General features: G+C 37.7%; 2 protein-coding genes across 3 annotated transcripts; both read left to right on the forward strand.

The window, feature by feature from the left end:
- The first annotated feature begins 329 nt into the window (after positions 1–329).
- LOC129237184 (uncharacterized) lies at positions 330–81,168 on the forward strand. The gene is made up of 5 exons (XM_054871698.1): positions 330–360; positions 1,404–1,618; positions 21,610–21,745; positions 80,556–80,689; positions 81,112–81,168. Exons 1-5 carry the CDS (start codon positions 330–332, stop codon positions 81,166–81,168), a joined length of 573 nt encoding a protein of 190 aa, XP_054727673.1.
- A 42,089-nt stretch (positions 81,169–123,257) lies between these two features.
- Positions 123,258–126,125, forward strand: LOC129236043 (uncharacterized). 2 transcript variants are annotated; one of them, XM_054870230.1, is made up of 4 exons: positions 123,258–123,336; positions 123,399–123,488; positions 123,695–123,784; positions 123,848–126,125. In XM_054870230.1, exons 1-4 carry the CDS (start codon positions 123,329–123,331, stop codon positions 125,778–125,780), a joined length of 2,121 nt encoding a protein of 706 aa, XP_054726205.1. In that variant the 5' UTR covers positions 123,258–123,328; the 3' UTR covers positions 125,781–126,125. The 2 variants fall into 2 exon arrangements, with proteins under 2 accessions (XP_054726205.1, XP_054726204.1); XM_054870229.1 differs by having other exon boundaries at positions 123,695–126,125.
- Positions 126,126–130,602: the final 4,477 nt, after the last annotated feature.

A 130,602-nucleotide genomic window follows, 5' to 3' on the forward strand; every position in this document is an offset into this window, starting at 1 on the left:
TTAGAATCTATCTGGAAACACTGAAACGAGAAATTCTACCAGCAGTTCCATTCATATGAAGACATCACAAAATGGCTTGGTCCGTGGATAGCCTCAAAAGATTAACTGTTTCCCCGCGACGGTATACGAGATCTACCAGAAAGATGGGAAAAGTAGTAGCCGGCGATGGGCAATACTTTCAATGATTCACTTATAACCATTTTTTCAGAATAAAGTTGTATTTTGCTCAAAAAAAAAAAAAAAAAAAAAACAGCGAGACCTTGGTTGCGCACCTTGTACTTAAAAAAATGCATATTAAAAAGAAAAAAAAATTGTCAATATTGGTCAAAATGTACTACATCATCCATAAATATCAAGCGCGTGAGTTTAAAAGAAATATATAAAATCCATGAAAAAGAATTTCGATAAAAACCAACTGACCATCTGAGTTGTTATATCTCTCTCCTTTTGTGGGATAACATAAAAACGAACACTCAAACCCACAGCCAATTTCCTTTGTCTTCAAGCGGAGTGTGTAAAAATTTAACATGTTCTGGTTATTTGCAATTGTTAACATATTTTTATTATAAATATTTATGCACTTTACGTATCAGCAAAAGAGAAACAAAAAAGTTCAAACAGAACATCGGTTTCCATGTTCAAAATATTGTAATCGCTTCAAAAGGATTAGGCCTGTCAATGCGGCTTTAGTAGTGAGACAGCAATTTCAATGATTTTTTAACTGTATTAAAAATTAAAATGCAAAATACATTTATTTCAAATGTAAATCATTTAAGCTACGAGGTAAACAAATCAATTTGATTATTAATCGCCCATAAATCACCCACAAGCATACAAAATAAATATGAGCTGACATGAATTTCAGCACAGCGGCGTTTGAAGCTTTTTGCGATATTTAAAAAGTGTCAAAATTTTGGATTGCAAGTGTAAGAAGAAAAACGAAATATTTAAATAAAAATAAAAATAGCAGTAAAAAGTAACAACAATAACTGCTGTACGGCAAAGAGCTGGTGCAATATTTTATATGAAATTTCATAATATGGTTTGCACGGCCACGGGCTTTATGTTCAAATTTTGTCGCTTAAAGTAAAGCGCTAAAAACAAGTTTTTTATACACTTGCGCGCACAGGTGTACACATATGTACACACATGTATATTTTTATATGAACCCATAAATATTTAGTGAAAAAAAGAAGAAAATCGTAGGAAAAAACTGTTACTGCATGCGAATTTTTTATGACACAAATTTTTCAACTTTTTGCTTCTATTAATCTTCATTTTCCGTTTTTGTTTGTCTCTTTCTCGGTATTATCTACTATGGAAAAACGAAAACGAAAAAACGCGCAAACAAATAAAAATTACAAAAACTTGCACAATGTAAACAACAACAACAATAACAACAGCTATCGTTGAAGGCGCACTGCGAAATGTCAATTTAATCATCGAACCACCGGCGGTCAGACGCGGCCAACATGCCATCGTACGCTGTCTCTATGATTTGGAAGGGACGCCACTCTACTCAGCCAAATTTTATCGCGGTCAATTGGAGTTCTATCGCTATACACCTGGTGAATTTCCGAATACGAAAGTTTTCCCATTTCCCGGCATACATGTCGATGTGAGTATACAATTAAATATCCATACATACATACATATATGCATACATACATACATGCAAACTTACGTGTATTCATAGTCGGTGATATTGTTAGTGTGCATGTGTGGGTGTACGTACAAGTGTGAGCTCTGCCAACATATCAATGAATTTATCTGCTTTTGATTCCCGCACGTATTGTGCACACACACACACGCACATATGGATGTACGCATGTGTGTGTGTAATTGGTATGTGGCATGTATGGAGATTTTGTGCCTTTGTTTCCAGTTCACTTGTATGTGTTTGTATTTGAGTTTTTTTACGTATGCATGTCCAGGACAATTTTTTTCAAGCTGCAGTTTGTATCATTTCAGTTCGGTATTTTTGTGGTATTTTTATGTGGCATCGGAATGGAATTAAAAATGGAACTGTAAAAGGCAAAAAAAAGACAGAGAAGATGCAGAAACGAATAGCTTGAATTTTTTTTTAAATAAACTTACTCCATATAGTGCGGGTGCACACTAATGCCAACACTTTTGAAAGCAACCTGTCCATGCAAACATATGGAGAATTTTTAATTTATTCAAAATTAAAGAAATTATAAATAAAAGCTATTGAAATTGAAATGAAATTTGAAAAGGTCAAGCCAAGGAGCACCAGGAGATTTGCGGGCTCCTAAAAAAGTCAGGCTAAAAAGCCCATTGCATTTAAAGCTCTGGAAAGGGGGTAGATAGTCAAGGAGGGAAGGAGAAAAGTATCAGAGAAAGAGATAGGAAAGAATAGAGACAGAGATAGAGATAGTTAGTCCTGTGAGAATTTTCCAGATTCTTTGGCAAATCTGTAAATATCCTCCAGTTTTAGAGAACGAATATTACTCATTCTCATGTCATCGGAACCCAAAATTCATAGCCTTCCTCTAGCAAAGGCAGGACACTCACAGAGAAAGTGCTCAGTGCTATCCGCCTCCTCCAAGCATGACAGGCATACCGGGTCCTCAATGATTCCCATGGTGGTCATATGCTGGCCCCATGCGTTGTGTCCTGTAATGATGCCGACCATCAACCGAATGTCTTTCCTTCTAAGTTTTTGTAGAAAGTTTGATAGTTGTCTGTTCGGACTTGTCACAAAACACTTTGCAGTTCTGCAGCGTTCTCGACCGGACCATCGCGCATTATGTAAATTGCCTACATAATCGCTGTTCCAATTCATGATTCCTGCGGAACTGATTCCGATTATTGGCTCTGGCCCCTGTGGAGGCACCGCTGATCCACGGTTGGCCAATTCGTCGGCGATTTCGTTTCCTTGAACACCGGAGTGACCCGGAACCCATATAAGTACAAACTTATTTTGTGTTGCGACAGAATTGAGCTTCTTCTTACATTCTTGAACAACCTTTGAGGTTTACTTTGCGTTCTCCAGGGCCTTCAGTGCAGCCTGACTGTCATTGAAAACTCCAATCTGTTTCCCGCTCCATCTCCTCTCGATTATCCATTCGGCTACTTTCAGGAAGGCAAAAACTTCTAAAAGCTATTAATAACCCGCCCACCAGTTAGATATCAAATGTTTCATTAAAAACATGCGATATTTTTAGAAATAAGTGCTTGCAAAGGATCTGAATTTTTTGTTGTTGTTTTTTTTTTTGAAGGAGGTAAATCAAAATATCAGAAACATTTCAAAGTTGCCGTCCCACCAATGACCTGCGGGGCACGCTCCCACTAATACCATAATAATCCCACACTGGGTTAATTCTACCCTGGAACCTGGAAAAAAATAAAACAAAAAATCTAAGAATCCAACATGGATTGCGGTGCGGCGCGGTACATTCGAAATACTACAAAACTTTTGAGCCCTTTGGCCTGGAGAATCGGCGAAGCCTTTTTCAAGCAGCGGTTGACGGGATAAGGAAGCTTGCGAAATAATCAGAAATCATCCAAAGAAACTGTCAGAAGCACGTACTTTTTCAAACAGTCAAGCAGACATCTTAGCTATAAAGTCACCAACAGACAATTCAAAAATCGTCAGACAATGTGAAGCAGAATTAAATGCCTTAGCACGCACGACATACTATATGTACATCACTCTCATCTGGGTCCCTGGGCATAGGAGCATAGAAGGAAATGAAAAAGTTGATGAACTGGCAAGACAGGGAGCTTCCTCTAGAGCATCCGAAGTTATAGCAGTGAGCTGCCTCCAAACTGTATACCAAAGGTCTTGCAATTCCCCGAAGTGTCTTACAACTCCAGAAGCTGGCTTTTGACAGATGGACCATAACCGATACCTGCCAAATAGCGCAGGAAACGTGGCCAGCTTACAACAAGTCCAGAGTTGATGAGCCAAGAACAGACATCTTCAGAATTACATCAATAATAGATGGCCACCCACCTATCGGATACCGTCCTAGGAAGATGGGGTAGCCGTATAGCCAAAGATCTAGAAACAGAAACAGCGAGACAGAAGATTCTAGATTGTTCCACTATCTGTGTGAGTGCCCAAGTCTGCGTGCTCAACGCCATTGAATGGTGGGGGAATTCTCAATGAACAACTTGGTGGAAATGGCAGGAAAGAAAATAGATGGCATAGGCAGATTTATAGTCAAATTAAAACTGTTTGACTAAATAACGGCAGTGGCTCTAGGATGAGTGTGGAAGTCACTTAAACAGCACCTCTTACAACCAACCAATCAACCAAATTTTTGAAATGTATTTATTATCCTATCAATGCCTTTTAAATTCAATCTTTTTTCGGTTGGGAAACCTACTTTAAAAGCGAGAGAATTAAACATTTTTTAAGATTTATTTTTAAGGGATGAAAAAATTTGTCAGTTTCGGAAATTTTACAACATTTTGTACAGCGTCCGGTATGCTTTTCGTGGGTATTTAACGACTTCGGTTTTACCCCACGGCGCTACATAACGCAAAAAGCATTTACGGTATTAATTGATAGTCTAATTGATTACACTAGCCTTCTTGCGACCTTGATGGATTTTGAGATCTATCGTAATTTGAGTCCGGAATCCGGTTACAATGCAACTCTACGTCGGGCTAAAAAGGTCTACCCGCGGTTGGATGTTAAATCTCAACTTCTGTTACCAACAGCCCATGCAGGTCCGTCCTCACGAACATGTTGAGGCGTTCGGAGTTCGCCTCCGGCTTCTCCAGATTTAAATTTGCAGTTAGAGTTCATAGCCGAAAGCACTACCATATAGTTCATCTGGTGAGCTGGGAAAAAATACCCCATACCATACAAAAAGCACGCAAACCTAACTAAGCCCAACTCTTAATTAGTCAACTCAATGCCCAAAAGTATTCGCCGTCCGAACGACACACGCGCATACTGACCAAATAATTCAGCATTCTGACTCGTGAGGACTCTATCAATCACATCATACCGTCGTTCGGTCTATCTTATTCCCACATCTTTAAGATTTCTCAAGTCTGAGTACATAGGATATTTGCAGAGGACATGCAACTAGTCCTCCGGCATTAAGAGGCATATGTCGTGTAAGGAGGAGTCCCGGCTAAGGAGAAATCTAAATTTTGGACAAATGAAACGTCTCGAACGTACTTATATGACCCAACCGTTGAGTCTGTTGTCACAACGTTCTTGTCACCTACTTGCCACCTACTCATTACACACATACCAAGGAACCATTTACACTCCAAATACCCCCTTTCCACATTATTGTCGGACGTCCATACGTCCCGCAATCTCATTAAAATGAGCGTACGATAGTGACAAATTAGGTATGTTGATATTTTTTTGCAAAAATTTTGATCTAAAATAAATTGTCTGTATTTGAAGACACCAGTAAAAAAACTGACTAATTTTTTTCCGTTGAAAATCCTTCGCACCATTTAGAACATGAACTATTTCAGTAACACACTCAGAAAGTCCAAGAAAATGTTGGATTGCTTCCTTCTAATTTAAGTTACATAAAGAGCAGGCCATTAAGCGTAATGCAATTACTTCTGGCTTTAAAAATCCGTGAAACTTAAAATTTTTGTATATCATCTTTAACATAACTTTGAATTTTGATGGTCCAGTTCTTCTTACAAATTGGATGTCAGCGCTTTTGGCGAATCTAAGTAGGGCTGGGAGCTCCGCTTTTGAGACGTCTTCCAAACCCTCAAACAGTGGGGCTCCCAGGCATCTTAGTCGCGTTTTTTGTAATGCCGGACACGCGCACAGAATGTGTTCTAAAGTTTCCTTAACCTCTTCGCTGCACTTCCTGCATTTGTCGTTGCTAGCAATCCCTATCTTGAACGCAAGTTCAGCCAATAGATTATGACCTGTCAGCATACTTATGATAGCTCTGCAGCCCTTTCGCGAAAGTGTAAGTACGAATTTAGTCAGTTTTTTGTCGTTAGTTCTGCACATGACTTTTGCTGTTTTGCATGTCGTCAGATTAGTCCACCTAGCTTCCACTCGCCTTTTCATGTAGTTGTCCATTTCATTGTATATTGTATTTAGTGGCTTTGGTATGTCGCCCTCTTGTTCAGATGGTAGTCTAACAGCATTAGCACTAACTTTTTGCTATCTCATCTACTATTTCGTGCCCTATAATGTGACCAGGTACCCAGTAGATATGCAGCCTACTGTTTGCGGCTAGCCTTTCTATGGCCTCCCTGCTCCGTCGAACATTTTTGGACTTAATACAATGTGAGCTAATTGCTTTTATTGCTGCTTGACTGTCCACGTTAATAGTGTTAATATAATTCAGAAATATTTCGCTGTTTTCTGCCCGCTTGCTCTTTTCGCCATCTTGTTTCGCCCCATTTCAAATTGTAAGCCAATTCTATTTGATTTAAAATCTTAGCCCAGCAAACACGTTTTTTAAACTATTTTTGCTAAGAGTCGTGGGAGCCTCATGGCTTCATTTGCAAAGATGGCAAGAATGAATTATATTGAATAAAAAATTTTAATTATGAAGTTTTATGTTTTAGTTATGTATTTTTACAATATTTTCCTTCTTGAGAAATTTCAAATAGGAAGTCACTCAAAATTTTCCTTGATTTTTGAAATTTTTTGCACTGAAGGTGTTGCGTTTTTTGCCCATACAACGAATGAATTTTTTTCAATATATCGATAAAATGTGCAACATCGGGAGGGAGAAAAATTATCAAAATTCAACCAGAACTTTTAGAGACTTCAAACTTGCACTTTGCTGGATAAAAATTGAATTGATTATTAAACTGCGTACCCAAGGTTTTTTTTTAAGTTCTGTTTCTCTGGCCAGTCGTTTAAACAGGGGTAAGGTAAAGGTGATAGCATATGCGGATGACTTGGTCCTAATGGTCTCAGGTCCCTTTCAATCAGTAATGGCAGAAATTTTGTAAGGTCCTACACTCAGTAGATGGGCTGCCAGTGGCGGCCTCAGAGTCAACTCTGACAAAACGGAGTTGATGCTATTCACCAGAAAATACAAGCGACCTTCACCTTCCTTCCAAGACTTAACAAACAGTGTCTTAGTCTCTCATCGGAAGTCAAGTATCTTGGTGTAATACTTGACCCCAAGCTCCATTGGAAGCTACACATGGAAAATCGGGTAAAGAAGGCTAGTATAGCCTTTTACTCCTGCCAATCTATGTCCAGTAAAAAATAGGGTCCCAAGCCACGTGTCGTACTTTGGACGTACAACTTAGTGGTTTTGCCAATTTTGACAGTTTGGTAGGGAGTTCTTCAGAAGGGCTACAACACCACTAAACTAGAGAGAGTGCAGAGAACTGCATGTGTGGACATCACTGGTGCTTGTAGAACATGTCCCACTGCTGCGCTCAACGTTATTCTGCACTTACTTCCCGTGGATCTGCAGGTTAAATCCATTGCTGCTCAGAGCGCTATTAGGTTGAAGGAGATTGACCTTTGGAGACAACTTCCTGTAGGATATAGTGGCATCTTGAAGCAGATCTCCTCTTCCTTCTCTGGTACTCGCACTGCCCTCTCCATCCGCAAACTGTGCTTTGAGGGTTGTGCTTGGGCTATCTTTCCGAGCAGGCAAGATTGGAAAGAGGGGAGAGTCGGTACGGATATAGATGCCTCTGTTTTCACTGACGGATCCAAAATAGAGTCTGGAGTGGGAGCGGGGGTTAACTCTAAATCAGCCAGCATTTCGGTCTCCTTGAAACTGCCGGAAACAAGCAGCGTATTTCAGGCAGAGGTCTTCGCGATCCTGCAAGCATGCAGAGTGCTTCGGGATCGCTGTTGGGAGGGAGACATTAATATTTTTTCCGATATTCAAGCTGCGATCAAGGCCCTGTCGTCGCCGTACTGCAGCTCTCTTCTGGTGAACTCCTGTAAGGAGGAACTCAAACGTCTCGAACGTGCAGGAAACATTTCCCTTATCTGGGTTCCTGGGTACAGGAATATAGAGGGAAATGAGATTGCCGATGAGCTTGCCAGGAAGGTGTCGACGGAACCGGTTCCAGTTGTCCCCTTCTCAGACATCGGTGTCCCCTTGACTGTTTTTAAAGGGAACTACACATTGTCTTTCTAAAAAAAGCGCAAGACGGATGGAAGTCTGTCTCATCGTGTGCTATTTCGAAAACACTATGTCCTCAATACGATAGAAATAGTACGCTGAAGGTGATGGAAATCCCCCGCCATTAAATTTTCAAACTCATTGCGGTGTTCACTGGTCATTGGGTAATCGGTACTCATGCGTAGAAGCTTGGAATTCCGTACAACCCCTATTGCAGAAGCTGTGGCGATCCTGCAAAGAAAGAGACTGTGGAACAATTTCTCTGCAAATGCGCTTGAGATTCCTTAGCGTGCCTTTTGGGGATGACTTGAAGAAATTCTCTAGCCTGGATCCCTTTTCTCTCTTCCACTACATCAACAGCACTGGATGGCTGTAGATAGTTGTTTCTCTTAATCTTTTCACAGGTGGTGGTCCACATTATGGTATCAAAACGCCACGTAAGTGCTACTTGAAGTGTACCTGGGGTACTCTTGCCATCTTACCTACCTACCTACCTGTTTAAACATTTTTAAATTTTGATGAAAATTTTTCGAATGTTTTATAAAACTTTGTAGAGAGTTTGAAGTTTATAATAATATGCTCCTTCTTATGGAATGGACTTTATTTTTCTAAAAAACTTTTTTATTAAAAAAAAAGGAAAGAAATATTCATAATTTGCGGTGCTTTTATCATAAATTTGGAGCGTGTCATGTGAAATTGCAAAATACATCAATACTCTTCGATAGCGTGGCATATTTTTTTAACTTTAATTACTTAATAATTTGTTTTTTTGCTTTTTCAATTATATCCAATATATTGGAATTTCTGCAGTTACTAATAACAAAAAGTCAAGTTGAAATCCAATATTAAAATTCTAAAATAACATTCGCTTCAAACGCTTGAAGTTGATCAAAGAAGAGATAAAATTCTGTTTATTTTAAAATAAATTTTTAATCGTTGCAATTTTCTTTTAAAATCTTCACAGCTGCTAGCGAATAAATTTATTTGCTTATTTTTTATTTTTTTATGGACTTCAACTAATAATACAAAATATTATTTTACAAAAGTATTATTTTTATGAAATAAAAAACCCTTTTCGAGCTGCAAAGAGCCAATATTTATTTGCCGTAGATACTCTTTTATATTTTGATATATACATACATACATACATACATGCGCAAATAGGATGCAGTTATTTGGCAAACAGTGGAAAGCTTTCGAATGCGCGCTTTATTGAGTCAGTAGAATGGCCCACGGGTGGGAGCATAGGCGACCGGCGATCAGTTATGCAAAAAGCGAACTAGCAGGAGAATACAAAGGCAAGGTTTCACGATAGTTGCTTTATGACATTTGCGAATTTGCCAGTTACGCTGCATGTATCGTTCCTTTTGCGCGCTCTCCCTCTTTCTCTCTCTCTCTCGCTCGCTTTGCCACTTACACCTGTAGTCAGCAGCGCGCTATCAACACAACCCAGCAGATACATAGGTATATGCAAATAGGCACTGCATCCATCTACTCTGCAGTGAAACATCAAACTAGGCAGAAAATTACTAGTTTACCACTAGAACGTCTTGAATGAAAAGGGCAAAAATAAACAAATACAAATATAAAAATGCTTGCCAATAGAATTGGGCAAAGTGAAATATCAGAACAACAACAGAGTTTTAGGAAATATGGGTCAACGATTGATGCCATATTTATACTTCGGCAAATAATCGAGAAATCGATAGAATATGACAAGTCTGCTTATCTCTGTTTGACACTTTAAACAATTCTGGAAATACGTGATTGGAATCCTTTAAAAAAACTGAGAATAGACAACTGAATCATATCACCTATAAATAATAAAAATCTTAACACCGATAACACAACAAGCATAAGAGGCGGTAATGAAGTATCAAAGAGTCGATCAGCAACCTCTGGGATAAGGCAAGGTGCCAGCTTAAGCGCTATACTGTTTAACTTAATATAGTTATGGATGAGATAATAGCAAAGGTCAAAAATGCTGCTAGGGGATACAAATTGAAAACGGAAATAAAAATAATTTGCTATGCGGTTGACGCAGTACTAATATCCGACAATGAAGGCGATTTACAACGTCTCCTCTACGGTTACGAAAAAAGTTGCAGAAACATTCAATTTGAAAATATTCGCACCAAAAACAAAATCGTTTACAATCTCACGACATCCACTAAGATGCAAGCTTGCGGTGTATGGCGCACCAATTGAGCAGGCTATGGAGTTCAACTACCTCGGCGCCAATTCTAAAGTCATCGCGTAAACAAACAAAGCAGCGCTCGTAGCAGGATGTCTTAGGGGCACCAAAAGGCGCAATAAGCACCTCTTAGTGCTGAGGCGAAGTCAGAATATACAAAACATGCGTGAGTTCTATACTGTATTGAGACGAGAGTGGATATGAAAACAACCGATTAGGTATGCATGTAAAAATTTTGACTCTTTCAGGTTTTACCATACGGCTCTTTATTCAAAATACGGCTCTTAGCAATTATATGTGAATAGAATGAAGGGTCTGGGAATTACTCAGTACTGACAGTTCTTTGTAGTAGACAGCTTGTAATACGTCTGCGTCTTTTACGAATCTAAGTAAACTTTGGAGCTCTATCCCCGAGAGGTTTTCTAACTTCTCATGTTGTAAAGCTCCTAAGCATTTTAATCTGGTTCTGCCTAATGCAGGACAGGAACATAGAAGGTGTTCTAGCGCTTCCCTATCTTCTAGTTCATTGCAAAATCTGCAGCTATCGTTGTTTGTGATTTCTATCTTGTTTGCGTGCGCCGCTAACAAATTGTGGCCTGTCAGCATACCTACGATAGTTCCGCTTTCTTTTCTAGACAGAGCTAGTACGAATCGGACATATTTATCTGCACTCTGTGTGCACATGATTTTCGCGGTTCTGCAAGTGGCTAGATTATTCCACCTCCTGTCTATCCGTATTTTCATGTCCGCACCGATGGCTTTGTATACCGTATTTAAAGGTTTCAGTATGTCGTTTTCTTGTTCGAATTTCCTGTAAACAGCGCTTTTGGCAATCTCATCTACAATTTTGTGTCCTGCAATGCCCTTATGTTCGGGTACACAACAGATATGCAACCAACTGGCTGCAGCTAATCTCTCTATGGTTTCCCTGCTTTTTAGAACGTTTTTAGACGAAATTTTATATCGCAGCCTTTATCGCAGTTTGCCTGTCAACATATATATTTATTTTGGAGTTGCTTGATGTCTTTGCGATTGCTATTTCTGCAGCCTTTCATACCGCAAAGCCTTCTGCTTAGAAGATACTACAGTGGTCAGGAAGCTTAAATGGCCGCCTGATGTCTAGCTCTGCGTAATAGATCCCTGCCCTACTCCGTTTACGATTTTCGAGCCATCGGTAAATATATTAAGAGTATTTGGGTTAGGTTTCATTCCTTTTTTCTACCCCTCTTCTTCTACTGTTGTTCGGAATTTATTCACCCAATTGCAATTCGGAATCATATAGTCCGTTTGGACTCTGCAACTAATAATGCCTATTGAGCTATGTCCGAATGTTTTACAGGTAAATTCGCCTGTCGCGCTGAGTATTACGGCTGATTTAGCTGCTAGGCTTTCCGCCGCAATATCAATCGGTGACAAGTTGAGTATTCTTTCAAGCGCTTCCGTTGCAGAAGTTCTCAATGCACCTGTTGTGCAGAGTGCACCAAGACGTTGTATACTTTCCATAGGTTTTTTATATGTCGGCCTTCTTAAGCGCAGTCCACTACACCAGAGCGCCGTATAGTAATATTGGCTTTACTATAGCTGAGTATCACCAGTACATTATAGCAGGACATAAACATGCTGTGTATATCGCTTTTGGCCATGTTACTAAAAGATCGCTCATCTTTCGGAGCATGGCTGGAAAAATTCCGTCTATGCCTGGCGTTAATGCCCATTCTATTTTATGGATTGTAATAAACTCTTCCGTGACGTTTGCTACGTTATCTCTCAAGGGATCGTGATCTGAGTAGTCTATGCATCCTGGAAAATGCGTAGTGACTAGATCTTGAAGTGATTCTTCACAACTATCAGTCCAGTCTCCGTTAGTTTTGCGAATTAAATTGGCCGTGGTGGAATGTTTCGATAACAGTTTCTTGAGCCTAGCCGCTTTGTACTTTCTATACTGCCACAGAAGTCTTTCCATGATTCTCTTTTGGCTCTACGTATCTCTTTCTTATATGTACGTCGTAGATCGTTATGTTCCTCCCAGCAGGATTCATTGTCTAATACGCTTCGCCTTTTTGATCCCAGTTCCTTGTTCCACCAAAGGTGGCATTGCTCTGCGTTTTAAGCGTAGGGGAGTGCATGCTGCGTGATATGCTTTATTAAGTGCCCTTGTCACCGTTCTAACACTCTCTTTCAGTTCAGCACAAGAGCTGAACCTGCGAGGTCTCCATGATTTTTGCATTAGCAATTTTCTGAACAGATCCCAGTTTGTATTTCTAGGATTTCTGAAGGTATTGCTCTTTAGCTTGGGCGTGAATGTTATTCTGAAATGTATGTATCTGTGGTCGGAGAAAAAATGCGTTAATAACACTCTCCAATCTTCCACCATCGTAAGGTTATTCGTGAAGGTTTCGAGGTGCGCCCAATATATGTTGGTTCTTAGCCACGGTTTGCTACTTCTAGGCTACTTTGTAAAATAAAAATGAATAGGGACTCCCCTCTACCCTTTATGTCAGAGCTTCCTCAGATGGTATGATGTGAGTTTCCATCGGACCCTACGACAAGCGCTAGCGTCCTTCGTTCGGCTTCCTTGACCAAATTGTGAAGCTCGTCCGGCGGTGCCTCCTTTTCGTGTGACATGTAGCAGGACCAAAGAAGTAAAGCTTTATTCTTGCAAGCTTGGATTGTCACCACTGTCAGGTCATCTGTGGAGGGATTAGTATTAAAGGGGGGACATACACTTTTCTTAACGAGTATCACTGCTCTTACCCTGTTTGTAGCGATCGGGAAGTAAGTATTGTAGTTTGGTGAGTCTAGTCCAGCCACCAGGTTCCCCGAACCAATCCATGGTTTCTGGACCAGAGCTACATCGTAGTTGACCCCTTCTAGATTCTGAAGCAGCTCAACTGAGGCTTCTTTACATTTGTGAAAATTTATTTGAAGGACCTTCAGCATCAGGCTTCGGTTCCTTCACGGGGTTGGATACCTGCTCCAGCTCACCTTCCTCCACTTCTTGTAGATTTAGGGCGGTTTCGAGGATGTCTTCTATGCCGAGATCCTGAGTTTGTATAGAACTAGTATATTTCCCATGGAAATCAGGCAATTGACATCTTGCAGAGCATCGGCATGTAAAAAATAGCAGTTGCTTATATGGAAAAAAGCAGTTACCTGACTAGTTGGCTTGAAACTCATAATAGTTGTGAGGTAGTTTACGTTCTAGTAAAGAGCCTTTCAAAAGTGACGCTTAGATGTCATTGGTGAATAATTCATAGACGGCAATTATTTTTATCATGTGATCTTTGGCACAATGGAACAACGCGTTACAATTATGGAAAGTTATTATGAAAATGGTCGATATTTAAGAAGAAGAATATCGCAAAATTCGTGATTTGATGATGAAATAATCAGCCAAGTGACTGCGTAACTTAAAGGTTGATGAAAAAATTTCAAAAAACTGTTTTTGTCGAGGATAGAAGACGGACTGGCAGACTAAAAACTGGAAGTTCTGCTGAGAATCGATATCTCGACGGTCTCAACAAATAGGCATTCGACTGAGAGTCGACTGATTGGTGGATTTTACCGGTAGTCGTGCTCATTGTGGACATTTAGGTGATTTAGTTTTTCAAGTGGAATTGTTAAAAGTCGTATTTTGATCACAAATTGGGAAACCTGAAAGAATCTAAGTTTTTAAATGTTTAACTTAAAAACAAAAAAGATCCAGGTGTGTCTTTTTAAGTACCCCTTATATTTTACTACTGGGTACGTATGCTACATAAATGAAAAAGTGACCCCACATTTTTACTTGACTTTATTGCCAGGTGTTGAATTCGCCATGGCACCCCTCACCTGTACCACCCGTCTCACCCATTTCACCCGTTGCACCCGTTCGTGGTTGCCACGCCACAATTGCACGACAGAGTCGATGATATTACTGCCTTGTACGCCAGTCAAGGATTTTTGTCGTGTGCAAAAGTCGAAGCTGCTACACACACACACGCACCAAAAAATTGATATCAGGCGTTGCAAACAGCTTTTTGCAATGCAAACTTTTCATTTAAATTTAACGGCATGCAGCGTTGCCTTAAGGCAGCGTTATTTATATGTATTTGTGCGTTGGTATGTATACAGTTATATAGCGGTATATTTACACCCCGCACTGTGCGGCAGTTAGTATTACGTACCTGTGTAAAATATTTTCGGTTCATCGTTCACGCCGCAGCAAAGAGGCAGCAAAAACCAATTGCGTCCAAGAGCGAAGTGGGAGGGGCGCTAGTGAACCGCTGCTTTTGAGTAACTTTACGCAGCTAGATTATTGAAAAAGTTTGCACATTTCGCTTCCTAGTGCCAGTTAAACCTTTCGCATGACTCGTCCTGTGTGTGCTTCATAAGCCTTCCTGTTATTGCTATGCCGCCTGCGAAATGCAAAATGCAAAACGCGTCCATCGAAAAATGTGGCATCGTCACCGCAACGCCCAGGTGTGGCGGCAGCAGTTGACACTGCCAACTGCATTTGCATTTATCTAAAATTTTGCCGATGTTCGTAGCTTTGCCGCCCACTTTTTACCACATTTAAGTTATGCGGTCAGGTTTTACGCTTCTCTCTTCACTTCTTTTTGCTCCGCTCAGCAAACAAACGCTACTTTCCCGGCTTTGCGAACAAGTTAGTCGGCTGAGTTTTTGTAATTAGGTATGCTGTTGGTGATGAACAGCTTGGCACTAGTATTTTTTTACACACTGTTCTACGTACACACACACACACATATATATATGTATCTATAAGTCGATAAAATATGGCTTCCAGATGGCGCATTTTATAACTAAATAAAGTGTGCGCAAACTAGTGAGACTCAGCAACATGGCACATTTGCTGGAGAACGTCCAATTCCAAAAAAATATTTATAAAACTGACACTAAATTTTCAATTCATAATTGCTCTGCCACTAAAAATTAAAACAAAATTTCTTCTAATCAGTTATTCTTAAGAGGCCTGTACAAATTAAGAATAAAAAACGTTTTTTTTTATTCGGTTTAAAATACCGTAATACCTTCAAAATTACATTTTAATTAAGGGGAACAAATTATTTTAAGTACTCATTCCTATAATGAATTTTCAATGGATGCTGACTTGATTGACTGACACATTTAACTTCTCGAATCTTTCGCTGTTATACACTTTGTCTTTAAAAGGTATGTTTTCAGTGATTATAAAGGATGATCAATTTAGAGGGATCAGATTGTAAATTCAAATAAAACAACGAAAACTCAAATCGATTGGGTAATTTTTATTATTTTTGTGACATTTATTTTGTGAGTACAATCCCTTTGAAATGTTGGCCGCAACTGCGCCGTAATTCGGTTATACGTAATCGCTAATTTTAAATGACTCGCTGAAGGACTTCGGTCACTATCTCATGAATAATTTTAGTAAAGTGACCTTCCAATACCTCAATCGAAGCTGGTTTATCCAGTGAGTAGTTAGAAATGGAACGAAAAGACTGTACTAACAAAATTCTCCTTTGGGATTCAATTATAAGAAAAACCGAAATCATGTTGGCGATTTTTAAAGAGATAAAAAATTTTTTTGTTTTAGAGTGACGAAAGCCTCTCAACATTAGCCATAAATACTCCACCCCTGTATTCAGGCTAGGGTAGGAAGGTAGGTTTGGCAGCCAAACTTAGATTCTCTCAGGTTGACATCATTTAAATGTCCAACATGACCACGTCTACAGCACGCCAAAGAGTCAATTCGTGAATGCCTAATTGTTGAAATCGTCGAGATATTGGTTATTGATGTTGAAGGTTGTACAGAGACACTTTGGACTACAGCTTTTGCTACTTTGAGTCGATTTTATCCTAAAAAATACAAAAATACATTTACAAAAACAATTAAAATTTTTATAAATTTTTTTGAGTAGAGTTTTTAAAAATAATGGTCGGAATTAAAGAATTTACCTTATAGAAAACAATAATAATATAAAACAAAAACATCTAATTAATTTTTTCCAACATTTTTTTATTTAAGTATAAATACTTTATTTTAGAAATTACAAAAATAATAAATTAATAAAAAAATCATTCCCCAAAACTTTGAACAAACGAAAATAAAGTTTTCCCAAAAATATTTGTTAAAAAGAATATTTTATACTAAAAAATATAAAAATTATAAAAACAATAAAATGAACCGAAAACATTTGACTTTAAAAACTTGATTCCCGAAAATTTTGTATAAAAAAATTAAAAATAAATAAAAAAATTAAAAACTAAAAATTTAAAATTTATGAAAATTGCATTATTTTAACAACCCATATCAATTTTTTTAGGAAAAATTTAGATTTTTTTGAAAGTACTTTTTTGTTTAAGTATATTTTATCCTAAAAATAAAAATTTGAAAATAATTATAAGATCTCTAAAAAATTCCATACACAAATTTTCAACAAAGAATAAATCTCAAATTAGTGCATTTCCCCTTTTTCTACCCACGACCGAACCAGTTTCTCGAAATTTTTTCACCGAACTTTGAATTGTGGACTCATTCGGATGAGTATTTCCACAAAAAAATAAACAAATTTTGCGATATGCTTTTTTCTTTAAGGTCGACCATTGTCTTAATAGTGTCACACGATAATTAAATAACCACGACAGTTGCATCACCTCGTTGCTTAGTTTGCTGCCTTGCTAGCGATGCACACGCCGCCAAGTAGGTGCATAAACATCTGGCAGCACTCTACAGATTGAAAGAAACAAAAAACGAAAAAAATCAACACAGCAAGTCGCAAAGTCAGTCGTGACTCTCTCCCTCTTCAATCAACAATAGAAAGGAGACTATTTTCTCACGTCGCAAGTACAGCCGCTATTTCAAAGAAATGTATTGTCTAAAATATTAAATTTGTAAAATTTGTATTATCGTAATTTTTGTTAATTTATTCAAACTAAAAGTAAAAATAAAAGTGAATTACAGAAATAACTTTGTATAACCTGACAATAGTTAGGTTACATTAGGTTTGGCAGCCGCATCGCACATAGAGACAGCGCAGACACTTAGACCACGAAATGGGTCCATTGTGAGCCGAAGGGGCAGGGCTACATTTTCCTTTCCATATTGAGCCATCCTGAGCTTTTGACAAATCTTAAAAGGTTATTAATACCTAAAGTGTATAGATTATCTATATTCGTTAAGAAGTAGGATTTAAAAATCGGTTCCTACTTCTGGCTAGAGCTGGGCATGTGCAAAAAAGGTGTTGAATTGTTTCCAACTCCTTCTCATTCCTGCAGCTACGACAGAAATCATGCGTATAAACGCATAATTTGCTTGCATGACTTCCTATGAGACAATGTCCTGTGAGGGCCCCTACCAAGGTCCTAATTTGAAGTCTACTCAATTTTATTAGACTTAACCTTGGTCATGTTTGCCTAGCAGTTTCATAGGTATTGACGCTAATCCAGAACTGATGAGTGCGTCCATAACAAGAAGCTTACAAGTTGCGAGAAGTACCCCCATAAAATTACTTATGCTTGGCATGCCGGTACCTTCTCTTGCAAGTTGGTCAGCCCTACAGTTCTCTGGTATATCTCTGTGGTCTGGAACACAGCATAAGTTGATACGATAATGTTTGGCCATCTCATTAAGAGATCGGCGACAATGTAAGACACTTCTTGATGTTATTTGGAATACATCCAGTGCCCGTAGGGCAGCTTAGCTGTCTGATAGAATGCAGATATCTGTTGATGATATTCTGTGTAACTCTAAACATTTTTTGAAAAAAGCTGCAGTGATCCGGTAGTTTAAAGGATTCACTGATAAAAATTTCTGCGCAATATAACCCTGATCCTGCACCGGTGTCCATTTTCGATCCGTCCGTGTAGATTTTAACGGGGGTGTTGAGTGATGGATCTTGTTCAAGCTATTCCAAACTAGAAGGGATTTTAATTAAGAAATTCCTTTCAAAGCAGAGGATGGGAGAGTGATAATCACAATCACTGGGGATATCCGTATAGGAGTCTAGGATGGGTGAATGTCCATGGGAGACAGTCTTCCATTGTGAGTTCGCTCTGAGCCTTAAGCGGTACAGGCCGCTGAGTATTTGCAGTATTGGGTTGGCAGAAATAATATGATATGCAAAGCCATGGATGGGGTGGTTTTCATGACGCCACAGACTGCTAATTCCGCTGATCTCTGCACTTTATTCAATAAAATAGAATCGGCTTTTTTCTGCATAGCACACTACTAGTCAACATTTCCATATAGGAGAATGGGTCCGGCAACAGCAGTATAAAACCAATGAACAAGCTTAGGTTTAAATCCCCAGGTCTTACCTAAAGCTCTCTTACAGGCATAAAAAGCTAGGATTGCTTTCCTAACTCTTTCTAAGATGTTTAACTTCCAAGTCAATTTCCTATATATGTTTAGTCCCAAGTACTTGGTTTATTCCGAAATCACGAGACATGACATAACAAGACATGATACTTTTTACTAGAAAACATAAGGTCCCGGCTTAAAATCTTCTAAAGCTATGCAACAACGAACTACATCTCAAAGATCATGCGAAGTACCTCGTAGTAATGCTGAGCAGTAAATTACTGTGGAAGCACAACGAGCACAAGAATACTTAGTACATCACCTATTGACCTTATGGCAGAAAATCTTGCAGAAAAATTCGCGGGAAGGTTAATGACTGCTGGAGTATTTACTTACAGAACCTTCGGGCATAGCTCAAGAGAAAAGATGTGTACAGGTTCCCCAGACTACGTGACTCCGCGCTTTAATTGGGAGAGAAGGTTTCACACAACAATTGTAGTCGTAGGATGGCACAAAGGCATGGAGCCTAGCCGTAGAACTTTTCACATTTACACAGACGGCTCTAAGGCTTTACACGGAGTGAGCGCGTGTATCTACTGTTCAAAACTAGGGACTAGGCAGCCAATCAAGCTGCCAGACCAGGCCGAAGTTTTTGCTGTTGGGAAAACCGCGGAGTTAGACTACACAAAAACTAAAAATAACGCAATAATTAATAACTACGTGGACAGTCAATCAGCAATAAAAGCAATAATCTCATTTTGTATTAAGTCCGAAAATGTCCAAAGGACCAGGGAAGCCATAGAAAGACTAGCTGCAAACAGAAGGCTGCACATTTATTGGGTACCGAATCACAAAAGCATTATGGGGGACGAAATAGTAGATGAGAAAGCTTAAAGTCTGTTAGCCTACTTTTTGAACAAGAGAACAACATACAAAAACCGCTAAATATAACTTACAATGAAATGGACGAATGCATGGGAAAGCTAGCAGACGCTAGGTGAACTAATCTGACCACATGCAAAACAGCAAAAGTTACAAGCAGAACTAACGACAAAAAACAGACTCAATTCGTACTAACGCTCTCACGAAAAGACTGCAGGACTATCATAGGTATGCCGACAGGCCAAAATCTATTGGCTGCGCATGGGTACGAGATCGAGATTGCTAGCAACGACAAATGCAGGAAGTGCAGTGGGGATACAGAGGAAACTTTGGAGTATCTTCTGTGTTTTTTCCGGTATTATCAAAAATGTGTTCGAAATGTCTGGGAGACCCACAGTTTGAGCATCCTCCTGCGCTTCATAGGTTTGCTAAAAGCGACTACGTACTAAAGAGGTTTTCAATAAGAGGTGGCACATAGCGCCGTCTTGTTGAAAATAAACGTTGTCCAGATCAATACCATCCAACTTCGGCCATAAAAAATTGTTAATCATCTCTCGATAGCGCAATCCATTCACTGTAACTGTTGCTCCAGCTTCATTTTCGAAAAAGTAAGGTCCATTGACTCCGCCGGACCATAAACCGCGCTAAACAGTCAGAGGTGGCAATGGGTGTCATCACTCAAGGTGTCAACACGCAAAGACACGACGTTGTTGATGATCGGCCAGCTTGAGTTCTGTTGTTAACTGGACTTAAAAGCCTGAATACCCGAATCTTTATGTAAAATACGGTGTAATGACGTGTGTAGAATGCCTAATTCCAAATAACGACAAGGAATGGACAAACATGGGTTTTCTTCAACACTTTCGGCTACAACAGCAATATTTTCGGCTGTTCTTGAGCGACGAGCACGGGTTTTATTCTTTTTATCACTAACTTGCCTCAACAGCTCAAATTTCTGTATTGCGGTCCGACAAGGTTCTTCACGATGACCCAAAAATGTTCGAGTTTTACGAACCGTCTCTGCCAGCTGAGTGAACCTAACCTATCTTGAAAGCTGCAGTATACAAACAGATAAGGAATGGAGCACGTGAAGGTCAAAATAAAGAATGCCATTATTAAGAATATATTTTTGGTTTCCATTTAGTAAAGAGTAATTCAACACAAAATTAGATGATTATTATGACATGGTCTACTTTTGACTGACATCGTGGATTTAATTAGCGCCGATACGTTCATTAGGTTTCATGCTGCATGGGTTACAGGCAAATTGAGGTTATATACAACCAAAGAAAGGTGAGTAGTTGAACATTACTTTTTGCCTGAAATGCGCCCCGTTAGTGCACCGGAGTCTAAAAATGTGCCGCTGCTAACTACCGATTTCGATTCTGCCAACTCAGGTCGCCACCAAACACTGCACTGATATTATATCCACAATTGCGACTACATACATACAAACATTTGGCAAAAGCAACCCACTTAGCGGGGCGCGGAATAGCAAAAAGTTCTCAACTACTGTAAACTTTACCAACTATTTTCTTTTTATATTGCCGCGGTTCGGATGATTTAATAAACCTAAGTGCTTTTTTGTGAGTAATGCAGGTGAAATTGTGGCCAAAGTAATTTACAGTTACCGAAACTAACAAAAACTCACAGGCACCCAAGTCCCTTTGGTTGTGTCTCTTATTTTTCTGGTCGTTTATTTTACACTTACAACAAATAGAAGCAGAATTTATTTCTCTTCCATGGAAATTTGATTTGTAATTAGTCAGCTGCATTTCATTGCATTGAAACGCATTGCCATTGTCGAAAGCGTTGGACGTTTTGTTGCTCAGCAGACGAAAAGTTTATTTGGCAAAAATTTACATTTCCTTTTGTATGCGAAGCGCCAGCGACCTTCAAACAAAGATTTGAATATACCTTTGCTCCGGCTTTACATTTAGTTTTGTTGTTTTACTTTCTGTGTGACTGTGTGATTGTGTTTTTGATCGTTTGGCAGCCTTTGGAATTATGCGAATAATTTTCGCTTTTAATTTGAATTTATTTTTCACTAATGCTTTTTAGTTCTTGTTCAAATTAGTCATTCATCTACTTAGACATTTGCATTTCGCTTATGCGGCATTTTTTTGTTTTATGTAATTATACTGAAAGTTTGCGCAATATTTCATTTGTCTCTACAGGTGACCAATTCGAATGCAACGCAAGTGCTCATCCGCAATGTGGGCTTTGGATTGTCCGGCAACTTCTCCTGCGAGGTGACAGCTGATGCGCCACTTTTCTCAACAGCCACGGCCACGGGCATTATGCAGGTTGTTGGTAAGTGAATAAGAGCGAATTTGAAATGCTGCAATTTTTTACTTTTCAGCTGACTGACTGGCATGAAAATGTCTCTGTTTTTTGAATTTCTAGGGAAAGAAAATTAAATATTTCTCCAATTAATTAAGCTTCCTTGCTTGAATTATGTAATATCGATTTAATTTGCTTGAAAGCCATGAAATTGAGTCATGTTGCACAAATTGAATAAATTGGTTTGATTTCCTCAATAAGTAAATGCCAGCAGGAAAGCCTAAATAAGGAATGAATGGGATTGCGATGTAGTGGACTTTTAAATATGTCACATCGAAATTTAATAGTAAAATTTTGACGGTACACTTTTTGTCGCTTAATGGCTAATACATTAAGGGGGCGTAAGGGTTTCAGCGGAAAAAACACTATTTTTGGGAATTTTTTTCTTAAACATGGATTGAGTAAATTCATTAAAGCCTTTTTTTATATTATTAAGCATATCTTTAACTATGTTCTGTAATTTTTTCATGCGGAAATACTTAGAAAAAAGCCGGTGGCAGACCATGTCCGGGAACGTCTTGAAAAAAAAACATTTTGCAGTGACCACTGTATCTCGGTCGGAAATTATCTAGAACCAAAACCAATTCAAATTTAGTCAAAGTATCATTAAGGGGTTAGGTGGGTTTCAAAATTTCAAAAAATCGATTTTTTTTGTTTTTTTGCTTATCTCATAATTGAATATGTTGAGAATATTCCTTTAAAATTTTAAAACGATCCGAGTCATATTCTAAGAGATATAGCCTTTAGATTGGCAAGTATATCGAGGCAGCTGATTAGCTATTGTTCGTTTCAATCGCGTTTTTCTTGAAACTACATTTTTGAAATCGGTAGTCACGATTTCTCGAAAACTTATGAACCGATCTCTTTCAAATTTTGCACACTTCTTCAAAATAACATTATCTCGTGCTTGAACGAAGGAATTTTTTTTTTCTATTCCAAGTAATTTTTCAAGGGCATGAAGGGTGCAAATTCTACTCAAAATAAGGGTTTTTTGTTTTCAACGCCGCCAAAAATGTAATTTTTGTTTTTTTTTTTCCTTCGTCCAAGCACGAGTTTGAAACATCTACTAACAGAAAATTTTTTGTTTTTGAATTTCAGATGAATCTGTCATGAGTTATCCTGACTACGCCGAGAGAACTTTTTTTTGAGGGGTCATAGGAGACGACGTGTCCACGCCTTAATTTTCAAAATTTTTCAATGAAAATTTCACAAACTACTTATAAAATATGTATCTTTTATGTGTTAGATTGATGGAATGAAATATTCTGTTGATTAAATAAAAAAAAAATCATAAAAATGTACCTATTTTGAGCTTTTGAAACCCACCTAACCCCTTAAATCTTCCCGCAACATTGTCCGCTTATTTTTTTCTTCGTTTAAACATTTTTGGCGGCGGTCTTAAGTGAAAACTTCTATTTTCAACGAAAATTTCCGCCATTTTGTGGGCGGGACACCCCATTCATGTCAAAAAAAAATATAAACTCAACGTTGGGGGAAGGCATTTTATATGAAGAAAACGTGTGCCGAGTTTGGAATGAATCGGTCAAGTAGTTTTTAAATGGCAGTGATCAGCGACTTTCAAAGAGTAGTTTTGAGAAAAACTTGTCAGCCCTGCTGCCTTCCCGAACGGTCGCACCTGTCAGAGCTAAGACGCGAGACTAATTGGACAATATTTCCAAAAGTTTTGCTCAGATCGGCTAAAAATATTGGGAATATTTTCTTGAAATGTTAAACAATAAGATAAGACAAAAAAAAATCCATTTTTTGAAAGTGCAAACCCTTACCAGCCTTTTCTCAAAACTATGTTTTTTACACTGGTGATCGCTGTAACTTAAAAACCGCTCGTGACTGATCGAGGGATTTCTTTTTTTGTTTTTAATTCGATATTTTCTAGGCAATTAATTGTAGGTTTTTTTTTCTCGAAAATCTGAAAAATATTTCCTAAGGCCGCCATATTGTTAATTTTGAAGAAAAAGCTTCGACCAGGCACAAGATTATCTAATAATAAAACTTATTTCTCTTGTCCGATTGATTTTAGATGAATCTCCAAGGACTTGTGATGATCATCGCAATGGGCTTCTGCAGAAAAGGGCTCCACACAAACAATTATTAATTTTTTTTAGAAATTTTCCTAAAGTCAAGTCGAAACAGAATGTTTTAATGCTATGTTTTTTGTTTTGTGAAATAAGACAATTGGCTAGCAAAAACAAAAAAAAAAAGATTGAAAATCATAGTTTTTCGGGCCTCTGACTACCACTAATCCCTCAAGTACACCTAATTCTCGTCATACATTATAAATACGTTCCCCAAAAATTCGTGTAAAAATTCGAAATATTAATTTACATACTAAAATAAATATTAAAAAATTCTTTTTACAGTTTACTTAAGAATTTATATCATTCTTACATATTTTAATTCATTAAATTTATTATAAGAAATAAATTATTGAACAGCGAGTCTAAGAGAATTTTGCTGAAACTAATTTAAGCGCTTCTCACTCTATTTGCTCTATGACATTCAAGAAAAATTCATAAAATATTGAAAATAATATTAAAAAAAAAAATTAATTTGTGTAAGGAAAGATTTGTTTTTCTTGTTAACTCGTGCTAAATCAAGTTCGTGTAAAGAAAGAATTAGGTGTCATCATACCAAATCAAGGCTGATAAAGTATCAGGTTCGGCCATCCGAAGCAAAACTGTGCAAGTGACTTCGGCTGCACCGATACTCCGTAGCAGAATTCTTCAAAATCACTGAGAGCCGGTTAACGGTCTGATGTTGACCACACAACTGCATTCTGTACATCGTAATATCAAACCCATTGAACACAATTTCGTTCTCTCAAAAGCGTATTAAACTCTCAGGCATATGAGCGCTAGTTGCTGTGAAGTGAAGTGTAGTAGCGTAATGCACGTAGTGAAGTGTAATTAATTAAGGCAATAACAAGGTGACCCAAAAGCTGTCGCCCCACTTCAAGACCAATTTATCATTTGACTGTTAATACAGGAATGTGTTTGCATTTATTTTATATTTTAGGTGACCGTCGGGTGACTTCATATCAAGTTATTCAAGTCTTTTTTACACTGTCGTCAATTCCTTCGATAATTATAATTGATTTTTTAGGCTTGATCATAACCAGGGATAATTTTTTTTAATTTAATAATGCTATTTTTTTGTTAATTTAATAACATGAGATATACCAAATGTTGAAAATTGTGGTATAATAATTTTTGAAATGCAATATCTTCCATTCTTTTATATATTTTTCTTTAAAAACAGAATATACTTAACCCTCTGCGACTGACGTGACTTAATTTTCACAATTCCCCTGACATGGTAATATATCAGACACCATTTCGACCAGTTGCCTTTACCAAAGTTCCGGCTTGTAAAGTTGGTGAAACTATTTTAGTTTTTTGCCTAAAGACTTATATTTTTATTTATTAACATATTTATTCAATTTAAGATGCCAGTTTATGTTAAACAGGTTTTGTTCTCATTTCACAAATTATACCTTAAAACTTGTATCTATACAAAAACAACGAAAAATATTCCATATACTATTTTTTTTTTCAACAAATGTTTTATATTTACTTTTTTATACTTAAAGTCAACGATATATTAAGAAAAAAGATAAATTCAGCGGTTAAGTTAGAAATTATTTCATGTTGAACATTTCTTAAAAATTCGTCCTCCAAAAAAAAAACAATACTCCATTCATTCATTCATTCATTCATTAAAAAAAATAGTTGCATTCTATATTAAGCATGTGCTCTCTTCAACTGCCTTTTATACACTAACGTACTCATGACAACGTAATAAGAAACTGCTAAAAATTCGAGAGTATCTGCTTATAAAAGAACGGCTTTCACTGATTCGCTGCACGTGCTATTTAATTATAATTCTAAAAGTTTCAGAAAATTTAAAAATAAAATTTTAACGTTATAATTTTTGTCGATTAATGGAGAGTTTCTTCAGCAATCATATCAGACCAAGGATGATAGATTTACAAGGTTTGCTTTTTAACTATTGTGAACTGAACTGAACTGTGATGTTATGATGACGCTTCTTCGAAGCTACTTATAAAAAACAGAATATATGTAGGTAAAACTGCCACGTAATGAAGCAACGAGCTCTGTGGGAAGACCCTTTAGGGGATTTTGTGCAAAAGCGACATATTTCGTACATTTAATAAGAAAAATAAAATCACCAACGCCAATGTTAAACAGCTTTTTGAAAGTGCGCAAAAAATTTGCTAACTCTTCAACCAACGGCTTGATAACCTGATAAGAGATGGCCAAGCACTTTTATCGTTTCACTTACGGCATTTGCATTACGAACATATTTATTTCCGAACTGATGTTTATTTCCGTACACTTTTTCCGCACTTACTTTCGATTGCTACGTTCTGGATATTTCCCACCTTTCAACCTTTTATTTAACGCAACGTTTACTAGAAACACCTGAAAGCGCGCCACGAAAGCGAAAAAGTGTGTGCGTGTAAGCCTGATGAGGGCAGCTAGCGTATCCTTGTCAGAATTTGGCGGTTGGCTCATACCAACAATCTGCTGACTATTTCAATTCCAGCCAATAAGGGTGTTGATGTCGTTGATGAGGGTGAATAGTGTTAAATGCTCAACGAAAAGGCAGGTGCGATACTGACACACACACACACACAACTATGGCTTTGGGGAGAAAAAATATAATGGAACTAACTCATAGTGCCACAACGGTAGCATTCCACAGTATGCGCAAAATATTGGCTTCGGCCACCACTCTGCACTACTCCCCCTTTAGGGAGCATGTGGCAACTAGCAGAGCATTTTGTAGAAAATTGCGAAAATTCTATTATTAGCAGGTCATTTCGTTCCGCGCGTTTCAAGTGATAATAGCGTAGATAAAAAAGGACGATGAGCAATTTGAGCGGAAGGTTTGGTACTACTCAAGGAAGTAGGATAATGTGATAATAGGTATAAAGTGCATTTAATACACTGAGAAATGTAGCTTTCACTCATAATATATTGCAAGAATAATCTGTTTGCGTTGAGTAGAAAAATTAAAGAATGATTTACATGAAAATGTAAATTATAAAAAAATCATACAAATATTTTCTATACTTAAAAATCGTAAAAAATATAAAAAATTAATTTGATTAAAAAAATCAATAAGAAGAAGAAAAAATTATAAAAACGTTTTTTATTAAAAAAGTTAAACTCATAAAAATATGTTTTTATTAACAAATCATAAAAAATATTTGTTACTAAATAATCTATGTATGAAAAATCAGTAAGAAGAAGAAAAAATTATAAAAACGTTTTTTATTTAAAAAGTTAAACTCATAAAAATATTTTTTTATTTAAAAATCATAAAAAATATTTATTATTATATTAAATAATCTTTATTTAAAAAATCAGTAAAAAAATCATAAACACGTTTTTTTCTTAAAACAAGAATATTTCATTTATTTTTTTAATCATAAAAATATTTTTTTTTTATATAAAAAATCATGAAAATATAAATTATAAAATAAAGTAAAGAATATTTTGTTATTACAATAAAAAATCCCAAAACTTACATTTTTTATTAAAAAAGTTAGAAGGAAGGAAGAAGAAAAAAAATTATGCAAAATATTTTTATTAAAAAAAATTATAAATAAAATTATAAAAATATTTTTTATTACAAAAATCATAAACAACTTTTTTAATAAAAAAATCATAAAAATATATATCATACATTTTTTTTAAACCAGTGAGAAAAAGAAGAAATCGTAAAAAGTATTTTGTTATTAAAGGAATCCTAAAAATTATATTTTTTATTAAAAAAGTTAGAAGGAAGGAAGAAGAAAAAAATTATAAAAATATTTTTTTATTAAAAAAATCATGATAAAATTTTCACAAAAATATGTATCTTAAATTTTTTTTTAACCAGTAAGAAAAAGAAAAAATCATGTCATCATTTTTATTTAAAATTTTACACAATTTCTTTTTATTAAAAAATAAGAAACAAATTTTGTTTTCGAGAAAATCAGTAAGAAAAAAAAAATTACAATCATTTTTTTTATCATAAAAATATTTTTTTATTAAAAGTCATTTTTTTATTAAAAATCATAAAAATATTTTTTATTAAAAGTCATAAAAATATTTTTTTATTAAAAAATTAATATAATTAATTTTTATTAAAAAATCTTAAAAATATATATCATACAATTTTTTTTTTAATCAGTAAGAAAAAGAAGAAATCATAAGACTATTTTTTTATTAAAAATTTATGCAATTTCTTCTTATTAAAAAGTTCTTAACATTTAATAAACAAATCATAACTTTTCTTAGAAAATATTTTGCTATTAAAAAATCATAAAAAAAAATATTTATCGAAAAAATCAGTAAGAAGAAGAAAAAAATCACGAAAATAAATGTATTTTTTTTAAATGTTATACAATTTTTTATAAACAAATTATAACATTTCTTAAAAAATGATATATATTCTAATATTTTGTTACTTAAAATATTTGATTATTAAACAAATTACACAGAAATTTTTTTATTAAAATAATAATGTTATTCTATCACGGGCGATAGCCATTGATGTTGTGAACAACATCTTAAAAGGTCAGACGATTCGGTTGAACAGTTTTGTTTTTTTAACAACGCCAGACCGAAAAAAGTAGTTTTGAGATAATTGAGAACAGCCGCCGCGCGACGGATAATGCGACCATTAATGACGCCGCATGACGAATGTGACTTTACCTGCTGAAACGGCTGTAGGATCAAAAATTCTACGAATATCCTTTGACAGAATATTCATAAAAGCCTATACTTTAGAAATCTCAAAAAAGAATCGCTAGTTTTTTCAAAATTCTGGACCACTGGGACCCCTTAAGGACTCTGCTCTAAGAGGATGTTAGTAGTATATAAGCGCATACTATTTTAACTCATTATTTCTTAGACCTGTGGAGAATTGCAGCCACTTAAGCACTCAGTCAAAATACGTTTCTAACTTTTTATTGCTCTTATAATTTTGTTTCAGTGTGCAAACGCCTCATCAGTCGCTTTAGTTCCAGTTTTACAATTTTGTGTTTTAGTGTTCTCGATTTTAAACAAACTAAATAAGATTTTTGCCCCTTTCCCCTGTCAGCGACTCAACAACTGAAGGCACGTCAGATAAGCACCTCACTAATGCTGCCTCCCGCCAACAACCAACCAACACAACCAACCAACCAACCAACTAACTAGTGTCAGACGAAGAAGATTTTCGGTTTGTCTTCCTACTTATTGTTTAAAGTTGAGCTGATTTAACGATCAAATAAGGCTCCGTTACCGTGAAAAGATTAGAGAAGATTACAAGTACGTTGTAGTCAAACGAAAGTAAGAGGAAACTACCACCGCAGAGAAATTGAAACTTTTCACTTTTTCTAACTCTTTAGTTGTTTGTGGTAAATTGAATTTGGAGCTCATACTCCTTCACAGTTTAATAAATTCTATGCATAAAGAGGTAGAGGAAAGCTAAAATATACGTAGCAAGTGTGCTGTGGCAGCTTCTCAGTGACGATGCGGCAGTGCTCGGCTTAATGGCATACAAACACTAACTCATAACTTACCCGTATAATGGGGTACCTATTCGGAAAGTGTGGACAGTAGGGGAATTGGATTTTGCTGAAACCAAATAGGAAACTGCAAAATAAGAAATTATTAATGCACCCACAGGCGTTGGGTGGCTCGAAGCACTCGTTGAGAGTTGGTGAAATAATAAGAAAGAAGAAGAAGACGAACTTAGGAGCTGTGGATGTTGTTCTATTGACAAACACATGTTGGTTTATTGTTGGTGCTGGTGCAGCATTTCACTTATCTTTTGCTGGCGAACCGTGGGGAACTAAAAATGGAAAATAAATAAAATAAAGGGCGGCTCAAAGAAAAGCTTTAAAAATTGAAAAAGCTAAAAAATTAAAATACAAAAATTTATTATTACACTCTTATAAGGCATAGTCAATAGGAAGCCATTATTTTTCAAATATACGGCTTTTAATAATCTTTAACTTTGAGTTTTATAAGAGCGATCGAGTTACGTTAGACGAGTTAAAAAAAAAAAAGAAATAAATAAGTAATTGGGGTGCGTCTGGATGTTGTTTTAAGCCAATTCCGAATGCCAATGGTTTATATAAGGAGCTTTTCCATGGAAGAAGTACACTTGGAGGTTTGCCATTACCTGCCGAGGGCCGAACGCTACTAGAAAAAACGGTTTCTATCAGTTTGGTGTTTCATATAGTACAAGGAGATTTGAGCTCACGCAGTAGTAGACGACCACAAAATCATTCGGCCAGACGGCATTAGATGGATAGAAAATTGTATTAAAAAAAAATGTAGTAATACTTTTGTATTTTCTCAGCTCTATATTGTAAGAGCGCTCGTCTACCATGGACACCTTCAAAGAGAGAAGAGTTCACAAGCTTGCCGCTATCCCAACTTACTTCGCAATAACACATCAAATCAAACCAGTTGAAGCCTTGCACGGTGTATTGAAAGCATGAATAAATATTGGAAATATCCCACAAAAAAAAAAAAAACCAACGAATGGCACTAAAATTAACCTTTCTATCTCTCTATACGCAAACTGGAGTTTGAGAGTCGTGCTAGGGCAATCTTTCCAAGTAGGCGGGTTTGAAACGAGGGGAATATCTGACTGCAGCTAGCACCTTTGTCTCCACTCACGGCTTCAAGATAGAATCGGGAGTCGGAGCAGAGGTTTACTCTAAATCAGCCAATTTATTAATTTTCTTAAAATTGCCCACACTGCCAGTCTTTTTCAGGCAGAGGCCGCAATATGCCATGGTACAGATCCAAACTAGTCAATTCCTGCATAGAGGAGATCAAATCTCTTGGGTGTGCAGGCAACATTTTTTTGATCTGAGTTACAGGACATTAGATTATATTGGATTAGAAGTTTGGGTAGTTGGACAAGTCCAAGCATTGAGTCAAGAAGATCATTGTACTATACCCGGATAGACTTGAGTGGAAGGAATAGAGGGGCAGGATAGTTACAGTATGGATGGTAAGACGGAAAAATTTGTTTGAGGTCACTCTTCCGTGAACCCTTAGGATTCATTGATAAATCTTAATGGATGCGGAAGAGAAGGAGTATGAACTTTATTCATACTCAGTACAACGCACCCCAACAACCTAAGTTTGATTCTAGAAAACGCCAGACAGCTACAGAAAAAAGCGTATTGGGTCGCCAATGGTTTCCTTGATAGCCGTATTCTGATCACAGGATTTGTGCCCTATGATTACACCTAACAGTGCTCTCAAGTCCGTAGTACGAAGAAAAGAAAGAAAAATGTCGCTAATTTCCTGTTTAGTTCTTTCACAAAGCACTTGGCTACTCTGCTGGAGCACAACTCAGATCAACGTCACCTACGGGTAGATCTCATAAAATCGTCAATCCATAGTTGAATCAATACGAATTGACACCTAGGAAAGGTTAAGGGCCTAGTAGCCAGTTCATCAGCCAACTCATTCCCTGTATTACCACAATGTCCAGGCACACAGTTTTGTCTTACATTCACCGACTAATTTCAAAAAGTAGCGTAGGTTAGCAAAGGCTATTAGCGCAGCTTGACTGTAACTACAAATTCCAGGACACAGGAACATAGAAGGGAATGAATTTGGTGATGAACTTGCCAGGAAGGGGACTAAATTGATCTCAGAGACCTCCTACCCGGTCATCGTCATTCCCCTGACAGTTGTTAAAAGGGAACTGCACAAATTATCTCTCAGGAAAGCATAGAAAAGCTGAAGATCCATTTCTTCACGTGCTATATCGAAAACCCTTTGGTCCCATTACAATAGAAGAAGGACTCAGAAAGTATTGGGGACTCTACGGCATTCAATTTCCGAACTCGTAGCTGTATTTACCGACCATTGGACGATCGGCACGCACGAGGAAGAGCTTGGTAAACCATTTAACCCCTATAGCAGAAGCTGTGGGGACCTTTTAGAGAAGGAGACTGTTGAGCATTTTCTCTGTAAATGTTCAGGCTTGGCAGCTAGATAATTAACGTCACTGGGTGCTTCTTTCTTCGACAGCCTGGGGCAGTGCGCTAACCTAAATGCTACAAATCTTCTCCATTATATCAACAGCTCTGGCTGTCATAATGGTATCAAAACGGCGCTTTAATGCTACTTCAAGAGTGTCAGAGTGGTATTTCCACCATTTTAGATACCTAAAACTAACCTCCAAGGTTGCCAATATACTCGTACATAGTCAAAGTGACTGACCCGACTCAGCACGAAAAATGTAAATTTTTCACTGCCTGTGTGGGATGCTTAAGAGCTTAAAGCTTTGAAGGAATCAGCCTTACATAAAATTGATAGAGCTGTCTCTGTTACACTTGCCGCTGTGTTTCTAAGCGTATAACTCAAGATTTGTGAGCGAAAATCGCTTAGGGTTGGTTCTCAAACTATTGAGTTATGATATTCCAGAATAGAGTTCCATATGCATAGCGAAGAGATATGCGTAGTGAGTGCTTCATTGTGAACAAAATTTCTCAAAAAAACCCATTTGGAAAAAGGGCTTGAAAATAAAAATTTTATAGCATTGTATTTCTCAGCATTTTTTCAGGCACTCATTGCCTTCCACATTGTTTACTGACTGACTCAGCTGAAATTTCGTGTGTGCAAATGTCAGCTGTGTCAAAACTACATAAAACTCACAACGAAATATGAACTTGAACCACCCTGTCTATGCATATAAATATGAACAAAAGCAGTGAATGAAAAGCGCATAAACAGACTGCTGTGATCAGCATAGTGGCAGCATCGTTGAGTGGTACTCCGACAGCACGTTGCACGTTGCACGCTACTACCTTTACTTCCTCTCCTGTGCTCATGCATGTAGTGGAATACACACTATACTGCTGCTACTACTGGTAAATGTATTAAGAAGCAACAACAATACACACAATTTTATTTCAATAATATGCAAAATAGCAACGAGGCAAACGGAAATTGCTTTGGGGATGTTGTATTAGTAACTGGCACTGTTCGTCTACAACTGATCCACATCAGCTTCGGTTCTGTACGATGCTGTGGGCATTAATAAAGTAGAGAGAAAAAAATGAAAATAAATTCATAAAACTATAAAATAGAATTTTTGCAAAACTGCTCTTTCAACGGAGCAACGCCCAAGCCGTTGTCTGTGTATATGTATGTATATGTGTGTGTATGCATATTTGTAGCACTTCCTTCCGCTCATCCATCGTCTGTCTTGAATTATTACGAAAGGAAAAGCGTTACGCATAAATCAATAAAGACCATAACGAATAAAAGAAGGGTAGGAAAAAATGAAATAATAATAAACAATCTTTCAATTTTATTAAATTTTTGGATTGGTTTTTTCGTTAAATCATTTTGTTATATGCATTTTTTTGTTGCTAACTACGAGATACATTTTTGGCGCAGTGCAACTGTTGCTTTTCCCTCTTGTCCACTTCTGTAGTGTGATAAATATACATACATACACACATGCATATGAGTGTGAAAAGAAAGGGAAAGGCTTGGGAATAGTTGAATTTTTAGTAGCTGGAATTGAGTTAAGTGCTGCCGCTTTCTTACTTACACCTGTGTTCACAATAAATGCAGCGGCACATAAAGCAAAAATGTGATTTTTTATTTATTTATTATTTAAATTTTCTTATTTTTATTATATTTATTAAAAAATATAACTTATATTACAAGAAAACTACATAATACATAAAGTTTCATATTTCATACAAAATTAAAAAAAAATCAAAAAAGTTCAAATCAGAAACTTCAAAAGCTTCTAATCAGAATCCCTCCAAAAATTTCCAGTGTGCCGTTTTCTTGCCCGTGAAATTTTAGTAAAGGGTGGTTAAATTTCAAGGGCCGATGTTGAATGTGAACCACACCTAAACGTCAACGACACCGATGGACTTGGGGTTATTTGAAAGAAAAGGTGTACGTCGATAAGCCAGCAACAATTCAAGAGCTAAAGGATGAGGTAATTCGGCACATTAACGGCATAGAACCTCAATTATGCCTCAGCGTCATCGAAAATTCGGACCATCGGATGGACGTGTGCCGTCGAAGCAGCGGCGGCCATTTGGCCGATATTTTGTTGCATACGTAATTGAGCCATACCAATATTATCATAATAAAGAGAATGACAATAATTTCCAAAAAAAAAAATTGTATTTTTTTTTAAATCAACACCGGCCCTTGAAACTTAACGACCCGTTACAATAATATGCCAATGACGGCCGCTGTAGCTGAATGGCTTGGTTCGTGAGTATCATTCGGAAGCGCGTAAGTTCAAATCTGCGTGCATGAAACACCACAATGACACTAACAGCTTTTCCTAATAGAGGTCGCAATGACAAACCTCCGAGTAAGTACTTCCGCAACGTATATTGGAAATGCGTCGGACCCGGATTGCATAAAAGTCCACCCATCGCAGGTATTGCCTCACAAAAATGATCTGTAATGTCCTGGTTTAATCATTGGGTCTGAATACCTTCCATGGACATACCGTTCTAAACTCTTCAGCGAGTTGTTGCTCAGAAGTGCACAATTTTGAAAACGAAACGTTTTTTCTACGAGTTTTACTTTTCTACCAAATTTACTCAAAATTCAGGAGTAAGCAACCCAGTGTCTTGCTAAGGGAGCCGATTTGTAAAGAGGGAACGAGAAAGCTTTAAACTTTTTATGAATAAGTCATGTGCTGCGACTGTGCTCAGTAATCTCTAAAGATTTCATAGTGAGATCCCCTTAACATGGATCCCTTGACGGAATGCTCTTTTAGAGTCTCAAACGTGACGTGCTAAAATATTTTTCAGAAAATCAAAATTTAGAATTGTGTATAGGCAAAACTATAATAAAAAATAAAGTTAAGTTAAGTAAAGTTGAACATGAAAAAACTTTACTCGCGTTTTACTTAAATTATGACTTCAGATTTTCATCTTTGGATTGACTATGTTGATTGATTGTATTGACTATATTGCTTCGCTTGATACGTAAATATATCCTGAGAAGGGATTCACTACAATTTGGTCAAACATTTATAAATGAAATAGATCTGGAGTAAGTCAATTTTTTTCATTTTTTATATACCTTCCATTTTTTTTATTGATTTTTAACTAATGCTGGCACTGAATCGGGAGTGTACTTGGAACAATTATCCTTAAATTCCTTCTTTAGACTTCTTCAAAGTTCTTTCTTTAACTTCCAAGCTGAGATCTACGCTATAGACAAAGTAGCAAAAACGATAAGATTAATGTACTTACCTCCGGCAAACCTTACCACAGAAGCTGGCCTCAGCGGACTTCAATTCAAGATATATTAAAGTATGCAGAAGGTCGCTCTCGCTTATTCAACAACACAACACCACACTTTGCTGGGTCAGTAGCCATTCTGAAGTGGACGGAAATGACAGAGCGAATGAGTATGCAAGCAGAGGCTCTGAGCTGGCCTTCATCGAATTATAACAGACAAAAGCATTCCTCTAAACGAACTATTTACAGCGATTGACTTGACTACTAACAGCAGGGTCTCCAGAGTGTTTTGGCCAAAACTGTATCTTCAAAGGACTAAATATTTGCTAGCGCTATTGACACCCTAACCAATTACTTTTGCAGGAATTGTGAAGATGAAGAAGAATGTGAGTCGATACAATTTGTGCAGTCGAATGCCCTGCACTTGAAAGCAGCCGTTCCAAATATCTTGAAGAATATTTCTTTGAAGACCTGGAAAATTTGCAAAATGTCTCATTGGAGTTACTAGTTACCTTCTTAAAAAGTTCTAAGTGGTTTAAGTAATTTAGTTAGGGGATGGAAATCAAATGCAGGTATCACAATGGAACTAAGGGCCACCGAGTGTCTTGTCAACCTGGCTAACCTAACCACACCTTGGGGCCCACTTGTACAGAAATTCTAAATTCGTCCGTTATGATAGCATATAGGGGAAAGCAGAAGGGAGGGAAGAAGGAGCAGTGGGATTAGGGGATGATGACCATGCACTTTCGACGACACCGACGGTGACTGCTTTAGGTTCGTAAATAGCTGCAATAAGCTACTGATGAACTTCACCAAATTTGTAATATTTAGACCCGCTATATACGCAGGTGTAGCGAAATAGTGAGAGCCCATATGTCAGAATCTTTGCCAGACGAGAGTAGGGCACCTGAGGAAAAGGGGAAGGAGATGATTCCACTTCGTCCTTTTGCAGAGCGGGCTTGAGGCAATCCCAAGTCTCACCACATTGACACCTAACGAACAGGATACCCACTAGATTTGAGAGCTGTGGCTTTGTTAGCTTTGGGAATTCCCTCGAGCGTCCCCAATCTACCCGTGGCCAGAAGAATCTAGCGACCTTATACGGTTGTGCACTAGCGCAGCGCTCGCTGAGTTGACTCGAGGCTCATCTTTCCAAGAGCAGACCACAGGTTCTTAAGGGATCCGCAATCCTCCAATTGGTGATGAAACCATTCCTAGGGTCCCCTATCTAGCCAGCTCATCAGCCCAGAAGTTGCTCTCTATGCCGCTGTGACCGGGAACCCAAATGAGCCTGATAGCGAAGTATTCGCATGCAATCGAAAGGAAGCCAGACGTTCCTCGACCAATTTCGAACCCACAAAAGGGAGTAAATATTTACTTCTTTACTTTCTTAATGGTAATTATCGAAGTGAGCAACCAATCCACCCTAACCCAACCTAGCTCTGATGAACATTTTATGATTACTTTAAATTTAGTAGCAAAATTTCAAATTTTTAGTTATATGATTTTTGTTCTAGTATAAACTATAGTTTTATCAAATTAATAAATAAATAAAATAAGAAATTGAATTAAAAAAAATCGTAGCAACTTTGCTATACGTAGCGCTTCTATTATTGTGAGCTCAGGTGTACATACTTGCACTTTCGGTTGCAAGTGCCTGAGTGTGCAAAAAATCGTATCGTGTGCCATAGATGTTGAATTATTAAAGACCTCTGTTGCTTAAGTAAATGATATTTTATTGAGGGTGAAAACAATGTAAAGAAATCCGATTGTGTATTGAATCAGACTTGAAGATGTGCAGATGGCTCAGGTGAAGAGGACATTGATATTAATGTTGCTGTTCCAGATACAGTGGCATAAAATGCTATCCGAAATTTTTGGAAGTATGCTGCACAAATAATAATTTTTATTAGATATTAAGGAGGCCGTTATCTAGCCCAAAATTAATCAGCCTATCGAAATATTTCATATTTGACACTTATGAACTAGACAGTACTTTTAAAATTTAGAAGAAGAATTTTCACTCCAGTGTCATTCCCGTGATGCTATCTGGTGATTTTCTAAGTTTGTGGCCTATCCATCGCCACTTTCTGCGTTTGATTTATCACAGGATGGGCTCCTCATTCGTTGATCTCCACAGTGCGCCGTTGCTGATGGTTTTTGACCAGAATATTCCGCAAGTGATGCGGAGGCATTTGTTGATGATGGATTGTAGCCTCTGTGTGATGGTGTTGGATACCAGCCATGTTTCATTTTCGTACAACAGTACTGACTTCACATATGATTACTTTTTACATATCCAATTCATTTTCCGTAAACTAAATAAATCAAGCCCCAAGCAAGTCTTAAAAAAATCTCTACAATAGCGCCACCTAGCGACAAAAAAATACAAATGCCAAGTATCTGACTGAACGCTACTTTCGCGTTAAAACAGGGAAATGGATGTTCTAACCATGAAGAAATAAATGCTGGTGTGCCACAAGGAAGTATTATTGGTGCGTTCTTGTACCACCAAAGACTTGCCGATACTCCCAAATGGCTTGGTCGTCACCCTCACCGACGACACTGCCATCCTAGCCACTGCATTATTTTTGAAGAAGCTGCAGTCAAATTTCAACTTACAACAAACGCTGCTCAAGTACGGACGTGACTTGACGCATAAAATTAAACAATACGAAGTCGGTTCATGTAAATTTCACCAACAAAAAAGTTAGTCATCATCTTCGATGGAAGGAGCATATGAAACTTAAACGACATGAAATCCATCTGAAGATAGATAAGATAGATGAAATGACTAATTGTACGAAGGTCAAAGCCTTCCACATATAACAAAATAGCTATACATAAAGAAATTATAAAACCTGTGTGTTCTTATGGCGCACAATTATGGGGTTGCGCCAGTCAAAGTAATAGGTATAAATATACTTCAACGACTTCAGAATAAAATCCTTCGAGATCTTTTCAACTTTCCTGGGTTCGTTCGCAATAAATATATTTATCGCCACATAATAATCTCTACGGAGGATCTATGTGACCTCAAGATTTCTGAAGAGGAAGCTTGTAAACTCATCCATACATGATCTGGCATGATGGCTGTTAGCTTAAGAAAGAGATTATGAAAAGCTCTTCACAAAATTGGTTTTGTGATTCCAAAATTGTACTGCTCGTTAGTTTGTTTTTAACTACTTTTAGTTGCAGTATCAACAAACATTATTTTGCATTTTATATTTATTTGTAATAAAAAAGCCTGCATGGCAAGTATGGATCATAATATCCGATTAATAGCCATTTCGCTATGTTAGCTTTAAATCAGTAAAAAAATCTCGTACTTCATTTCTTCCTTCCTTGCTTTTGTCCCGTTTCAGTTGTGGTCAGCTCTCCTAGTTCGAAATTGCCAGATGTTTCGATAATGTCCCGTTTCGGTGCTTACATTTACAAGTTTCATGTCGCCGTAATTTGCCTTCTTCTTTACTGAAACAAATGTTTCGTTTTCGTTTTGCGATCGGCTGCTACTTGACGTCAAGATAGTATCCCGCCTAACCTAACCTAAGACTAGCACAGTAAACTCTGGCTTATTGAGTTCCTCTCCTGTCATCTCCTACATAAAATCCCAAGTAAGAATGTTGCTGGCCTTCGTGCCCCATCCTCGGTATATGACTGAGTGGCTCTCCAGAGAATGTGCCTGTTTATTCCCCGGGAGGTATATTATTTCCGTCCTACGCTTCATACGTATACAAGTGGCATTCGTCTATACGCCATTAGTGGATGCGGTCTCTAGGGGTTTTAGGCCCCCCGAGAATTAAAAATTCTCATTAAAAAATTTGTATTTCGACTTGATTTGCCGTTTCCTTATTTTGTGAAAATAGGAAACACATCGTGTCTGCTAAGAGCATGATAAATTTGCTTTAACTATAGTGAAAAAGCGAATTGTAAGGAGATCTTCGGCTACCACGTCACATGCGGTTGGGCAGCCGAATTATGTACGATTATTTCACTTTTATTCACAGACTCGTCCAATCAGCCGAAGTTCAGATAGCAACGAAGTAACATCGTGTTACACAACAACACAATCTCAGTTTTCTGTAAACGCACCTCCTGCTTCGTCAGCCCATCATGTGATTCTGTCAAATTCGCTCAGAGTCGAATAACGGCCTGTTATGGAGCACACCTTCTCAATCCTTTCCATCACGGGTCTAGTATGCTTGAAATCGATTGATGAAGCTAAATCTCAGATTTTTTCCTTGATCCCCTGTTCGCTTCGTCACTTCCTGCAGGAACTTTGCTTTCTGGGACAAGGCATCAATTGACGTTTTGATGTTTAAAAAATTCCAGACATCTTTGACGTTATTAAAGACACTTCGAGTCTCTCGTTTCTTCTTCCTCTTCCTTTGCGTCTACCAGCAGATACCGCATCGAATACTTTCAGAGCCGGGGCATTTGTATACATTGGGACGACATGACCCAGCCAACGAAGCCGCTAGATCTTTATTTGCTGCACTCTGTCTATGTCTTCATAAAGCTCGAACAGCTTATTGCTCTATCGATACTCTCGTTACTCGCCATCACCGACGTGCTCAGGTCCGAAAATTGGCTGCTGAATATTTCTCTCAAGCACTTCAAACGATGCTTCATCGGATGTTGCCATCGTTCAAGCATCTGCGCCACACGTTAGGACGGGCATGATGAGAGCCTTGTAGAGTGTTAGTTTTGTTTGTCGAGAGAGGACTTTACTGCTCAGTTGCCTACTTAGGCCAAAGTAGCACTTGTTGGCAAGAGAGATTCGCCGTTGGATTTCAGAGCTAGATTTCCAAGTGTCATTTTCAAGGCTAAAATTAAGGTGCGGCTAGTCACTCAGATGCTTAAAGAGGCTGATGGGCATAAAACAATCCAAAAATAGCAGTTCATGAACGAGAAACTTTCACGATTCCTTTTACGTGCTCTTTCTTGAAAATTTAGCAATGCTCAACTCTGTCCAACACACAACTGAACAATCGTTAGGAGGATATCGGCAGTCTGCAGAAGTTTAAATAATGTTAAAGAAGCGAGTTTAGGGAATAGAACCTTGAAGGGTAAGCTTGAGTTCTATGACATTGATAGGATTTAGTAAAAATCTTCATGAAAAGCAAAAAGATATGAAATGTCTGTATAAAAAGTCTATCCGCAAAGTATGAACACAGCCAATTTGCGCGTATCTCGAATCAAGTAAAGCGTTAAATTAGTCCATGAGTACGCTACTGATGAGGACATACGGAGCGATATTTGTACTTCCACACACATACACACATACATACGTTCACTAGCGACATTGAGTGTGTCAAAGCATTCGTAAATAAATCTCCAAAGCCGGATATGAACTTCAGACAGACAGACAGTTAGATTTACAGTCAACCAAATGGTTCGGAAAGCCAGCAGACTGACAGGCGAAGGCGGAAGGTAGTTGAGGAGCGATGGTGTGAGAGTGCGAGAGAGACGGGGGTAAAAGATAAATGAGCAAATGTTTCGAGTGACAAGCTTAGAAACAAATAAGATGGCGTCAAATGCACTGACACATTCCAACGCAGACACCTCTCTCTACCCACCCCCCGATTTGTGTGCGTATTTATGTACGTACATAAGTACGTTTAATGCACACAACCACATATTTAAAATGTTAAGCATGTATTTACAAACACCGAAATATAACCGAAATTACATTGAAGGAGCAACATAAATAAATAGCAATGGGAGAGCCAAAGCAAACGCAAACACAAAAAAAACAACACATTTTAGCCACTAAAGTGGAATTTAGCTGTCAGGGCACATTTGTCCATATTTAATGTCAAACGGAAATAAAGATTAACTGTAGTTGCTACTGTCAACTGCTGCCATCCACCACATTTGGGTACAAAGCTCATATGAATCCAACAACAATAACAACAACAACTACGCTTACAGTTATTTCCATGATTTGGTGTTTTATTGAGCGCAGCCAACGTTGACTGTCACCGTCTAAAAGGTGAATGTGTTTGTGATTGTCGTCAATGTATAGTAAATACATTTGTATGTTGGCCCAAGCGGCAGCAGCAACTCAGATCAACAACAAACCATTGCCAAAGTAAAAGTATTAACAAATCAACGACAAATTCAATGGAAGCATCAACGACGCAATGGAATGACAACCTTTAAGAGCACAACGCAAAACAAACAAATATTTTTGCACACTGTTTTCATTTTCATTTATGTGTGCGACCCAGTAACCTGAACTCAAGTGCCAGCAATTGTTGCTGTCACTGTCAATATCATTCTGCATTATTCAGCGTCACCCCAACGCCGCTACCATTTAGTTGCTTGCTGTTGCCTAGCTGAAGGCGGGGGTGGTGGCTAATAAATTCTGCTTCTTGTCTACAACTAACAAGGCTACTAAACCCGTATTTTTGTATTTTATTTTTAAGATTTATTCAACGATTGATTTTGCTTAGGTAGACACTGTGTTACTGTGGTTATACTGTTGCTATGCTAATGGGTCATTTCAGGGCAAATGGAGTAGTTGGTTGAGTGCTTGATTGAACTTGCGTTTTTATTTCGCCTCTTTTCTTTTATTCCATTGTCGTATATTAATTTTTTTTTGCTATGCTGGGTTATCACCGATAGATCTTTTTGCAGAAAACCTTGCAGCGAAATTTGCAGGAAGACTGAAAGCCTTAAACGATCTCACCGGACCTATGTACATAGCTCAGCAAACCGGAATAGCAGAATAATCCTGACTTTGTCTTTAACTTTTGATTTAATTCGTGGTGCTGTTGAGTACCCGATGCTTCTTGAGAGGATTTTCTTTAATATTCTGGCCAGAGCTCTTAGTAGTTCGGAGTTCTTCTGTGTTGGTCTCTCAAATCTGTTTATGCTCAAAATGCTCCAATTACTAGACCCTCTTAGGTTAGGTTAGGTTGTAGCGGTTGTTCTTTGTAGGACACATTCAGGCTCATGGCGCATTGTGATGCTGCGTGGGGAACTAGCCCTTATCCCTCCTGAAACCAATGTGTACTATTCAAAAATTTCACAAGATCCTTAATTTCGACAGAGCCGAGGTCTTCTAATTCGTTAAAGAAATGTCCGCCCAAAATGGCGAGTCTACGTCTGGATAGAGCGGGACAGTGACACAGAAGGTGCGGGATCGTCTCTTCCTCGTCTAGACATCTTTTGTAGAAGTCATGAGCTTGCACACCCATTCTCTGGGCATGCCTATCGATTAGGCAGTGCCCCGTAATAACTAAAATGAGTATGCTAAGACTATGCTTATCTCTTCTTACTAGAAGTTCTGCGCGTTAAGCATTGAGAGTCGGCCACATCTGTCGGGTTATTTTGCAAGTGGCTTCGTTACGCTATCTTTCATTCGCTATTCTTACAATTTCCTCGCGGATACGTAGTCTACATGTTTGCAGAGGTATACCTATATCATTGTCTATGTACTCATCAGTCAATTTGGTACCGATTTTCGCTAGTTCATCGGCTCTGCAGTTCCCCTCAATGTCGCAATGGCCAGACCCTAATTGAGTTTAATACAATTTCTTGATTTGTTGAAATAGAAAAAAAAATTCGCGGAATAAAATGCTTCAAAAAAAAAAAATGAATTTTGGAGCGAATTTTCCTACTGTTTTTACTTCGAAAATTTTTCGCGCAAAAGAGCCATTGTTTCGTTGGCTGTGTGACAAGTGGCACCGTCCTGTTGAAACCAAGTAACGTCCACATCCCTTAAAATTTAACCGCCCTTTATAAGAAACAATGAAATTTACCTTGTAAAATTTTTTGACATATTCTTAAAGGATAATATTATATTAACATTATCTGAAAAAAAAAAAATTTTTTTCGAAATTTTACAGGTATCTGTCCCCTTAAGTGTCAAAATATTAGTTTGCAAATAAAAGTTCAGGATCTTCTTGTTAAATTTAATAAATATTTTCTTACTTTTTATTTGATATTTATCCATCCGTTTTCCATAAAATGCCCCTAATATTTACTGCCAACTTGGCTTCGGCTGCTTCTACACATTCACACACTTAGGAATGTATGTATTTTATGTTAAGTATTTTCTTCTTCTTACCCCTAATATCACGCTTCAACATCAACAACATCCAACAGACTTTCGCATTGGTTCAACTTTGGCTTCATTTACCGTTAGCCGCTTGATTTAACCCACAATTGTCGTTGGCGTCATTACCGGCGTCGTTGTTGTCGCTAGCGTCAGCGAAGTGTAAATATATTCGTTGATTCCCCCAACACAACTCTGCTCAGCCAATAACCACATAGCGACTTGCGTGCAGAAATCCATAATCAGCAGCAACAATACAAGTAGACGCGGCGTCATTCTCGTCTGCCGAATTGTTTACGACCAGACCAAATTTACTTGCGCAAATTTGTTTGTTTTTTTTTATTGCAATTTTTACTCATACCATATTTTTTTTTTTTGTTTTTACATATTTGGCCTACTTTATAGCTCCTTGTCTCAAATCATTAGAATATTTTCCAAATCTGCTGTTCGTGCAGAAATTTGTTTACAAACAAACCCAGGCCCACATTTTCCAATCCAAGAGTTAGCAGCAAATTTTCCACTCCCCTTTATTATGTTCACTGTTCATTTGTAATCCGCATCTTTCGCTTTAATTCTTGCTTTTCATTCTCACTCATTACTGCTTGAATTTATAATAGCAAAACAAAAGTAAAAGTAACAATAACAACAGGAAATTTTCTCAAGTGTTTTAAACAACGTAATCCCTGGTTTACCATTCAGCGTTTGTTGCATCCCATTTAACTTTTTTATTGTCATTGTTTGTTTGTTTGCTGGGTGCTGTTGTTGTTGCAAGCCGAGACTTGAAAAATCATTCACTCGTTCGAATGGGTTCAAAGGTGCTTTAGCCTCATTTCAGGCACACAATATTTGCGCATATAAGCAGCGGCACGAACAGACTTACTTACATTTGCATACATACTTACATACATATGCATACATACATCCATGCATACATACATACATATATACATAGATCCATAGAAACGAACAGCGAGTTACGTGTACCTACTTAACAGCCAGCATTGGCAAGGATAATGCGAAGTAGCAACAATTCGTTGTAGTTGCCACTTCAATGCATCAGCAATTTGAGGTTCAGTGCGCTTTGTAGATTGATTTTATTTGCAATTTTACATTGAAATGTTACTACCAAGCATGATGACTTCAGTGCTTTGAGATTTTTAGGTTTTATTAATCTTGAATTATTGGTCATACAGCAGGCGAAGATTTAATTTGAAGATTTCTCATATTTTTTCAAAAATATTTTTTTCGTTTTCATTCATCATCAGGGCAATGCAAGATATGTTCGAGCATGGCTTTGGCCACGAATGGTAGTAACAAGCAACTCTGAATTGGCACTCCGTTAATAAAATTAGAATTACTAATAAACATTTCTGCAATGGTAGGAAAATATGCTAACAATGCGTTGAAAATTAAATGCATATCAAAGGGAGCATTTAAAGAGTATTTATGTATATACAGGGTCTGGTACTCGAAATGTAACCAACTTCAGACCGCTCTTCCCCGTGCATTAGCTGCCTGTTAGTTGGCTAAATGACAGTCCAGAGTATTGTTTACGAGCTGAAGGAAGCATTTTGCCGAGAGTAAACGTGAAAACAGAAAATCAGTTATGGATTTCAAACGTAACAGTGTAATTGTATTATATTTGGCTGGAAAATCACAAAAGAGGGAAAGTTTTTGTTTATCGCATCATTACTCCTTACAATAATCCTGGTAGCATCGCGAAACGTCACGGAGGTGATCATCAAAAGACTGCCACCTCTCGTGAAATGGTTCAAAAAGTGAAGAAGCGACTTGAGCGAAATCCTTTGACGAAGTGCCAATCATATGGCGAAAAAACTGAAAACATCTGACCGTAGCATCCGCCGCATACTGAAAAATGATCTCAAAGTCAAGCCTTACAAGATCCAAAAAGCGCATGATCTCACACCAAAGCAGCAACCAGTCAGACTTGAGAGAGCGGAGGACTTGCTTCGCTTGGTCGAAAGCGGTCAATTGTGACAATTGTGAAAGCGGTTCGAACATTGTATTTTCTCACGAGAAAATTTTTCAAATTGAGCAATTCGTAAACTCCCAAAACGATGGAGTTTATTTGATAGGCGCTCTCCAATCGTTTTCATCAAGTCTGGCGTGAAGGTAAATGGGAAATATTAGCGGGAAAGCATTCTGGAGTTTGCTCTGAAGCCGTGAGCAGACAAGCATTTTGGTGGCAGACCATGGGCATTTGAATAGGACTCGGCATCGTCTCACAAAGCCCGAGTAAACCAAGAATGACTAAAAACTGCGTTCCGAACTTCATAACGTCCACATAATGGCTCCTGTTTCTGGACCGCCTCAAGACCATAGCCAAGGCAAAAGGTGGTCATATCGACCAAAAGTAAATTGAAAATTGAAAAAGTAAATTAATAAAGTAATTTTAAATTGAAAATTAATTTTCTAACGATATTTGTGACCTTTTTAATAAGTTAAGTCGATGTCCTCAAGCGCTTGTCAATAATTGCCTCAGAATTATATGCAGATAGTATTATATATGCCGTAGCTTTTGGCCGCCGTGGCGAATGAGCTGATGCGTGACTACGATTCGGAGTTCATAGAGAACGTAGGTTATAATCTCGGTGAAATGCCAAAATGAAGAAAACGTTTTTTCTAATAGCTGTCGCTCTTCGGCAGGCAATGGCAAGCCTCCGAGTGTATTTCTGCCATGAAAAATCTCCTCATAAAAAATATCAGCCGTTCGGAGTCGGCTTGAAACTGTAGGTCCCTCCATTTGTGGAACAACATCAAGACACACACCACAAATAGGAGGAGGAGCTCGGCCAAACACCCAAAAAGGGAGTACGCACCAATTAGGAATGTAAAGGGTGAACGATATGAAGTGTTACCTATTCAAAACACTATAACTTTTTTGTGTGAAATCATTTTTTATTGATTTCAAAAGCAGAATTGTTTAAAAATGATTACAATTTTAACATATATTCACTTTAGCTCGATATGACCACATTTTGCCTTGACTATAGCTTTCAAACGGTCAAAAAATGTGTTGCATGGTGTACGAATGTGATCTTGAGGTATTTTGGCCCATTCTCGTATAATCGCTTTTTTCAGCGCATCCATACTGGCATATTTTTTAGTCCTCACCCTGCTCTCCAAAATGGACCAGATGGAATAGTCCATCGGATTTGTGTCTGGCGAATTCGAAAGCCTGTTGGTACGTCCATGGTCTACAACGGAAATGTTTGCGTGACCACGGCTCTAAAGCAGCTTCTAAAATATTTTCCCGATAATAAGTCGCATTCACTTTGACACCAGGCTGGGGAAAAACGATTGGAGAGCGTCCATCAGCGGTCAATGCGGCCCAAACCATTACTTGCGATGGGAAATTGCTTCGAGTAGCCATACGTAGGCTCAAATTCTCGTATGAGCGTTCGGTCAAGTAAACACGATCGTTTTGAATGTTTATGAACTGCTCTATTGGGAATTTTTTTTCATCAGAAAACACCATGTTAGGAAATTCGCCACGTTCGTGCAAGCGCAACAACTCCTTTGCTCTTTCGGACCGAATTATTTTTTGCTGGGGTGAAAGATCATGTGCTCTTTGGAACTTGTAAGCCTTGACCTTGAGCTCAGTTTTCAATATATGTCGAATGCTGTCTTGCGATATTTTCAGTTCTTTGGCCATTTTTCTTTCACTTCGACGTGGATTTCGTTCAAGTCGAGCCTTCCCTTTCCGAACCATTTCTGGCGTTGTTGCGGTTGTTTTTGGTCCACCTCCATAGCGTTTTGCTATGCTACCAGTATCATAGTGCGATACAGAAACATTTTATTCACTTTGAGGTGACTGAGCTCACGAACAATGGCTGGTTGTGATTTTCCAGCCAAATATTTATAACGCAATCACACTATTACATTTGAGTTACATCACAGAAAAAAAATTCAACAAAACTGAGACGCAAATGCTTTTGATGGCTTATAAACAATATATTGAACTGTCATTAGAACAACTTTGACTTTGATGTCATGAGCTGTTAACACTTGATATCGTTCACCCTTTTTGGCCTAGAACAAACCCCAATATAGACCTTCTTCTGCTTACTAAAAGCTATCCAATGAATTCCGAAATAAAAAGGCGAAAATGGAATTGGATTGGACATACTCTTTGCAGAGAAGTCGATAATCTTGCCAAAATTGCTTTTCATTGGAATCTGCAAGGAAGTCGACGCAGAGGCCGCCCACGTCAAACCCGGATGCGCACAATTTCCCACCTGGAACCAAATCAGACACAAAGCGGCTGACAGAAATCGTTGCAGAACATTTATTTCCGCCCTATGTGCCGACTAGGAACGATATAATATGCATTAAGATGTTTTTCTTGTATAGTTTGTTTGTTTTCAATTGAGAAGGACATCTAAATTATAATTTATCAAGGAATAATAAATAAAAAAACTTTGTATATTTGAAATGCACACAGAAATGAGCTCACGTACATTTAATATTTATCCGCTTCGATAAAAAAATGAACGGAGTTTACGATTGCAAAAGAATAAATTTGCTTTGATATCAAATGTTTGGAATTCTTAAGAACCAGAATTGCTACACACCGGAACAAAACAGAACGATCGTTCAACAAATACTTAACTATGCATGCTAAAAAAAAACCGTCAAGCTTGAAACCAAATTTTGGTTGGCACCTGATTTACAAAGTAAATTTATTATAAATAGATTCCCGTTTGTGGGACTTGTTCCATCTTTTCTCAGCCCTCAATTCTCTCTAGTGAGTTTTCCTAAATTTAATTGAGTCACTTACTGGTGCGGGAAGAAATGTAACGACTGATAATTTTTTTACCTGCAAATCACTGACATCAAAGTTATTAGAAAAACGAGCAACTTTTGTTGGGACAATTCGTGGCAATAAAAGGCAATTGCCAAAACTGGCTAATAAAAAAAAGTGAATTTATTCCAAAACATGAAATTTATAAAACCGGTTCTTTGCTCGTATATAAAAAGAAGCCATCTAAAAAGGGCTTCTACTGATTGCAAAAAATAATTCAGTCAACATTGAAAGAGATAGAAAAAATACCCGAAACTATTACATTTTTTGTTAAGACTGAATGCGGGGTAGATATCACAAATCTAATAGCCAGAAAATGTAGTGTGAACTCAGGATCCCGAAGATGGCCTCTTCAAGTATTTTTTAACGTTCCCATCTTAGTGACAGTAAATGCGTGGACTTCGTGTAACGAAAAATTAGTTTGCTTCAATTAACAGAAGACCTTTCCGCAGAGTACGAGGTGTATTCAAAAAGTATAGCGAATTTTGTGTTTTTTTCAAAAATTATTTATTTATTCATTAATGTCTATTTTGTCCCCTTCAAAGTAATCCCCTTGAGATATTATGCACTTGTGCCAACGGTTTTTCCAATCTTCGAAGCACTTAAAAAAATCATTTTTTTTATCTTGTTCAGCTCCTCCTTCGTCGTCGTCTTTATCTCGTCAATCGTAGCGTCGACCTTTCATGGGCCTTTTCAGTTTGGGGAACAAGAAAAGGTCAGAACTTGCAGGTAATATTCATTATTGACCGTTTCACTCTGTGTCAAGAACTCATGACACACAACGCCCCTGCAATCGAAGAAAACGGTAAGCAAAACATTTACATTCGACGGAACTTGGCGCGCTGTTTTCGGTCTTGGTTCCTTGAGATTATTGAGCTTTGGTTTCCACGTCATAACCATAAACCCACGATTCGTCACCAGTTACGACCCTCTGGAGCAAATTTGGGTCGTCGCGGAAAGAGTTCAACATCCCATTAGCAATGTTCATGCGATGCTGCTTTTGGCCGAAATTGAGCAGTTTTGGTACGAATTTTGCGGTGACCCGTCTCATGCCCAAATCATTGAAAAAAATCGAATGGCATGAGCCAATCGATATATCTAGGTCCTCAGCAACTTCTCTAACGTTGATTCGACGATTGACTAATACAATTTTCTTCACTTCATCAATTTTTTCGTCTGTTGTTGAAGTGCTCGTGCGTTCGGCACGCTTTTCGTCGTTCACATCTTCTCGGCCTTCTGAGAACATTTTGTACCACCGATAAACGTTGCTTTTGTTCAAAGTAGCTTCTCCGTATGACATAGTCAACATTCGAAATGCATCCGCGCACTTAATTTCGTTTTTCACACAAAATTTGATACAGGTTCTTTGATCCATATTTTTGAATAGGTACAAATTGAAGACGAGCCGAAACACGTGCAAGCAAAGCAGCTGCCAACAATTAACTGAACATTCAAAATAGCCAAACTCGTCGGCATGAGTGAAAGACATGAGTACAAACATACCACCCCAAAAAAATCGAAATTCGAATATACGTAACCTGCGAAAATTCAAAATTCCTAAAAATTTATTTGCTCTTTTCATTCTTACTCCTCTTAATTGATTCTTCAGTGGCCGTGGTTATTAAAAATGTTGTGTAGTTTTTCGAATTTTGTCTTCGTATAACCTTCTGTGCCGTGCAAAAAGATAGTTATAGAGAGAGGCTTATAGAGTGTGATTTTTGTTTATCAAGAGAGGTCTTTATTTTTTATAAGCTTTTTGAGTAGCACTGCCTAATACAAGCAATCCAATGTAAACGATTGAAATAACTTGCGAAGAAAGCGAATGTTTGTGTACGACGATGAGATGGATGGGTAATAAAGCAGTGAAAAGCCTGACGATGATTAAAGCAAGGTGCCACAATTCTTTTTTTGAATAGCTTTTTTACTAAAAAAGTAATTAAAAAAATGATTTTAAGTGGTGGAAATTTTTATTTTGACCCTTACGCGTCCCATCGCTCTTCAATTTGTATAATGAAGCTGTCATTTGCAAAAGTTATAAGTCTTCTGATAGGCTGAATAATTTGGCGTCACTTTGAAGTTCACAATAAAAGCCTCTGTGTTCGAACAACAACTACAAACTAGAGCAGCGCGTCATCAAGATGAAAGTTAACCAATATTCGTGTGTTTAACATCAACATTTTCTTCCTTATGGTATAAAAATAGTAATTAACTTAAAAAGTTTATTAAATGGCGAACACAATTTGGGTGTACTCTATTTTTTTCTACTTTTTCGGTCATATCATAAGACACATCTGTGTGCCCAAGTATGTTAGTCAGAAAGAAGAATAGACATAAGGGAATGTGAAAAGATTAAGTAAATCCTATTCCAAGTAATAATACCTAGAAGCTGTTGAACCCAATGTTTTTATCTTCATCTTGATATGCTGGATTTAAACACCAACAACCACAGGCGATGAGACAGGCGTCAGGATGAAAGACTGACAACTGACAAGCGAGAATCAAATATCACATGCACACATTTCTATTGTCTACAGTGAGCTTATCTGATTAATAGGAAACTTACATTTGTATGCGTGAGTTCATATATACATGCATGTACAGATTAAATGATGTCCCGGTAGGAAAAACATGCGCTGATTGAGCTATGCTCTAAATGGGACACATTTAAAATAGCCAAGAAAGTCACGTGTCGAGTGAATTTTTTTATTTGTGTTTATATACCGTAAAATATTAGATGGATTAAACAAAATTTATGTAAAAAAATGTAATTTAATTTAAAAAAATGTAATTTCTTTTATTAATATTAGCTAAAATTTTTAGTAATATTAATTAAGTTTTTTTTATTTTTTTTATATTTTAAAAAATTTAATTTTTTTTTTACCAATATTAATTAAAATTTTTATTAATATTAAGTAAACACGTTTTTTTTAATAAAAAATATAAAATTTTTAATAATAATAATTTTATAAATATTAAAAATAATAACTTTTTTTTTTAAATGTAATATTTTTTTAAGGTAGTAGTCTGGTCAAATACTTATTTTTTATAGATATTTTTTAGGAATTTTTTTTAAGAAAATAAAATGCGATCGTTTTGATTTTATAGTATGTTATATGTTTGTTAACCTCTCAGTCCCTTCTCCTGAGTCAATATCCCTAATAACAAAATTCCTCAAAAGAACCAATCTTTACCATAAGATTTAAAATAAAATTGTATCTACTAAGTTTAAGAACGGAAGTATGCATATGTATATAAAATTATCGAGCTTAAGGCCTCGCTGCTATAGCTCCTAACTTAAAATAGCTTATAAGATTTATGTTGTAAGCTAATTTTATATAAATAAATAAATAAATGTTAACTTTTTATGGCAGAAATACCCCCCGAAGGTTTGACACTGCCTACCGAGGGGCATCCGCTACTACAAACATCATTTCTATCATTTGGAGTTTCGGGCTTCTTCCGAATGGTATTCACGCACCAACCCATTTCGTCGCTGATGTAATAAAAAATAATTAATTAATAAATCAGTACAGATAGTTTGTCAAGTAGTTAGGAATGTAAGAATAATCGTGACTTGGGGGTCAAAACCCCAAACATACGTGGGTAGAGCATAGTAAAGTATGTCCAAAGTTTCTTTTTAGTCAACTAAATTTATGATGAGTCCGCTTCTTTTACACGACCACATAAAATGACGAAATCTTATTTTAAATAAAAATGTCTATACCAACAAAAGAGTGAAATTTTAACTAAAATAACACAGAATATTCACACTTGATATTGGCTGGTTGGTTGGTTAAAGTGGTGATTCATCTAGAATACAACTAGCGGTTCCGCACCATTCTGTTGACACATCCTCGCTATCAACTTGTTTAATGGCTATTTGCAGCATGACTGTATCCAGTCTGTGCGCTGTAAGAGACTCTCGAACAGTGGTTTGCCTAGGGTTGACATTCTCTCCTTCCATAAAGCAGAGCATTCACAGAGGAAATCGAAAATCATTTCCTTTTTCTCTCGTTGTTTAAAACTGTAACAGTGAATGTAGCGAGGGATGTCCATTTTGTCATATTTGTCAGTATTGACGTTTATTTATGGTCAGTTGACTAGAAATTTAAATTTAAATTTCAAAAAGCACCAATGATTTTTTTCTTCATTACTTAGTTCAAGGGATATACATAGCTATCGATACCAGTATTTGATACATTTCTCCCGAAGCAAATCATATTTTTCTCAATGCTTTTTTTGAGCTTATTATTTGATATCTATATTTCTCTGCAGTATTTGCTATGTGGGAAGCCTATAACTATTACTCAATGTACTGCAAATTCATTGCATCTGTCATATTGGGGCTTGCAAATTTTAATTTGCCATACGTTTTTCGTATTTACTTTTCTTGTGACTTCTGCAGGTGATTAACTTTAAAGAGTAGAGATATTGCAATCTCTTTAATATCTAAAGCTTGAAAAGTATTGATGAAGTAAGTCGCTACCTGAGTTGTGAAATATCTAATTAGAAAGTAAGTCTTTGAGAGGAGTGGCAAAAATAAAACTTTTTACCGTCTCTTTATAAGTTTTCATGAGCGTATTTTGTTGTAATGCCATCCTCTGTCCTTTGCGATTGACTTTTCTCGAAAGCAGCAAATTTAATTCCACAGAAAAAGACTGCTTATGAGGTAAATATTCATAGAAATTATTTTTTAAGCAGCGAAGAGAAATGGTGCCTGTATATCAATATGAAGCAAAGGAAGGTGTGGGTGGCTCCAGGAGATACGCCAAAGCAGAGAGTCAAGTCGGACTTTCATCCAAAGAAAATGATGATATGTTTTTGAGTGTATGGTGCTGAGAGGGTATGGTGAACTGGGAAATGCTCGAATAGAATACCATGGTCTACAAGGAGCTCTACATTGCCCAGCTACATCGCGTCAATGAGGCTATACGACTGAAAAGTCCTGATCGACATATTCAAACAATACTCTTTCACGACAACGCTAGGCACCATGTTGTACAAGTCGTCAAAGTCGCATCCGAGAGCTCGAATGGGAGGTTCTTCAACATTCGCCATATTTTCCGGACCTTGCACCGACCGATTACCATCTTTTCCGCTCCCTGTAAAACCATAAAAGAATACTGTTAACGTGAAAAAAACACCTTTATTTCGTTACGTCCGCTAGTCACACACTTTTAGAATTCGAGCAAACTCTTTTAGGCGGGGGTTTTTTAATAATATCGAAGAAGCACTTGACTTAATAAGTTATTATGGGGTATAATTATCATACTAAAGCTAGGCATTCATGGGCTCAAAAAATTCAATACAGTCTCCGAACTTAAGGTCACCCGATTCAAAAAATCGATTTTTTTTCCATACTTCGAAAGTGTAGTATCTTAAGAATATACTGTGAAATTTGCATGCGGAAACTCCCAATTTTATAGCTTCTACAGCACATTAACTAGGTAGAGAGCGGTGCGCGCCCTCGTCATGAGTCAAACTTTAAACTCATTTATCTGGGAACGACTTTTTTCGGCCTGATGTTGTCAAAAAAAAAAAAAAAAAACCAACCGAATCGCCTGAAATTTTAATATGTTGCTCACAACATCAATAGATATCGCCCGTATTATAATCATAATACGAGCATTGTTTCAATTATTCCATATTTTTTGATTAAAAAACTGAAAAAAACCGATTTTTCGAGTGTCAAATTCAAAACCGCGCCATTTTGTCAAATTTTGGTTTTTTATTCCAGTAGCGGGACATAGTTTTTTGGTTTTGGTGTTTGAGATAAATAGAGGGGCCAAAATGGACAACACCGTCCAGGTCTAAATTTCCAGGAGGGTCAACTTCAGCGCCGTTTTTAAAATTATTATAATTAAAAAAAAAAATTGTTTCCTATTTTTTTACGTAAAAGATATTAAATAACAAAACATTATTTAAAAAAATAAATCCTGAAAATACCCTAAAGTTTTAAGCTCCAGACGGTCTGGAGCTCTTAATTGGTTGGCAACGAAATGAGTAAACCAGAATATTTTTAGCGAATTCTAGTAGCTATTTTTAGTACTATATGTATTCAGAAGATTTCGCGCGGTCTATAGAAATGTAAGAAATGATTATGGGATAAGTTTTTGAATTAGTACCTACAAATTCAAAACAAAAACCAACTTTTATGTAATGTCATACTATTAATAAATAGTCTTCTTCCAAAGAAATATAGGTAATATTGGGTAAATCATTTTGCATTAAACTAAGTAATCCAATAATATATTAACTGCCAACCTGCTAACTCTTTCAACAAAAGTTTTTATTGCTGTACTTTTGAGTACTTTTTTTAGAATTTGCACTGTAATGAAAAGTAGCTTTTCCAGGAGGACATCAAGGATATATTAAGTAGCTCAAGATGGCCTCCATAGGATGAAATTTAGGCAGATTGCATCAGCTTTAAATATTGCTTCATGCGGTTAATAAGAAAAATATTGAAAAAATGTCCGAACTTATAATTTAAATTTTGTAGCTGATGCTTGAATTGGCGTATATTCTATTTTCTGTCGATATTTATTCAGTACTCGGTACATTGTTCGAATACCAGAAACAGGTAAAAATATAGCGAGGTCGTATCGAATGATGACTAGGAACAGGGGAAAAATTATATTTTGTTAAATTTTTTTAGCCGCCGCCGTAGTTGAATGGGTTTGTGCGTGAGTACCATTCGGAATTTATAGAGAGAACATAGGTTCGAATCTATCTTTTCTAATAGCGGTCGCCTCTCGGCAGGCAATGGCAAACCTCCGAGTGTATTTCTGCCATGAAAAAGCTCCTCATAAAAATATCTGCCGTTCGGAGTCGGTTTGAAACTGTAGGTCCCTCCATTTGTGGAACAACATCAAGACGCACAAATAGGAGGAGGACCTCGGCCAAACACCCAAAAAGGGAGTACGCGCCAATTATTTATTTATTTTTAATGAAATTAACCAAATGTCTTAATTCTTATAAATTAAATAATTTATATTTTTATTCTTAGTATTTAATTTTTTTAGTAGTTTTATTTTCTTTTAAGTATATTAATACAAAATAAAATGGCGACTGCATAGCTTTTTTGACGATTTTTTAATGACGACCAAGGTTGGGCATAGTGCATTGAATGATAGTGCAATAAGTGGATTGTTAAAATATTGAGAAATAGTGATAATGAAACCCCTATTTTAACTATCACTAAAAAATTAGTGCAATTTAGTGGTATTTCAAAATGCCCAACCCTGCACAGAAAAAACTAATTTTTCCGATTATCTATACTAATATTATAAAGAGGAAAACTTTGTTTGTTTGTTTGTTTGTTTGTTTGTAACGAATAGGCTCAAAAACTACTGGACCGATTTTAAAAATTCTTTCACCATTCGAAAACTACATTATCCTAGAGTAACATGGATTACATTTTATTTTGGAAAAAAATAGGGTTCCGTAAGATATTTGGATTTTTCGGACACAAACTGAAAAAAATCTTACATATTGTAAAATAAAATCAACTTTTTGTGTGTGTTCCGGCCGTGTCTGCACCGAATTAAACCAAACTTACACACATTGTTAAGAAGGTATTGAAGATGATTTCCGTATAGTTTGAATACCTATTGGTAGATAGGGTCTCGAGATATAGGTCAAAACGTGGGCCCGGGTAACCTTCGGACGTGTATGTACAATATGGGTATCAAATGGAAGCTGTTGGTGAATGCTTTAGTTCAGAGTATTTTTCATGCCACTCCGTGACTAGGGTCTCGAGATAGAGACCAAAACGTGGACCCTAGAATGTGTTTGTACAATATGGATATCAAATTGAAGCTGTTGGTGAATGCTTTAGTACAGAGTATTTTTCATGCCGCTCCGTGACGGGAGTCTCGAGATATAGGTCGAAACGTGGACCCGGGTAACCTTTGGTTGTGTATGTACAATATGGATACCAAATGAAAGCTGTTGATAAGTGCTTTAATACGGGGTAATTTTCATACCTATTGATGACTAGGGTCTCGAAATATATGCCAAAACGAGGACCCGCCGTGTCTTTGAACCGAATTAAACCAAACTTACACACTTTGTTAAGTAGGTATTGAAGATGATTTCCGTAAGTTTGAATACCTATTGGTAGATAGAGTGTCGAGATATAGGTCAAAACGTGGACCCGGGTAACCTTCGGACGTGTATGTACAATATGGGTATCAAATGAAAGCTGTTGGTGAATGCTTTAGTTCAGAGTATTTCCATCCGCTCCGTGACTAGGGTCTCGAGATAGAGACCAAAACGTGGACCCTAGAATGTGTTTGTACAATATGGATATCAAATGAAAGCTGTTGATAAGTGCTTTAATACGGGGTAATTTTCATACCTATTGATGACTAGGGTCTCGAAATATATGCCAAAACGAGGACCCGCCGTGTCTTTGAACCGAATTAAACCAAACTTACACACTTTGTTAAGTAGGTATTGAAGATGATTTCCGTAAGTTTGAATACCTATTGGTAGATAGAGTGTCGAGATATAGGTCAAAACGTGGACCCGGGTAACCTTCGGACGTGTATGTACAATATGGGTATCAAATGGAAGCTGTTGGTGAATGCTTTAGTTCAGAGTATTTTTCATGCCGCTCCGTGACTAGGGTCTCGAGATAGAGACCAAAACGTGGAGCCTAGAATGTGTTTGTACAATATGGATATCAAATTGAAGCTATTGGTGAATGCCTTAGGACAGGGTACTTTTCATGCCGCTACGTGACTGGGGTGTCGAGATAGGGGTCAAAACGTGGACCCGGGTAACCTTTGGTTGTGTATGTACAATATGGGTATCAAATGGAAGCTGTTGGTGAATGCTTTAGTTCAGAGTATTTTGCATGCCGCTCCGTGACTAGGGTCTCGAGATAGAGACCAAAACGTGGAGCCTAGAATGTGTTTGTACAATATGGATATCAAAATGAAGCTGTTGGTGAATGCCTTAGTACAGAGTACTTTTCATGCCGCTACGTGACTGGGGTCTCGAGATATAGGTCAAAACGTGGACCCGGGTAACCTTTGGTTGTGTATGTACAATATGGGTATCAAATGGAAGATGTTGGTGAATGCCTTAGTACAGAGTATTTTTCATGCCACTACGTGACTGGAGTCTCGAGATATAGGTCAAAACGTTGACCCGGGTAATCTTTGGTTGTGTATGTACAATATGGATATCAAATGAAAGCTGTTGATAAGTGCTTTAATACGGGGTAATTTTCATACCTATTGATGACTAGGGTCTCGAAATATATGCCAAAACGAGGACCCGCCGTGTCTTTGAACCGAATTAAACCAAACTTACACACTTTGTTAAGTAGGTATTGAAGATGATTTCCGTAAGTTTGAATACCTATTGGTAGATAGAGTGTCGAGATATAGGTCAAAACGTGGACCCGGGTAACCTTCGGACGTGTATGTACAATATGGGTATCAAATGGAAGCTGTTGGTGAATGCTTTAGTTCAGAGTATTTTTCATGCCGCTCCGTGACTAGGGTCTCGAGATAGAGACCAAAACGTGGAGCCTAGAATGTGTTTGTACAATATGGATATCAAATTGAAGCTGTTGGTGAATGCCTTAGTACAGAGTACTTTTCATGCCGCTACGTGACTGGGGTCTCGAGATGTAGGTCAAAACGTGGACCCGGGTAACCTTTGGTTGTGTATGTACAATATGGGTATCAAATGGAAGCTGTTGGTGAATGCCTTAGTACAGAGTATTTTTCATGCCACTACGTGACTGGGGTCTCGAGATATAGGTCAAAACGTGGACCCGGTTTGGTTGTAATTCGGAGCAGTGGCAACGGGTACAGCGTTCTTTTGAGCCAGCCATAATGTCGCTTACTTTTTTAACGCTTGGGGCGGAACTGAACTGTCAAATTGACAGTGTGAGTTACAATGTGTCAATATTTCTTTCTGATTTGGATGCCATAAGGAAAAAACGTAAGTGCAACATGTAAAAATTGTTTGTGAATTTTTTTGGAGTGGATTTTGGAACAGTGAATAATTTCTTAGAAAATTTGAGAATTTAATGTGAAATCCGAATGAAATTATAATATGTGTTCGTGGAAAAAACAATTTTTTTCGTTTTTTTTTTGAAAAATATAAATGGATAATGGTTAAAAAAGCTCCAATGCTTAATAAAACATATAAATTGAAACGAAAAATTCATGGATGATCAGGAAAAAAGACGATTGTTTCTTAGTTATTCATATGCGTTGATTTGAAATTTAAAAACAATCTTCTTTTTTCCTGATTTTCAATTTATATTTTATATTTACTCAAAAACAAATAGAAAAACAAAAAATATTGTTTATGCCAAAGCGCTTGAATAAAGAATAAAGAAATAAATAATATGAAAACCATATATTTTCTGTTCTAAACCATATCTATTCTATTTTAGTGTGCCCAGCGAAGGGGGCCGGGTTTGCTAGTATACAATAATTGAATAGCTAGAGAAGTATGTAGAGCTTATTTAAACATTTAAATTTTTTTACTAAAACGGTTCATTATGATAAATTTTTCGGGCTTTTAACAACGAAAGTCGCCCGACAATTTTTTGTAAGAAAAGTTATACAAATACTGAAATCAGACTACTTACAACTAGCAAAATGTAATTGAGAATATATTTTAGTTTAAATTGAAAAATAGTCGATCAAGATTTGTTTAGTTAAGAATCCATTTGACTTGAAAAATGAAGTTTCGAGTATTAGACGTTCAAAATTTTGTGGCCGGTAAGCAGTGGACTGGAAGCGACAGCGATAAATTTCAAAATAAAAGTATATAGACATTTCCCACGGCTTAGCCCTTAGGATAAATAAGTTTTAATGTATTAGGGCACAAAGCACGGAAAGGTACTACTTCTCGAACTGCTTACTGATAGGTATACCATTGACCATTGGCATACCTATGGCTAGATCAAATTAAGAATAGCATTATCCAAGGGCCAATGGGGCATAGAGAGATGCGTAACTGCTACGCTACTATGGCCTCCAATAAATAAGAAAAAGCCAAAGGAACTGTTCGGCCTTTCAAGAGAGGATCTCAAAGGTCGTGGCTTGTAGAACCGGTCATTTACTATTCGATAGACATTCCTTGAGACTAGGTGTTTTCTCCCATGGATATTGCAGAAGTTGCAGAGATGAGGAAGAGGAAGAAAAAGTTGAACCCTTCCTTAGCAACTGTACAGCCTTAGCTAAAAACAGAGCAGGTTGTCTCGGTAAATACTTTTTCAATTCTCTTACGGCACTGTCTAGCGCCACAAAATGGTTTAACGAAAAAAAAAAAAATAAATGAGATTCCCGTATCGCACAGTAGCATCACAACGAACCTGTAAGTTCTAGGTTAGTTGTTCCTACAAAACGACTATCACCATAACCCAGTCTAACTTAGGGCATCTTTAAGGCAAAAGAAAATTGGGTTCTAGAAATTTTTACCGTGACTTAACCCCTTAGCATGTCAAGTGATAATAGTTTGCCTTCTGTTGAAGACTTGAAAGAAGTCTAAGGAGAAGCTTCCTTATATAAAGGGGTTTCCAATAGCAGGTGTTAGATGTTAAACAGGAAAGATGATTAATAAATTTTTATGGCCGGAATTGGATGGTATTGATCTGAACAACGTTTATTTTAAACAAGACGGCGCTACGTGCCACACAAGCAACGAAACCATTGATCTTTTACGGGAAAAGTTTCGGACCGTGTTATCTTTCGAAGAGGTGATCACCATCCAGATTGACCATCGAGATCTTTTGATTTAACACCTTGTGACTTTTTTCTTTGGGCCTACGTGAAAGAGAAGGTCAACGCCAACAACCCAGGGTCGATACAAGACCTCAAAGATGGAATTCGTCAGGCTATCGAGGACATAGGGCAGCCACTTTGCAATTCGGTTATGGAAAATTTCATGAAAAGGAAATTGTCCTGTAAGCGTGGTCGTTTTCTCGCTTCCCTATTACACGAGCGAGATAATGACAAATCTATTTTTGTGTTCTCACAAACCATATTAACTTTTCTCTTAGGTAAGTATTTTATTTATTGCGAATACTAAAAGTAATGAAAATTTATCTTTTAACCCCCGCTTTACTTCTCAGATGGTTTTATTTATTTTTCACCTCTTTCAAAAATAAATGAATGCTTGGTATATAGGTGAATGTGCTATTTAGTATACATAGGGTGGTCCTTAAATGTATGAAGTAAATTTTTCTTCAGATTTCTTAAGCCTGAAGCCTTACGTCGATAATAAAAATTGGTTTGATTATTTCCTTTTTTTTCTTTTTTTCCTTGTTCACTTCACTCGGGAGTGTAGGGCCTCGACAAGACTCAGTCTTGCGTTGGTTTCGTTAATCTGTTTTGATTTCTGACAGGGTAGGTGATTAGCCTGCCGCTACCAGCCCCAAGTAGTGGGAGTGCCCACCTGTCATTGCTTAAGAACAACGCCTTCTTACTGCTTGGATCACCATCTGTGTGTCACATTTTTCTGGCAGAAGGATCGCCCAGATAATTGAGTACTTCGCTAAATTTAGTGTGTCTGCGCTATTACCGCGGTCGCCCGCTTCCTCTTGCTGGCGCCACTGATGCAATGTGTAACTGCTTGTTTTTGCTTGTTTTAGCAGCCACAATGCAAATAATGCACTGACTATTGTGCGGGAGAAAGGATGGAAATGATAACTTTTTGGGGTGTGGGAATGGAATTGGAGGCATTTTTATTTTTTGTTTTTTATTTCTTAGAAGCAGGGTAAGTAGGTAAATTTGGAAAAGTGTGAGGACCGTGCTGGACCGGCAGGCTCGTGCACTTACGCTAAACTACCGAGGCAGCCTTATTTTCCTTTAGTTTTAATTTATTAGTAATTTATTATTATTTAATTCCAAAGGGCGGACTCTTGTGCGGCACACCTTAACCACCTTCAATTGGGACGAAAATCTATTTGTGATTTCTTCTTTCTTACTAATAACGATTTTGGTATAAGATTGAAAAAAATATTGTTTTAGTTTTTGCGCCTCCATAGGGTAATCTAAATTTTGATCGCTGTGCGACAAGTCTTAACCGCCACCAATCGGTACTTAAATTTATATGGATGTCTTTTGCCTCTGTTTAACGGTGACATTAAAAAAAATCGTTCACTTTATTTTTTATGTACCACCCTAATGTGTCTGAGTGTCAATTCGACTATATTTGAGTTAAATCCTGGCAACAAATCTTTCAAGTGTCGTTATTTACTCGTACACGTTTTCTACGAGATTTTTAGATACCCATACATACATACACATATCCAAAGGGATATTTTTATATCTGTGCACAGATATGCCCATTTACCCACTCACTTAATTCTTTGTGTGTGTGACATTGTTCATTTAATTCCTTTGTTTGTCTTTGGGTCGTTTGATAACATTTTTATTTGTTGACTATTTTCCTTCACAAGTGCCCATTTACTTTATTTACTTTTGTATGGTTTATTCACTCAAATTAGGCAAGCATATTACGGTAATGAACGGTAAGGAGTTTTACGTTACAGAATTTAGTGTTGAAGTGTACATACATGCATACATACACATTTAGGTGTATATGAAATTACGGTCAAGCAAATATTATTAAGATAGTTCCGTTTGTAACTAAAAAATAAAAAAAACATTCGCACTCATATGTGAAGTGAAACTTCTTAATTTCTGGATTGAATTTAAATATTTTACTGAGGATTGAAATTATTTTTTTTTAAATTACATACAATAATAGTGGATAATATAGGGTGGGCCATGTAAAATTTGCTTTTTGAATCGGCTATAAAAAAAAAACTAATTAATATTTTTTCAAACTTTTTTTTTTATTTTGAAGATTGAACATTGTCATTTATGAATGAAAAATAATATCGTTCAAATGACTGCCACGATTGGCTTTACAGTAGGCCATTCGATCAACCCAATTTTTAAGCACATTTTCGATTGTTTGGGCTCCAATTTCATGAATGGCAACTTCGATTTCGTGTTTTAAAGCATCAATCGTCTCTGGATGGTTCGCATAGCATTTGTCCTTAACGGCTCCCCCACAAAAAATAGTCCAACGGGCTTAAATCACAGCTCCGAGGCGGCCAATTGATATCGGAATTTCGGTTGATTAATCGGTTTTCAAAAACGGTAGCCAAAAGTTCGAATGTAACTTCGGCAGTGTGACAAGTTGCACCGTTCTGTTAAAACCAAATGTCGTCCATGTCATCCTCTTTAAGTTTTGGAAACAAGAACTCGTTGACGGTAACGCTCGCCATTTACTGTAACCGCGGAAGAAGAAAAAGACTCAAGTAAATTATGAACACATTTGACATGTCATTTGTGTTACCATTCTCAAAAAAATAGGTGGTTCAAAAAGCAAACGCTATATTTGAAATTTGTACCTTAGTCGGTGCTTCAATAGCCTATACATCTTGTATTCATGATGCAATAACAGCAGTGGATACAATCGGTTTGTGGTAACTGAAATAGGATATATGTACATACATATATGCTCTTGACTTGATTGTGTCGATATAGCAAGAAAATGCGGCATCTATCGTTGTTCCTGTTCTCTTTTGTTGTTGAAATATAGCGGTCATTACTCATTTGAAAAATTCAGTTGATGTTCTAGAGATTCTATTATTCTATTATTATTATTATTTCAAGGAAGTGTCCGATGCAAAATTTACATTGAAATCTCCAGTTAATATGAAAGGTTTCAGATCGTCGCGTTGAGGAAGAAGTTTACCACCATCACGAGTGTATCTTAATAACAAACTATGTAAAAATTCGATAGTGTCGTTGATATGTGAATTCGGAGTTATGTAGACACCCACAATTATTATGTTTTCTCCATTTATCGCACGGCACTCAGAAATATATACAAATATCACTGACATCTTCCGCTTTAGCTGCATTGGATGTTGACTGTACAGCGGTAAATCGTAAGTGTGGTGTGAGGATATTCCCGGTATCATTTTTGTTGTGTTAGATAGCGACTTCCCCGGTTCAAACATTACTTTTTTTACACTGGATGATGCAGTTAAAATTCGGTAAACTGATTTCCTCGTCTTCACGCAACCAAGTCTCATGATTTTTCCATAACTGGATTCAATACGTCCGTAGCATGAGCCCGTAGACTTTGACAATTAAAAGAGTATATTGACAATCCTTCTCTTTGTTGTATAAATTGTATCATTTGTTGATCAAGAATTTCCAAACAATTCATCGACAGTCTTAGAAATTCTGCTTGCAATGCTGTCTATTTCCCATCTTTGTGATTGTAACACTTCAGCAAAATCAACTTGTATATCAGTCACATTCGAAAACACATTCACAATAACTGGAGAAACAGATGGTCTTTGGACGACAATAGTATTGGCATCTTCCAGCATCTTTTTTCGCTGTCTATATTCGCGACACCGCTGAGCGATTGATTTCCTCGTCTTTGTGGATGTAGTTGAGGTCAGATTCATTGGACTTTGCGACGAATTGGTCTGATGCACGTGGGCTTGAATGACAATTCTTCTTCCCTCAGCATTTTCAACATGAACTTGAGCCTGCTCAGCTTGGCCATTCGTTTGTGATAAATATTGATGCGATATATTACCATCGTCTCTGCTGGTACTGGGTTGTGGATTGCCTGGATTGACTATGGGTAATTCACTTTGCCCGAAGAAATGATTCAATTGACCCGATGATAATTCGTCTCCGATAGTGGTGACTGCATTTCTCAAAGCCTTCTGTCGAGCCCTACCTTTTCGATTGCGTTGTGCTGGTGTTTGCGCTGGCGGTTTTTTTTATTTCGACAATTTTTTCCGAGCTCTGTATTCTCGTGCACGTTCAGCAGGCGTTTTTGGTGAAGTCTATAGCAAATAGAAATACTCGTACCAAATTGGAAATCAAAAATATTTTTTATGATCATCCAATAAAATAATATAACTATTATAAAATTACACTTACAAATACTCAAATTAGTGATGTCAAATCGTGTTTAGTAAGGCACAGCAGTTTTTCCTCAACAGTACCTGTGAACTGTGTAAGATAGATCTTTCACAATCACAAGTGGACTAGACAAATCCGCGTCGTTTTCTACGTGTCTAGGCGTCTGCGTCTCCTCGCCCCTGTAATATCACGGGCATGCGCGTGTATACGGATGCCACCATATGACATAGGCCGTAGCCTGCAGTATATGCCATAGTAACACTAATAATATGTATATATTGTCGGTGTATACTCTGTAATACGTATCTACGGAGTGGGGAGACTACGAAGCACCGCACAAGGCGGAGAAAGAGAACAACTTGTATGCCGTAGGCTTATACATTTCGTGACGGCTTTTCGTAACGCTAGCTCATGTGTCGCGGCCTTGAAATTATTCTCTGACGCGCGTAAAGAAGTTTCACTTCAAAAATATGATGAGTTCATTTGAAAGGTTACTTTATTTTAGGGAATAAAAAAATGTCTCTAGTCTCTACACTTTTTCGCCAAAAACTTGTATACTTTGAAAAAGAGATGACAATACCTACCAAAGTCTCTACAGAAGGCTACCATAGAAACAGAAACGATCAGCATTGCCTTCAGCTGCAATCAGCGTTAGAAAACGTTGACCGCGCATTTTATTTTTGATATTCGGAAACAAAAAGAAATCAGGTGCCAATCAAGGTGCCACATCAGGGCTGTAAGGGGGGTCATCTATTAGTTCGATCTTTTGAGCACCCAAACCCTCTTTTGTGTCAGCCGATGCGTGAGAGTTCGCATTGTCTTGCTGAGGGATAATTCGTCTTCGACGGTTAGTTTTCCTTAATTCTAAAACAAAACTTCTAGCAAACAAATGGTTGTGTACCACTCAGAATTGACTGTTTTAAGTTTCTCTAGTGGTACAGTTGCTACATGACTAGATTTTCTGAAAAAAGCAGGCGACCATTTGCGATGCTCCTTCGGTGAACAACTTTTGTTCGTTCCATCTTGGAGCACGCATAGTATCGATTGTTTCTGGCTCATGTACATATATCTAAAATTTGTTGTTGTTGTTGTTGTAGCAGTTGATTAAGTTCTCTTATACGGTGTGTGTGGTTACCAATTATCATCGTCTAACTGATCTAACGCTAAAGCCAGGAAACATGTTGCTTTAAGGGTTGAGTCCAAAAAGAGAAGAGTATTAGTTGAGTGGTGCTTTGAGGGCATACGAATATGTGATTAGTTTCGTGCTTTCATATATCGGACATTTAATGAGTATATCGGGGTCCAAGGTGATCCACCTGTTACCATGTCATAGACGTGCGCTGAACCACCACGGCTGAATTGCTTCAACACTTCTTTACACCAATCGACACGAGTCTGTATTCGGGCTATTGTAAAATGATGAGAAATCCAACCAGAACAAACCTCCGTGACGACTAAATTGAATGTATGGTGGCACTTAAGCCCAAGGATGCCTCTTTCTCATGTTGCGAGTATGCCACATGACGATTTTGCGTTATCAATTGAGGCGCAACATCGATTGCTTTTTCACGAACTGGTTCGGTTTTTGTATGGCCCTCAGATAATTAATCGTGCAAGCATCGCCGGTCACGTTGGAGCTCATTGTACCAGCGTTTGACAGTAGGTAGATGTAGGACTTCAACGCCAGAAGTCGAAGCGAATTCATCAACCCACTCCTGCCTTGATAATCCACGTCGAAAATCGTAATAAATTATCGCACGAAAATTTTCACAAATTAATTGCATTTTTCGAGGATGGTTCCAGGTGTGGAAGCCCACGGAAGTAGGAAAAGTACCTGAGCGCCATTCACTTGTGAGTGGCCAGGACAATTCTTTTGCATATGGTTTAAGCAGCTCACAACTTCTTTGGGTAGCTTCCGTACATCCGTTCGATAGCAAACTAATGTGTGAAGGCGTAAGAAGAGAATCCTGATGAGACCACTCCGACATATCGGGTTTAAGGGCTTATCAGGATTGCAGCGTCTGTTCACCATGTTGGGTGCAGCTGCAAACGGGCGTCAGTCTTGCAGCAAGCGGCTCGTCTAAACCTTGTAATCTGTGCTAGTTCAGAAAGGGATGGTACATCCTACTACCTCCTACTTTGCGCTTATAACCATCGAACGGAAATTACCCACGAATATTTGTTTAGCAAACATGAATCACGAGAACACGAAAGCCATGAAAATTCGATCCACTGGCAACCGCCCGTTCCTCTTAACCCTAGAAGGTCATCGTTATTTTTATAACGTAGAGGTCATCCCTCGTCGATTCGACGACGGCATTACTCAAAGTCATTAATATATTATCCTACTTATCAAAACCTACCAAAATCAATATATTCACTTTGCCTTGTTTATATATCTTCTAAATAAAACAATATCAAATAGTTTTTCTTAAATCTTTTTATTATAAATAAAATTTTCACAGCTCTGATTCATTTGGCTTTTGTACAAAATACAAACTAAGAAACAAAAAAAAATTAACAATTTAATAACATATTATTCACTGAATGGTATTTTTTCATAAAGATAATACTATTAACTAAAAAAATAAAATACTTTAAGGAATGAAAGTTCTCATTTTGTACAAGAGGCACAAAGCTCTATTTTATGCGCCCCACAAAGACTTTTCTTACATTTTGCACAAAATGATTTCGTCATCCGTCGCTTAGCAGGGGGACAAATTGCGCAAATCTTTCTTTTTTTTGTTAAATTTTTTTGGCGATTAGTATCTGCGGTATTTTCATCATAAGAAATAACATTTTCAATATTTGATCGCAACGACGTAGACAATGCTGGTACTTCAAGTCTGTTTGTCAAGTGACTTTGAATAAGGGCAGAATGCAATTTTTTCATAAAAGCTGGACGACTAAGAGGTGTTTTATTTGTTTGAAATACGTTGTGTGAATAAATAATGTGGCTGTTTATAAAAGCCATGTTCAATATGCCAAAAAATTGACACATTGGCCATCGGTTTGTTTTGCGTGAACAGCTCATGACACTACACATTTGGTCAAAAGTATCAACGCCTGCTTTCGTTTTGTTGTAAAATTCGATCATGTAGGGTTTGTTGGATTTGGGGTTTACTGCTCCTTCCTCATTACAGGATGATAATAAATATATTACTTTACTCGGCTTCGGCTTATATGATAGAAGCGTCAGCTCATTATCATAGCAAAACATTGACGTATTACACTTACGACCTTTTATATTTTTCATTTCACTCGGAATCTCTCGCTTATTAGAACGTAGAGTTCCAACCATTGTCAGCTTATATGGTTCGCATAACAGTGATTTAGCAAGAGGAATCGAACTAAACCAGTTATCCATTGTAACGTTTCTATTTGAACCATGTACAGTTTTAGTCAACTCTTTTACGTAGTACTCACCAAGTGGAAAGGTGGTTTTGTTTGATCCTTTTCCCAAATACGGCATAGCATCAACCATGTAGTTTGTACCGCTATCGCATATCATTACCATTTTGAGTCCATATTTTGCTGGCTTGTTTGGAATGTACATCCGGAAGCTACATTTTCCCCTGAACGCCAGTAGTTGCTCGTCAATCGTAAGGTATTCTCCAGGCGTATAGTTTTCACGGCACTTTTGAATGAACATCTCCCAAATTTTTCTAATGGGGGCAAATTTGTCTTCAACTATTTGAAGGCGTGCAGATTTATCGTCGAATCGAAGACATGACATAAGAAATTTGAACCTTGCTTTTGTCATTATCGAAATATATGTTGTTCCACCATAAGATCTGTCAAACAATTCATCTGCAGACAGATGCTGATCTTTCTTGACTGCTGTTAGTACCAAGAGTCCAATTAAGGCAGACATTTCATTTGAAGTAGTTGCTTTCCTTTGAGCTTCATCTGTAGTTACAAGTAAGATGGACTGCCGATTAGCAATCTCAATGTTTGTCCATTGAACAATTTCCTCCACGATCTCTGGTGTAATGAACATTTGGAAGCATTGCAGTGGGTCTGTTATATTTTTGCAATGGCGTGTTGGTCCTCGAGCTTTATGTACTACATTTAGACCATAACGATAAGATTTGCCCTTTTTTGTTGACCACTTATGTTTATTTTTGCCCCGCAAAATATATTTATTAAAATAAATTATATTTGACTTGGCTCTCAATAAATGTAAAGGTATGTTATCTTCATCTGTGTCGGTTGATTCTTCTGAAGAACTTGCATCCCCTAAGCTTTCGTTTTGCTCGATTTCTGCATCAGATTCTAGTTCGCTGTTGTCTAACTCATCGTCTAATCCATTCTCGTCGTCGCACATTGCAAGAAATTTTTCAATTTCTTCGTCAGTATAAATTTTGCTGCCACTCATATTGTATTACAACTGTACATACCAAACAGATAAATAAACAAGAAAAATTACTTCGGAACGAAAAACTCACACAAAGTTCATCGTTCGTCTTTTCGACTACGCATTTTTAAAAAATAAATGCTTACAGAGATCGTACGAAGCCAACCAACTGCAAACGTCAACAGCTCAACAGCGACTAACGCTGTAAAAAAGAAAGGCACCTTACAAACAAAGGAACAGTGCGATAACGGTAAAATAAAAACTCGCGTCGTCGAAACGACGAGGCATGACTTTCCAGGGTTAAATGGCGATCAAATTGAGAACGAAATTACCTACTTGGGTAATAGCATTGCCACTGAAGACAGTGCGAAACTAGACGTTCTCGCCAGAATAAATAAAGCGAACGGGGCGTATGCACAGCTCCGAGCTATCTGGTCTTCGAGCATCCTCAGGGTACATACAAAATTACGGATCTTTAAGACAAATGTACAATCAGTACCCTTGTGCGGCTCGGAAATCTGGCTCACAAATAATTGGATTGAAATCAAATTTTAAAGCTGTGCGACCAGATGTTTACGCAGGATGTTGAAGATCTGGTGGCCCAACACGACGATCCACACGAGAGGTACAAAATCCAGGTGGTAGCCAACATGATTACACTGTGAGGTGGATAGGGCGTACGCTTCGCAAGGACGCAAATAAAATCGTTCGTCAAGCACTGGCTTGGCATCCAAGGTACTCGCAAGGTTAGCCGTCCAAAAATATATTGGAGCAGAACTGTCCGGAACGAAGTTGAAACCTCAGGAAGAACTTGTTCAATGTATGTTCAATAAAAAAACAGAACTTTTTATTTAAATCATGGAACACGTAGAGCTATCTATTAAACTTTGATCATATTGAAAAGGTACAAGCGTCAGCTTTCAACCGCAGCCAACTTCATGTAAATCGTTTGACAGATTAAAAAGTTACGCGCCTTTTATTGACAGTATGTTTCGTGCTTGTGTCGTAAAAATACAATGGAGCAAAGAGCAAATATTAAATTCTGTGTTAAACTTGGAAAAACATTTAGTCAGACGTACGAATTGATGCAAAAAGTTTATGGTGATGATTGTTTAGCTCGTTCAAATGTATTTAATTGTTTTACACGATTTAAAAATGGTCGTGAAGATTTGAATGCTGATGAAAGACCTAGTCGTCCAGAAGCAAGTAATCGTGCTGAATAGGGGGAAAAAGTCCGCAAAATCATTGCTGTTGACGGAAATTTCACTGTAAGAATGTTGGCTGAAGAATTAAATTCATCTACTGCTACTATTTGGAAAGTTTTAACTGACGATTTGGTTTGTGCACGCTTTGTTCCACATCAATTAAATGAAGATAAAAAAATCGCTTGTGTAGAGTATTGTAAAGACATCCTTTTAAAAGCTGAAAACAATCCAGATTTTCTTGATTCGATCATAACTGGTGACGAAACATGGTGCTTCAAATATGACCCTGAAACTAAGCGTCAATCTGCAGAATGAAAGACGAAATGGGAGCCAAAAACAAAGAAATTGCGTTTTCAGAAGTCAAGAATCAAAACAATATTGATCACGCTCTACGATTTCAAGGGTATTGTACACAAGGAATTTGTTGCAGAAGGTCAAACTATTAATAAAGGATACTATTTTCAAGTTTTACATCGTTTGTGGTCAAGAATTGTTCGTGTAAGACCTGAATATCCAGAGGGGGAACAGCTGTTTTATTGCATGATAATGCACCACCTCACAAAACCAAAAATGTTCGGGAATTTTTGATGCAAAAACATATTTGTGTCATCGACCACCCTCCGTATTCTCCTGATCTACCACCATGCGACTATTTTCTGTTCCCTAAATTGAAAACTACCATGAAAGGCGCGTTTTATGATGATATTCTAGCCATTCAAGCAGCCGTGACACAGGTGTTAAAGAACATTCCCTTAGATGACATAAAAAAGTTCATGCAGAAATTGGTTGATCATTCTGAACGTTGTATCGAGTTAAATGGAGACTACTTTGAATAAAAAATAACTTTCAAACACAGTACGATACGTTTTTTTATTCTACATCTGAAAAGTTATGTTATTTATTGAACATACTGTGTATGGAGGTGTTTTACTGAGGCCCTATGCTCCAGTGGGAGGAACAGGAGCCGATGATGATGCTGAATTTCATTTTTGGGCCAGATGAATTTTCAACTCACTGAGAAAACAAGAACAAATAAAGCTCATATTTAAGTGAAAACGCTGTATTTAAGTTAGTTCAAACTTTTCGATAAAAACATCGAATTACAGCTCATGTTGTTGTTATAGCTGCATAAACATTCCCCATACTTACATACGGAGAATGCTGCTGGAGTGACAGTCCTTGGCCGGACATAAATCTGGGTCGTTTCGTTAACGTAGAACCGACTGTCGTGGAAACGAATTACAACTCGTCTCACCTTGCGTTGCAAAACGCAGAAGATAAAAGGCAACTCTCGTATGCTTATAGCTGCCTTGCATAACGAAATATTGAAGTAGAACTGATCTGCGTAAATAGTAAATCTTTGTCACACAAATATTTACACAAATTCACCTATTAAATAAAAGCACCATAATAAACAGTCATACAAAATTTAAGAAGTCGCTACTACCCTCTCTTAATTTCTGCTCTCTAGAAACGATTCACGATTAACCGCAATGCGCCTAACCTACATCTCGAAGTTCAAAAAAAGGTTACTACCAAATGTTATTAAAATTCAAACATTTTCTTAGGCGCTTCTTTAAATTAGTTTTACTTTTTAGTCAACCCACACAATTTGACATATGCTGCTATATCGCATTTTTTAACACTCGACAGCAGGAGTTGGTGGACCAGAGAGGGGATATTAAAGAAGAGACATACAAAAAAGGCAAATAACAGAAACAACAAAAAATATATGGAAAAAGTAATGCTTAAACGCTAAGTTGGGGCGGCATTGCCCTTTTGAACTCTGGCAGCAACCACAAGCCAAAATCATGAAAAGTGCCAGCTAAAGCTGCATGAAATTAAACTTGAAAGGTTGTCAGTGACCCTCATTAAAAAGCGGCAGCCAAGCAGTAACAACAAAAAATAAAGAGCGTTCACACACACACACACATAGACAGATTTAAACTAAGCTGATAAAGAAACGCCTAATGAAAAGGTCACTTTGATGTGCTGCAAAACGTCAAACACGCCCATGACGTTAGCCACACCTCCTCCAGCAATGTTTCTTCGACGCAATGAATTTGATTTTAATTTGCTTGACCGGCGCACGACCAAAGTTGTGGCAAATAATTTTTGACCTCGGGTCAGCTATGGAAATCCTTGCTTGACTACATAAAGTAGAGCTGCCAACACCTACAAGTGCACAACTAACACGCTTACACTTACACACACATACACACACATTGACATTCACATGTGTAGGAGTATTTGATGAGCACTCAAAGCATAATTGTATGTATGTAGTTGAATTAGCGAAGTGTTTGCCAACAACACTGAGTTTATGGTACGTACGTACGTCTGTAGGTGTGCATGCATGCACGTATGTATGCTTGTATTCAAGGGTATGTTGTGCCCGATCTTGCCTTTGCTGTCGCCTTTGGCATACAAATTATATTCTTCATTAGTTACATTGCTTGGTGACTTAATTAAAAAGTTCGTCGTAGATGCCTTATAAAAATATCACAGCAAAGTTGAAGATGCCGAGTTGTGATGTGCTACAAGAGTTCGCTACTATGCCGGAAGATGTGAAAAGAGAGTAGTGTTAGTGGTTGGTTGGATGTTCTGAAAGTACGTCAAAGTTTTGTGAAGCTCTTTCCAGACGTCAACTCATAAAGCGAAATGAAATTGTTGGTGTTGTAACGCACAAGTCAAGGGTAAAACTTAACGTATTTTGGACTTCTTTGAAAGGAAGCTGAAATTGACTTCTCTATTATGAAGTGTGTGCGTGTGTGTGTGCGTATGTGTGGCATGCTAAGGATGCCAAATTGAATAAGGATGCAAGTATTTTAGTTGGTGAATGTTTACGTATGAGCTAATGCAATATCTGGGCTTATATGCGAGCAATGAAATAATTTTCCAATATCCCCGTAGGAAACGAAAAAACAACTAGAATGGAAAAATTAGCAATTCTTAAAAAAAAAAAATCAGAAATCACTAAATCTGATTTTGTAATAAACGTAAGTGTATTTTTCCGAAGCAAAGTGATGAATAAAATACGAGGGTGGCTATTTATATTTCAGTCTTTGGTCATTTCTAGTGTTGCCAAGCACCAACTGATGTTTTGGTTGTAAAATTTGACATGTTTTCCCAGGTACGCACTCAGAATACTTTAATATTAAACCGTGCATATTTTCCTGCGATCATTTTTCACAATTTTCGATACGTTACCTACCAAGTGTGTCGATAGCCGTTAATTTTAATTTCGAATCATCAAACAAAATTGGCCTGCATTGGCTTCCACTCAGCCTTCTTAAGCTGGATCTCATCTTACTAGCAGAATCGCCATTGGTTGGTCGTCGCCGGCAATGTTAGGTCGCTTCCTTTCGTTGCCTACTCTGGGGTTCCGCAAGGTATCTAGTATTCTGGGCCCACTTTTTTTTGTTCTGTTTATCAACGATATTTACTCTGGCTTTTCGTCAGCAAGATTCCTGCTTTATGCAGACGACGTTAATTTTTATTCGACGATTACTAGCTCCCTCGACTCTGAATTGATGCAAATTGATTTGTATAATTTCAGCAACTGGTGCATCAATAATCGTCTATTGCTCAACATAAATAAGTGCTTCCAAATTACTTTTTCCTAGCGTGCCACTGTTATTGACTTCTCTAGTCACATTTCGAGAACACCCCTGTCACGTGTAAGTGAAGTTAAATACGTGGGTGTAATATTTGATTCGAAGTTTACTTTTACTAATCATATAAACTTAATTACAGCCAAATCTTACGGCATACTTGCTTTTGTTAGGCGTCATAGCTCCGATTTTTCCGACCCTTATACGCTCAAAGCTTTTGTATATGGCGTTTGTCCGCTCCAAAGTGGAGAATTCATCTTTCAATTTGTCTCTGTATTACCAAATTCGTGCCACGCCGCTAGAATTGAACAAATCCAGAAAGTATTCTTACATTTCGCGTTGCGTAATTTACGCTTTTCGGATCCTATCTTTACATATGAAGCGCGATGCTTATTGATCAACTTAAAATCATCGCAAAGCAGGAGAATAAGCCTATCTTTATGTTTCATTTTCGACTTAATCCGTGGGACTGTTGACTGTCCGATGCTTCGTGAGAGGATTTTCTTTAACATTCTCTGCGTAGGTCGGAGTTCTTCTATGGTGGTATTTCCAAATCCGTTAATGCTCAGAATGCTTTTATTTATACGAGTATAACCTTAATTCAGCTTAATAAAATCTCTAAATTTGTTGAGATAGATTTTTCATTTTCAAAAGATCACCTACAAAAATCTTCGAATACTTATAATAAATAGTTTAATTGTACTTTCTTTTTTTTCTTGACAATTAACCTTAAAATATGTCCACTTAGTCTATAAAAATCTATTTTATTCATTGGTTTAACGAATAAATAAATAAATAAACAAACAAATAAACAGATTACTTTGTTTCAACTCCAATTTTACAGGATTGCATTTTGCACTTTTTCTTTTATAACTTCTAATTCCCTGTCTAAGGCCTCTTGCGGCATCGCTAGTGGGTTAGCACATATTTCAATATTTGTTTGCGCTTTGAGTATATTTGGCCCTATCATAGAATCCGTCATAGAGAACCTATGAATACGAATGTCTACTACGAACACGAAAAAAGTGCTGCCAAACTCAAATGTCAAATTTTAATATTTCGGCAACAGCTCACTTCAATGTAAAGAAGGCAATTTGTAAATAATCAAATTAGCTGAATTTTCATATTAGATAAAATGTATTCGTTGGCATGAGCGGTAGTGTTAATGGAGGAAGAGAGAAGTAAAGGGAGTCTCAAAATAGAGCGAAAAATTTTGATAGATGCCAGCAACCCTCTCGTTATGGGCAAACCATTGTAAGTGCTTGCCTTTTTATTAAAGAAAAATTTTACTTAAATTCGTTTTAAAATAGGTTTATAAAAAATTACCTATTAAATAAAGCTGCATTTACATACGTTTTAAGTTTTATTGCAAACAGCTCAAGCTCAGCAAGGTCATCGTCCATAATTCCGTTCTATCCTCCGACTATCCTCTGTTTTACGGTTTCTTGCGGAGAGCGGCTATCAGCACGGAATTGGTAAAGATTTATAAGTGCCCATGGGACAGTCGAAATTTAGCTATGTACTAAAAGTCGTATTGGTGTCACTACACACACGATTGTGTCCTCAGTGAGTAAATCTCGACATGAGTGCCAATGAAAAACGGCAAAGCAAGATGGAATTCTATCAAAAATATGGATTTCCTGGCACGAGACGCACATAAATATTATTTCCCACGCTAAAGAAAAATTCCTCCACTACAACCGGAAGGGCTACTACAGGCTCAATGCCATGATTGATTTCTCCTTTATTAGGTCCAACAAAGTGGCATACTGCTGCCGTGTTGTTACAACTTTACACCTGTGGAAGTCACATAAATGTACAGAAATTCCTTCTTATTTATAGTTTACTTAATATAGGACTCACATTTTACAGCTTTTTATATGCTTCCTTTTAAATTCTCTTTTATTCTAATTTTTGTCCGTTAGTCTAACGCCATCGTAGAAAAATTGTTCGAAACTCTAAGATTTGACATTACGAGTATATTCGGTGAATGTTACTGTACGAAGTACGTTTGGAGCTATTCGAATTGTATGTAGTTTCTACGAAAAACAGTCTATGACGGATTATATCATAGGGCTGATTATGTCATAAAGAAATAAGTATATTTTTGTACTAAACAAGTAAATGCAATTTTATGCAGCTCTAATGTAGCGCTGCCAAGATATGCCTACAATATTTATGTATACCCGCTGCTTCAACCATTCGCCACTTGCTAATAATTGGCCAAACCAAGAGGCTATTGTTGTTATTTTGAAACTATTCCAGGCAAAGTAAAACAGTTTTTGAAAAACCGTTAGTGTGCAGGTTCTTGCATTTTGCGTTTTTTTAGAAAATTATATACAGATGTATATTTTTCACCCCGCATATAAAGTGTAAGGTTATAAAAACGTGCAAGAAAATGTAACGGTTCTCGGCCACCATGGTTAAAAAAGCATACAACTTTAAAAATTGTATAAAATTTCTTGCAATTTTTTGAATTCCAGCTCACATAACTCTCGGCAGAAGGGAAGTCGAGAGTTGACGCGGCATTTGTTGGAAAGCCTAGACCTATACACCAAGAAAATTAAGGGGTAGTAGGAAAAAAGTACGTAAAATTACAAAATCCCCCTATCTCCAAAACGAAGCACTTCACTCTTCCGCTCCCTTCACTCTTCCGCTCCCTTTCTTCCCACGTACACGGCACCAGAGAAACTTTTTTGGCAAACATTAGCGGTAAGTGATGAGTTAACAAGAAAAGAATGCATCGATTAACTAAAATCGTTAAACGGCCAACTCACCTAGAATGGCTTCACAATAATACGCAGGCACATTTTTCACTACGTACCCATTCTACAGCACCCAAAGAACCGTGACGGTTTTTTCTCAAATTGAATTCAGAACTAAAGGGCAATTCCCGGTGCTGAACAGATTAATTTCAGAAGATTACCCAGATTGCTTCCAATCATGGAAGCATTGTCGGGCTCATTCTATCGAGTCAGAAGGAGACTGTTATGGTGGATAATAAAATTTTCTTGTAACTCCAATTGCTTTAGCTTTATTAAGAAATTAGGGAACTTAAGGGCACTAAAACAAAGGTGATCGGTTTGTAGGCACTTTTCTGAATAGAGATCACACGTGACTACTGTGAAACTAAATACGTAGTTTTTTTCAGTATTCATTGACATTTCATCATGGAAAGACTTACCCCTAAACAACGTTTGCAAATCGTGCAATTGTATTACGAAAATGGACGCTCTGCGAAAAGTGTTGATCGCGCGCTCAGCCCAACTTATGATGTACAGCGATGAGGACTATTTTTGGCTCAATGACTACTTCAACAAGCGAAATTGCCGCATTTGAGCTGAAGAGTAACCCGAAGCTATTCAAAAACAGCCTTTACATCCATTGAAAACAATCGTTTCGTACGGCCTAAGAATCATCGGCCCATGTTTCTTCAAAGACGAGGCTAGCGCCAATGTAACAGTGTATCGATGATGTTTAAATAAAACAAAACAGAGTTAACTTTCTAGCAAATGTATTTTATCTCCTTCAAAATATGACCCATCTGAAGCAACACTCATGTGCCAACATTTAATCCAGTCCTCCATGCACCTCTGGTAGGCCGACGAAGGGATGACCTTCAGCTCCTTCTTCGCATTCTCTTTGATCTCCTCTATTGACTGAAATCTCCTTTCAGGAAGTGGTAACTATAACTTGGGAAACAAAAAGAAGTCGCACGGGGCCATATCAGGTGAATACGGTGACTGCACGATGGTATTTACTTGGTGTTTGTTTAAATAATCCAGCACAATTTGGGCTCCGTGCGATGGCGTGTTATCATCATGCAAAATTCAAGACATTTTTGCCCACATTTCTGGCCGTTTGCGACGTACAGCGTCTCTTAAACACTTCAAAACGGATAAATAATATTCTTTATTGACTGTCTGGCCCGATGAAAGGTACTCATGGTGCACTACGCCTTCGGTTCGTTTATATTAAACATTCCCGGTACTTTCTGATCATAGGGTATGTTCACGCTTTTAACAGTATTGTATTATACGTTTAGTTTGTTTGTGAGAGGCATATATAAGGCAAGTGTTTTGAGTGTTCCTCGATTTTTTGCTTTCGAAAAAAATGGATCAACATGAAGTTGCATCAAATTTTGTGTAAAAATGGACTAAGTGCTCAAAAACACTTGAAATATTCACAGCGGTATACGGTGAGAATACTCTGACTCAAAAAAATAAGTGTTTTAAGCTTTTCACAGAAGGTCGATAAGTTATGAATGACGACGCTTGCTCTAGACGCGTCAGCACATCAACAACCGATGAAAATGTGGATAAAGTGAAGAAAATTGGCATGGAGAATCGTCGAGTTACAATTAGAGAAGTTGATAAAGAGAAGATGTCGGCTTATCGGTTCGCTCATGTCATACAATCTTTTCGGAAATTTTGCGCATGAAGCGTGTGGCAACGAAGTTCGTTCCAAAATCACATGAGCACCGCTCAAGAATTGTTGAATGACGTCAATGATGATCCAGATTTGTTTAAAAGGGACATAACTGGTGACGAACCATGGGCATATGGTTGTGACATCGACACCAAAGCCCAATCGTCCCAACAGGAGAGTCCCAGAGTGCCAAAAGTCGATGGCAGAAAATCGCCGAACACGCAAAACACTTGTCTTATTTATGCCTTTCATAAACAAACTAAAGATGCTGCATTGCTAGGACCGTAAACACATCTTCGAAACGAGCAATCCAATATAAAAAATAATAACAATCGAAAGTCGAATGTACGTAGCCCGCGAAATCTCAAAATTAGCCTTATTTTTTGAACACTCTTCGCACAATTTTTCGCGATAGAAGAACTTGCTAAAATTATTGAAACTTATTATGAAAATAGGCGATCTTTAGTAACAAAATATCACAAAATTCGTGATTACTGGGTAGAAATAATCGTCCGAGTGAGTCACCAATTCAAATTCAGTGAAAAAGCCTCAAGAAACCGGTTTTGCCAAGGATAGAAGGAAAACTCGCAGGGCAAAAATTGGACGTTCTGTTGAAAATACTACAGCTGTTGCGCAAAGTATTGCTGAACGACTTTCAAAGTCAATATTTGGACGTTCTCAGCAATTAGGCATTCATGAATTGACCTTTTTTGAATTTTACGTGTAGCTAACAATCGACATTTAATGGATGTACAGTGCCGCTCAACTGAATAGGTATGACTTCTTTTTTAGACTTAGAACATAATATCTTCATAACGAGCACTCGGATTTAAACCAAATAAATTTTGTTAAGTAAAGCGATCAATTATTTATGAAATACACAAATTTTTGTTTTTTTTTTGGTTTGGTTTTTATATATTTTTTAGTATATTTTCAAAAACATAGCTGAAAATCTACATTATTTTTGGCTCAAGTGAATAAGTTTGTCCAACAAAATTATAAAACAAAATTATTCACAGCAATATTTCATGGCACTTGGTAACTTAAATAATAAAAAACACTATTTCTGCATTATTTAATATTTAGTATGACCACCCTTATTCTTAATTATTTCAAACATTCGAGTTGACAAGGATTCGTAATATTTTTCAATTTCACTCAGTGAAATAGTTATCCAGGCTTTTTTAATCGCTTCAACCAGGGTCGCCGAATCTTGAAATTGTCTTCCCCCTTCATACAGTCTCCTGGATAAAAGTCCCCAAATGTTCTCGATAATATTTATGTCTGGGGAGTATGGCGGCCACTCGAGCAAGTTGACATTCTGGTCCTTAATCTACTGTTTTGTAACCCGGGCTGTATGGATGGGGGCGTCGTCTTGTTGGTACGTCCATTGAATAGGTCCAAAAATTTCGGAAAACTGGGGAAAAGCCTTTAGGAGCACAGTCTTGTAGATATTTGTATTCATCTTTGATGAAACAAACTGCAGCTCGCAAGTTCCATAAAACGATATGGCTCCCCAAACCATTACACCTCCTGTACAGGAGTGATGACGACTCAAAAAGCATTCCTCTTTTCGCATATCGTGAAAATAATAGTTGTAGCCATCCGGTCCGGGGGATTGAATTTTTTTTCGTCGGAGAAGACCACAGCCTTGCACTCCTTGTTCTATGTCATCTGATCCCGCGCAAATCGAAGTCGCGCTTCCTTCCGTGCATCATTGAGAGAAGGTTTTTTTTTTATTTTTAATCTCTTTAAGTGTTTAGCTTTCCGAATAACTCGTTCTACCGTTGCCAAACTAGCACTTACACCGCACTCATCCCCGATTTTACTGGTAGAGAGGTGGGAATTCGAAGCAGTTCGAAGGATTAGTCGCCTCTCTGATGCCATTGTAGCATATTTTTTTCCTCCTTTCATTTTTTCCCGTAATCGGCTTCAATACGAAGAAAATTGCTTACCACCTTTTGGCTTAGATCAATCTTCTTTGCTATTTCATTGTGTTTTAGGCCTGATTCAATATAGACTTTAATTTGACCTTTTTCAAAATCAGTTAAGGATTTAAAAAAAAAATGGTAGCAATTACTTTAAATTTAAGTAGACCAAAGAAATTATAGCGAATTTCACGATGAAAGCAAAATTCTGATTTACCGTTGCATAGAACCCGTTACATTTTTTTTGTCATATTATAAGTAAACAAATGAATGTTCAAAACAAAAAAGAAAGTAGGAAAAAACGCCATAGGAACAAAGAGAGAAGAAAAAATAGAAGAAATAATTTTCAAATCTATTCAGTTGAACCGCACTGTAATTTTTCACATATAAGTTTTAAGAGTCATTTCTGAATCAAAATTTGGAAATCTAAATTTTGACATATTTTTGTTTAAAAATCAGCTGGAGACGTCTTTTGAAATACCGTTTTAGAAAAATTAGAAAAAAAAAATAAATAAAAATAACTAAAATAGTAGGTATAAAAGTTTTATAACAAAAAATTAAAAAAAAACAAGCAGAAGAAAAAATGAAAATAGAGCTGCTAGCAAATTTCTTCCCACTTGTTTCCCAAAATACTTTTTGAACTTTATACGGGCGCAAACGTAAAGGCCGAACTTCTTATTGAATTAAAGGCAAAACTTTGAAACAATTTTCACTCCTGTGTGAGCAGTTTTGCAACCTTTTCATGTGTGTGTACACACTCATGCATATATATCTGTGCACTTACTTATGTATCTGTATACACGCATATGTATGTATGTTAGTGTAATTTCATGCATGAACAAGTAAGCGCTGGTGCCTTTTATATTAATTTGTCTCCAACTAAAAGGAACTAAAAGGATAATTTATTTAGGGTTAAGATACGAAATTCTTTCGTCTGACTTTTGGGTAACTTGGACGACAATTAAATAGAGAATTAAATTTTCCAAAACGCATATCGAAATTGAATTAACATCTAGTTAATAGTCGTATCGCGTCATTTATCTTCCTTTTGCTTAATTTTTGAGTAACTCCAGCCACGCTTTCAATTTCTACTTATTTATCTGCATATTTAATTTGCATTTACTTTGTTTCTTTGCAGAGTTGCCCGAAAAACGGCCACAACTGTTCACCGAACATACACGCTACGAACCGGGCGATGTGTTGCGTGCCAATTGCAGCACGCCACCCTCACGACCACGCGCCGATTTGAAGTTCACAATAAATAATATGGTGGTAAGTTTCCAAAGAGCTATGATTTATAAAAAATATGGCATTCTAAATTAGAGTTAGTCAATAGCTCTGGTAGCTAGCGCTGTAACCTAACTATTAAATTTTATAATTTATTATAAACTTAATTCAATAAATAAATAGATAAAAATAAATTATAGTCGAACGAAAAGGGGGGAAAAAAACATGGGTCGCTAAAGGGATGCTAAATTTTCTTAGCGTGCATAAATCAAACGTTATATTTTTAGATATATTTATATACATGCACAGATTTATGTTAATGGATGACAAAAGTGTGAAAATCTCTGCTTTATTTTGAGTTCACAAAAAACCCATTATAAGTTACGCTTAAACCACCTTTGCCACTCCACACCATGGAAGCAATTTTTTTCCGCTTTTCATTTTCACTTGTTTCTTGTTCGCTTTAGGCGTTGATAAAGCCTTTATGCAATTATCCAATCTTGGGAACAATATTGGTCAACTGAATAGATGCCCATCTTTTTCCTAGCCCAACACTGCCCTTGGGCAAAGAAAAATATGTCCTGGTATCTGTGCAGAAGCGTGCATTGTCTTGCCACAAACAGGTGGATTGCTTATTCGAAATAGTGTACGATAATTCCTCGAACACAGGGTGATACAAGCACAAGTATTTATCTTTTTAAAATTTTAGTAAAATTAAAAAAAAATTAGTTACTTTTTTTTTAATTTTATTTATGAACAAAAGAACTTGGGGACAGGGCCTGGTGAACTTGCTCACGGATGGATCGAAGTTGGGAGGAAAGGTTGGCGGAGGAGTTTTTTGTGAGGAGCTCCCCATCAGACTCAAATTCAGGTTACCGGACTACTGCATTGTTCCAGGCAGAGGTGGCCGCAATCAAGGAGGCAGCTGATTGGCTGCTCAAAAGCGTACTAACAGTCAAGAAAGTAAATATTTACTCCTACGGCCAAGCGGCAATAAGGGCCTTCGGGTCAGTGACGGCGCATTCGAATCTGGTCAGGGAATGCTTGACCTCACTTTCGACTGCGTCCGAATTCTTTGACATAACGCTCATCTGGGTTTCTGGTCACAGCGACACTGCGGGAAACTGTGAGGCGGATGAGCTGGCCAGACAAAAGACATGTGGGGTGATTTTCCCGTGAAGGGAGAGAATTGGGATCCCCCCGACTACCTGCGATCTGCTCTTGGAAAGATGGGTATCGCGCCAACTCAGCGAGCGTTGGGCAAGTACACAAACTTAAAAGGTCGCGAAATCCTTCTGGCCACGTGTGGACCGGGGGCGCTCGGTCGAGCTTCTGAGGTTGACAAAATATCAGCTCTCGTATATCGTGGGTTTTCTCGCAGGTCACTATGCGTGAGGAAAGCATGCTGTGAGACTTGGAATCACCTCAAGTCCTTTTTGCGCTGGATGTATGGAGGATGAGGTGGAATCATATCAGCACCTTCTCCTTAGCTGCCCTGCTCTGGCGGTACTCAGATCCAGGCATCTTGGCTCTTACATTAAAAATCTTGCATCTTGGCTGCCGCTGACATTAAAAATCTGATGAATTTCATCAGCAGCACAAAGCGGTTGACGCAAACGCAACATAGACATCGTTCGTAATCCATACCCTCTTAACCATTCCGGCACTACCACTCTCCGCCCTCTCCCTGTATCCCATCGGTTTTTCTCTTTCACCTCACCTCCTTCATGATGGTATCACAAAGGACGAATCCATTTTACTTCGTCCAAGTGTGCTCATTCCTTGTGCAACCATACCAACCGAGCCTAAGAACAAATAATCCCATTTTTTACGGAACAAGAACTTACTTGGATTTTCAGTAGCGCGTTTGACAAAACAAATTTTTCCATAAAATCCTAAAAAAAATTAGAGCTCCTTCGTGTTAAACAATATAACCGCATAACGCAACAGCACAATTTCGTGCATCAAAAGATCGAATGTTGGTAGTCCAATTTCATAGCTTCAATTTCAGGCCAGAGAAATTTATATATACTATGTGTACACTCACACAAAAATATTTTGTATCTTTTATTGATTCAACTTTTAAGGCCACATTCCGATATTTCCTTTCCATGTGTCCAGCTACCCTGCCAGCCCCTGTTCAACCGCAGTCCTTTCTATCATTCTTACCCTGCTGTCCCAAATAAAAGACTCGCTCCAGAATCTCAACACAATACGAAATTCCTTAAGGAATTCCTCCCAGGTAATAGGAAATCAGCAGCTCTATTTGGTTTTTAACACTATTCCATGCTTTTCTAATGCCTACTCGTATTCGTCGGCACATTCGTGCTATTGTTAAGGAATGTATAGAAGCTTGTCTCGCTATGCTGTGCACACACATACACACACACTGGCACAAAAGCTGTTGTTGTTATCATTTTGTTCTCATTACTTTGGCTTTGTTCCTTGAATCCTCTACGAGCACCTGGATAGTAAGTGATAAGATGTACCTGCAGTAAATCGAACTAGTTAGGAATCAGTGCCGCACAAACTCTTCCGGAGGCGTTACTGGTCCTCGCTCTATTCCCAAGCAATAGTTTCAGCTATCAAATCTTGCACATCTATGTTCTTTTAAACCATTCTCTAACTTCCGTTCCTCTGTTGCTTCGGAATGCATTCTGAACTGGTTCCCTTTTGGACTGCACTCGCAGTAGTTGATGGTTTAAAATAATAGCATGCGGCTTAAGAGTTCCTAAGTTCCATTCTTCGTGCAGTCAGATGGTTTTTAACTCATAACTCTTAGTTTTCTTTTAACCAATGTATTCTCAACCATTTGTATTGTCAAACAATTTATATAATTTTTATTATGAAGCCTATGCCATTATTTATATTTATTGATTTTTAAGAACCTCACAATTTTTCATTGCCATTCAAACAACCGATTTTCTGAATCACAAGCTGAAGCCAAATCAAGAATGACAAAATGGTAGAGCAATTCAGCAAGCAAACAGCTGCGAAGTCAGCTCTTAGATTAAGAGAAATCGATCTACTTAGAATGAACCACAGACCATACTCATCAATTTTAGAAAAATTGGCCAGTATTACTGGTACAACAGATTTCTTAATAAATCCTTCATTACGGCGTTTCTTTCGAAAGAGGAATGCCGACTCACGACTTGATGAAACAATCTATACAGATGGCTCAAAATTAGATAAAAAAAAGTAGCCGGAGAGGTTTAGTCTGTTAAACTTGGGGTCAACCAAGCATTTCGCCTCTCTCTCTCTCTCTCTTGCCAACAAGTGCTACTTTGGACTAAGTAGGGAATTAATTAGTAAAGTCCTCTCTCGAGACTCTTTCAGGTTCTCGTCATGCCCATCCTACCGTATGTCACAGAAGCTTGGACGATGACAACATCCGATGAAGCGTCCCTTGGAGTGTTTGAGAGAAAGACAGCTGGTGGTAGCAGAGGAAATCAAAAGCCTCCTCTACCTTGGATAGATCAGGTGGAGAAGGACTTGGCTTCTCTTGGTGTGTCCAACTAGCGCAGGTTAGCGTGAGAGAAAAGCGACTGGTGCGCTTTCGCGCCAATCAAAAAGAAGAAAAAGGAGATCATTGCAGGGTATTTCAAGCGGAAGTCACTGCCATAAAAGAGGGACTTACGCGATAAAAACGAGAGTATTATCCACAAATGAAGTCTTTATTTACGCAGACAGTCAATCTGCCACAGAAGTAATAGTCATAGAATGTTTTAAGCTTCCTAATGACGTATTTCAATACTACAAAGTGCATCTTATCTGGGTGGCCTAGCAACAGGAATATATTATAGCAGAAAACTGCAAGCAGATGAACTTGCTCGAATTGGTACAGCTCTTCATAACCAATTGGATAAAACGGTAATAACAATGCCTATGGTCACTTGTAAATTACTAACTAGGGAAACCATCAACAGGGTAAATACAATTTGCCAAAACCTCAAACAGGCATGCCCGAAATGGAAGAGCGGTCCCTGTTTAGATTTAATAGAGAGGTTATAAGAAACATGATAGGTGTATTAACTGATCATTGTTTAATAGGCAACCACCCCAGAAGGTTGGGACTTCCATATCAAGATTTTTGTAGAAGCTGTCTCAACAAGGAAGAAGTGGAAACAATCAGACTCCTATGTGAGTGTGAAGGCTTAGTCAGAGAGAGGTGGTGCCACATTGGATCTATGACAGGTCTAAGTGTGTCATTACGCCAATCAACAAACCTTCCTACCATGACAAAATGGTGAGTTGGAGTCCCAGAACGAGTAATAGAAATAGTGGTGCTTTCAGCGAAAAACCGCGTGCCAACTCTCACATTCTGCAGCCGTTTTACACTAATTCGAATATACGAGTATTTTACTTAACGTATTTGTGTGCGTGTAGTGTTTAAAGGACTAGTGCTTTAAGAAATTATCACAAGTTTTTTAAGGCTTCTCGGCTTGTACAAGTTTGTGTTGTTGTCCATACTTGCAGTTAGGGAGTGTAACCTAAATCTTGTCCTTGGTCAGCCGTACCTAAATGCCAAAGGACACGTCGCTAACAGCAATTCGTCCCAACCAGTTACGTTGACATGTTAAACAGAAAGGGCTTAACTGAAGCTGACAAGAGCATATTACATGGCTGAAGAAGAGCGAGTTTATAAAGGTGGAAACCTAACGCAAAGTGCAGTATTGCAATTTCAGACACTCTTGCAATCGGGGCAGCACACATACATACATATATGTATACATGCATGCACGTTGATGAATGCGTTTGGATATGTGAATTTGGGCGCAAAGGCTATTACTGTACTTGTTGGACCTTTCACAACAACAACCTTAGTGAGCCACAGTGTAAAATTTTGAAGTATAATTTATGAAAGATAAAGACAAAGATAAAGATAAAGATAAAGATAAAGATAAAGATAAAGATAAAGATAAAGATAAAGATAAAGATAAAGATAAAGATAAAGATAAAGATAAAGATAAAGATAAAGATAAAGATAAAGATAAAGATAAAGATAAAGATAAAGATAAAGATAAAGATAAAGATAAAGATAAAGATAAAGATAAAGATAAAGATAAAGATAAAGATAAAGATAAAGATAAAGATAAAGATAAAGATAAAGATAAAGATAAAGATAAAGATAAAGATAAAGATAAAGATAAAGATAAAGATAAAGATAAAGATAAAGATAAAGATAAAGATAAAGATAAAGATAAAGATAAAGATAAAGATAAAGATAAAGATAAAGATAAAGATAAAGATAAAGATAAAGATAAAGATAAAGATAAAGATAAAGATAAAGATAAAGATAAAGATAAAGATAAAGATAAAGATAAAGATAAAGATAAAGATAAAGATAAAGATAAAGATAAAGATAAAGATAAAGATAAAGATAAAGATAAAGATAAAGATAAAGATAAAGATAAAGATAAAGATAAAGATAAAGATAAAGATAAAGATAAAGATAAAGATAAAGATAAAGATAAAGATAAAGATAAAGATAAAGATAAAGATAAAGATAAAGATAAAGATAAAGATAAAGATAAAGATAAAGATAAAGATAAAGATAAAGATAAAGATAAAGATAAAGATAAAGATAAAGATAAAGATAAAGATAAAGATAAAGATAAAGATAAAGATAAAGATAAAGATAAAGATAAAGATAAAGATAAAGATAAAGATAAATATCAAGATAAAGATAAAGATAAAGATAAAGCTGCGGGCATCCGTCCGTAGGGAACTAATGTGTACAGCGACCCACGGACTTGGTACTCACCATTTAAAAAAAAAATCGAACGAAAAATCCAAATAAGGCTCTAATAAAGACTCCACCTTTGAAGAACCACGGTTTGAGGGTATGTACCAGGAGCGTCAGAACTCTCTATAACCCGGGTGCTGGTATCCTGCTGGTTGACGCCCTCAACGATTACATGGCTGATGAACTTGGCAAGGATGCTCTAGTGAACCTTCTTGCTACATTTACTACTGCTGTCGTGAAACGAAGCGCGAATTCGGAGTAGATTTAGCGGTAGACCGGGGGATTTGTCACATCCCAGTTCAAGCTAGTGACAGACGAAAGGCTTGCCATACTCCTAGTCAAAACTAGAATCCACAACACGAGCTTCATCAGCGTGCACGCCTCGAAGAAGGAGTAGGAGGACGATGAGATCAAAGAATGCTTCTACGTCTGGAAGAAACCTATGAGCACTGCTCCATTCACGATATTAAAATTATATCACATAAGTCTGCTTAACAACGCATACGCATATAAGGCTCTGCCGAACATATTGGGTGAGCGAGCGCAGGTCAGAAAAAGTTGGCGCGCTATTTTAGATTCGGCCCAAGTGGACATATGATTATAAAGTCTAGCCTAGCCTAAGAGAGGAAGAAAGGGAAGGATGAGGAAAAACAGCGGCAATTTAGTAAAATTTTATTTGGGCTGGCTGTTAATTTTGGAACCAAACAAACTGCTAAGTAAAAGTTATGGTTTCTAACATCAGATGGATGAATGAAAATCTTGTCTTGGGTGTTGTTTTTGTTTTAAAAATATTTAAAAAATTATAATAGGACTATGAATAAGTTCGTGCGGTTTTTTTTTCGAAATTTGAAACTTTATTGACGTAAAATGGTTACAAATTTAATATTCAAAGTATTGTCCATCGCTTACTACTACTTTTTCCCATCTTTCTGGCAATTCACGGATTCCCTTTGTGAAAAATTCGGTCGGTTTTGCCGCAATCCACGAATCGATCCATTTTTTGACTTCATCGTAATTACGGAAGTACTGGTCAGCCAGGCCATGTTGCATCGATCGGAAGAGATAGTAATCGGATGGCGCAAGGTCTGGACTATACGGCGGGTGGGGTAGGACATCCCATTTGAGCGTTTCTAAGTATGTTTTGACCACTTGTGCAACATGTGGCCGAGCATTGTCATGTTGCAAAATAACTTTGTCGTGTCTATCGGCGTATTGCGGCCGTTTTTCTCGCAGTGCTCGGCTCAAACGCATCAATTGTCGTCGGTAGACATCCCCCGTAATCGTTTCATTCGGTTTCAGTAGCTCATAATACACAACACCCAGCTGGTCCCACCAGATACACAGCATAACCTTCAGGCCATGAATATTCTGCGCCGACGTCGATGTTGAAGCATGGCCAGGGTATCCATACGTTGCCCGACGTTTTGGATTGTCGTAATGGACCCACTTTTCATCGCCAGTCACAATTCGATGCAAAAAACCCTTTCTTTTGTGCCGTTGAAGCAGTTGTTCGCATGCCATAAAACGGCGTTCAACGTCTCTTGGCTTCAATTCATGCGGCACCCAATGGCCTACCTTTCGGATCATTCCCATGGCTTTTAAACGTTTGGAAATGGTTGATTGATCAACTCCCAAAGTTTTTGCAACCTCTTCTTGCGTTTGAGCCGGATCTTGATCGAGCAATTCCTCCAATTCGGTATCCATGAACTTTGGCGGCGCACCCTCGCGTTCTTCGTCTTCCAAGCCAAAATCACCACTTATAAAGCGTGCAAACCACTTCTGGCACGTTCGCTCAGCTAGAGCATGCTCACCATAAACTTCCACCAAGATACGATGACTTTCGGCTGCTTTTTTCTTCATATTAAAATAATGAAGAAGAATTCCCCGCAAAAACACATTATTTGGCACGAAATTCGACATTTTCAAGTGTGGTAAAAATATTGTTGTTTACGCTTCAAATAAAAAACTTATACTGACGTTTGTGCCTTACGACAGTAGCTCTCCAATGAATGTTTGGAAATGTGGATCGATGGAATAATAATCAAGTTACGCCATCTGTTGTAAAACCGCACGAACTTATTCATAGTCCTATTATGTTAAAAAATTTACTTTTACTCCATAATATTTTTTCGTTACACTAAACACTATGCAGAACACTGCAGTTTATTAAGCAACGAATTTTACGAGTAAAGCTGTCTCTCTCCGTTAGTATCCTAAGATTTTATATGCGTTTTCGTGTTTGAGGGCCACCGACACTTGCCTTTCTCAGCAAAGTGTTTATGTAGAAGTGTGATTGTGCGCTCGATGCCGCTTTGAAATAATGTCGCTTATCAACACAAATTGCATGTGAAAAGTGCGCGTCCAACACCGGATGCTGCACACGCATACACTCACACCCTAGTAAATAGGCAAAGCTTTACAAATACTCCGCTATCAAGATACCACCAAAGTCTCAGCACAATTGTCATCCGTTTAGTGGACATGAGCACAACCAGACATGCATGGCTGCGGGAAGGCAAAGTACCATGTGGAAGGGTGTGAGTATATGTGTGTGTGAATACATGTGTATTGCCGAAATTGGTGTACGAGTACGACGGCAAGACTCAAGGTTACACAAGCACGTGAACATAGCCGGCCGGAAATCGTTGACTTCATAGCCAAGGGGATTTTTTTGCTTGTTGTCAAGGAGAGGCAGAGTAAAAAAGAAAAATTGAGAAAAATCAACATTTTTCATAACAACCAATTTTTTTTTAAACTATTTTCATTTTTATTACATGCGGTTTGTTACGTTAGCTTACAGCTGTGACAAAAACACATTCATTTACCGTTGTCAGTGTGTGCGTGTGTGTGTGTGTGTGTGACTACGCAAGTGACACTGAAGGACACATCGCCACTCGTGCAAACTTTATGAGCGTCCGTTCGCAACAGTAGCTACAAAAACGAAAAAAAAAAAATAAGTGGAGCACCAACTGAGTATGGGTTGCGTTTGCTTCCAAAAGTATGGACCTACAAAAAAAAGAAATATTATATAATTGCGAAAGTGCTGGATACCAATGTTCGTATGAATTTTAATATTTTCGCCTTTATTTTCTTCTTCTTTTAGTGGTTGCACAAAACATACGAATATATACACCTGCACACAAGCATACACTCTTACCTTTGCGCCACTTTCTTCGCCTAGACCGATTTGATGTGGTACACGGCGTATGAGTGCTCATATGTTTCATATGTGCATATATATACATATGTATTATACGTACTTATTTACATATGTATATACGCACGTGTGCATACACGACCAAGTACTCAGCACAGCTATGAGGTGTTTATGTGTCTTGGACAAGGATTTTCCTATGCATGTGTGTGTTTGTGTCATCGGTCTTGTTTGTGTGTGTGCTTGGTCAAGTTTTATATTGTTATGACAAGCACCTGAGGGCAGCTGCTTCCAACAGTGAAAGGATATTTAAAATGAAATATAATATTTTCTGCTACCTCACAACGTACCTTGAAGGCAGTTTCGTATAAGAAAAGTGAAATGAAAAATTTTACTACTTAATAGAAAAGGAAGCTGCAAGAAAATTTTATAATATAAAAAACAAAAGAAAAAATATTTGTTCAGCATAAAACTTCAAGTTTCAAGGTGTTTTGTTTTTATACTACGGAAACTATAATAAGGAAATATTTTATGCTTTTAAATTAACTAAAAACTAATTCAAAATTATAAAATTTGCGAAAACTATTTTCAGTCATTTTAAATTCACAAGTTTTTGTTCAATGTTTGACATCACAAAAAACGTTAACAATTTTATAAGGATGCATGCAACAAACTTATATACAGGGAGTCATTTGATCTTTGCTGAAATTGAAAAATGATATTGAGCAAATTTTTTTCATAAATTCTTGAAGTAGAATATAAGTAGGATATTACTTAGCAGCCACCGTAGCCGAATGGTTTGGTGCGTGACTACCATTGGGAATTCAGAGACAACGTAGGTTCGAATCTCAGTGAAAGATCGAGATGAAGAAAAAGTTTTTTCTAATAGCGGTCGCCCCTCGGCAGGCAATAGCAAACCTCCGAGTGTATTTCTGCCATGGAGAAGCTCCTCATAAAAAATATCTGCCGTTCGGAGTCGGCTTGAAACTGTAGGTCCCTCCATTTGTGGGACAACATCAAGACGCACGTCAAAAATAGGAGGAGGAGCTCGGCCAAGTACCAAAAAGAAGAGTGCATGCGCCAATTATATATATGCAGTGACTGACAGCTTATTTGATGCAGCCAAAAAAAAAAAAATTAATAAAATATCAAATATATTTTATGGTATTTCCATTACAGAAAAAAATCTTATATTTTTTATTGTTAAATAACATATTTTATTTAATAAAAAAATAACAAAAAATGTTTCTTCATAAGAAAGATATGGCAAATTATAATAACTCAGTTACAATTTTGGGGTCACAGCTTAAATGATGCACTAAATTAAAAGTACTCAACAAATATAAACACATTAATATTTCAATTCGTGATTACGGCTAACACTTAGTGGGGTATCCCTTTTGATTTAGAACAACTTTTAATCGAGAATTCATAGATTCTACAAGTTTTGCTGTATAATCGGAACTAATTTTATCCAATTCTTCCTTTCAGACCAGAAGCATTAGAAATATTATGGTTTATATTTTATTTTCCAGCACTGAATACAAATTCTCCATAACGTTGAGATCTGGACTCTGTGCAGGTGTCTGTACTACATGTGGGCAGTTCCAGATAAGCCAAGTTTTTACAATACCAGACGTATGCTGGGGATCGTTGTCTTGCCCATTTATCCGCACTTTGTACTAAATTATTTTTTATCAGATCCAGATACATCTTTTCTATTCATGTTTGCTTCAATAAATGTTAAATTTCCGACGCCTGAATAGGACATGTAACCCCATTATTTCGGGCAGTCCTTATTTCGGGCAGTCCTTCTATGAAAATTCTATTCGCGCAGAACTCTAGGAACAGTTTCAGGGTTACAGATCTTGCCTATGTATCTTTCCACTTCGTTCGTTAATTTTGGAGCGCTCAAATCGGGATTTTCTTTAGCTTTGCTAACAATCCACCTTTTATCTGCATCATTAAAAATTTTATTTGGGGCAGATCTGCCCTTATCTTCTATCCTGTTTTCATTCTATAATGTGCTGGACAGTTGAGAAACTAATAGCAACAATTTCTACAACTTTTCGTTGGCTTTTGCCCTCTTTATAATAAAAGGGAAGACGTTACCCTTTTTGCAAGTGAGGTCGGCTTCCCATATTAAAAGGTTAAAGTTTTTCCAACTTTTCTTTACAAAAATTTTTTGAGAATGACTTAAGACTAAGCTAAATAGGAAAAAATGTATTTCACCGTTATTGCATTCTCAGAGGAAATATAAAATGCACTGCATCATTTAAGCTGTGAACATATTTTGATGAGAAAAGTATTTGTTTCTATATTTTTTCAGCAAGCTTTGTTTTTGTTATTGTTTTTTCTGCAGTGGTAAACAGTGCATGCCATTCTCATTACAAGTCGTATACATTTTTTAATTAAATTTAATAAACATCGAGTCAATTTCTTTTTTCTTTCCTGCATCAAATAATCTACGAGTCACTGTATATATTATACAAGTGGCTCAAAACTGGTGTTGATTTTTGACAAGTTTTACTTAAAATTTTTATATAGATATCTGTTGTCCATATAACTTTCTTTATATTTACGATGTAAAGTATATGTAAAATTTAAAAATTGGACTTATAAGTCCTATGTTGGACAATAAGCTATAATTGCATTTAAAAATAACGAGCTCTCAAAAGAAGCACCACGAAAATATTAAAACTGGTCTTACTGTTGGGATGGCAGCTATCGTTTGTAGCAGCCTATAAGTATGTATGTACTTGTACTCAGAATACGATAATTTATAATTAGTGAGATAGTGACACAAGGTTTCAAGACCGGAGCATCAGCCTGCAGAGATAAAAACGGAAATCTGGTTACGGATACACAGTCCATCCTGGGCATATGGAGGGAACACTTCTGCAATTTACTTGCTAGCGATGACGCACACAATTCCGCCCCAGTAGAAGATGACCCGATAATACTAATCGACGATAATTTGGACGTTCCACCACCTAGTCATGCCGAAGTCAGAGTTGCCATTCAGCGGCTCAAGAGTAACAAAGCGGCTGGCGCTGACGGCTTGCCCGCTGAATTGTTCAAGACTGGCGGCGATGTGCTAATAGGGAGCATGCATCAGCTTGTCTGCAAAATATGGCTAGCAGAAAGCATGCCCGACGATTGGAATCTCAGTGTTCTTTGTTCTGTACTGAAGAAGGGTAACCCGACGATCTGCACCAACTACCGGGGCATCAGTCTTCTAGGCATCGCTTACAAGGTCCTGTCTAGCGTCCTATGTGGAAGCCTTAAGCCATTTGCCAACACACTGATCGGACCTTATCAGTGCGGCTTCAGACGTGGTAAGTCCACCATCGACCAGAGCTTCACATTATGCCAAATCCTGGAAAAGACCTATGAAAAGCAAGTCGACACCCATCATCTCTTTGTCGACTATAAAGCTGCGTTCGATAGCCCGATAAGGAATTGCCTGTACGCCACCATGTCTGAGTTCGGTATACCAGCGAAGCTCATATGGCTTTGCAGAATGACGTTGAGCAACACAACCAGCTCCGTCAAGGTAGGAAATAACCTCTCCGAGCCATTCAGTACCGTTCGAGGTTTCAGACAAGGCGACCCACTGTCATGCAACTTCTTCAACTTCGTGATGGAAGGTGTGCTCCGAAAAGCAGGTGTTCATCGTAATGGCACTATTTACTACAAATGTGTCCAGCTCCTTGCGTATGCCGATGACATTGATATTATCGGCCGCTTTAAGTGAGATGTCACCGCTGCGTTTTCTGCTATCGAAAAGGAATCATCACGAGTGGGTCTGGCGGTGAACGAAGGTAAAACGAAGTACAAGCTATGCACGTTATTGCGGACAACTATACCTTCGAAGTTGTGCCAGAATTTATTTATCTTGGCACCGCCGTTAACAGCAATAACGATATCAGCATGGAAATCAAACGGAGAATCACGCTTGCTTATAGGTGTTACTATGGGCTGAGTAAGCAATTGAGTAGTCGAGCCCTCTCTCGCATGACCAAACTGACACTTTACAAGACGCTCATCATATCCATGTTGCTTTATGGCGCAGAGGCATGGGTAGTGTCACAAAGCGATGCAGCCGCTCCTGGGGTGTTCGAGAGAAAAGTTCTTCGTAAGATCTTTGGTTCTGTGCGCGTTCGCGAAGACTACCGTTCAAGAATGACCAACGAGCTGTATGAGCTCTACGCCGACATTGACGTAGTTCAACGCATCGCCATCCAAGGCCTGCGTTGGCTAGGGCATGTCGTGTGTATGGATGAAGAAGCTCCAGCAAAGAAGGTGTTCGAGGGCGAAGTCCAAGGGAGCCGAAGCAGAGGAAGACCATTGCTCCGGTGGAAGAAACCCTATGCTCGCTTGGTGTACAGAATTGGAGAAGGCGTGCGCGGAGCAGGGGCGCCTGGAGAGAGCTAGTGAGGTCGGCCGTAACTCGGTAACGGGTTGTTATGGCCACCTAAGTATGTAAGTAAAGGGCTTTCCATTAACAGGTGTTATTTTGAATAGGATTAACGTTTTTTTATGACCAGAATTGGATGGTATTGATCTCAACAACATTTATTTGCAACAAAATGGCGCTACGTGCCACACAGGTAACGAAACCATTGATCTTTTACAGGATAAGTTTCCGGACCTTGTTATCTATCGAAGAGGTGATTAAAATTAACCACCGGGATCTTTTGATTTAACAGCTTGTGACTTTTTTCTTTGGGTCCACGTGAAAGAGCCACGGCAGCCACTTTGCAATCCGGTTATGCAAAATTTCATTAAAAGGATATTGTCCTTTTTAGCGTCGTCGTGGTGGTAATTTATATTAAGAAATAGTATTTTTCTTTGAATATCAAAATAACACCCCTGTTTGGAAAACCCTGTATATACCACTTATATACCCGTTTTGAATATGCCGCTTTTATCTGGAGGCCCATACGAAGAATTCAGCATATACAAACATTTTTTATTAAATTTTGACTTACGATTCTCGATGTCAACTTTTGAATTTTACATCGCTACCCAGCCGAAGAACACTTTCATCGTGTTTCTTTGTATTAAATGTGAAACCAACTTATGAAATTTATTGCACAGATATCTTGAGAAGATTACCTCTGCCAATACAAATATGCTTGTTAAGAAATTGCACCGTTTCAACAAGCTTCATGTGCAATTAAACAAATTCAAGTAGGCTATAAATGCATCCATTGCGCGTACCTCAAGTACATTCATTATTGTCAAAGATATCGACTTGTCATCCACAGCAGCGGCATTGAAAAACTTACTCCTAAGTCATATTCAAGCTCATAGATCCTATTATAAGTGCTTAGCTAGTAAGAATAAAGTTAGTTTAATGAATAAGTATATCCAAAATATAAACTATGTTAGTTGAATCGGCTAACGTTAGCGCTCAAAGGTTAATTAACAATGGCTCTGTTAAGTTAGCGTCCTGCACTAAATTGAAAATGTCAATATTAAAATTTGAGTAGGCTTTCTTCCTTTAATATTTTGCTTATTAAAATCGGTTCCTGTGTTGGACTATGCCTAAGTTTACACCCGCATGAAACAGAACTTATGCTTTTCACCACCAGATACAAGGCACCAATTTTTAGCCTACTAAACATTAATAGACAAAGTTTCTTTCAAGGATTGGAGTAAGAGATTCCCTTTAAATTTTCCTTAAATCTACCCGGCCTCCGAAGAAATCTGAGAAGATCTTGTGGTGCCAAGGAGCCAAGGTGGTCGCTTCCTAACACATCAGACCTCAAGCCTGATTCGAGCGAAGGCGAGGCGGACACACAGAATGTGGTCCGCCGTTATCCTCCTCTTCACAAGCTGGGCAGAGCACATTGACTGAGATGCCTACCTTCTCCATGTGTTTCACACACAGAAAGTGACCCGTTATCAGTCCAACCAGCCATCTGCAGTCCCATTTGCTTAATCAAAGAAGGACTTACGACAGTCTCGTTAGCTTGGAGATTACTATTCGCTGATTTCTCTTTAAAATGCAATATCGCTATTCCTTCGGATAGCCAAGCTGCAATCCAGTGCTGGGTTCGACAACAACAACCTCTAAACTGGTGGAACAAAGTAGAAATAGCCTCAATACCTAGAGTGAAAACCATGACGTTACCTAAATCAGGGTCGCGGGACATCGGAATATTGAAGGTAACGACAAAGCAGAGGCGGATCTGTCATGAATAACATTCTTGTGGAATCGGTATTCACATCACTGGGTGCAAAAAACAATATAATTTCTTCAAAATCTAGTCCTTCGAATCGCGCATCGTAGATGAAGAGACCAGACGACATGCAAAATTAGCAAAATGTTATGGCCCACCACAACCACAACCAAACGTCAACATTGATAAACATGAAACGAAGGGACGCCTGCAGACTCACGGCAGTGAAAACTGGCTTCTGGTCTATCAAGGAATAAGCAGCGGAAATGGGCATCCCTCACTAAAACAAACTAAACGATTTTCTATTTCCTTTCCGAATGCCGTACCCTATGAAAGGAGGGAATATCGACCCTGAGATGTGAACACTGCTCAGGAGTGATGAACAACTGTTTGGCTTAGACGTCAACAACCCAATAAAGTTCCTAAACTGCACAGACTGGATATAGTCATGTTGTAAATAACCGTTAAACAAGTTGGTAACGCGGATGTGCCAACAAAATGGTGCAGAAGCGCTAGTTGGTTTCTAGATGAATCACCTCTTTAACCAGCCAACCGTGCCTATGCGTAAATATTTTTATTATTGCCTATTGAAATTCAAATTGAATTTAAATTTTGAATTGGTCGAGCCAAGGAGCACCAGGAGATTTGGTGGCTCCTAAAACACTCAGGCTAAAAAGCCCATTGTATTTAAAGCACTGGAGAGGGGGTAGATAGTCAAGGAGGGAAGGAGAAAAGTATCAGAGAAAAAGATAGGAAAGAATAGAGAATTATTACCTATGCCTACATGTCCATCTCTGTTCATATTTAATTGAAATTTTATTGCCAATTCCGTCGAAGTAAAATGTCTGATATAGTCTTACTTGCATTTCCTTGTATCGGCATTTTTTAATTTAACTTTAAATTCGCTAGCAAAACGTCGCTGAATGGCATGAAAAATTGTAAAGCTTTGAATGTCTGACGCTAGCATTTAAGCGCTTGTGTGCAAATTGTGTGTGCCCCTATGACACGCAGGTTCACAAATTCATACCAAATGGTGCATTTTAAACTTCAAAACTTTAGTTCGCTTTTTTATTTTCATATATTCCATATCATTTTTTTGGTTGCTGGGATTTTGTGCAAGAGCTGTTTTTTCATACACAACTACGCACATACATACATACACACATACACATGTGCCACATTTCATATTTTGCTCTCCGCATTCACTTATTCTGTCACTTTTTAAAAATTTAAAACAATACAACTTTAGTTTGCGGCAATCACCGTCCTATGCATTGCTCCTAATCTGGCTAGAGTGCCGACGGTGAAACACTGTGAAACATCTATGCATTTGTTTTTGCTTTTGGTTTTTTTTATTTGTCTGAACAAAGTCTGTACTGGAGCTATGCACCAGAAAATTGCCGCCAGTTCAAATGTATACAGTTACTGGCTAAAGAATCAGGAATGGTAAATGTGTCCAATATTGGTCTTTCGCTTAGAAAAAAAAATAACACCGAAGCTTACAGATTTAATGCGACAGCGCCGGGAAATTGCTTCAGAAACTCATACAGCGTAGACTTGCAGAGTCTGTTGAGAGTGCAGGAGGATTGTCAGCAAGGTGATATGGTTCCTGACGGGGAAAATCAACCCTTGGCGCAATAGTTGTGGTGGGGAGCAGCGCTCAACGCAGACGCCACTACTCGAACAGCATCACCGCACTGGCAACGCTTAACAGCTTGCGATGGATAGACATTATAAAGGCTCTACAAGAAAGGTTTAGAATACCTGCATACTTGCTAAGAATTCTCCGCAGCTACCTGAGTGAGCGTGAACGGCTGTACGACACAACAGATTGCCAGAAAACGAAAGCGGTAATGTCTGACGCAGCCCAAGGATCTATTCTCGACCCCGATCTCTGGAATCGGAGCTACGATGAGATATCGAGCATATAAACGCAAAAAAATACATAGCTAGCGGGATATGTGGACGATATAGCGGCGGTCATACCAGCCCGGGACACGGAGAACGCTACAATGAAGATGAACCAAGTTATGATAAGGGCGCAAATATGGTTTGAGGACCACGGCCTGGAACGCGCCAAACATAAGACCGAAGCCATCCTTATGATACGACATCATATGCCACTCAAGGTCATCATGAAAATAGGCGACACGTCCTTAGTGGTCCCAAAAGTAGTGAAATACTTAGGTATTCAACTTGACTGCAGGTTTACTTTCTGTGCCCAGATACGGCTTACGGCTACCAAAGCAGCAAAGGTCCCGGGTATGCTAAGTAGATTAATAGCAAACATCGGTGGGCCAACACAGAGCAAAAGAAAGCTCATTATGGAGGCCACAAGCTCAATTCTTCTATACGACAGCGAAATATGGGGAATTGTGCTAAACTGCAAAGCCAAGTGCAAAGCACTAGAGGCTGTGCAACGATCAGTGGCACTCAGAGTTGCCTCAGTCTACCGCACTGTCTCAGGCGCAGCAATTTTTGGGATCAGCGGGCAGATACCCGTCGACCTCATGGTCCGGGAACGAAAGGATAGGTGGGACTCCAAGAAGAAACACGTCATCACTAGCTTCTCAGAACGAAGATACCAAGCCCTGCTGCGGTGGCAAAGCCGATGGGACACTGAACCAATTGGCAGATGGACGGCGAAACTTATTCCATCAATTGACAAATGTGTCCGAAGGAACTTCGGTGAAGTGAACTACTTCTTAACTCAGTTCCTCTCGGACCACTGATACTTCCGGAGATACCTATGTGTATCGCATGGCTAAGGTAACCGATTCCAAGTGCATACACTGCGAACCGCTGAGCGATGACACTGAATTAATGTTGTTTTAGTTGTAACAGATGGCTCGTGGAAAGAAATGCTCTGAGCGCCGAGCAACATCATCAGCAAAATCCTCGAACGCGAGGACAGCTGGAAAACGGTAAGAAAATACATCGAGAACGTACTACGAAAAAAAAGATTGACAGTGCAACAAAGCGAAGCCGCACAGGCAGAGACACAAGAAGACGAGCCTATAGCAGGAAAGCTGGCTACAAATATTGTGGACCCAGACGTGGGTGAATAGAATTGGTCCTCTATGGATGCCGTTCTGCGCCCTCCCGCAGTAATGCAGAAAGTAGTCCCGGGTAGCATGTCTCGCCAGAAGGAGAAGGTTGTATTAGTGGCCACACACTCGACGCCGTAGACGACGGTCGCTGTCAGTGCGAAGGCATTTTGAACCCTACCTCACCTACCAAAAAAAAAATTAATAATTCCATACTTTTATTATTTATTTCATTATTTAATGGTCACCTTTAGCGGCTTCAAAGCGCAAAGTTGAAATTGTGTTTTCAAATATCTATACGAACGAACGCTTTATCAGAGCTTGTGTTCTACCTAATGTGAAACAACTACATATTTTAAGTGATGATTTTGAACTGTTTTTTTTTTTTAGAGAAGGGCCTACATCCGTACACTTCGGTGCTGAGTAATATTTTGATACCACATTTAGACTACACACTTCATACACCTCTTAAAAAATTTTGGGAGTTTTTTCCATTCCTATTTAGTTGGACAGATACTGTACATGTGCTCGTAAGTTTATTTGCATTCCGCGCCTCCAGCCGGCAGCAAATAGCATCAGAGCCTGCGCCTCAAAAACCAACTGAAAACAAAGCACAGCTGGAGTGTAAAAGAAAACACCAAAATGCAAAATGAGTTTGTAGGGAAAAAGCTTTGCTACTAAAAATACTGATAAAGCGCAGCAGTAAAAATGAAAGCTGAAAAAACTAAAAATAAAACAAAAGATTAAAGTAATGAAAACTAAAACACTAGCGGCTAGAAAACACAACAACAACAACTACAAAAGGTACTAAACCAAACAGCATAGCCTAAATGAACTTAAAGCTGAAACTTTTAACAGTTGCCACCAGCGGTATTCCACTGCTACTCCCTACAGCTGCTGTTGAGTGCATAGGTAAATACGTATGTATGGGTGAATGTACATATCTACTTGCATACGAATACTTTGTTTAGCTTATCACAGCTGAGCACTGTGGGCCCTGCTGCCACAATAACGGGTTGCCCATATTCGACGGACCCGACGGATTTCGATGACTCTTTGGGCCCATTCAAATTGAATCTTATACGGGAATTGAATCTTATACGGGAATAAATGCAAATCAATGTGGATAATTCGTTGTAAAGTGGTCCGAGCAATGCGCAACTGCTGAGAACGGCGATTTTGGGATGTCCTTGGCGACGCCTTGGTCGGTTTTGGCCTCCTTGGATTAGCATCACCAGTCGAGAACCTTTCGTACAAACGTTTATTGGTGTTCCTAGAAGGCGCACTTTTCTCATTATTTAATTTTTTATACGCACGTTGAGTTTTCACAATTGACTTCTTTTGTTGAATGTAAATTTCAACAATTTGGGAGCGCTCGCGTGGCGTGTACTCTTCCATGGTAAAACTCTGCTTGGACTGACGCTTCCAACGCGGTATGTCATTAACCGATCTGACGTCCCTGTCAAAAGATACAGGGTTGCCAGATGTGTCCGTCGAATATTGGCAACCCTGTAGTGTTAAATGATGGTAATGCAATTACCATCGCTTAGCTTCAGTGATTGCAGCTTTACATTGAAACCAGCTAATGTGCCTGGTTTCGAGATTTTTCAAATATTGAAGTGTATTTATCTATAAGCTGGTCCAACCATGTGTGTCTACTGCAATTCCAGCAAGTCCAGAAGAAATTCGCCCGCTTTTTTGTGCCATTACGATCGTTTTTTTCTGTAATATGAACGCTTAATTATAAACTTAATGCTTCATAAACAAACCTTTTATTGGAACTAAGCTTACAAACCTCATTTCTTTGCCTTAATTTAATTGAGCAGCTTGCACAAGCTCGTACTCTCATCTCGGCAGCCACGTGCCTGTTGACAATTAACATTCTGAAATCTAACGAATAGTCTTTCTTTCGAACAAATGCTACTTCGGATTAAGTAGCAAATTACTGCTCATTTGCTCAATGCTCTCTCGATGAACCCAAAACCGCACTTTATAAGATTCACATTATGCCCACCATAGTGAAAGTGTATTCCATACAAAAACAAAGAATATGTGAGAAATGTAGAGTGGCGGAATACAAGATTGCGCTGATTGAAGTGGAATAATTAGCATAACTTTAGCGTGCTGCTGCTGTAGATGCGGTGTGTGAGAGAACTAAGAGGAGAGTGTGAAAATAGTTAGCTTTTGTAAACAAAAATTAAAAATTGGGTTCAGCTAAGTCGAACGGGTAAGATAATACAATAGAAAGAAAACGTTGTATGCAAACGATAAATGTAAGCAAAGCTCTGCAATTACGTTAGTTCCATAAATCTCAAATATGTCAAATTCACTGTAAACCTCGACTTGCGCAACCTTCTGTACTGTTACCTATGGTACAAAAGGAATACAAACAAAATAGTAGTTATTTTTTGAAATTGCAATTGAAAAGGGCAGTCGAAAGAAATATGTCTATTTCACATTTGTATATGGCAATAAAAACATTTTTCTAATAGCGGTCGCCCCTCGGTAGGCAATGGCAAACCTCTGAGTGTATTTCTGCCATGAAAAAGCTCCTCATAAAAATATCTGCCGTTCGGAGTCGGCTTGAAACTGTAGGTCCCTCCATTTGTGGGACAACACCAAGACGCACACCACAAATAGGAGGAGGAGCTCGACCAAACACCTAACAGAAGTGTACGCGCCAATTATTTATTTTATTTTGTTTTTTTTTTTTTTTTATATGCCAATATGATGCTTGCTGGGCAAAGCATATTAGTTCTATATGATTTAAATTTTTTTGACTTTTTCAAAATAGGAAGCAATTCCTTTTTACCGTTATTCTTAAAGTTAGCAATTATTTTTTGTGGTCATTTTCTTCAAACGAAACCGGCTGTTTAATCCTTACTTTAAATTTTGCTTTTTTTAATTTTTTAATATATGTCAAAATTAACAGTTAGAATTTGGATATCTGTCTGCGACCATTTTATTACTCCAAACGCGTAAGTCAAAAGAGGTACGGCCCAGGTATTACTTGCTTTGCATTTATTTCCACTGTTCAGACTAGTTTTTAATACAGCTTTCAAACGTGCCTCAAATTTGTTAATGAGGCTTTGCTTTACTAGCGTGTGGTTGATTCCTCGAAGTTGCAGAAATCCTAAATGTTTATCAGATTCGCTGCTATGCAAGTTGTCTGTAATAATATTTTGATCTACTGCGTAGTTTACTTCGGTTTCATCAAGCTGACCTCTAATCAGATGTATTTTTTTGCACTTATCTGTTCCAAATTCCATTCCCACGCCATCGCTAAAAGCTTTAGTGGCATCTACCATCTGATACAGCTTATGCTTTTTGATTTGCGTAAAGTTTCAAGTCATCAACAAAGAGAAGATGGTTGAACATGTGCTCTCTTATTTCTGTTTTGAGTGTAAAGCCATTTTGCTTATGTGTAAGAGGCCTGCTAAGTGGATTGAGACCAATGCAGAACCATAGAGGGCTTGTGTCATCCTCTTGGAATATACCACGTTTATTTGAAATATGTTTTAAAACAGTTCCATTTCGAACCAGTTTTGTATTCCACTTGCTCATTATGCGGCCCAAGAGGGCAACAGTGGCAGCATCGATTTTGTGTATTCTTAATATTTCTAATATGTAGGTAATCATGCGGCATTGAATCAAAAGCTTTTTTGTAGTCAATAAACGCGACGCTTAAATTCCGCCTTCTTCTCAGAGCTTTTCCTGTGATTACAGTGTCTATAATAAGCTGATCTTTACAGCCCATTGTGCGCTTTCTGCAACTTTTCTGTTCTTCACATAAAATCCTGTTAATTTCACAGTGTTTATATATTCGATTAGCGATAATTTTCGTCAAGAGCTTGTGCCCATATTTTCTCCCAAAACTGCTCTATATCGTGTTGTTGTGGATATGGTTTCTGAAATTTCCTCTTGCTTTTCTTTTCTTACATATTCGTGTTGGAAGATTACTTTTTTCCTTTCAGCAAGGCTATTTTCGGTAAGCTTCCCATTCAGATATCTGCATCTTCTTAGAAACAGGTCTAGCATTCTCTCACGATAGGTCGTCATGTGCTCCGGTTCTTCACAATTTGTGGAGATGTAGTAGCAGCGCAGGACATATTCATTCATTTCCGTTGTCCATTGAATACGCTGTCTAACACGGTCTGCTCTTGTGGTCCCAAGATTAACTTGGGAAACACTTGTCGCAGTGTTGGGTTTTTCGCGTTGTTGTTGTAGTATCACTGGCGACTCCGCTATCTGATGTTGATGAGCAGAACCCTCGCCGGCAGCCGTGGCTTCTGCCGACGCTTGAACAAATATCTTCGCTCGGCTGCTATCATTAGATTCCTCTATAATGCGGCTCTTCGTTTTTTGAAACGGGTAATTGCATTTTAAACCTTCTACCAGGTGGTTTACAGATTGTCTTCTTGGTTAACTGTGTCCTTCAGACATGCATTCGCACAGCCGGCATGTTAGACGTTTTAGCGGTCTGTTTTCTTCTTCGCTGAAACTTCGGCGCCGTGGAGTCGTTACTTCCAGCACCCCTCGGTGAGGGATGTCCGTGCGGGGTCGTGACTAGGGTTGTCATGCCCGTCAACTCTCTGTGAGAGATGCCCTTGCGGGCAGTTGAGCTCCCTACTTTCCGCAGTTACATGTCGACAAACCACTTTCTCTTTGACTATTGTGATCTTTCGGCATTTATCAAGTCTAATAGGCATTGGAGAAAGTTTTGACACATTTCAAAAGCTTATCTAGACGTTTGGAATTGCTGGCGTAGAGTTCCAAATTATCTACGTAAAAAAGGTGTCTCAGCCTTAATCTTCCAGACTGTCGCGTTTTAATACAAACCCATGCCCCATCTCATTCAGGATGTGACTTAAGGGGTTCATGCTAAGAACAAATCCGAGTGGACTCAACGAATCACCGTGAAGATGCCATTTCGAATGTTTTATTTTATTTTATTTTATTTTATTTTATTTTATTTTATTTTATTTTATTTTATTTTATTTTATTTTATTTTATTTTATTTTATTTTATTTTATTTTATTTTATTTTATTTTATTTTATTTTATTTTATTTTATTTTATTTTATTTTATTTTATTTTATTTTATTTTATTTTATTTTATTTTATTTTATTTTATTTTATTTTATTTTATTTTATTTTATTTTATTTTATTTTATTTTATTTTATTTTATTTTATTTTATTTTATTTTATTTTATTTTATTTTATTTTATATTGTTTTTATTTTTGACCAAAAAAACTAAAATTTTTATTTTTGAATGAAAATATAAACAATTATTTATTGACTTTTTTGGCAATAGGCATAACAGTTACAATGCCTGGCTACAGATTCTTCAAAGTGTAGTGTAAAATTTCAGGCACTCAGTGGCTCGAAGGCCACTTGTCCTTCTCTCGGTATTTATAGTGAACGCCGGACGGCACGAGGAAGAAACCATTTCCGAGCTTCACTAAGCTCGCCCACCATCGCTTAGAAAGTTAGCAAGTCAAAAACTAAAATTTTGTAATTTAAGGAATTTGGGATAATCACAAATCGAGATTACATAGTCAAATTTGGCTTAATGATATCTGCGAGTTTTCACATTTACTCCTCCAAAATCCACAGCCACTGCCACTGTGCTAGATTATCGCACTTGGTATTAGCTTTTCCAACTCATTGTTGTTTTTTTTAGTTTAACTTTTAGTCATATGTTCGTGCTTGAGTTTCTGTTTTAGTTTTAGTTGTTTGATCTTTTTTCGTTTGGTTTTGCGCTCTTGTTTTTCTGCTGCTGATGGAGTTTACAAGTTTACATTGGTTTATTTTTACTATTGTTGTTATCTAAGTTAAATTTTCAACTGTGTGGTGTTATTTATTTTTTTGTTTTTGGCTCACAGCGCAGTGATGATTTTAAGTTTGTTTTGTGGATTTATTTCTGGTGCGATTTCGTGTCGCCACTTGCAAAGCAACGCAACGCCTCAACGCGCTCCTAATGCCACGCCACCCAGGCTGCTGCTTCTCAGCCTTGTGGGCATTGGTATTTATTTTGAGCATCAGCTTATTTGTGTGCACATTTACTTATGTGTGTGTGTATGTGTGGGATTGTGCATGCGTTTGTAAAAAGTGAATGAGTGTTTATAAAATATGTGTTAGTATTTGTGGCTATTTGAATGCAACAGTCGCTTTGCTTTGGCCAGTTTTGTGGCTTGGAAGTTTTTGTACTGAACCGTTATCGGTCATGTCAAACGAACAAACACTTTGTTGGCTAACTACGCTTTTTCGCTGGTTTCATTTTCACAATGGCTGTTGTTGCTGCGTTTCAATGTTCTTCGAAAAGCGCTAGTTAACAATTCGTTTGATTTGAAATTTTTTTTCTAAATTTCTGTCTCTAAATTTTTATATGTATCTGTAGTACATACACAGAGGTGGACAGTTGCATTAGTAACTGGGTCATCTCAATGCTAGAAACCGGGACAATCAAAGCTAATGTGGGTAATACTCGTATCAATATAACCAAGAAGGTCCACAGGGGCACTCCACATGGGGGAGTATTATCTCCACTTCATTGGCTATGTGTGATCAGCAAAATCTTAATAAAACTAAATAGAGGTGGGGTAAAAGTGGTGGCGTACGCTGATGATATGGTGCTAATGGTGTCAGGACTGTGCCCCAATGCGATCATTGGGATCATCCAAAGGGCGTTAGGCGAGCTTAACTCTTGGGCCACTGGTTGTGGCCTAAGTTTAAACCCGCATAATAAAAACTTATGCTTTTTACGACCAGTTACAAGGTACAAACTTTTACCCTACCAAATATCAGCGGACAAACTCTTTCACTTTCACCCAGTGCAAAGTACTTAGGGGTAATTCTGGACTCCAAACTTAGCTGGAAATTAAACGTCGAAGAACTAATTGGTTGGGATAAACTTATGCGTTTTATTAAATATGTCTTTAGTACCGAAAGAATTCGAAGGTACTCAAAACGGCGCTTTAGTGCTACTTGAGGAGTACCAGACTCGCACTTCGGCCATTGCACCTTTTCGTTTCCACTAGCGGAATTATTGAATGAAGGCGCATGTCGAACCCTTGATGACATGTCTAAAGAGTTGGATGTTGACAGATCAAACGACGGTAAGCGTTTGCATTGTATGGGAATGGTCCAGAAAGCAGGTAACTGAGTGCCATATCAATTGAAGGAGAGGGATATGGAGAGACGTTTGGTGAGGTGTGAGATGCTTCTTGAAGGGCAGAAAAGAAAAGGTTTTCTGCATCGCTTCATCACTGGTGATGAAATTGAAATTTGAAAAGGTCGAGCTAAGGAACACCAGGAGATTTGGTGGCTCTTAAAACACTCAGGCTAAAACCCCATTGTACTTAAGCCTCCGGAAAGAGGGTAGATAGTCAAAGAGGGAAGGAGAAAAGTATCAGAGAAAGAGATAGGAAAGAATAGAGACAGAGATAGAGGTAGTTAGTCCTGTGAGAATTTTCCAGATTCTTTGGCAAAATTGTAAATATCCTCCAGTTTTAAAGAACGAATTAATGACTGGTGATGATAAGCCTAAGCGTCGAAAATGTTGGAGCCAGCTAGGTGAACCAGGTCCATCGACAGCGAAAAAAATATTCAAAGGTTATGTTGCGCATTTGGTGGATAGGGTGTCAGAAAGATGTCATCTTATATGAATTTCTTAAGCCATCACTGGCGATCGTTACCGAATACAGGTAATGCTATGCAATCGAGCTCTGAGCTCTCAAAGAAAAGCGGCCGGATTGGGACGGTAGACACGACAAACTGATTGTGCCGCATGACAACGCTATGTCACACGTTGCTAAAGCGGTTCAGAAATATTTAAGGGGACTGAATTGGAAAATCTTACCTCAGCCGCCGTATTCCCCAGACACTGCACCTTCCTATTACCATCTGTTCCTATCAATGCTGTCAGCCCTTATTGGGGAGCGATTTACTTCTTACGATAGTACCGCAAACTGGCCCAGTCAATGGATGAAGTCAAAAGAACTCGAATTTCGCATCAGAGGAATCCGTATGCTGCCTGAAAAATGGAGTAAAGGTGTAGCTTCCAATGTCACATATTTCACATAGTTGCATGGAGTATTTAATTGTTTAAGGGGTTAGGAGTAGTCAGCATTTAAACATTTTTTTTTTGTAGTTTCTTAAGGTATAATATCTTAAAAACATTGTGCGAAAATTTGAAGTAAATCCGAAAAATACTTTTCGAGTTATTCAGGAATTAACAAAGAGCGCTCCGGAGCTCGATAGCATAACATGAAATGCGTTTTTCTCAAAACTATGTTTTTTTTTTAACTGCTGATCACTGTAACTTAAAAATGGCTTGGTAGATTTCAATATAATTTATACTGCTTTTTAAAAATATAAAAAACCTCATCCAAGTATTTTGTTTTCAAAAAGTTCGATTTTTTTTAAACAATTAATTGTAGGTTTTTTTCTCGAAAATCGGAAAAATATTTTCTGAGGCCGTTAATTTTGAAAAAAAAAGCTTCGATCAGGCACAAGATTATATAATATATAAAAAACGAGTTTCTCTTCTCCGATTGATTTTAGATGAATCTCCAAGGACTTCTGGAGAAACGGGCTCCCCACAAACAGTCCCAACTTTTAAAATTATTATTTTCTTTTTTTAGAAATTTTGCTAAAATCAAGTCGAAACATGATGTTTTAATGCGACGTTTTTATTTTTGTAAATTAAAGCAACTGACTAGCAAAAAAAAAGTTATCCAAAATCATCATTTTTTCGGGCTTCTGACTACCCCTAACTCTTTAAATAACTCGTAATGTTGGCTAAGAAAGAACGGAAACTTATTATTATACGCAATATATTTTACTTTTATTTTCAATAAATACTACTGCTAGACAGAAAATGGTGGTAGTTACTTGGTGCCGGTTCTGGATTATCAGGTGCACTAAAAACTCTTCCCACAAACCTCCATTCGAGTGGATCACTATCGATATGCGTGGCCGACAACGTTAGGTGTAATGAAACACAATTCCTCTACCTTCTCTTTCTGCTCAAATTTAATGTATAGAAAATTATCAAATCACATCTGCATCTAGAGGAAACATAAAACAAAATATAAGTCTGAAAAAATGTATAAAAGTTATTCTTGAGCGGATATTTACCTTTATGTAGCGCGACGCATACTTTTTTCTCTGAGGCCCTTTTTATCTAGGGTTAGACCAGGTTTTGCTCTGTTGGCATTGAAGTTTAAAAACTTTTTGGAGTGATTAAGGCCGCTTGTGCCGCTCCAGTACTCCCTGATTTTAGTTTGAAAAAAATGAGGTTGGCCCAATAAATAGCCCTTCTGCCCCTTTTTTGGCATAAAAGTCTGTCTTCTCGTTTGATTCGTGTACATCAGTGAGACCTGATTATGAGTGGCGATAGTCCCAGTTGCCTTAGTTGCCTCACTTCTGTAATGTAATTGTTTATAATTATTTATAATTACATTTCATACAAATAAATGAATAAAATCGGATTTCCCGCATTTGGCTACTCATTTTTTTGGAAAAGGGTTTCACTTAGCATCACTACATGAAAACGTGGCTTCCTACGCGTATATGCAAACTCTTATGTGTGTGTGCCCTGGCATATTTAGCTAAGCTCGTCCTTTAAATGTGACTACAACAGTTGAAAGGTGTTGCTATAAATTAATGCGGAGATTAAATGAGCAAAAAGAAAAAAATAAATGTGCCACACCGAAATAGCCAAGCAGAAGCTGAATTTCGTGGCTTTTTACACGAACTGTAAATACATGAAATGATAGCAGAATCTTATAGAGCAAAGCTTTTTTTTCTTTTCGTTTTGGTATTAGTGAACTAAGTCAGAGTGTGGTTTGAAAATTTATATTTCATTATTTCGTAATGTAAAAGCACATATGTATTAGGGTCGTCCAACAAAATTGGAATGAAATGGAAATCAAAATATATTTGTATTGAAATTTTATGTGAAAATTAATTCGTGAATTCGTGAATTCGTAGAATTACTTTGCTGCCCTGCAAAAAATAGCGAAATCAGTAATATATTTTGATTTGGCGGCCGCCGTAGCCGAATAGGTTGGTGCGTGCTTACCATTCGGAATTCACAGAGCGAACGTTGGTTCGAATCTCGGTGAAAACACCAAAATTAAGAAAAACATTTTTCTAATAGCGGCCGCCCCTCGGCAGACAATGGCAAACCTCCGAGTGTATTTCTGCCATGAAAAAACTCCCCATAAAACCTCACCGGGTCACGAAATGTGCAAAGTAACTCTTGAAAAAATTGTTCGTAAAAATCAACTTTGTTTTTACTGAGCTTTTATTAGATTTTGCGAACTGTTTTCCGTGTGCACTTCTCTATAGGGAGAAAAGGTAATAAATACTGCAATAACAGCTCACAATTTATCTTACAACAACAGAAAAATGCAAAAATTAAAAAAAAAATGATAAGAGCCGAAACTTTGTGGATTGTGTTCCTCAATTTATGGTTGGAACTAATGACTGTACTCGTCGCACCATTGCGTTTGAAGTGATAAAATACCGTTGCGCATTGTTGTGGAATGGATCAACTAATAAAGTGGACAAAAATGTAAATAATTTGATTTTGATTGGTAAAAGCAGAAAAAACAGCGAATTCAACCCTGTCTCTAAGCTTAAATTCAGCATCACTAGCTAAATGAATTAAACGGGTGGTTTTTTCAGATCCCAGCTCTTTTTCCACCAAAGACATCTCAGAGTTCTATTTGATGTGGAATACATGAAATAAATACTTTCGTTTTCAAGCACGTTTAACCCATAGGTGATCAATGTGACCCCTAGTGAAATTTTTCAGGAATCGTTTTGTAGAACATATTAACCCTTTAATACTCAGTTGTGGGCTTTTGAACAATTTTTGAAAAAAAGGGTTAATAATAGGGATTCAACGGGTTAAAATGTTCTACCACAAAATTTTTCATTGAATTTTACCAAAAGTTTTCTAAGACGAAATTTAAGAAAATTCAATATTTGTAATAATACACTTCATTGAAGTTAGGTTAGGTTAAGTTGAAGCGGTTGGCCTGTGGGACACACTCAGGCTCATAGCCCATTGAGATGCCGCGTGGGGAGCTTGTTCCTATCTCTTCTAAAACCAGTATGTGATTTTCAAAAATTTTAGAATATCTCCTATTTCTGAGGAACTGAGATCTTCCAATACGTTAATAAATTGTCTGCCTAGAATAGCAAATCTCCGTCTGGATAGAGCAGGACAATGGCACAGAAGTGTAAGATTGTCTCTTCCTCTTCCTCATCAAGACAACTTCTACAGAAGTCATGTGCCTGCACACCCATCCTTTGGGCGTATCTACCTATTAGACAGTGCCCCGTTATGACTGAGATCAATGTGCTAAGATTGTGTTTATTTTGGCTTAGCAAAGATTCTGTGCGTTTAGCACTAAGAGTCGGCCACAAATGATGGGCGATTTTACAGGTGGCTTCATTACGCCATCTTTCGTTTGCTTTCCTTACAATTTCTTCAAGAATGAGTAGATTACTTGTTTGTTAGGGTATCCCTATGTCATTATCTATGTCTCAATGTCGCGATGGCCAGGAACTCATGTTACCTTTACGTGAAATGACTCAGCCATCTCGTTAAGAGATGTGCAGCTTTTCATGGCTACCTTGGAGGTTGTCGACTGTTTTGTGAGGGATTTTATCGCCGTCTGGCTGTTAGTGAAAATGTAGATATCATTTCCGGATATCCCATCACACTATACCAGTGTCGCAGCTTTCGTTATTGCCATCAGTTCGGCCTGAAAGACACTACAGTAGTCGGTGAGCCGAAAACTGAAGGAGATCCCCAGATGCTCCGAGTATACACCTTCGCCCACCCTGCCCTCGAGCTTTGCGCCATCTGCGTATACATGGATGGACACGCCCTGTCTTACATCGTCCCATTCCCACTCTTCCCTTGAGGATAGGAGGGTCGTGAACGTTGTAATGGCAAGTTCATTGAAGCTAGTTTTTTTAAATAATTTATGCCCAAAATAATTGTAATTCAGTATTTCATCGTTATGAAGAAATGTATATTCACCCCCTTTCCTTTCTTCCTCCCATCCTCCTGCCTTTCTTCCTAGTCGTCTTATCTCCTTTACAATGGTATCAAAAATGAAGAATTTTTTTGATTTTCGTTCAAGTGTGCCCTCTCTATGGGCAACCATTTCAACCTAACCTAACTTAACTTAAAAATGTTCAAAAGGAAAAGAAAACTAAAATCAATTTTCAAATTTACGATTGCTTCTCAACGAGTATATTATAGTATTTATAATAATTAGCAAAAACAATTATTTGGAATTTTTAACATTTGTTTTTGTAATTTTCGTAAATTAGTAAAAAAATTTAATTTTCGTACAGAGTATTATTTAAATAAAAAAAATTCAAAAACCTGTTTACAAATAATTATTGTTATTTATTTTAATAAATCAATCCAACAAAAAATCGATAAAAATGAATATTTCAGTTGCTAAGAATCCACAAATAGTCTAAGCTAGGAAAACGTGGGAGTATTTTTTTAAGAAAAATTCAATCTTTCTCGAAGGAATTGGGAGTTATCCGTTCGACTACCAGACTACCGCAGCGTCTATCAGGCAGAGGTTCTAGCCATAAATATGCATTCCGCAAAAAAACGACTATAAATATATTCTCGGATAGCCAGGCGACCATCAAATCAATGAATGCGGCTATACTAAGATCGAAGGTTGCACAGGAATGCCGGGCAGCCCTAAATGATATTAGTGTCGTATTCAAGGTCAGCCTCATTTGAGTTCCGTTGCACAGAGATATTGAGGGAAACTGTAAAGCTGATGAGCTAGCCAGAGAAGGTACTGCTCTTCAACTGCTCAGTGATAAAAATGCCATTTGAATACTCATGACCACGAGTAAACTAATAATAAAAAACAACATTATCCAAGAGGCCAATAGGTCATGGAGAGATGAGAGATGCAAATAAACAAGAAAAGAACAAAGGAATTGCTTAGTCTCTCAAGAGACAATACCTCGAAGGTCGCGGCTTGTTTAACCGGTCACTGGCTATTTGGCAGGCATTCCTCGAGACTAGGAGTTTTCTCCCATGAATATTGCTGCATTTGCAGATATTAGGAAGAGGAAGAAACAGTTGAGCACTTCCTTTGCAATTGTCCGGCCCGAGCTAAAATCAGATCAGGTAAATACTTTTTCAATTCTCTTATAGAGCTATCTGGCATGGAGTTGGCATCAATACTACGTTTCATAAGAGCCACAAAATGGTTCCACGATGGAAGGAAAATTTGGTTCCCGTGTAGCACAGTGGTATCACAACGGAACTGCAAGTTCTAAGTGGGTTGGTTGTGCAGACCGATTACCACCATAACCTTACCTAACCTAAAATCCAATCTGACCCACTAATTGTGGTTGAAATTGAAATTTGAATAGGTCGACCCAAGGAGCACCAAGAGATTTGGTGGCTCCTGAAACACTCCGGCTAAAAAGCCCATGGTATATAAAGCTCTGGAAAAAGGGTAGAAAGTCAAGGAGGCAAGGAGAAAAGTCTCAGAGAAATAGATAGGAACGCATAGAGACAGAGACAGAGGTAGTTAGTCCTATGAGAATTTTACAGATTCTTTGGCAAATCTGTAAATATCCTCCGGTTTTAGAGAACGACTATTACTCATTCTCACGACATCGGAACCTAAAACTCGTAGCCTTGCTATAGCAAAAGCAGCACACTTACCAAGAAAGTGCTCAGTGCTATCCGCCTCCTCCAAGCAAGACAGGCACATTGGGTCCTCAATGATTCTAGTGGCGGACCCCATAGGTTGTGTCCTGTAATAATACCGACCATCAACCGAACGTCTTTCCTTCCAACTTTTAGTAGAAAGTTTGATAGTTTTCTGTTCGGACTTGTCACAAAACACTTTGCAGTTCTGCATCGTTCTAGACCGGACTATCGCTCCTTATGTAAATTGCCTACATAATCGCTGTTCCAATTCATGATTCCTGCGGAACTGATTCCGACTATTTATTCTGGCCGTTGTGGGGGAACCGCTGATCTACGGCTTCGTTTCTTTGAACACCGGAGTGTCCTGGAGTGTCCATTTATCTGGTTACTTTGGAGCCCCGAAAGTATAGAGAATATGATTTCTTCAATAAAATATTAATATATTATATGAAACTTGTAAAAAAACCACTAAAGTAAATTTAACAACAACAACAAAAATACTTGCCTTCTTTTTCAATACAAGACAATTCCGGTGCTGCCGTAACAAATATTTGGTATTTTGATTATTTTTGTGGACCACCCTAATATACATACACTCACATAAATGCAGCGTTCAAAAATGAATGCTCCTCGCAAACTGAAAACGGATGCTTTCGGAGGATTAAATATTTATCCGCTAAAAATTATAAGCTACTTTTTAAATAAATAACCAAATAAGTTCTCGCAAATGCATGCAAATCTGTTAACGTCGTCCACTGTAGTTCGGTCATTACTGCTGGCGTTACAAAGTTATTTATCACAGCTTTTAATTCGGCTTTACTTAAGGCGAGTGAATGTTTGAATCTGAAGCTTTGTTAACTTTTTTAAACTCTTATTTTTGGAATTAACGTTTTATTTACTCATCATTCGCATTACATCAATTATTTATAACAAAAAAAAAAAAAAAAACAGCTAACTAATAAAACTGTTGCCTCATAATTTCTACAAATTATTCAAAAAAAGTCTGGTTAAAATAGGGTTTAGGGCAAATTATCTGTTTTATGTATTTTTTTATTTATCTTTATGGACATATAGGGTTTGATTGAAAAGTAATGCGCCTTCCCGCGCGGAGCGTCTGCCAAGCGATCAACGGAGTCGGTTGGTGGGGGAAAATGGTCGTTGGACCTTTCCCTTCCACTAGAAAACGGTCCCAGTTTGCTGGCAACAGCGGTGCAGTCAACATCGCTCCGCCCGTGAAAGCTGGTTTAAAAGTGTGTTAGGATTTTGCAGTGGTGAAAATGCAGCTGATCATCTTTTTCGACTCTCGAGGCATCGTCCACAAGGAGTTTATACCTCCGGGAAGCACTGTAAACGCGGCATTTTACAAATAAGTGCTCCTTCGGCTGAAAAATCGCGTCGCCCGACCTCGTCAACAATTTGACCTTTCATCACGACAATGCGCCGGCGCACATCGCCTTCCTCTGCACCTCTGCATTGGCCAAGATGGGGGCTCCGGTGCTTCCCCACCCTCCCTACAGCCCAGATCTGTCCCCTCCGGACTTATTCTTGCTCCCGCGCCTTAAAAAAAAGCTGAAGAGGAGGCATTTCGACTCCATCGAGGCGATCCAAAAACTGTGACAGCCGAATTGAACGCGACTCCGGCGGATGAGCTTAAAAAATGTTTCCTGCCAAAAGGTTTAATAAAACTGCTTAAAAAAAATAAGGCTCATTACTTTTCAATCAAACCCTGAATAAGTACAAACACATATACACTCTGTGGCAAAATGAACAAAATATGAGTTCAACATCAGTTTGACAGTTTTGATTAGTTTTCCTTAAGTCTTGAGGCAATCCCTAACGGTCAATGTCGGGTGAGGATACCCACCAAATTCGAGCGCTGCGGCTTAGTTAGCCTTAGGAGTTCCCTCGAGCGTCCCCGATCTACCCGTGGCCAGAAAGATCTCGGCGCCCATGCACGTTTGCGCACTAGCCCAGCGCTCGCTGAGTTGAGGCCCACCTTTCCAGGAGCAGACCACAGGTTCTTAAGGAAATCCCAATCCTCTCATTTCGCGACGAAACCGTCTCCAAAGTTCCCTGTCTTGCCAGCTCATCAGCCCAGCAGCTTCTCTCTATGCCGCTGTGACCGGGAACCCAAACGAGCCTGATATCGAAGTATTCAGATGCAATCGAGGGAGAAGTCAGACATTCTCCGCCCAATCTCGAACGCACAAACAACGAGCCCAAGGCCCTTATTGTGCTTGGCTGTCAGAGTAAATATTTACTTCCTTAACGGTAATTACCGAAGTGAGCAACCAATCCCCTGCTTCCTTAATTGCGGTTACCTCTGCTTGGAACACACTACAGTGGTCCGGAAGCCTGAATTTGAGCTTGATGGGGAGCTTCTCCTTAAGTCCAACTTTGAGCCATAAGTGAACATGTTTGCCATGCCTTGCCGCAAAATGTTACACCGCGCCCACTCATCCTTTGAGGGAGTATGAGTGGAAAAAGGACCGGTCGGACCTAGCGTGGGTGTACAATGATCCACCACCCTGGGGTGAACTTAAAATTTTTAAGAATGCTAGGGTGTATATAGCTTAAGCCTAGCTTATGGCCCGAATACCTTAATCTGATTGCGGCGCGTGCAGCGGTAGGTTTTCTTGCAATGTTCACGGGTACCACATTCAGCATAACGTTAAGCGCTTCTTAACTGATGTCATCCTTTCTAGTGATTTCCACCACACAAGGGCTCTGCACAGCGTCCTTGCAACCAAACAAGGTGACTGTTGCCTTCCTAATTCTCTCCTCAATGTTTGGCTTCCACGTTAGACCTCTGGCAAGGATAAGTCCCAGGTACTTCTCCCTGTCTGAGAGCACCAACTGTTGTGGGGAGAAAAACTTTAGGTACTTTTATACTTCCTCGTATAAAAGACGAGCTCCATCTTCAGTGGATTTATCGAAAGGCCCCAATTTTCGGTCCAATTCACAACTAGATTTAGATAACCCTGCAGCAGTTCCATCAGAGTATCTAAAAACTTACGTCAGACAATAAGTGCCACGTCATACGCGTAAGCAATCACCTTGCAGCCCCTTCTCTTCAGCTCCTCCAGCAAGTCGTTAAGTATGAGAATCCAGAGTAGTGGCGAGAGAGCATCGACTTTCGGAGTGCCTCTGTCCACTTTCCGGCGGAGAGAGGTGCCGCCTCACTCGACGTGACCGTTCTATCGCCAAGCATCATGTGAATAAGCCTTATTAGTTCGATTTCGACTTCTAGTTTAAACAGGGACCTGGTAATTGCCTCCGGGAGGACATTATCAAAAGCCCCCGAATGCCGAGGAAGGCGCCCACAGTAAACTCCTTATGATAGAGGGACAGCTCGATGTCCTTGACATTAGTATGCACGGAAGACTACCGTTCTGCCTCTACAGTAGACATATTGAGCGTAAGCGCTTCCGAGAAATTTCACACCTTATGTGCCGATCAATGCCTCTCAAGGGTTTTCAGCAGGAACGAGGAGAGACTGATTGGTCTTCTGCATAAAAGTGTAGCTCACTGTCTGATAAAAACTACATAAATCTACTTTTAAAATTTTATATATAAGAAAAAATACTTTTGCTTGGCGGTGTTCTCTATATAATTATAGTAAATGCTGATTTTTTTAAATGGAGAAAAATCAGAAAAAAAATTGTCAAAAATCAACGTCAGCTTTGAGGCAGTTGAAATTCATACTTAATAATACTTAAATTTAATAAGTCATAAGACAGTGTACCAAAATTTTTTATAGAAATTTTAATTGAACAATGTGAAATTGTAATGAAAAGTTTGGGGAATATTTCTGATTTGTGTGTAAAGTTTGAAACTTGAATTTATATGAACTTTGTTAGAAATATTTTTATAAATAAAAATAAAAGAAAAATAAAAAAATTAAAACTTCATCTACTCAAAACTGGTCAAAATGTTGGTGTGCGCGTGTTGTGAAGGCCGTTGTACGAATTTTCCACTTCAAAAAATTAGTCACTCCCCGTATAACCTAAACCTGGTCTTTAGTTCTTTTTACCTTTTTGTTACCAACGTTGAAAAAGATCGTCAGGGGAACAAATTTTCTAACGATGTCAAAGGCGAAAATAAAAACACATTCCGGAAATTTTTTAGAGGATATTCAAAAATTAATTTCAAAATAAATCAAGTGTATTGGGATTATAGAGATTATGAATTATTGTCGTTCATTTTGAGACCCTCAATGCGATCTTTAAAATTTTTTCTTCGCTTAGAAAAGAAGTTCGAAATTCATAACATTAGAGCTTTCATAGGATTATCAAATTAGTACAATTGTGTTAAAAAAAACCTGTGTCTTCACAAGAATAAAACCGCTGAATAACGGCAAAACAGATAAAAATAACTGTCGTAGTTATTTTGTTGTTATTGCTAAGCAAGTAAAATGAAGCTTGACTTTAATGTAAATCACAGAAGGGAAATAGACCACAAAGAGACTCAAAAAAATTCCGAAAAAGAAATATATAACACGAAGTCCTTTTCCACCTAATCATTCCAATGCAGAGCCGGTTTTCCTTCCTACGCGAATGCCCCGACTGTTTGTTTGATAACGGGAGGTACTTCGTTTTGTCCTCGTTCACCACAAGACCCTTTCGCTTTGCTTCTTCAATAAGTTTAGAAAAGGCATCGACATACGCCAACAATTGAGCGCTCTTCTAAAAATTGTGTTGTGCGGCTCGCATGATCTTTTCCAGCATCAGGTTAAAGAAGTCAAACGACAGCGAATCACTCTGTCTGAAACCTCGTTTGGTATGCAACGACTCACAGAGACCCTTCCCAATTCTGGCGGCGCTGCTGGTATTGAGCAACGTCATTTTGCATAGCCGTATAAGTTTTGCAGGGATACCAAATTCAGACATCGCGGCATATAGGAGTTGGAGTCCAAAGTTTTCATATAAGGTCTTATTTGAAGTGTAAAAAATTTGATTATTTAGTTGTATTTAGAATTTGATTTCATTTCATTTGTGCAGCGTCATTTCCATAAGCGAACTACCAGTTGCACTCGGAGTCATACGAAGGTCGCTTGAAAAGTATCATACGTGCAAAAATAAAAACTACTTAATTGTTTAGAGTAAACCTTTTTATTTTTCGACAAAGTATCCTTATAGACTTACACACTTCGTCCAACACTGTTCTAGTTTGTTAATCCCTTTCGAATAATATTGTAGGATTGGTCCAAGTTCTGCAAATTGGGGAATAGGGGATCCAAGGATCCAAAGAGGCCAAGTAGGAGAATAGGGGGGAATGTGAAATGAGTTGGACCTATTTCCATTAATGTTGTGACCACAACTGCTGAGGCGTGAGCTGGGCGTTGTTGTGATGGAAAAGGAAAATCACTCGACTTCCTCGATTCAAAACACAAAGCAATATGTCAATCTGGCTAAAACTTGGTGTGTGTTCTTCCCAGAGATGTTACTAACTAAACATAACCTCGATACGCGCCATCTTTTTGACTTCTCACGGGCTTTTCAAATGATCCTTCGAGTTCTCGGAGTTCGAATTTACTTCCACAGCTCATGGAAAAGATGACATGTCGTAAGATTATATTATAAAAGAGTTTCGCTAAGAAGCTTCTTTTTGCTCTTTTTCTATTTTATAATTTCCATGAAGATCTATACACTTTTGCATGCGTTTGAATCAATTGTCGAAGCACTTTTGACACTCTGAATGAGGTACCTCCAAAACATGCATTCTGAATGCCGCAACCGCTTCTTCAGGTGTCGAAAAATGTTGACCTCTCAGTTTGTTTTTTACGTACGGGAATAAAAAGAAGTCATTCGGTGCCAAGTCAGGACTAAACGGTGGATGACCCATTAATTCGATGTTTTGGGTGCTCAAAAATGCAGTTGTTTGAGCCGATGTGTGAGAGCTCGCATTGTCCTGGTGAAGAGTGATCCGTCTTTGGCGATTGGTTTTCCTAATTTCTTGGATGACAACTGGCAAACAAATGGTTGTGTACCACTCAGAATTTACTGTTCTGCGTTGTTCTAGTCGTACGGTTGCGACATTTCCAGTTTTTCCGAAAAAACAGGCGATAATTTGCTTGGAAGTGCTTCGTGCGCGAACAACTTTTGTTGGACTTGGCTCATCTTGAAACACCCATACAGTTGACTGCTGTTTACTTTCGGGCTCATACGCGTAAATCCATGATTCGTCACCGGTCACGATGTCATACGAGTAGACGTGTTTCGAAGCCCCGCGATCGTATTTTTTGAGCATTTCCTTCGACCAATCGACACGAGTTTTTTTTTGAGCAATTGACAAATTGTGTGGGATCCAACGCGAACAAATTTTTTTGACAGTCAAATGTTTATGCAATATTGAATGTATGCTGGTCCCACTAATGCGTAAGATTGTCTCAATCTCACGATAGGTCACATGACGATCTTGCAATATCAGTTCGCGCACAGCATCAATGGTTTTCGGAACAACAACTGATTTTGGACGACCTTCACGAAATTCGTCTTGGAGTGAACTACGACCACGATTGAAATCACCATACCATCGATAAACACTGGTCCTTGATGGAGCTTCATCGCCAAAAAATGAATTAAGTTCATCCATGCAATGGTGCTGAGTTAATCCACGTCCAAAGTTGTAAAAAGTAATCGCACGAAAATGTTCACGATTTTATTCCATTTTTGGACCGAGATGAATCTTTTAAGTTACTGTAAACAACACAAATAGCGCTGGTATTTCAAAACATTCTGAGTACGTAAAAGCCAAAAAATGTCAAACTTTGCGATACAGCTGTCAGTTGCCAGATTGCAACACCAGGGTTGCCAAATCCCGACATATACAAAGCACCCCTCGCACTTCCACCTAACCAAAAGAGCGTCATCCGTTCCCATTTATTTACCCCAAACATTTTGCTAATAAACCGCAATTGCCTGGAAAGAAAAATATTCGAAAATTTTTACCATTTACAAAAGTTTATAATAAATTTGAGGCCATTTTACTAAGGCTTCTTAAAACCGTAACGCAGTAATGCATGCAGCAGGAATAAGAAAAGCAAAAACAACAGATACAATAGAAACTAACGGCAGCGCAAAACAAAGCGATTTTTCGTACAAAAACGAATTGTTAAAGTAAAAGTGTAATTTTCATCAAGAACCAATACAAAAAAAGAAAAACAAACTTTTCGAGACAAATGCATTTGAGTATCAATGCCAAAAACTGGGTGCACAGACACACGCACCCTTCCTCGTTATGAAGTGCTTGTCGGTATTGAAAAGCTTTTTTCAATTTTCCACTAAATTTGGCAGGCAAGAAACTTCAACTACTATTTATCTTCGTTAGACAGCACACATACCAGGGCACACGCATGCACACACACACATGTTCATAGATATGCGCGCTAAACAACGTGCTTGTATACCCCTAACAGCGCCAAGGCAAAGTTGTGTTACCGCAAAACGCAAATTGCTAAACCATAGCAGTTGCAAAGAATACAAAGCAGTAGGAAGAAGAAACCAATACAAATGACAATAGCAGCAACAAGGCGTTGAAAATTTATTAATTTATTTCCCGTCTTTAGGCGGTAGATGAGTAGAGAGTTATCGGAAAGGCGAGAAAATCAACAAGAGCTGTCGATATGCATATCAGGGCTTGACTATTCGACTTGTCTCGTGCGCAGCGGTGAAAAGCCAAACTACATGCTTAGCCGACATTTTTGTTCTTGAATTGGCATTTGATGGAAGAAGCAAGACTAGTGCGAGAGTAACTAGTACTGTACTGGTTGCAAAATAACTAATTAGAGGTATATGCAAAAGGAATATGTTTGATGTTTTAGTGTTGTTATTTCTTTAGATACCAACATTTTAAAATTATTATTTGGAGTTACTTTTTCTTAGTTGCGGAAAAAATAAAACTAAAAATTAAGTTAAAACTAATTCAAAATTAAATACAACTAACAATAAAAATTAATTTTTAATTTAAAATTTAAGTTAAAATTATTTTTATTAAATATTAAATTATATTAACCAAATTTAAAGATACGAAAAAACAGCTTGCAAAGAGCAAGCATTCAAGGCCGATGACGGAGTATCACGACTCACACAATTAATAACAACAACAGGATCAATGTTCATGATGGAAAGAATAATAAGATGGCGCCTATCGTGGTTCCGTTACTTTGCTCTCAGCGAATTTGACAACAAGTTACGTGATTTTAGCTCCAGTATGGCCAGATTAGCGTTTTTGTAACTGGAATTTTTTGTTATTTAGTTTCGGAGTTTTAGTTCTTTCTTCATGACATTTTTCTAGCCTGTTCCCTTTTAATTGGAATGTTTGTAATTTTGTCAAATATTAATTTTTTAATAATTAAACTAGTTTTATTTAGCTTTACTTTTTTTTAACATTTGGTGGCACTGCCCGCGATTGCAGGTGTTGTTGGTGTTCTTCTGCTTTCGGAAGTCAAATCTCTCTCTTGCTACTGCAGTGTTGCCTAGCTTTGGATATAAAAACGCACTAAAATGCCCATTTAAAGAAAATAAAACACCAAGTTTCTATTGAACTACATAAAGAACTTTGTATGCGTGACAAATTGTCTTTAAAATGTGAGTTTTTGTTTTTTAATAAATGTGTTATTATGTACAATTTACTTTATGGTTTTTTTTTGTTAAGCGAGGCTCTTTTGTTAAGGGAACGACTTTTTTGCTATATTTGAAGTCATGTAACTAGATAAGGTACTCTTTTTGTAAAAATGTTAGTAAGGTTTCTTTAGTATTTTGTGTCTTATTTTTACAATGAATACACCTTTTGATGCTCTATGTCCCACTAAGAATAGATGTCCGGAAGAATCGACTACATCTTTATGGCTTTAATCTGCATTCAATAAATTCAAACGTATTTTAAAATGTGTAAAAAGGTTTTCAATCTTAAGAAGAGTTGAGAGAGGGACATTTAATATTCTTGTATAACCTTAGAAGGAGCAAAAAATTAAATTCACACTTTCAAAATATCAAATTTTATAAGAAACAACTAATTTTCATTAGCACTAAAATCTTCTCAGAGTGCCCAGAGTGGCGCCATCTTCTTTCTATCATTCTTGATCAGTGTTAGTATCAGCAGCATCAAAGCCGCAAGCGCTGGCATGCGAAACCTTATCAGCACAAAGGCAGGTCTACATTTAATGAAGCGACATTTGCTTTTAAACCTTTGTTGTTATTAGCTAATCCAATATTATTATCTCAAAAATTTTATGAACAGAGCGCAGTTCAGCTTGCAGCTCATTGACTTTAGTAACCAAATTGTTTTTTTTCGTCGACGATTTAAACAAAGAGTCATGTAATTCTCTCATCGCTGCAATGTAAATCTCTCTTTGAGCGGATCTCTCACAACATAAATGCACACACAAAAATCCGTTAGTAAAGGGTGTTTTTTTTAGAGGTTAGGTTTTCAAGTTGGCACTACTTTTTTCGTAGATGGTCTTTTTGACAGCTGTCACTTGATTTATGCTCAGTTTGGTTTACCATTTCATAATAATAGACTTACACCTGAACAACGTTTGCAAATCGTGCAAATTTATTACGAAAATAATGGTTCGGTTCGCGCGACGCATCACAAGAAAATTTTGTTCAGCGATGAAGCTCACTTTTGGTTGAATGGGTATGTCAATAAGCTAAATTGTCGCATTTGGAGTGAACATAATCCACAAGCCATTGCTGAGACGCCGTTACATCCTCAAAAAGTCACTGTTTGGTGTGCTCTATGGGCAGAGGGAATCATTGGTCCATATTTCTTTAAAAATGAAGCCGGCCATAATGTTACAGTCAACGGAGAGCGCTATAGAGCCATGACTAATGACTTTTTCGTGCCTGAATTGGACGATGTTGATGTGAACGACCTTTGGTTCCAACAAGACGGCGCTACATGCCATACAGCCAACGCAACAATCGATTTATTGAAGGAAACTTTTGGTGAGCGCATTATCTCGCGCCGTGGACCTGTGGCGTGGCCTCCAAGATCGTGCGATATAACACCGCTGGACTATTTCTTGTGGGGCTATGTGAAGTCGCTTGTCTACGCAGATAAGCCCGAGACGATTGACGTCTTGGAAGAGAATATTCGGCGCGTTATTGCTGACATACGGCCCCAATTGCTGCAAAAAGTGGTCGAAAATTGGGCCTCTCGGCTGGAATTTATTCGAGCCAGCCGCGGCGGCCACTTGCCCGAAATCATTTTTAAAACATAATGGTAAACCCTTATCTTTATAATAAAGCTAAATTCTTGGCCATACCATTAAACTATATACGTTTTATTTCATCTTGAAAACCTAACCTCTAAAAAAAACACCCTTTACATAAGTCTTTGACGACCTTAAACCGGGTGATCTGGGTCGGCTGGTCAAAATGAAAATTTTGCGATAAGATCACCCTGAGAATAATGGTTCTAGAAACAGATTCTTCTTCGTGCTTTGCAGCATGTGATGTCCAGTGTTGCCATTTTAGCTTTTTTCAAGCTAGATTTAGCTTTTTTTGTTTTCGTTTAGCCGGAAAAAATGTAATTTAGCTTCTAACTTTTTTTTAGCCTTTTTTCGAATTTTTTTTAGCTTTTTTTAGCTTTTTTCTAAGATTAATAAAATTCGATAGTATAAAAATTGTTAATCTAGTCTCCACAAAGTATGTATAGTGTGTGTCCGCTTAACACTGAATGGCAGCACGAACAATCGATTATTGCACTGTTCTTTTCACCGCCAACATTTCCATGTATAAATGCAAAATAATTTTCGAACATTCCTAACGATTCGCGCCGCGTTGTTGCATCGAGTAAAATTTGCAGAAATATGGAAAGGTAAGTTAAAATTGTGCATTTAAAGGTAAAAATTGTTAAATTTATGTTATTATACCTATTAGATATTTTAAAAAAGCTGTGCCGGCTCCAATTGAGACATCTTCGAGTGAAGAGGACAATTTGAATGAAGTTGAACCGAAAAATACTAAAAGGTAAGTGCGTACATACATACCTATGTATGTTTGTATGCACAAATGTATTGCATACTTTCAAGAAAATTCTAAGAGTTTGCCGTTTAACGTAAATATTATCAATAAAAGCAACGAAAATCTAATTTATTTTCGTTTATTGATAAATTTAACGTTAACATGCAGCCCTGAAGTAACTATTGTGAAATAAATAGTTGTGTATTAAACAGGTGTTCCCAAAGAATTGATTTACAAACATCCGAGAGTGAAAGTTCGTGCAGCTATTCGGATGAGGAATCACCGCGCAGAAAGACCAAAAGGTATTATATTCACATGCCGCTTTTATTGTTTTTTATATTAAATGACGTTTTTTTGTGGCGCAGATATACCCAACAAGTGAGAAAAGCTTGGTTCAGCGATAAAAGGTTTAAAGATTGGATATCTGAATATGATGACAAAATATTGTGTAAGTTTTGCGGCTGTAAATTGACACCAAAATTATGCACTTTGATAGCGCATGCAAATACGAAAAAACACAAAGCAACAGCAGGTCCATTTTTAAGAGGAAAGCAGGCAACAATTTCTTTTAAAGCTGTTGGTATTATTTATGATACAAAGCGAGCCGAATTAGCTAACGCACTTTACGTCGCTTCACACACAGCTATCTGTTCCGTAGATCATTTATCTACGATTCAAAGAAACTCGTTTCACGACAGTTCAATAGCTACAGGAATAAAACTGGCTCGATCAAAATGTAGTGCTTTAATTCGAAATGTGCTATGTCCATATTTTAAAAATCGGTTACTTTCTGATATCGGTAGCAATCCATACAGCTTAATTATTGATGAATCGACAGATATAAGCGTTAAAAAGTACCTCGGAATAGTGATAAGATATTATAGCGCTACCAGCAAATCAATTGTTAATACATTTCTTACACTATCAGTTATCGAGGATTGCACGGCAAAAGGATTAGTAGATTCAATCTTAAAAACATTGAGTGAGTTTGGGTTAGATATTAAAAACTTAAGGGGCTTAGGAACAGATAATGCTAGTGTTATGGTAGGCAGAAACCGAGGCGTGATTTCTTTATTAAAGCAACATCAACCTAATATTGTTTTAGTTCCATGTGTTTGCCATTCGATCCAATTGGCTGTTTCGTCTGCTTCGAAATTACTTCCCAATAAAATTGAATTTTTGATATCAGAAACATATAACTGGTTTTCTAAATCCGCAAGTAGACAAAATAGCTATTCCATGTTGTATGCTGCCATAAATGATGGGCTAGAACCTTTACAAATGGTTAGAGCCTGCTCTACTAGATGGCTGTCTATCGAAGTTGCCGTTAAAAGAGTAACCAGTCAATGGTTGGAATTGAAAACGCACTTTGGTATTGCTGCAACAGTGGAATGCTGTCATAAAGCGAAGCTGTTGGCAAATCTGTTCTCTGACGAAAATTTAGCTTATTTAATGTTCCTTGGCCCTATATTAAAAGAAGTTCAAATGGTGAATAAGCTTTTTGAAAGCAATTCTGTAGACCCCCTCAAGATGTTCAGTGACTTAAAGTATCTACTTTCAAATCTTTGCTCACTTGTTACTTACTCCTCAGAAACTTTTGACCCATTGTCTTCTCCGTTGTTGCCGTTATTAATTCCTCTTCCTTGTTTCCATTACTCCTTTGAGGAGTTTATGAAAACAAACATTAATGATATAGATACAGAAAAAAATATACGAGATAACTGCCGTAGTTTTCTTATTAAACTAATAGAGCAATTACGCCAACGTTTGCCAAGTAATATCGACACTTTGAAAAATATTAATTTCTTTTCTATGGAAAAAGCACTGAGCGCTGTAAAAACAAACATATTTGATAGTTTCAAACAAGAAAAATGTAGATATACATCTGACGAGATAAGTAACATAGAAATGCAATGGAAGAAATTGCATCTAATCGAATGGGAAGGCATAGATTCCACAGTTGCATTTTGGACACAGGTTCGGGAGTATAAGAATGCGTTCGGGGAAAATCCTTTTGCCAGTCTTTCTAATTTTGTTTTTGAATTTTTGGTTCTGCCGCTGAGCAATGCGGAGGTTGAGCGTATTTTTAGTACGATGAATAATGTAAAAACTAAGGTGCGAAATAGGACTAGTACTACAATGTTAAATGCAATTTTATGTATAAGGTATGGACTAAAAAAAGAAAAGAAGTGCTGTCATGACTTTGTCATAACAAAAGATCTCATTAGTCTCATGAACAATTCCAGTATTTATTCTTATTCCTCGGATGATGAAGAAAATTTTGACATAGAAATATAATAAGACTTTTACAGCCCAATCTAATATAAACGCATTGCGGTAACTTTTTGTCAAAAATTGTCTCATGTACATACAAGTTGTATGAAAGTAACATAAATTAATTTGCGTGCGTAAAAACCTAATTTGATTTCCAATTTTGGTTCTGCGTGACACCAGGGTTTGACATATACACACATATTTTTATCAAGAAAACTTGTGTTTATATCGGTTAGAGCAAAAAACGTCGTTTATGTTCGTGCGTTTATATTAGGTTGGGCAGTTAGTAAAAGGCGCATTTTTTATTTTGTTAACTGGAAGTGGAAATAATTTTATGAAGTACAAATTGCAATGTTTCGTAGCTTTATATTTACATATATGATGCAAAGCATCAGTGTATATACAATATATACTTTTATGAAATTGAAGTACAAATTAAATTTAATGTTTCACTACATGTGTAAAATAGTTATGCTAAGATTGTTTTTTATGAAAAATTTTATGAAATACAAATTGCAATGTTTCGTAGCTTTATATTTATATGATGCAAAGCATCAGTGTATATACAATATATACTTTTATGAAATTGAAGTACAAATTAAATTTAATGTTTCACTACATGTGTAAAATAGTTATGCTAAGTATTGTTTTTTTTTACAATGAAAATAACGAATAAAACGTAAAAATGGCGTTGTACTTTTAGCTTTTTTTTTAGCCTTTTTTCGATTTTTTTTTAGCTTTTTTTAGCTTTTTTTTTTATCCATCTAGCTTTATTTCTGAAAATGTTCTGGCAACACTGGTGATGTCGTCTAGGAAAAGCAACATTCACCTATGAGTAAAGCCATGTCAAGTGATCCTCGAAAATTTCACTAAGTCACGGATTTGAGCGCAAGATGTCTCGTTGTGTAGTCAAAGTCATGTTAACGCTGTTCTATAAATATTTCGCGCAAATTCCAATTTTAGCAATTGTTATTAACAATCAGATATTGACAGTTTTGTAACTTGATGCGCTTTTCAGTCCTACTCAAAGTGCAGAAAGTGAGACGTAGTTGTACGCTGCTTCAGTTTGCGCGGTCCCTCAAGCCGCCGCGCGACCGATCAGCCGATGGCAGCAATGCCACCGTCGAGCGCATCAAGTTACAAAACAGTCAATATCTCGGGAATGGAGTAAAAGTACAAAATTCTAATTTCAGATTATTGAAGGTAAACGTTTTCCGCACAATTATTCGTAAGTCCGATTGTTTAACAGCGTGAAGAAAACATGAAAAAATGCAACTGATTACAAAAAGTTATTATTTATTTATCTATTTGTCACAATAAAAATAGTTATTAATACTTAAAAAATAGTACAGACAATACTTGACTGGTATGCAAAATTTCACGTCATTATCTATTGTAGTTTTGGAGTAATTCATTTTTCAATTTAATTTTGCTTAAAACTTTGATTGTTAATAACAATTGCTAAAATTGGAATTTGCGCGAAATATTTATAGAACAGCGTTAACATGACTTTGACTACACAACGAGACATCTTGCGCTCAAATCCGTGACTTAGTGAAATTTTCGAGGATCACTTGACATGGCTTTACTCCTATGTAATTTTCATGAACAAACGATATACCTAAATTTTCGGCCATGAAAAATAAGAGACAAAGAGTTTTCAAACACCAGCATGGCCAAAGGTGAAACTTGGGTAAACAAATTTGCGAATTCCACCTTATGCCTTAGGTGTAAAAATATATAGACAGTCACAATAAATCAATTTTTGTTGAATTGCAGGGGAATGAAAATACGTTTTAGTTACTGAATACAAAAATATCTGCAGAACAAACCTTCATTCCACTTGAACTGTACACTTTCGCTGCCAATTTCCGCTACTAGGCAATGGCTTGTCATTAAAGTCCCATTTAATAATTTAGCAGGCAAGCCCAAATTGTGGCTTTTGCGGATATTTCTTAAAATCAGAAGCAAAAAAACACCAACAACAAAAAAGGAGAAATAAATATTTTTTTAATCTTAGACTAAGCGTGTTGCCAAAGCGCAGAGTAAAAAACGGCTAATTCCCTCAGTGGAAGCCATAACTTTGCATTTGGTTTCTACTCACTTGGCTTCGAATGTGCCGAGTCAGTTTGCGTTATTAATTGCTAATTTATTGCGGCTGATGATTAATGTGTGTCGCAATGGCGACAACTTGGCCTTAAGCAAATTTTTGGCGCAACTACCTCCGTTTGTGCGCATACTGCAATGATATTGAAATATTTCTGAATTGATGTAAGGAAGCGAGAGAGAAAGTCGTGTAATTGAGGGAAAAGGTAAAGTTTAGATAGAAATAAATTTCCTTCAATACTTTGTCTGCATGTGGGAAACAAATACAGGCACAAACCACATCATCAATATCAAACGAAATGTTCAACGAAAGGCTAGCGCCAGAAGAGTGAAAGCGATAAGGGTGAGAACCGCACAAATACGAGTACGCACATGTGAAGCTGAGTGGCTCACTCTACAGCCATCCGTTTTGACTCGGGTGTAAGTGACAGCTGATGGCGCACAAACTAGCCGTAGAAGTGAAATATTCGTACTTTTTTACAACTAATCTAGGGATATTTTCCTTTCTGTACCACCAATAATGCTGTCAAATGTGGTCGGCTTGATTCGATATGCATCTCTGCTCTCAGCAATCTCATGTTTGCCGACTCACCGTTTGGTTGCTGTAGCTGCCGTTACATACATACTTACTTATATGGGAATTTTAGAAAATAATTTGATTATTGTGGCTGTGTTTAGGTGTGAAAAGTATGCCTGGCTGCCACACATTACCGCGTGAGCAAACTCACATGCGTACGCCTGCATGGACACGTGCATATGTCTTCGCTCAAGCAACATCAAGCTGAGGTGTGGCGTTTGTTTGATGTGAGCTCATTTATCAAAGCCAAACGCATAAACAAATCATATTCTATGATTTGTATTAAAGTTGGGTATCGACGAGTTCTAATGCGTTTCCGAGTTTATTCATAGATATCATTAGGAGTCCTAATCCGAGGACGGCTGTTCGATGAAATGCCATTCAGCGTAATGTCCAGTATACGCATGCAATAGCACTGTGGAATTCAGATTTTTGATTCGAAATCGCAATTTTAATAGAAATACAATTTTGAGGAGACGACTTTTGTTGAATAAAGCGAACTTTTTTTTAATGTGGCTCAAATTTCCAAGTATTGATCATATAAAACTTCGTACAGCTAAAATTGTGGCTCCTCAACATTTTAACCAGCTTCAAATATTTTTTTTATTTTTTAATGTTAATTATTTGGTTAAAAAGTCCAGCTTATTTTCTAACAAAGGCCAAGTAAATGTACCAATACAAATACCAAATTTCATATAAAATTTAGAAAACAAACAACGAAATATTCATCACAACCCTACGGCTTTTTTCGTCCAAGTGGGCCAACTCTTATTGAATTTTAGTGTAATAAAGTACGGCGGCCGCTGTAGCGGAATGGGTTATTGTGTGATTACCATTCCGGGGAGCGTAGATTAAAAGGCATTAATATTGAATAGAAAAAGTTTTTTTTTAATAGCGGTCCCTCCTCCACAGGTAATGGCAAGCCTTCGAGTAAATTTCTGTCATGGAAAAGCTCCTCATAAAAAACCAGCTGCCGTTCGCAGCCGACTTAAAACTGTAGGTCGCTCCATTTGTGAAACAATATCAAGACGCACGCCACAAATAAGAGGAGGAGCTCGGCCAAATACCTAACGAAAGCGTACGCGCCAATTATCTATTTATGTTTTAAAGTGAAAGTTCGAAGTTACTAGAAAAACCGGTTCACTTTTTATAATTAGATACTTGCCTGAACAATTTTGCGCATTCTCGCCATTTCCGGATTTGTTGTAAACTAACGAGCGTTTTGAAAACCGCTTTAAACTAGTTTTTTGCTATATAAATTGAATGGACTATAAAACTGCGTACCCATTTTTTTTTTTAATTCCAGTTAAAAATTTTGAAATCTAGAGGAGAATTTGTCGAGTTTTTAGAAATCATGTACATATTTTTAACCTTGGTCTAATATGGTATTTATTATAGAAAGAACTATGTTTTATAAAACCCCAAAATGGCATCTTAAGAGTAGCGCTGGACTGGAACCCTCAAAGAAGTCGGAGACGTGGAAAACCAGAAGCGATAAAAGCCAGCTATTCCTAGAGGCAAATTAAATTCTTAGCGTAAAAAACAAGGTCCAGCACTCGAAGTGTAACCGATTAAAATGGCCATAAATTTAGTTTGGAAAGTTACTTATATTTATTTCAAAGCAGAAAATGTGTGAAAATTATATTATACAAAATTAAGAATCAATTTACTTTTGCTCGATATGATCACCTTTTGCCTTGACCATGGCTTTGAAACGGTCCAGAAACGAATAGCCAGCTATTCAAATGTGACTTGCAGGTATTGCGGCCCACTCGCGGACAATGACTTTTTTCAGCACCTCGAGACTGGTAAACCTTTTAGTTTGGACTTTGTTCTCCACAATGGTTGGTCCACTTGGTTCATCCGTCCTTTGTGAGACAGTGCCGAGTTCTGTTGAATTGTCCATGGTCTGCCGCTGAAATGTTTGACTGCCCACGACTTCAAAGCAACCTCCAGAATACTTTCCCGATAATATTTCGCATTTACCTTGACGCCACGCTCGATGAGAAGCGCATATCTCCAGTTACAGCGACCCAACCCAGTACCTGTGGCGAGTGCTGCCTCCTGGTGGCCAATCGATGACTCAAATTCTCGTATGAACGGTCGGTCAAATAAGCCCTATGGTTTTGGGAGCTTACGAGTTACGCAATTTGAAAAAAATGT

The sequence above is a fragment of the Anastrepha obliqua genome, chromosome 1, assembly GCF_027943255.1.
Source record: "Anastrepha obliqua isolate idAnaObli1 chromosome 1, idAnaObli1_1.0, whole genome shotgun sequence".
In the NCBI taxonomy this organism is placed as follows: domain Eukaryota; kingdom Metazoa; phylum Arthropoda; class Insecta; order Diptera; family Tephritidae; genus Anastrepha; species Anastrepha obliqua.

Bases quoted from the DNA above. Each gene is read 5' to 3' on its own strand.
- LOC129236043 (XM_054870229.1), top strand. The intron at 123,489-123,694 runs GTAAGTGCGTAC...TGTATTAAACAG, and splicing joins GAACCGAAAAATACTAAAAG to GTGTTCCCAAAGAATTGATT.
- LOC129237184 (XM_054871698.1), top strand. From the start codon at position 330: ATGTACTACATCATCCATAAATATCAAGCGC. The intron at 361-1,403 runs GTGAGTTTAAAA...CAATAACAACAG, and splicing joins CATCCATAAATATCAAGCGC to CTATCGTTGAAGGCGCACTG. The intron at 1,619-21,609 runs GTGAGTATACAA...TTGTCTCTACAG, and splicing joins TTCCCGGCATACATGTCGAT to GTGACCAATTCGAATGCAAC.